General features: G+C 43.2%; 1 protein-coding gene, 1 long non-coding RNA gene and 1 other non-coding gene across 3 annotated transcripts; 2 read left to right on the top strand and 1 right to left on the bottom strand.

Moving 5' to 3' along the window:
- Nucleotides 1-31183: 31183 nt before the first annotated feature.
- FER1L6 (fer-1 like family member 6) lies at nucleotides 31184-142871 on the bottom strand. The gene is made up of 40 exons (XM_004743522.3): nucleotides 142792-142871; nucleotides 138325-138445; nucleotides 136758-136812; nucleotides 136533-136664; nucleotides 133252-133314; nucleotides 129490-129568; nucleotides 128120-128276; nucleotides 127267-127453; nucleotides 125336-125528; nucleotides 123482-123834; nucleotides 118291-118399; nucleotides 117351-117534; nucleotides 112118-112238; nucleotides 109792-109892; nucleotides 105715-105805; nucleotides 101700-101819; nucleotides 99566-99718; nucleotides 93850-94027; nucleotides 90389-90513; nucleotides 86199-86333; nucleotides 82921-83070; nucleotides 76483-76593; nucleotides 76052-76213; nucleotides 74760-74940; nucleotides 72293-72510; nucleotides 70671-70793; nucleotides 69430-69469; nucleotides 68174-68283; nucleotides 66809-66940; nucleotides 65792-65917; nucleotides 62465-62592; nucleotides 58740-58910; nucleotides 55946-56106; nucleotides 53573-53715; nucleotides 51032-51120; nucleotides 50450-50548; nucleotides 47980-48221; nucleotides 46471-46634; nucleotides 33759-33859; nucleotides 31184-31797 (listed from the first exon to the last, which is right to left on the bottom strand). Exons 1-40 carry the CDS (start codon nucleotides 142865-142867, stop codon nucleotides 31614-31616), a joined length of 5568 nt encoding a protein of 1855 aa, XP_004743579.3. The 5' UTR covers nucleotides 142868-142871; the 3' UTR covers nucleotides 31184-31613.
- On the top strand, nucleotides 34236-41593 carry LOC123391463. The gene is made up of 3 exons (XR_006606168.1): nucleotides 34236-34500; nucleotides 35638-35922; nucleotides 40901-41593. It is a non-coding gene; the product is annotated as an uncharacterized LOC123391463 (long non-coding RNA).
- LOC123391502 lies at nucleotides 127132-127268 on the top strand. Its single transcript, XR_006606214.1, has one exon. It is a non-coding gene; the product is annotated as a U4 spliceosomal RNA (small nuclear RNA).
- Nucleotides 142872-144179: the final 1308 nt, after the last annotated feature.

Below are 144179 nucleotides of genomic sequence, written 5' to 3'. Positions count from 1 at the left end.
GGAATTAATCACCAGCAGAATGGCTCTGTAAAAAATAATAAAAGAAATCCTTCAGGGAGAAGAAAAATTATAGGAAATACTTATGAAATTTATTTAGGAAATTATTTAGAAATTTGGATCTACTTAAAGAAAGGAAGAAAGGAAGAGCATCAGAGAAGGAATAAATGAAGAGTAAATTAAAATATTTTGTTATCCTTCTTAATTGAACTAGTGATAACTGCTTGTTTAATGTAATAATAGCAACAATGTATTGGATGATTACAGCATATGGATAAGTGAAATGGATAAAAGCAATATCATGAGGGATGGGCAGAAGTCATTGGCAATATTTTGTTATAGGGTATCAATAGCAGTATTATGTTATTTGAAGATGGACTTAGTTATAAATGCATATTACAATGTCTAGGGTAAGGGTACATTTTTTAAAATTAAATAAAGGAATTGCAAAAAGTAAGAGTGAAACACTCCCTCCTCTACATTTCATAGCACTAAAGAGTAGCTGCTAGTAGTAATCCAGTGTGCATTCTCTGGGAGGCCCTGGAGCAGGATCAGCCCCCACGTATTTTTTTGGCACTTATATTTCTTCCCCCAGAATTACTAGATATCTTCCGTGCTTGTCTATTTCAGAGTGGGTTCTCCTGGAAGGACTTGGTGGTACCCAGTCTAGTCTAGAAAATCCTCTTGAGAACAGTAGTGACAGAGGCAGGTAGCCAGAGAAAAACTGCTTGAAGGAGAAATGACCCATGAGAAGGAGATGATCTCCACTCCCAGGTCTGGTGAGACACTGAATGAAGAACATTTGCCCAAGACAGTAAAACTGGGTCCGAGGGCTTTGTCCTGGCAATGTACATTGGAGCAAATTAACCCACATCTTTGATCCTCATGGAGCAGACATTCATCACTCAATGCACAATTCTCTGTGATGCTTTATGTAACATCCTCTCTGTGTGACAGCCCCTTTAAGTGGTCACCCAATCTTTGCTCAAACCCTGCAGTGATGGGCAGTTGGTTAGGGGGAGGGAGGAATGAGGGCTTTGGTAGTTTAGTAAGTAGCTAGTGTTGGTGGTAGAGTTGGGAGGTGCTGGCTAGAGCAGTGAGAACAGGCAGAGGGCAAGAAGGCTGCTGTCAGACAAGAAGCACTGAGTGCTTCCGGAGCTGGGGGCAGGGGTGGGGAGGGAACTGCACTTGAACTGACAAATGAAGGTGGGTTTTGGGAGCTAAATTACTTAAAGGAATTACCCAAGTCCTCAGTGAGTATGCAAAAGGGTCCTGCTCAGATGGGAAGGCATTTGCATCTCCATCCTGCTGGCTACCAAAACGGTCTCCGGCTTTGGAAGAGGTGCTATTTTCTGTGGGAGTCACCCAGATTACAGTGGGTTTTGATTCCATGATGCTGCCAGGACAAAAACAAAGCATTCAGCTTTCTCAGCAGGAGAACCTCAATGCCCACAGCTCGCAGAAGGCAGGACACAAACATACCATGCACACGTGGTATATGCACAAACAAGGGGTTAGATAATTAAAGTGTCAGTTTTCCTGGAAGGTTCATGGTTTTTGATTGATTTGGTTGCCTGGGAAATAGTCCAGCTTGTTCTCTGCCAAGCTCAGAGGTGATAGAACCAGAATTAAATTTCTATTTTCTAAAGAGCCGATGGAGGCAGATTTTAAGTGAGCATTCTGAACCATTATTTAAATCTGTATTTTAGACTTTCAAAGGGATCTGCAGAATACCTTCATGCTTGAGAATGTGACTTTTTTTTTTTTTTAAAAGAACATCAAACCCACAGTGGAGTCTTTTGTTTTAATTCTGATTCTGGAACTTTACCAACAAGCATTGGATGTGCCAACCCCAGGATGTTTTTGAACAGAGGTTTTAATTCTAAAGCATGTGGTTTTACTTGTGGCATATATTAAAATGTTGAATAATTAACAAGAATTTGGCTTCGGGAAATCTAAATTGGTTGACTACAGGGCATTTTTAGAAAAGCCTTCTGATACATTTAAAAGAAGGCACCTGTTGGGATTTTTCCAGAAAATCCCTTCTTATCTACCAGATGGAAGAAACAATTTATTAATAAGGATTCTGCCTTGTCAAAAATTTATTGAGCACCACTATAAGCCAAACACATGAGATATATTATTTCTTATCTTCACATGACAGGTTGTTAAAAGGAGACTCTTTTGACCCAGTTTTCAAAGGTATATCAGTATTCTGGTTACGATCCAGTGTGAGACAGCCCTCCCCACATGCAGGACTTACAATGGGAATGAAGGAGAACCTGTTCTGTGTCTATCAACTCCCTTACCTGCTTTGAAAATATGAAAGATTGAGAGAAGATTCATGAAGAGAGTGGTGTATCACCTTCTAGCCTCAAACCTAGCGAGGGCTTGGAGGGACTCTCAGACCTTCAGAACGTTTTCCCTAATGTCTTACCTCCAGGGCTGGAGAGCAAAGTCCTGTGGTAAGTGAGGAGAACTATCTTCTCTTACCTTGATTCCACCTTCCCTTCTTTGGAACCTGGCTAGCAAATCCAAAAGAGCAGCTAAGAGCAGAAAGACAGCCTCTCCCTCCTCACTGTTCATAGATGCAGGCCTGAGCTTGGAAAGGGAAGATGCAAAGCTAAGTCACACTCAGGGTTCCAGATCATTAAAAAGAACTGGACTGTGTCTTTGCTGATTTAGACTGTCAACTAAGTGTGAGCAGAGCAGACTTGTGGATTTGTCACTCACAGGCAGAGGAGAGCACCCCCTCCCTGCCTTGCCCAAACCCTGACCCCCAGGGTTGCTTGATTAGCACACCAGTTACACCAACAGCACCACCAACTACGCGGGATTAGGTCCTCCATTTTGTAGATAGGAAATAGGAAAATAAAGGCCAGAGAAGTTAAATAGTGGGGCTGGGAAACAGATTCAGATTTTCCCATCTGAAATACACCATATCTTTGGTTACTATACTCAGAGAGGAAAAATATTATGCTAAATATTAGAAACAAGGAAGAAATAGATCTTCAAGAAGGACAAGTTTCTCCTAATAATTGATTTTTTATATCTATACTTTTAAATCACTTTGACAAAGTTCACTATTAAAAAAGAAGTAAACTTATTTTTTTAAAAAAAAAGCTAGGTATAAAATAAAAACGAGGGACATTTATTTATCTCATATCAGTCTGTGTGCAACCACATAACAGATATATTTTTTCCTCTGCATCTACAACCTCCCAGGAGGACATAAAGCCCCAGGTCCCTTTCCATCTTGAAGGTCTATTATTCTATGTGAAAACTTATTTATAAATTAGAGATTTGAAGAGCCAAGTCTTTGCTTTATGGTTTTCTTTATGTATCTATTTACAAATAGCAAGAGTTCCAGGTCCATTTTGCATTTCATTTGATTTACACAACTTCAAAGTAAGAAAGACTTTCCAGGAACCCATCAACTTCTAGAACCTCAGGCTATTCTCATCATCTATTTCACCATTATCCATTGACGGTGTGGATGGATGGATGGATGGATGGATGGATGGATAATAGGGATGATGAGTGGGGCTCAGTTACAATCCAACCTACCCAAATAGGGGAAAACCTATAGTTGTTTCCTCCTGTGAGTTTTTTTTTTACTACTCAAACAGAACACTGAACATCTGACACTTCTGGTCACCAAGTATGTGACATTTTTCCCCACACCAAGCAATCCTCCATGCTGCGAACTTGGTGTCCTACAATTTAACTCAATTTAGATGCTATTTACCTGGAAATAGCATCAGACCCCACAGGTGAGGGGCTCAGGCCTACAAGACTCCTCCCACTCCACTTCAGATGCCAATCACAAGTAGTAGGTCCCCAGGTTACCTAACAGCTTCTGTGGGAACAGCCAGATAAAAAGATATACAGGATGAGGTCTGGGAGGGTCCTGAGTACAGGTGCTTTTGTCCCTGTGAAGTTGGAGTGCATCACCTCCCAGTACATGGATGTGTCTCCCAACTGGGAAGCTCTCTGAACCCCATACATCCAGTATTTTTTATGGAGGCTTCATAACGCAGGTATGATTGGTCATTACTTCCATTTTCAGCCCTACTTTTCATCTCAAGAGAATGAGAGACAGGGCTGAAAATTCCAAGCCTCTACTCATGGTTTTGTCTTCCTGCCGACCCCATCCAGGAATCCATCTAGAGTCACCTCATAGAACAAAAGACACTCCTATTACCCAGCAAATGACAAGGGTTTCAGGAGTCCTGTATCAGGAAGTTGAGTCAAAGATCAAATATGAGGACAAAAGATTTGTCTAGTGCTCTGATCACTTAGGAAATGACAAGGGTTTTAGGAGCTCTGTGAACCTGGGGCAGAGACCAGTATGCATTTTCTAGGATCTCCTCCTATCCTTCTTGAGAGCCTACTTCCATAGGTGATTTACATCATGATTACCTGGAATCCTCAGGGGAACCATGAATAGTTCCCATTTCTCAGGAAAGAACAAGAAGCAAAGAGGCTGTGACTTGCCCAACACAAGGAGCCCACCTTCCCCCTGCCCACCGCGTCATACTGTTCCTGAGTCTTCATGGCGTTCAAGTCCAAGGCTGGCAGGCTCCAGGGGCCAAGAGGAGGGAGGAATGTCACCTCCCTGCAAGCTGTGTGACTAAAGCATACCTGTCTGGCCCAAGGAAGCATTTGCAGGCACAGCTTTGTCTGTCCTGCCCCCTCTTAAGATGCATAATTGGGTCAGACTCTCTCCTCCTTCCACACTCCAAATTGAAGTTGTTAATGTACTAGAAATGCAAATTGAACTAAAATTAGTTTAGCTTCATTTTCCAAAGGCCATCTTTCCCCCTCCTTGCAGAGAATGATTTTACATAATTTTATTCTGAGAGGAAATAATCACTCAGCTTTTTGAAAAAATGAGCCTCTTTAAATATGTATTTTTGCCCTTTTCTGTCACCTTTTGCAGACTGAATAGCAGTTCTACTTTATGATCTTTGTTCTCACTTCAACATTGGTAGACACAACACATCTCAACAAGACAGGGAGACAGGCAAAGGAGGAAGATCTGGGGAATCTGCAAGGGCACGGGAAAAGAAGGAGCCTCCACCACCCCCACCCCGTCAATGGCCGCCCTGTATTCCATCCTCCAGGTGGCCCCCACATTAGACCAATAAAAATCACAGGGGACCCCAATTTTTAAAAAAATTTTATCTATTTATTTGACAGAGATCACAAGTAGGCAGAGAGGCAGGCGGGGGTTGGGGGAGCAGACTCCACGCCGAGCAGAGAGCCTGAAGTGGGGCTCGATCCCAGGACCCTGGGATCATGACCTGAGCTGAAGGTAGAGGCTTAACCCACTGAGCCACCCAGGAGTCCCCCAAAATTATCTTTTAAGGAGTAAATCTATGCAGGCAGGAATCCTATGAGATATAGGATATCTATATCCTGGGGCACCTGGGTGGCTCAGTGGGTTAAAGCCTCTGCTTTCAGCACAGGTCATGGTCCCAGGGTCCTGGGATCGAGCCCCGCATCGGGCTCTCTGCTCAGCGGGGAGCCTGCTTCCCTTCCTCTCTCTGCCTGCCTCTCTGCCTACTTGTGATCTATCTGTCAAATAAATAAATAAAATCTTAAAAAAAAAAAAAGGATATCTATATCCTATAGATATAGGGGGTCAGACTCCTTTGCTCTTTTCTAGCTGTGACCTTTTTCCGTCTGGAAAGTGGGGATTATACTACAGAATCTGCTGTAGTGATCTCAAAGGATCATTGTTTTTTTGTTTGTTTGTTTTGGGTTTTTTTGTTGGTGGTGGTTTTATTTTGTTTTTTGTTTTGTTTTGTTTTGTTTTTTTTGTTTTTTGGTGGTGGTAGAGGGTTTGGGGAGGGTATTGTTTGCTTGTTTTAGGACTGTATAAGCTTGGGGACTAGTTAAGAAAAACCTGGTAAGCTCTCTTATGGGTTGTACTCCCTGGGTTTGTTCACCGGTTGACCTTCTCATGTGCTACCAGATCAACACCATCTTTTTCATGATGTCTAAAACCTCATGGTGACTGGGACTGGTTTTCAGATGACAAGCCTGTGAATGAGAGGGAGATTGGATACTAGCTGTTCTTTCCAACACTGTGTTCATCCAGTTGCAGGAGTTGGCTATTTCTCAGGCCAGGCTGTAGTGGGTGCAGCGTGTGCTCTGGAATGGTTGCCTGGGGCGACCCCCTCTTTTCCAAGAGTGTGCTCAGACCTTAGAGTCAGTGCCTGTTCCCTGGTCAGTACTGTGTATGTGCCCATCCTCTCCACCCCTACTGGACATGGATAATTCGGTTTTTCTAGAGGTGTCTACTTGGCCCATGCTGAACTAATTAAATTTCCTCCCTTGGTATTTGGAATTTGGAAGAAAGGGACAGAAACTGGGATTCACCCACATGGCAGCACCAGCAGTGAAGGCCAGTCAGCTGGTGATACATTCTGCTGTTGTTTCTTACTTAAATGTTTGATGGAATTTACCAGTGACCCCTTCTGACTTTGTGGAGACATTTCTTTTTATTAGGAATTCAATTTTAAAAATAATATAGTATTCGAGTCATTCCTCTCTAGTTAGTTTCCGGCAGTTGTGTTGCCCAAAGAATTTGTCCAGTTGTCACAGTTACCGGCAAAGTTGTTTATGATAATGACTTATTATCCTCCTAATATCTATAAGATATATAGTGATAGCCCCTCTTTTATTCCTAATATTAGCAACTTTGTTTTCTCTGTTTTTTTTTTCTTTACTATTTTTGGCTTTGTTAACTTTTCTATAATTTGTTTTCTTTGTTGTTAACTATTTCATTGATTTCTGATCTTTGATTTTCCTTCCTTGTACATTGGGTTTAATTACTTTTATTTCTTTTTACTTTTCCAGGTGGAATTGGGATGATTTACTTTAAACCCCTCTCGATTTTTTATTGAGATGTAATTGATGTATAACATTATATAAATTTAAGTTGTACAACACTTTGACTGATACATTTATACTTTGCACTATGATTACTACCATAGCATTAGCTAACACTTCTATCACATTGCATAATTATTATTCCCTTTTTTTATGTGAGCAATTAAGTTCTAGTTTTTTAGCAACTTTATAGTTATTGTAATGTGGGTATTGTTATTTTTCATTAGGTCTCCCAGGACTTATTTTTTTACTAGTTGCAAATTTGTACCCTTAAACAATATCTTCCTAATTCTATCATCCTTCCAGCCCTGGTAACCACTATTGTGGTGGTTTTTTCCAAATTTGGCATTTTTATATTCCACCCATAGGTGATATTATACAGTATGTTTTTTCTCTGTCTGACTTAGCTGTCCTAACATAAAGCCCTCAAGGGCCATCCTTCTTGTCACCAAGTGCAAGATGTCCTTTTTCCTCATGATTAAAAAATATCCTGTGGTATATATACATATCTCCATTCATCTGTTGATGTACACTTAAGTTGTGTTGATATCTTGGCTATTACCAATAATGTTGCAATAAACATAAGAATGCAGACATCTTTTTAATAGTGTGTTTCTATCGTGTGTGTGTGTGTACCTAATTCAGAGACATCATACCTTAACTGGAAATCTAACCTGTATGACTTACTGCTATATAATTTGGTAAGTTACTGCCCTACCCTGAGATCTGGGTTCTACCACTGACCAAACACTCAGAAATACCTGTTTTTCATATATTTGGGGGGGCTTGCAGGGGTTAACCCTGAAAAGAGTTTGTTGTTGTCATTAGTTCAATTCTGTGGGTGAATGTTTCATCAGTCATTATATAATTAAATTTCTGAAGCAGTTAATAATTTTTATTATCTGGAAGGGTCAATTCATTTGGTTTAATCAAAATGTGGTATCAACAGCAGAAGTCAGTTCTGCTCAGAGCCCATATCTCTCCACAGATGTCATTAATTGTTTTTTTCATTTATTTTTATTTTAATTTATTTTAGCATAATAAAGATTTACTGAAGCCTCTGATGACATTTCAGGACACAGTTTTAAATGTCACCTTTTATCTTGTCCCATCCACCTGTTATATTTATGTTGTTGTTTTCCCAGTGTTGGAAGGAGGGACATTCATGATTAATCGATTAATTGGTTGATTTTTGAAGAGTTTGGTTGGGGAAGCTCACACTGGACATACACAAATAATTTTTGGTTTTAATCATCCTAACCTAACTATTTATTACTTTAAGGCTAAGATTTGTATTCCCTTATAATTAAAAAAAGAAGAAGAAGAATGTAATACGAGAAAGCCGTCAATGAGAGCAGAGCCCAGAGGGAAGGATGGAGAACAGCAGGCTGCGGGGTGGAGAGAGAGGTTGGAAGGGACTTTACTGTTGCTAAGAGAACACATCTTAAAAATTCTCGTCACAAGAATAAAAAAAGAACTTTGTAACTATGTGTGGTGACAGATGTTAACTAGACTTCATGGGAGTCACCCCCCAATATATACAAATACTGATCATTCTATTATACCCCTGAAACGAATATAATGCTGTATGTCAATTAGACCTCAAATAAAAGGAAGAGGAGGGCCTCCTGAGTGGCTCTTCCACCTAACTTCTTCCTCCTCCTCCTCTTTTTCAGTTGAGCAGCAAGTTGGTTGAGCCTCTGACTCTTGATTTCGGCTCAGGTCATGATCTCAGGGTCCTGGGATTGAGCCTGGTGCTCAACAGGGTGTCTGCTTGAGATTCTGTCTCTCCTTCTCCCTCTTCCCTCTGCCCCTCCCCCCAACCCTGCTCAAGCTCTCTTTCTCTCTCTCAAATAAACAAACAAACAAGCAAATAAATAAATGTAATTTTTTTAGAAAAAGAAAATAACAAGGAAAACACAACAGATTTTGTGGGGCAGCCCTGGTCATGGAAAGGGCAATGGGATAACAATTCTGGTCTTAGGGATTCTCCTAAGTAGCTGTGAAGCTGGAGGTAGGTCACTTTTGCCTCCAGGAAGCTTGGGAAGGTGAAGAAGTGGTATCTATCTTTCCCCAGCTAACTCCCAGGGGCAGACACCCCACTCGTTCCCGGCAGGCACTCTGAAGTCAATCTACCAGTAACTCCTTATCTCTAGTCTTCAGTTCTGTGTTTGTGAAGTGAGACCATTGAAATCAGTCACCTGTAAGCCCTTCCTAAGCTCTAATATTTCAAGATTTTGAAAGGTCTAACTCAACTTTCGGAGTTCCGGGGACCTTTTGAAATTGATGCAAAATTTCATGTGTTTGTGTGCATGTGTACAGGTATGCATTTTTTCTGGAGAAAGTGTTCTTAATGCTAGGATGTTCCCTAAGTGCAAAAATATTAAGAAACAAATGAATACTTAATGTAATCACATTAATTCATTTCATCATCATAATCAAACAAACATTGAGTATATTTTATGGGTTTATATGAGCACATAGATGAGCAATACACATTTTGGAGAAATGTTTAATCAGTAAAGCATCAACAAAGTTGTGTCGTTTCTCCTGGGGTGTGTTGAATTGGATTAATGTCAAGAATTTGGGTTCTAGTCCTAACTCTGGTGCCTGGCTGCGACTCTGACCCCCAGTTTTCTCAAGCGAGATATACTTTGAGTCGCATGCATCCTGCTTACTTTTTCTGATTATTTATTCAGTTGATAAACAACAATGTTGCCTTATATTTTAGGCACTGTGCTAGGTTCGAGGAATATAGCTGGAAATAACACTGACAACGTGCTCCCATGGCACAACAGACTAGCTGGTAAGACTATGGATTTGATTTTCCTGGAGTGTATATGCTTTAGAAGGGTTGAGAAGTGGGCAATGCACACTATTATTCACCGCAGATCAGGACGGGAACTGGGAACTGGCTTTGTTTCCCCTTATTTTCTTCATATAAATATAAAATTGAGTCAAGAGAATAAGGAAGCATCTACACAAGCCATATACACACTATGTTTCCTGAATTTAGAGAGAGAACAGAAAAGGTAACTGTTTCTCTAAAAACGAATGATGTGTATTTTACAAATCGATCTCTGGGCTTTTGGAGATGTTCTGGGGCTGGCCTCCTGGAACTGGAAAGGATTGGGAACACATGCTCAGAGTTCCCACTCAAGAGGATAGATTGAGCATGGGGAAAAAAATGCCCTCGTTTCAAAAGACATAGAAATAATAATAAAAAAAACTTTAAAAATAGTCACAATCATAGAGAATTAATAAAAATAAAAAAGTAAAATTGTGGAACTGCATACTAAAATAAAAGAAATCTCAGCCACATCAGATGCCAGCAGACAAGAGAGCGTAGCCTCCAAGTGTCAGGGGTATGTGCCTTTGAATACGGAATTCTTTATCTAGCCAAGTATACATGGGAATGGGGAACAATCTGTTTTAATAAGCCTCCCAGGTGGTTCTGAGGCAAACTGAGGTTTGAGAACCTCCAGACTCGAGCATTTTCTTTCCAGGCAGCCTGGAGAAAGCTTCTCCATCTGAACAACTCACAACTACCTCCTTCCCCTCCTGCAAATACCTAGAACTCGATTGGCCTGATTTTGCCCACGTTTATCAACACCTGGTGTGGATTGTGTAACAGGGACACTATCTTAAGCTAAAAGGAAGCAATTACAGTGAGGTGAAGTTCCAGATACCCATAAGGCAGGTTAGAGTGGGACGTGGCATTTAGGGAGCTGGGTGGTTTTCAGCAGCCACCATATTACATGGAGTGTTACCTACCTATGAAGCATTCTCTTCCAGGGAAAACAAGCCATCCTTGTCTTCCCTCAGCCTCAGTCCTCAGGGAGTGGGTGTTCTTCTGTCAGAGTGCATCTGCCTTTGTGTGTTTAATTACTTCCTCGCTCCAAGATAGAGCTTGAAACAGACTTTGCAATAAACTGTCATGAAGGGGCTGAGACCCACCTGTTCTGTTTTTCAAAGGGTTTATTCTCAGCCTCCCCAGTGCATGCCCCACAGAAGCTCTTTAGGGAAGATCTTTTCTCTCTGCTAATTCAAGTGTTTACTGTCTGGTTTTCCTAGGTCTGAGCCCAGTATCCTGACCCAAGGACTTTCATCATTTTTAAGGAGTTTATTTTTCCCTTCGGGTAAAAGGAAAGAAAAACCTAAGTTTCTATCAGTCACCCATGGAAAAGTCGTTGGAAGCTTTGCTTTCCAATGAGATTTGTCTCCTTACGGTCCCATTATGGTCCCATTATGGTCTCATTATGGTTGCAGAGCCCAGAATAAAAGGGACAGGTGGAAGGTGCTCTGGGAGCCTGCAGCAACACTGAATACTTTACTTTTCAGCCTCTGGCCCTGGTTGGAGATGACCTTATTCATTTTGGGGTCTCCAGCTCTAAACACAGAGGTGATTAGGAAATGCTGTTAGGATAAATGAGTGAATGAATGATTGAATGGTTTTATTTTCCATTTGAATTGGTTTCTATGTTTCCTAGTTCCTAAGGCAAAAAGGCCAATCCCTTGATATGTAGTTGTGAATCTTTGGACAATATTGTGCAGTGTGTCGAATGGTTCCATGCTCACCGATTTTGATGGAGTCCTCCAGGGGCACTCAAGCTTGGGAGAAAGTGCCTCCCAGCTACACTCTTTAGATGAAGAACCTGAGTCTTGGGGACGCATAAGGCCATACTTTCAGGAAGTCGCTGAATTGAGACCAAAAATTCATCTCTTCAGATTTTCGTCTCAGGTAGGCAGATAATAGAACAAATTTGCATCTTCAGCCATCCTTGCTTAAAAGGTGGGAAATGGTATTTAAATGGAGAGCATAATGTTGAATCACAGTTTCCACTCAGAGAAGGTATTTGGGGGAGGAATAGGGTGAAATAGTTTGTGTTTTGGAAGAATTCCTTACTTAAAGTATGATTGAGAAAGGAAGAGTAGGGGAACAGATACTTCCTAAAAATTGTGATACCACCCCTGGAAAATGTAAGGTCATCCAGGGTAGATTTGGAGCATGTGTCCCATTTTCCTTATCCATTGTTCTGCTCCAGTTAATCAATGTAACTGCCTCTCAGAACATACCTCATCTGGGTGCAGGAGAAAATGATCGAAATATCCCATTTTATAAGTGGGTTTATTATTTAAATTACTGGCTCTCTCTTTTTATTCCTATTGCTTAACTATAATTTAGTTCTTTTTTCTTATTCCCATGCTACTAAAGGTTACTGCAGAAAGTTTGGAAAAAATAGAAACGCATAGGAACATAAAACTCACCCGTAATTTCACCACATGGAGAGCAGTGCTGGTAAGGGGGTGTTGTATTTATGTCCCAAATTTCTTCTCCACTCCCATACCCATCCACTAATTACGCTGGTTCTCATCAGCCTAGAGGGACTGCTGGAGCCACTGTAGGGAGAAAGCCTCCTCTTCCTCTCTCCACATTGTTGCCCCTCTTTAGAGACAACACATGTGCTAAGGCTTGAGGAAGATAGAAGGGGACCAGCTGGTCCTCATTTGCCAGGGACTTCTTGGTTCTAGCATTAAAAAATCCCACATCATGGCAATGCTTTGGTACCAGGCAAACCGGGCTGGTGGATTTATCTCTCCCACCCCAGTAGCAGAAAGGAAGCGGGCTGACTCATCCATGGGAGAGTTGGTGAGAGCTGACACGCAGCAGCCCATTGCCCTTGTTGGGCAAGGTTAATGTGTTCAAGTCACTGCTCATTCATGGCCGGGCTCTTGTTTCTTGTTGGATCTGTGCCCAGGCACAGTGAGCCTCACGATCTCATCATTTTTTGTCTTCCTTAGCAGAACCTAAAGCAAAGTGGTAGATTGGTTATTAAGTTTATCCTGCTCTGCTGGCCCATAGACCTTCCAGGCAGGCAGGGGAGGGACAAGGGATGGTGACCATGACCAAAGACAAGTTAAGGGGACATTGCTGCCATTGATAAAACTGATTTAGTCCCTGTTTAGCTCTTTGTGTCTACTGTCAACTGATTATAGCCCAGAAGGAAGGCAAATGAGTAATTTAGAGTCCTAACCTCCAACATACCAGTGCTTTGACAGACCTCTTTAAAGTAAGGAAAAGTCCAGGGGTTTTTTTTTGTGTGTGTGTAGATGTTAGGATGGGTTTTAGCATAATTTGGCTCATGGTATTACTACGTGTGGCATTCCTGAGTGTGAACAGGGTGCTTTTCTCATCGCAAAAATGGGAAATATGAGAAATATTTTTCTTCGTAGAGGAAGCCAGTTGGAAAGGCAGTGAATTAGATTAATGATTTGTGATTCTTACAACCAGTTGGTGACTTTCCTATGGGCTGGTGTGACTTGGGTTGGCAGCTCTAGCTCAGTGAAGGCTGAATCAAGGTCAAGCAAAGATAAGGTCTCCAACCAGACCCAGCCTTGGCAACTGTGAAGCATGTGTGTCAATCTTTACTGTCTTCATCTTCTACCTGCCCTTCTTTTGCATCTCCATTTCCACCATCCTTCCTTTACCCTACTCTTTCTCACGATCTTTTGAGGAGCACTTTCATGTCTGAGCAACTCTTACCATCAGTTTTTCACAAAACTAAACATACCCTCACCATATGATTCAGCAGGCGTGTTCCTTGATATTTTCCCCTGCCCATACAAAACTCTACACAGAGAGGTTTATAGAGCTTTATTTGTAGTTGCCAAAGCTTGGAACATCCAGATAATGAAATATTATTTGGTGCTAAAAGGAAATGAGCTATTAAGCCATGAAGGAACCTTAAAAACACATTGCTAAATGAAAGAAAAGGCTGGAAAGGTAACCTATTATATTATCCCAGCCATACGATATTCTGGAAAAGGCAAAATCATGGAGACAGTAAAAAAAGAAAAAGAAAACAGTGGTTTTATGGTATGACTAGTGAAGCACAGAGGGTTTTCAGGGCAGGGAAGCTATTGCATATGATACTATAGTGATGGAGACAGGTCACTATATATTTGTGTAAACCTGTAGAATATACAACACCAAGAACAAATCCTACTGTGCCCTATGGACTCTGAGTGATAATATGTCACTGAAGATTTGTTTGTTGTAATAAATGTGATGGGGAGTGTTGAGAGTAAGGGAGGCTGTTCATGTCTGGAGTCAAGGGTACATGAGAACTCTATTCCCCAATCCATTGTACTATGAACATAAAATTTCTCTAAAAATTAAAGTCTATGAACAACGAGCAAAACTGACCTATCCTGAAGGTCCTTCCCTCAGGGTTGTGAGACAAAAGGCAAGAATGTGTTGAACCTGCTCATCTGGGCAAGGTCAGTATCTTGACAGCTCCTTCTGCCTATACCCAGGGTTCCCACCCTCCTCTCAGAGCCTTGACACTGACATTTTCTGAGTAGTAGAGATTTCCCTGGATTCTGACTCCTACCCTACACTTCAACCCTTCTTCCTCTTTGTGGTCTCCCTACATTCCATCCTCTCATCTCCTTTTCTGTCTGGGAGCCATTCAGATTTAGGGTTCTGGTGGATGGTCTTCCTGACTTCAGTTTTGGTCCCTATCCAAATTTCTACAAGTCTACCCCCTTTGCCTCACCCTCACACCTCCTGGTTTCCTTCTTTCTTTCTTTCTTTCTTTCTTTCTTTCTTTCTTTTTTTTTTTTTTTTTTATATATGCTAGTATTGCTTTTATTAAAAATGCTTTTACATAGTTTTGCAAAAAGATAACACCTCCTGGTTTCTGCCCAAGCATCAGGCATCTTTGACCACCCAAGCCAATAGCCCCAGCACCAGCTAATCCAGCAGAAGCCCATCCCTGGCAGTTTTCTCAATGTGCCTGTCTTCAGGGCAGACAGCAAGGAAATTGCTTGGTGCCCAAGGCAACCATCCCCAGGTCCCAAGGAGGAAGCTGTTGGGGGACAGAGCAGTAGGTCTGCTGGCAATTTCCTCCCACTGGAGATATGGTGGGTTGAAAGGGAGGGCAGATATGGAGCCAGCCGGTGAGATGGAATAATGACCGACATGTCCCCTGCCTTCTGCAATGCAGAGAGCAGCCTCACCTCCCCTGTCGCCGTGTTCACACCAGAGCCACGTGGGAGGGACAGCATGGTCAGCCTCCTGGGGAAGAGGGAGGCACAGGCAAAAGAGCAGCAGTTTTTGAAGCCTGGAAGTTCAGGAGTGGAATCCTGGCTGAGCTCTGCACTAGCTGAGTAACCTCAGCCCTAAGTGTCTCCTCTCTACAGCAGGGAAGATGCCTTCCTTGCTGGGTTAAGAGGATCAATGACTGTGTCACTGCCCGCCACTCCCAGGAAAGCACATGGCTAATAATAGCTTTTACTTTTATTTTTCAGAAAAAGAAATTGTAACTTGAAAAGGTGAAGTCACTTGTCCAAGATCACATAGCTGATTGGCAGCTAAGCTGGAATTCAAACCCTTGTCTATGTATGTCTTATATTCTTAGAAAAGAAGGAAGGGAAGGAAGGAAAGAAGAAAGAAAGGAAGGAAAGAAAGTAAAATGGAAGGAAGAGAGAGGGGGAGAGAGAGAGGGAGGGAAGAAGACATGTGGGTGTAAACTCCTGAAATTAGCTATCAATATCCAGGAGATCATTATGTAAGACCCAAGCCACAGGTCTAGGTTTTAATATTCTTTTATTCAACACTCATTGTGCCAAGAATTTGACTTTCTGATCACATCTGTCTTCATAACTGGCCTACAAGTTTGGGACTATTGTCCCCAACTTATAATTCACAAGGAAGGCAGGTGCTTGAATCTGGATCAGATTTCTCTGATGTAAAGTCTCAAGCTTGTTCTTCATCACCAGGCTGCCTGGCCAGTCCCTGCAGGCTTTATGAGGCAAAACAGCAAGTGAGACAAAACGTGGGAGGAGACAGAAGCCTGGTCCAACAGTAGAGCCAGAGGCCTGGGGAAGTGGGAAGAGCTGCTTCGGAAGGATTTGACCCTATGGAGGACATACTCCTGACATTTGCTTGCTCTTAACTCATTTTTTTTTTCTGGAATCCCTGGCTGACAAGATCCAGGCCTGAGGAAATTGCCAAAATAAGGCTACCAAGGCCAGGGCCCCCTTGGCTCAGGCTCCAGATGTGAAGAGGGCAACTGGAGTTGAAGCCCTACCAGATCCTTCCATGATGCCACCCGCTCCTTGATTCTGTCAGGAATCAAGATGCTCACTGTGGCCATCCTCACTCTCTTGTTTTCAAAACAGCCAGTATTTTGGTTTCCAAGCAGTCCTTCCCAACGTGAGGAGACTAGAAAGAGGAAGAAGGGTCGAAGTGTAGGGTAGGAGTCAGAATCCAGGGAAGTCACTACTACTCAGAAAATGTCAGGAATGCCACCAGTGACCCCGGGGAACTGGGTGGTCATTTGCCACCTGTTTTTTTGCACATTCATTTGTAGAACAAGAACTGCAGAACCATGACAACATAGGAGCTTTGCAGCCAGGGAAGACCCAATGCAAATGTGCATTCCACCACCACTGACTAGCTGGGTGATTGTGTCATTTACCTAACCTCTCTGACCATCTGTAAAATAGGAAGAATCTGGGAAGGGTGGGATGGGGCCAGGAAAGACCACACGAGTGGCACCGCCGTCATCCACTGCATCCCAGGACCTGAATGTTGGCTTGGAAGGCTGGGACTGGCACTGTCAGTGCCGGGTTCGTAAAGAAGCCTTGGAGACCATCCGATGGCGATTAAAGTGCACAGTGGACCGAGGCAAACCCCCAGAATTCACAAATAGTCATTTATGATGAAAAATAGTTCTGTCACATGGACTAGAACTTTCACATTGACAAGATCAACAAGTCACTCAGGAAGCCAAACAGATCACTGGAGGGAGAGTAAAGCAGAGAAGGCAGACTTAGCACTAACGTGATAAATATGTCTGAGGGCTGACATTGTGCCTGCTGTGAATTGAATCATTTTCCCTCCAAATCCCTGTGTTGAAGTCCTAAGCCTCAGGACCTGAGAGTGGGATTGTATTTGGAGATAAAGCCTTTTAAGAGGTAAGTAGATTAAAATGGGGCCATTAGGGTAGCCCTCACCCAATGTGACCTGTGTGCTTGTGAGGAGATTCGGACACTGAGGGACACGGAGGGAAGACCATAGGAGGACAAAGGGACAAGATGGCCACCCGCAAGCCAAAAAGAGAGACCTTAGAAGAAACCCGCCCTGCCAGCCGCCGACATCATGCTCTCAGGTGTTCAGCCTCTAGAATTTTGAGAAAATTAATTCCTGTTGTTTAGTCCGCCTGGTCTGGGATATTTGTCGTGCAGCTAGAGCGGACTCCCACAGTGTCAGACACTGGCGTAGAGACTGTGGGGGTCGGGTCACATTTACCCTCCTGAAGCTGCCATTCCCTTGAGGGAGACTTGAGACCAAAGCAAGGAAGCCAGAGAAGCTGACTTCTCTGACACAGGAGCTGAGACCAGAGAAATGAGAATAAGCCAGGCATGGGGGATCCAGGAGACAAACTTGCAGGGCAAAGGCATTGGGGCTGCAGGACCCTGGGTAAGGTCAGGGAACAGGAAGGAAGCGGGGAAGCCCGAGCAGATGAGCAGGGGCACGAGGAACCGGGGGAAGCTCACAGAGGCTGCAGGGCCAGACTCTACAGAGCTCGTGAGCCAGCCTGCAGAGCAGACCCTTCCTCCTGAGACCAGCGAGCAGTAACTGAACCGTTGGAAGCAGGGCAGCAGTACAACCTGGTCTACACATTTAGAAGATCACCTTGGCTGCCATGGGGACAGCAGGTGAGAAGTTTAGGTAGCAGTCGGGCAGGCATGATGGTGGCAGAAGAACGAGTAGAAGGATGTGGGTATTTGGGGGGTCTACCCCACACTGACAGGCACCGACCAGTGGAGGTTGGAGGGTATGGGAAAGAGTAGAATCAATGACAGCTCTCAGGATTTTGGCAGATGAGTCCATCGCAGTGGCATTTATCTAGCTGAGGAACCTGCGAGAGGTTCTGTATGATACATGTTAAGCATAGAAGTGGCTTTGCCAGTGGGACCAGAGTATGTGAAGTCAGTGAACAAGTCTTCTCTCTGAGTACCTCTGGGTACTCAGACCAGGTATTAGATCCATCCAACTCCATCTAGCTTAACACAAAATATATTGGCTAAAGTAACCAGGAAGCTCAAGGGTAGGTATGTGCTTCAGGCATGGCTGGATCCAGTTTGATTTTTCTCTCTCTCTTTCTCTTTTTCCTCTGAGGTGCTTTCTTCTGGGTTTATTTATCCTCAGGCAGGCACTTACCATAAATTTCCTCCCCCACCCACACACAAAGTGAGGGGCAGTGCTGGTCCCAGGAATGACTCTTATTCACTTGGCTTGGGTCACATGAACAACCCCAAGTGACTCACTGAATCGATGTGCTCTTGGGCTGGAGGGAACACTCACGGGCTGAGTTGGGATACATGTCTGAGGGAAAGGAGGTAAAATTATCTTCTCCACCTAAAACCATCTGGACTGCAGGTGGGAAAGAGGTGGTCCCCCCAAAGCAAGGGATCCTGAGCTGATGAAAACAAGAGCAGGTGATCATGACCACATTCCACCATGCCCTGGGTAAAGATGGACTTTAATTTGTTTCAGCCCAGAGATCCCACCTGTTTCTAAGCTTTAGCTGAGGCTCACCTGCTTCTCACACTGACCGGTTTCCCCAGGGGATTGTCTCCTTGTGTAGTTCTTGAAGGTCAATTTTATTTCCTTTATTCCTGTTTTTTCTAGAAGGAGGCCTCAGGGAACTGGGGTATATGTAAATGAAGAATCTGGCTCAGTGCAAGGCACACGGTAGGCCCTCCATAGATGGCAGTAATTACTATAGTCATTTATTGGCCAAGTGTCTACTGACGTCCTGTCACATGCAAGACACGCCCAGGGAACTTGGGATTTGTATGCTCACCTTGAGCCTCAACTAGGGGTCCAGAGGTTGAGTCTGAGGCCTGTTTGGAAAGTCATGGCTCACACCTGCACAGGGTTCTTCCTAAGAGAACTTAGGATCCTCCTGAGAGAACAAACACTGAAGGAGGAGCAGGCAACGAGAGCATCAAAACTCCAGTATTCCTAGGGGAGGTTGTTTGCTTCTGTGCCCCACCAGGGGCTGATGCCTGAAAACTCTAGAGAGGGGGGGAGGGAAAAGAGCTGCCAGACTGAGATCCCTGGAGGGCTGTGGGACAGACCCGTCTCGGCCAGGCCCTTCTGGAACACACTGCATGGGGTGGGGGTGGGCGTACATCGTGCCTCTCAGTCCAGCCACAGCCCTGGGAATGGCTGGTGGTTCCAGCTGAAAACATAAGCATTAAGTCACTTTGATGAAAATCAATTCTCTGAAAGCTAATTCACTAAGAGCCAATTTACCAAAAGACCAAGTCACTGAATTCCTGAATTTTTATGAAGTGTTCTTTTCTCTCTTGCTCCTGCCGCTGCCCTGGCCTCTACTAATATGTGAATGGTGCTGGCAGCAGGGTTGGGCAGAGACCCTGTTCTTTGACAGGGACCACCAGGATCTCTATCTTTGTGGACTTCTGTGCTGACTCTGCTTCTGAATCTGGCCAGTGCCTGCCTCTTGCCCTGCCCTTTTTCTACCATTTTGACTTAAATGGGTGCATTTTCCCTTAAAAGCAATTTAATTTCCTCTGTAGTTTTAGAGACACGTGCCTCGCCATGCTACATCAGTTAAGATGGCTATGACTGTAAACTACAGAAAACTGAACAGGTTAGAGATTGTTTTTTCCCATGTAGCAGGAAGTCTGATGGGGAGCAGGGTGGCACTAAGCCTTCTTGATGCATTTTTCATAGCATTGACCTTGGCTGAGTCCTCATGTGAAGAAATGGCTGCTGTACCTCCAAGTATCACATTTACATTCCAAGAAGGAACCAGGAGACGGGATAAAGGAAAAAATGCTGTGCCACACATGCTGGCCAAGAGACCGCTTAATGTCTGTCATTGGCCAACATTTGTCACACAGCCACCCTCTAGTCTCTGCCCACTTATCCGTTCCTGCCCCTGTAGCTGGAGGTGAAATGATGGCGGGTGAACCATCCTACATCCAGTTGAAGGTTTTGCTTAAAACGTTCTGGAGCCAAGTGAGGGAATAAGACTGTTTAGGAGGTCATGGTCCTATAGATTACATTGGATCAAGAGAGTTATGACTTTGGGGTAAATACTCTGACTGTAATCCCCTTTCTACCCTTCAGTTGATAGGACCTGAGGAAATTCAGTATGCAGGGATAAAAATGGCATGGTGACAAGGGCATCTTGATTATAGAGCTAGAGAATATGCTTTGGGGTCATGAGAGAGGTAAGGACAAAGTACATTGGGGCTTGGCAGAAAGGAGCTGAGCTTCATATAACTCTTGGTGGTTTTTTGTTTTTGCTTTTTTTTTTTTTTGGAAATAGAATTGACATGCGACTTCTATTAGCTTCATGTGTACAACATAGTGATCTGTGATCTAACACTTCTACATATGACTCAGTGTTTACCACACTGAGTGTAGTTACTACCTGTTGCCATACAATGTTATTACAATATTATTAACTATCCTCTCTATGCTGTACTTGTCACTTCTCTGACTTATTTATTTTCTAACTGAAAATGTATACCTCTTAATCCCCTTCAGCTATTTCACAACCATGGGGATGGACCTAGAGGGTATTATGCTAAGAGGAATGAGTTCAGACAAATACCATACAATCTCACATATATGTGGAATCTGAAAAACAAAACAGAAAAGAACAAAGACAGAAGCAGCCTCAGAAATACAGAGAACAACTTGGTGGTGGCAGGAGAGGAGGGGTGGAGAGGGTGAGGGTCACGTACTCCTAAGGCTTACTTTTAAAACTGACATCAGTGCATTGAACATTGGCATCTCTGAAAATTTACTTCTACTTCGTGGCCCCCAGTGCTGCCTGTATGTTCGTGGATCCTGACTGATCCAGCCAAGCTTCCTGAACGCCAGAGGAGGAAAGAAGCCCCTGGGTGTCTCCTAAGAGCCCTGGGGGAACTCTTAGGAATCATAAGTAGTTCTGGTGAAGGAGCTCAGGAAAGCCATAGACATGATTCACCACAATCTGAAGCTTGTTGTTTTATTGAAAATCGGTTGGCTTACAGTTAGCAAGCAGCTTCCTTAAATCATCATAAACATCCCAAAGACTAGTGCAGGCAGAAAAATTGGATAATTCCCTAAGGAGAAAATAGTCTATATCCAGTACATTCTATTGTAACAGCTACTGTGTTGGGAACAGGAAGAGAAGATGGTTTTAAAGCCAAAGAGAACTGGTTGGTAATTACCTATGACATCCCAATTTCTGATCTGTGAAATGGGAGTAATCATACCCGTCAGTAGAAAGCATTACTATTACTCACCAATATCTGGTTCTCCTCTACTTCTGAGCACATGGGGAATTGTAGTTCTCTGCTCTCTTGAAGTTGGGTTTGTTTGCATGGCTTGTTTTTGCCAGTGAACCATGAATGCAAGTATCTTGTGCTATTTCCAAGTGGAAAAAGCATTTACTAGTCTGTGCTGGAGTCTCATTACTCTATTTTTCCCTAATCCAGAAACTGCGGAATTAATGTTGATATGGAAGGTCCATATGGAATCCTGGGCCAACATGTGGAGAGTTGCTCAGACCCAAAGCCAAGTCAGCAAGGGAGAGAAACTATTCAGATAAAACTCTGAGATTTTGGGGGGTATATGTTACTATAATATATTCTAGCCTACGCTGATTGTGGACTCTTCTTGGAGTCATCACAGGGACTCAAGAAGATTATGAAAATATCTAGCTCACTGACTATAGTAAGAGCCATGACTAGGGGTGGTATGTATGAATGAAGCATGGGAAAATATCCACCAGGAAGTTTTTCAACACACGGTGCTGGGGAAACTGGACATCCACACACAAAAGAAGGATGCTGGTTCCTTAATTAACACCATATGCAAAAACTAATTCCTCATGTACCAGAGCCCTACATAAAAGAGCTGCAACTATAAAACTGCTAGAAGAAAATGCAGAGGAAAAGCTTCAAGTCACTGGATTCGATTGTGATTTCTTGGATATGACACCAAATCCACGAAAGAAAAACAAGGCAAGTTGGTGGGGGGGGGGGCACCTGGGTGACAAGTTGGAGGGGCATCTGCCTTCGGTTCGGGTCAATGGTGACAAGGTCCTGGGATTGAGCCCTGTCTCAGTTTCCTTCCTAAGTGGGGAGTCTGCTTCTCCCTCTCTCCCTGCTCCTGCTCTTTCTCTCAAATAAATACATAAAATCTTTTTAAAAAATTAAGACAAGTTGGATTCCATCAAAATGTTAAAAACTGTGTAGCAAAGGACACCATCAACAGAGTGAAAAGGTAACCTGCAGAATGAGAGAAAATATTTGCCAGTCATGTATCTGATGAAGGCTTAGTACCTAGAATGTATACAGAACTTCTAAAACCCAACAGCAAAAACCAAATAACCCAGCTTAAAAACGAGCATAGGACATGAGCAGACGTTTCTCCAAAGAAGAGTCACAAATGATCAATAAGCACATGAAAGTGAAGCCAGTGAAGGCTGAGGGACCCCAGTTTCAAAAGGCTCTGTCTGTGCGATTTCTCAGCTAGCCCCCTTTACTCACATCCTATATTTTACATTGGAGTAAAAACCAAAGGAGCTGTGTTCCCACTCCAAGGGGGAAGCAAGAGGGTTAATCATTCTCTGACTTTCTCCTAGTCCCCCAGACACCTGATCACATCTTCAAAGAGCCGGATCCCAAACCTGTTCCAGGTCATCAGTTTCAAACAAACCTTGGCCAACATTGGCATCAACACCCCCTACTTCAGTGATTTCTAAAAATCACTACTGTTATTCATCTGTCCCCTGCCTTTGATTGGACCTCTAACCCCAAGCAATGACAAGACTCATTCTCCTTTCCTTTCCAAGTCTCCCAGACATTCTTCTGTCTATCTTCTGTCCCTTATGCTACTCAATAAATTCTACTACATTATGAAGGAAAAAACCCAGCAAAGTGACAAGTACTGTTGAGGATATGGAGATCGCAGAGCCTTTGTGCACAGCTGGTGGGAACAAAAAATGGTTGCATTGTCATGGAAAACAGTACAGTAATTCCTCAAAAAATTAACCATATCATTATTACCGTATAATCCAGCACTTCGCTACTGGGTCTGTCCCCGCCCCCTCCCAGAACTGGAAGTAGGGTCTCAAAGAGATCTCAAAGGGATATTTGTACACTCACAGCAGCAATTACAGTAGCTCAAAGGTGAAAGCAATCTGGGAGTCCATGAATGAATAAACAAAAGGTGGTGCACGCATACAGTGGACTAGGATTCAGTCTTATGGAGGAAGAAAACCCTGACACAAACCCCAACACCGATGAAGCTTGTAGACATTATATTAAGTGAAATAAGCCAGCCACAAGAGGCAAACATGATCTGATTTCAGCCACATGCAGTGTTTAGAGACATCAAACTCATAGAGACAGAAAGCAGAATTGTGGTTGCCAGTGGCTGGGGAGGGGCCATGGGAAGCCATCGGGAATGGGGCAGAGTTTTAGTTTTGCAAGATGAAAAATGTCCTGAAGATAGAGGACGCTGATGTTTGTAGAACAATGTGGACACACTTTCTGACATACAACTGTACACTTAGCAAGGGTTAAATGGCAAATTTTATGTTATGTCTGTTTTGCTAAAATTAAAAATAATCTTTTTTTTTTTAGTGAGATTTAACAGAAGTACTTTCACTTGGGGATTCTAACTGCTTGGTTTGGTGTTCAAATGCAGCGGTGCCTCAAGGCATGAAATTCTCCCTGGGTTTCAGCTCCAACTTGAAGGAAGATATGTCTTTTCAAAGTGACTAGTGATGCCTGGCCCTTCACCGCCAGAGGTGAAGAAATTCAGATAAGGTACTGGAATAAACTGTTGCCAGTTTTGTAAGGTCCAGAAGAGCATCTCTGTATCAGTTAGCCTTTGGTTCAGCTGCATATAGCAATGCAAGCAACACATAGCACTCCCAAATAACTGTGGCTTTGGAAGGATAGAGGTTTGTTTTGCTTTCATGTGGAAAAGTCTGGAGATAGTCTCTGGAGGACTGGTTTGATGACTCTACTATTAGGAATTTGTGCCGCTTTTATCTTTCTGCCCTACTACTTATGGCAGCTTCCATAGTCAAGGTTGCTTCAAGACCCAAGGTAACTGATGGAGCTCCAGCCATCACATCCACAGTTCAGGAGTGATGAAGGAGGAAGAAAAGGTGCAAAAGGTCTGGTCTGTCAACTATGTGAACTCCCTTTAGTAAGATTTCCTATAAACCCTACCCACTGAGCCCTGCCCACACAGCCGTGGCTATCGCCAAGAACAAGAAACAGATGTGATGCTTGAGCTCAGCGCACAGCTGCTCTCATACAGCTGGCCTTCTGTTACCAAGAAAAAAGGAGGAAATGGATATTTGGTATGCAGCTAGCAGTTTCTACCCTGCCTGTTTCTTCACATCCTTAACTTCCAAATCTAAGATCTATGCCTGACTTAGAGAGAGCTTGGTTAAATGCATTGTTTTCTCCACTGGACATGTGGGGATTCCCACCATAAGACAGGGCAAGATAAGGGGCACCTGGGTGGCTCAGTGGGTTGGGCCTCTGTCTTCTGCTTGAGTCATGATCTCAGAGTCATGGGATCGAGCCCCATATCGGTCTCTCTGCTCGGTGGGGAGCGTGCTTCCCCTGCTCTCTCTGCCTGCCTCTCTGCCTGCTTGCGATCTCTCTCTCTGTCAAATAAATGAATAAAATATTTAAAAAAAATAAAAGATTGGGAGGGAGACAAACCATAAGTGACTCTTAATCTCACAAAACAAACTGAGGGTTGCTGGGGGGAGGGGGTTTGGGAGAAGGGGGTGGGATTATGGACATTGGGGAGGGTATGTGTTTTGGTGAGTGCTGTGAAGTGTGTAAACCTGGTGATTCACAGACCTGTACCCCTGGGGATAAAAATATATGTTTATAAAAAATAAAAAATTATATTTAAAAAAAAATAAAAGAAAATATGATATAAACTCTTAACATCATCAAACGCAGTCTTTTAAGTAAACAGAAGAAGAAAATCCAGCCTGCATCCATGATGTTGTGTAAATATTTGGCAGGTTGTGGTTGAACCCCTGGGGCATGGATGAACCTTAAAAAAATCATCAAGGGAAAAAACAATTAAAAAAAAAATCATCAAGGAGGGTGCCTGGGTGGCTCAGTGGGTTAAAGCCTCTGTCTTTGGCTGAGGTCATGATCCCAGGGTCCTGGGATCGAGCCCCGCATCGGGCTCTCTGCTCAGTAGGGAGCCCGCTGTCTCTTCTCTTTGTCTCTGCCTGCCTCTCTGCCTACTTGTAATCTCTATCTGTCAAATAAATAAATAAAATCTTTTTTAAAAAATCATCAAGGAATTTTCTGACTGGGGACAGGCAATCATTAGGCAGCCACTGTAGGAGAGCTCAGAGCAGAAGGGGCAGGAGGGAAAGGGCTTGGAGTTTAGATCTGCTGCAAAGGAGCTCAGTCATCTTAGAAGCCCATAGAGCTGTTTTCTGGTCTCTGCAATGGGATCTTCGGGAGATGGACAGAGGAAGTAGATGTATTACTTTGTAATCTGTAATAGCACTCAGTGAGCATGAGTGGTCTGTTACTCAGACAGCAAGTGACCATTCATTTGGATACTATGCTATGGAAGACAATACTAGACATTTAGAAAATGTTCCTCTCCTTCCATCCACAGTAGAGAGCCATCAACCATCACCCCACATGCCCACACTCCCACAACCATACAAGATGGACATCATCTTATACATCAGAGAGATTCAGAGTTGTTGAGTAACTCGGCCAAGGTCACACAGCTACTGTCTGTGCTCTCGCTTCGTGCCACTATCTCAGTCACCGAAGCCCTTTTTCTTTCTCCTGCTAAGATTCAGAGAAAAACAGAGTGCTCTTTTCTCAAATGGCCCTTTCTAATTGAGGGAGAGCAGAGACACATGTTATGTCTTGATTAGGGAGGAGCTAGTCCTGCCTTAAAGGAAAGCTGAACTTCAGTGGCTGGTCTGGAAACTCCTAGGGACAGAGGTGGAGGAGGAACTAGGAGTCCTTCCCTACCAGCTCAGAATGCGCCTTATCCACTGTGCTTGAGAGGATTTTAATGAGTCGGGGAAGAATGGAGCGTGGTCCTTCCTTTCTCCTGAGACACTTGTTACTTGAGGGGCTGAACAACAAATGAGAACATCTTGTTCCAGAGAGAAAGGTGTTTGTGGAACCTCCTTCTTTCATGCACAGTAATGACCGTGGCTTTCAAAGCTCTGCTCAAAGGGCTTCCAAACTGGGCCAGATCACAGTGCCTGTGTGATACTCATGTGGCCAGCAAAATAAGGCCTCCTGCGCCCAAAACAAAGTCCACATCCTCATCCCCAGGACCTGTGACTATGTCACTTTAAGGACCTTGAGATGGGGAGATCTTCCTGGATTATCTGGGTGAGTCCAGTGTAATCTCATGCATCCTTAAAAGCTAGAACGTGTCCAGTTATAGTCAGAGGGAGGTGTGACTATGGAAGAAAGGCACAGAGAGAGGGAACATTGCTGCTTTCAAGGTGGAGGAAGGAGCCACGAGCCAAGGGATGCAGGCAGCCTCTAGAAGCTGGAGGAGGCAAGGAGACAGATGCTCCCCTAGAGCCTCCGGGAGGGAAGCCAGCTCTGCCAACACCTTGATTTTTGTTCAGTGAGATCTGTGGTGGGCTTCTGACCTATAGAACTGTAAGGTAAATTCAATCCCCAGGGTTTGTGGTAATCAATTATGGCAGCAATGGGAAACAAATATGCTCAGCAGCGTTACTGGCTGAAAAGTGTCTTAGTCCACATGCCAGAACATTTCTACGGCACAAGTCTGATCCTCTTCCCTCATTTATCATATCCGATTAGACTCCATGTCCTGCTACCTGTAGAAATCATTCTACCTGTAGAAATGATGCTTGTGCCACTAGCTGCCAGTCTTTGAGAATCGGCTTCATGCCAGGCACGTGTGAAACATTTTGCATACTTTTCCTGCAATCTTCACAGTTCTTGTCAAATAGTAGTAATACCTTCGTATCAGGTGAGAAACTTGGAACTCAGAAGTTAAGTGAATTGCCCAGATAGAAGATGTGGGATATACACAAAGGAATATTACTCAGCCATCAGAAAGGATGAATACCCACCCTTTGCATCCACGTGGATGGAACTGGAGGGGACTATGTTAATGAAGTAAGCCAAGGAGAGAAAGACAATTGTCATTTGGTTTCACTCATATGTGGGACATAAAGTCATAGCACAAAGGACAATAGGGAAAGGGAGAGAAATCCAAAGGGGGAGAAATCAGAGAGAGAGATGAACCCGGAGAGACTATGGACCCCAAGAAACAATCTGGGGTTGCAGAGAGGAGCAGTGTGGTGGGGGAGGGGTAGCAGCATGATGGGTATTAAGGAGGGCATGTGCTATGATGAGCACTGGGGGTTATACTTAACTAGTAAATCACTGAACATCAAAAACTAATTATGCACTATGCAGTGGCTAACTGAACATAATTTTTTAAAAAAATGAAATGGTGTGGCTAGAATTTGGACTTCCCTGTCCTCACTGGCAGGTGCCTGGGCAGGCGGGGAGGCAACCTCACCAACATACTGGAATCTGGCTCTTCCTCTCCAGCCCCACGGCCTTGGCTCTGGTGCAGGTTCTTATCTCCCTCTAGGGTTCTGGCGACTGCTTCCTAAGACATTCCCCCACCCCTGCAATCCATCACACATTATAGACAGAATAACTTCTCTAATACACAGACCTGTTCTTTCCCATTCTCTGCTCACACCCTCCCAGGGGACCCCATTTTGTGCTGCATAAAGTTCAACTTCTTAGCCTGGCATTCAAAGCCCCTCACAATCTGGCTCAGAGATCAATCCCATCTCTTCAAGTTCTCTACAGAACAGAAGCACCAACAGGTTAATTTTGTGCCAGAATATGCTGTGGACTTCTCATCACCATATCTACCAACACCATCATATGACAAACAAGGAAAATATAGATCAGAGATGGAAAGTTATCTGCCTTAGGTCACACAACTTGTATGAAGCAGAGTAAACACCAGACTCCAAATTCCCCGGTAGACCACACTGGAACTTTAAAGAGAAAATCTCTGATCCCTGTACTTCCTTTCTCTGCCTTCATTACTGTGTGAAAACAACCATCCTGTCTTGTGGGGAGGACTACAGTACTCCCAAGCTGCTCTCCCCGGAATAGAAATCTAATCATGCCTCTCCACTGTTTAAAAATCTTTTGCCATCCATTACTTCTAAAACAAAGACCCAAACACTAAAGGATGTGACCCTTACATGACTTTCCAGCTCCACCTCAGCACCTTCTGTCTCTCACTATAATACCGACACTCCTTCAGACTCTTTCATGTGCCTCACTCCCTGCTCCCTCAGGGCCTTTGCACATGCTATATTCTCTGTGTAGAGTGCTCTACTTCTTCGCTGTCTTATTCTCCTTCTCCCTCCATCCATTCCTTCCCCAGGAGGTCCTCCTCCTGACTGCCACACGAGTGGGGACCCTCCATGAGATGCTCTTTCCATTCTCAATACTTTGCCCCTGTTCAGTCCCTCAGTCGGTAGCTATCCACGTGTGTCATTATTTCATCACTGTCCTCTCTCCACCAAAATCTATGCTTCACTAAAGCAGGGACTCACTTTATAGGGTTGTGTGCTTTTGTGTATCTAATGTTGATCACAGCACCAGGAATGAGGATGGAGCTCAATAATTATATTTTAAATGAATAAATACCAACTAGCCCCAGCTGTGAAGCCAGTCATGTAATTTCCACTTAATGTGTGTTTTAAGGGAAAGAGCAAAGAAGGTACCAAATGTTTCAACTACTGGAAACACAGAACTGGATAGTCTCCTGTGGGTTGTTTGGTGGTGTGGTATTGCTCGTACTAATTTTGTTTTGCTTAGTTTGGAGGAAAGGATTCAAATATTGTGAAAAATAAATAAATAAATAAACAAAACTGCTGTGAAACAGATTTAAGCTGAAAGAAAAGCTCTAATCTGTCAAATGAATAAATTTAGTCTTTTTTAAGACCATAAATTAGTAGGGACTAATTTATGTAGGGACTCATGGCAACTTGTTGGAAAATGGGTGTTTTTGCTATTTGATTTCTAAAATTTTTTAAAATGTCGTATCTTTAGGGCCAGAGATGCAAAATTACACCTAGAACATTATTTTATTTATTTTTTTACACGCAGGACAGGCCATAAGTGATAACTTGTGTATAGAACAGCAGACATAGCTAATTCCAAAATTATCCTTGCTTGCTACTTCTTCTCACACATTTCTTATGATGCCATCTGATCTGAAAGTGTTTCAAATACTTCTGCTAAAGGCTTTTTAGCATTTGAACATCTTTTGGCCTCATAGCCAACTTGATGAATTCTATTCAACTTGATGAATTCTATTCAACTTTGAAGGATTTTCAATTTTTAGCTTTTTTTTTTTTGCTGAATTTGAATAATGTGCATTATTTTGTCAAAAATGAACATCATTTTACTGTTCAAAATCTAGCAGAAAGTGTAATGCCTTATTTCTAATTCTAACCTAAAGTAGTGGTGTTCTTTTCCTTCTGAATGACACCACTGATGTAGGTTGTCCTTTCTCTTAAAGCTCATCCATGAAACACATCCCTTGCTCAGAGATTTTCTTCGATGCCCCATAATTTGAAGATAAAACCAGACCTTGAGGAGCTACCAGAATGTAACATCCATGGAGAAGAAGCTAGGTTTGTCTTTTCTCTGCTGCATCACCCCCCCCCCACGCCTACACAGCACATACGAGACACTCAATAAATATTTTTAAATGAACACATTTAAATCTATATTTATTCATTGAATTTTTACTTTAAAAATAATATATATTTATTTTAGAAGTTCTAAAATAAAATAAAATAAAAGATACTGTTACCTAAAGATAATCACTATTCACAATTTGACCTATTCCCCTAGGCTTTATCTGTGCATGTATATGTGTTTTCTTTTTATATCATGCTGTACATACAGTTTTCTAACTTATATGCTGTTTTTTTTAACTTACAATGCACTCAGTGTATGCATTCTATTCCATCAAGTATTTTTGACTCCACCACTCCCAGTGGCTGTGTTATTCTACAGCAAGAATAAGCACAGATTATGTAACGAATACCACCAGGAAACCTTGCCAATGCCATAAATGTTCTATTTTCAACACTTCAGGAAAATAGGGCATTATAGTTACTAGGCAGTGAGCACCTAGGGCCAGAATTCAATTAACAACACTAAATCTAAGATCACACAGCACATGCTTTAATCTTATTTCGATCAACCAGGAACATTCTAGAATGATTTTCCATGTGGAAGTAAATATCCTTCATTTTAGAAGAATTACATATGTGGAAAATGATCTATAGAAAAAAGTAGCCCAGGTGCTTCTGGTGTTGAAAGGGGAACCCCCATACAGCCTCCTCAATACTATCAAATGGCCTCTCCTGCTTGAAAGAAGATAGGGTTGCTCTATCTATTTGTGTATGAGGCCAAGCACTTCAATTCCTTTGTTTCCTTATTTTAACTCAGAACACCAGCTGCTCACTTCCACTCTCTGCTTTAGATGCGGTGGCAGATCTAGACAGTGTAGAAAAATCAAAGGTTTTCTTTCAAAAGAAACTTGACCCCAGCTGACAAGGATATTATTTCTGGGACTGTTTTTGAAATTGATGTGTGCTTGCGAGTCATGATAGTACTTATTACATATGGTGGTAAGACTAAGTGCTGAATAGTGCCAAGGGTGGTCATTCACAGCATGGTGTATGGAAACACCATATTTGTTGGGGCTTATATATCTGGCCAAAGAGAATTCCTACTGGTATCATAGAGATAACCCCCCAACACGCATACACAAAATAATATTTCATATTTATAAAATTCCCACTTGGAAATTGCCATAGAGTGAAAATCCAAGTGGATTTCTCCAGAATTCATTTCTACTATTGAACATATTCTATTTAATGCAGCCAAGAATACTGAACATATTCTATTTAAGTGTTGACTTCTATGGAAAACCAGCAACATCTCATCTCTAGATGGGAATTTCAACAGCAAAGTATTTTAGGTGATAAAAAGTCTTCTCCAAGCCAGTTTCAGAGCCTAAATAAGTTAATGTGTTCTATAAACTCTAAGGATTAAACAAGGTTAAGATATATGGGACAAGTTGAATGTCTCGTAATTTGCTAAAAATGCTTTCAGGTTGTTTGCTGTAAAAATTTTATTTAAAAGAAAGTGCTCCCAATAAGTCTCAGACCCAGAATTAGACCTCTCAGAATAAAACCAATTACATAAAGAAAACATTCGCTTAAGTCAATTTGAGGTCACTGTTGATTACTCTGAGGCAAAGGAGTCATCATTTCATGCCATTCTTGGGCAAAAACATGGCTTCAGGCTCGTGAGTTTGGAAGGTCGTGGCCAGGGTTGGAGCAGGTAGGGGAGGCTCCTTTCCCATTTCCTCCAAAAAGAGCTGATCTGTCTTTAGATAGATATAAGGAATGGTTCTTGGACCCTTTGAGTTCATCCTCCTAGCACCAGCTCAGTGCCTGCACAGAGCACATGCTCTTACATATTAGATATGAGGAAGAAGAGATGATTAGTGGAATGAGAGGTGCCCAATCCTCCATGATTCTCTAGGGGCCCCCAACGATCTTATTGCTGATGGCTCCAGGCAAGGTGTAGATGAAGAGGACCAGGAAGATGATGAGGATGATCAGAATGAAACCGATGATAATGTACTTTTTGTAGTTCTTCCAGATGAGGTGGTACAAGCACTTGAAGGGGCTCACAAACCAGGAGAAGGAGGTGTCTGGGCGGCTGCGAGGGAAGCAAGAGAAAAATCAGGAGAGGGCCGTGATGCCAACACATGGGATTCTCCAGACCTAAGAAAGTATTTCTGACTCCCACTTCCTGGAGGTCCATAAGGAGATGCCTGGGAATGGGAGAAGCTCATGTTGCCTTGAAGCAGGAGTGATCCAACATTCTGGGTGATGATTCCTGCATCATTTTAAAACTTGGTTTAGAGGAGGTCTGACAGCCCTCCATTCATCCAACCCTAATCAGCTCAGCCCTTTCTTCTAAGAGGCCCTCCTTGACCACTTTGGTTCACAAAGATCCCCCTCCTTCCAAATTCCCATTTCATCTATCACTTGACTTTAGCTCTTTTTGGAACTAACCTACTGGTCTTCTATACTCTGTTAACTATTTTATGAGTCTGTGTTCTCCCTAAACAGATTGGAAGCTCTTAGAATAGAACTTATGTCTTAGATTTCTTTTGTGTTCTTCAAAGTAGTTTTTGTAAAGTAAGTACACATTGTACGAGCTCAACAAATATTTATGAATTAACGAGTAAGTAAGTATCCATTATGTTTCTAACATTGTGATAGATGAAAAGTAATTACAGAGAAGGGACCATTCATCTTGAGACACTAGGGATTTCTGGAAGGATAGGATAGATACAATTTGAAAGAGTAATTTGTATACATATTTCATAACCACATATATTTACTTTTTAATTGATATGTAACCATGGATTAAATTCATTAGGGTAATCCTTCTAGTAACTCTACTTCTGGGAATTTATTTTATTTTGTTATTTTTTAAAAGGATTTTATTTATTTATTTGAGAGAGAGAAAAGACAGAGTAAGAGAGAGCATGAGAGAGGAGAGGGTCAGAGGGAGAAGCAGACTCCCTGTTCAGCAGGGACCATGATGCAGGACTCAATACTGGGACTCAGGGATCATGACCTGAGCCGAAGGCATTTGCTTAACCAATTGAGCCACCCAGGCATCCTGGGAATTTATTCTAAAGTAATAATTTATAGGGGCACCTGGGTGGCTCAGTTGGTTGAGCAGCTACCTTCGGCTCAGGTCATGATCCTGGGGTTCTGGGACTGAGCTACAGGTCGGGCTCCCTGCTCAGCAGGGGAGTCTGCTTCTCCTTCTCCCTCTGACCCCTTCCCCACTTGTGCTTTCTCTCTCTCTCACTCTCTCTCTTTCAAAGAAATAAACAAAATCTTAAAAACATAAAGTAATAACTTATAAAAGGGAAATATTTTCATCACACTACAATGATGGAAAAAGTAGAAGTAAATTAAATATCCAATTATGGGGTGATGATCAAGTCAAGTATGGGCACCAAGTCTATGGAATTTTCCACAGGCATTAAAAAAATCCTAATTCTGGGGGCGCCTGGGTGGCTCAGTGGGTTGGGCCGCTGCCTTTCGGCTCAGGTTGTGGTTTCAGGGTCCTGGGATTGAGCCCTGCATCGGGCTCTCTGCTCGGCGGGAAGCCTGCTTCCCCCTCTCTCTCTCTGCCTGCCCCTGCCTACTTGTGATCTCTCTCTCTCTGTCAAATAAATAAATAAAATCATTAAAAAAAAATCCTAATTCTGACCACTATGGCAACAAAGCAAAACTCTGCAGCACAGGATAAATGAAACATTAAGAAAATTGTGAATGCTTGATCCAACAAGAAGTAGAAAAAAATTCATGTGGAATTCATATTCACATAAGAAGACTAGAAAAAATATATGAAACTATTCTAGAAATGCTCATGAAGCAGTATTACAGAATAGGACCCTCTCCATTTCCCAGTCTATATTGTTTTTAGAATATTTCTCAATTATAGCAACAAAAAGCTACCTGGATTGGCGGTACCTGTTGGCTGCCTCCTTGTGGCTCAGTCCTCCCAGAGGGGCCCTCTAGAGAAATGCCCTGTCCCTTGCTTTGGGAACTACAAAGGGCCTTTCCTATGCTCTTATCCCCAACCCCACTCACTTGGGCTTGGCCAGGGGTTCTGGCTCCTTCCGGGCTTTTCCGACAGGATTTTTCTCCGCTTCCTCTGCTGTCACTAAGTGGAACTCGGCTTCCACCTTGCCCTGCACAAAGACAAAAGTTTCAGTTTCCAGTCACAAAGACCTCCTGGGAGCAATGGCAACCTTCTAGCAGTGTCCAGTGTGGGAAAATGCCAGGAAGTATTTTGACCATCCTGCTGCTTTGCTTTGAGAAAGATTGTTACCTTTTCCGTTCTGGGAGAAACCATTTTTATGATGAACAGTAAAAGCTCTGAAACAATGTTGCTGTTGAGTTCTGTGAAAGGAGAGGTCCCACCTGTACACACAGACACACGTATCCTTGGTTGCCTGGGCTCTTTCACTTGTAAAGGTTTGATAACTGATTACAGAAACTCAATAGCAATTAGAAAGGGATTGAATTACCTGAGTGGCAGAGCCCTTTCTAATCTGACAGTTTCTTCTCTGCCAATGATTCTCCAGAGGCAACAGGTGGGGCCCTACATTTGCAGAACGGCTTTTCTGTTACCCTTCATGGTTTCTGTTGTCTGCACACATTGTTTCAGAATTACGCTTCTCTACTTGAATTTCCTCTTTTCTTCTCCTTGGAAAAGAAGCAGCCCCTTTGGTCTGAAAATTGTGTCTGGTGCTTCTTCAGAACGCAGTGCGTTATTAGCACTGATGTAAGTCTTGGGTCATCAAAGCATGAGACAAGATAGCTGCAAAAGGTAAGGGTCACTCCTTCTTGTTTGTTCAGTCGTTCACTACTTTTAGGGACCCTCTGTATGCCAGGTACTGTTCTAGACACTGGGGACTTACTGATTAAGAAAAATAGTATCCTTGATCTCTTGGAACTCTAGTTCTTGTCATTTTGGAATTATATGTGGATGGAACATAAACTTTTCTACCTCAGTAAAAAGATTACAGTTTCTGATGAACCAATGGGTCTGTGTTAACTTAACAATTCACCCCCCACCAAGAGCCAGGACTGCTTAGCAGCAAGGATGGTTGCTGGCAACCATGAAAATGTAATCATGGGAGAAATTAGAGAAGAGTAGTGTATCTAGGGTGGGGTTGAATTGGAGAAGAGAGACAGTGGCATGGTTGTCTGAATTAGTAAAGAAATGCAGTGGGCATATTACAAATGAAGTCATGAGTTCAAATCTAGGAGGCCTCGTTCATTTTTTAGGCTACAACCCTGGCCCGACTCAGAACACATTACGTGCCCAATGATGCAGAAATGTTCCTTAAAAACACAGATATATATGGTCTGTCATTCCTATTGACAAATCTTGGCCTTATAGGTAATGGCTTGTGTATACAGGTATTTGGGGGAATATCTGAAAACCAAGAAAGAAGGAATAAAAAGCTTTTGTCCAGTCTAATCACTCCACTCCACTCCATCTCTATCAACAGTGGAGTCACAGTACTACTACTGCATCTGTAGCTGTGATTCCTTATTGAATGCCACTTTGCCTATATTCCTTCAATTTATCTATCTATCAATAAATCACAGCAACAAGCAAATTGGTCTTCTTTTAACTGATGGAAAAATGAAGCAGTGGAGGTCAAATAACTTTCCCAAGGTCACACAGGCAAAAGCCAACCAACTGGAACTTGAACTGAGGTCCACATGATGCCAAAATTCAAGCTCTTTCCATGATAGTGGGCTGCCCAACTTATTCATGCATTTGCCAGATGGCTGGACTAGAAGATTTGTGAGAACCTTCCCAATTCTAACATGAGATGATTGGGTTATTCTCAGCATAATTATCACTTGAAGGCATTTGTCTTCTTGTACCTCAGATTCCATACCTGTCAAATGGCCAGATGGGCTTTAGGGCAACTTCTGTCTCTATTTCTAGGTTTCATGAAAGACAGGAGACCCTGCAAAGCTAGACCAGAAGAAACCCAAGAGGCCAGCCTACCACCCATGGCAGAGGGCTTTGCAATATGCAAAAATTCCCAGAGGTCTTCCAGAGGTGACATAAGTGCTACTGAACAGTGTATTTATCTGCTAGAAGCCTCATCTAAATCATCTGCATTTGAAAGAGAGTCAGATTAAGAGCTGCTAACTAGTTCCTAACTAATTTGCTAACTACCCAGTTGCTGGACTCCAGGATGTTTGGAAAAGAGGACAAAAATCAAAAGTGAGTAAGTTAGGACCAGGGCAAGAGGATCACAGTTGGCTCTTTGTTTTCCACTGCTTGGTAATGAACTCAGTCACAGGTGCTCCACACATACGTCATTCCATGTAAACCTTCTGACAACAGGTGAAGTAGACATCTTTACTTCCTATACTCCCATACCGCTGAGGAAACTAAGGCATGATGATGGTTGCTAACCTGCATTACAAAACCAGGCTTTGTGCTGAGATACTATGACACCAAACCCCATCCCCTGTTACTCACTGTGCCCAAGAGGCCCTTCTCTATGGAAGAAAAGAAGCAAACTATATATTTAACAGCAAGGAAATGTGCCTATTTTGAAATGTTCAAGAGAAGCGTCATAATCCTTGCCATGGCCATGGCATTATATGTTTGTCGCTTCCATCTAACGGATGACCTTGGGTAGTTTAAGGATTATGATCACATAGCATAGCATGGTGTAAGAGTTGAGTGAGTGAGATTTGGTGCAGACAGGTGTGCATTTGAAATTGGACTCTAGCACTCACCAGCTGCGTGGCTTTGGGTGAGTTACCTGCTTCAGTCTCGCTGTCCTGGAGAGGTTAATAGCATGTACCCCACAGATTTGTTTTGACAGATATTTGAAATAACATATATACAGTGCTCAACCTAGCACCTGGTAAATAGCAAACTCTTAAAGAGATGATAGTTGCTACCTTCAACACTATTTCATGGATGGAAACACATAATTTGATAGGAAATATCTGCCCAAATAAAAAACACCCAGAGAAGACCCATATTCCCACAGGGGGGAAAAAAAGCAAAGAAAAGAGAAGCAGAGCATATGAAATCAATTCTGTTCTAGGCATAGAAGTCATGGGTTACTACCATGAAGGGTCTTGCCCCCACTTCACTGTCCTGCTTAAGTGCTTACAGAGTCTTTTTCTGATATCACGGGCCCCAGGAGGAAAGTGTTTCCTGACATGTTCTGATAAATACCACTCCTCATTCTGTATCTCTCCACACAGAAGGTTCCCAGTTTTATTTTAATTATCGATACTCAACCAAGCACCAAGTAGAGGTCTTAAGCTAATAATATCCTCCAAACACAATTTTAGATCAGAGCTAGAAAAAAAAAAATGGACAACTTGAGAGACTATCTATTAACCTAATGACATCTATGGATGGAAAAAAATGACCAGGAAAGGTCCGGAAAAGACTGGATTTCTTGCACGGAGTGTGTTATTTATGGGCTTTGAACTTCACTGAGCCCAGAGAGTGGATTCCTTGGGGAGGGAGGTGGGTCCTTTAGGTCAGATATGCCTTCTTCAGTGATAATTGTTGCTTATTAAAACAACTCTCAGTGGTATGAGATAAGGTATTCTCATACATTAACGGTGGGGAAGTATGCTGACAAAGTCTTTTAGGAAGAGTGACACACACATATATACATACATGTGTATACACATATATATGCACGGATACATATGATGCCTACGTAAGTATGTGTATTACCTTATATGGTCATACTCTCAACAAATGGAAATAAATTATAGTCACTGCCTCCTCAAAAAAAAAAAAAAAAAAGACAGAGAAATATTTAATTCTATCAATTCTCACTTTGTGGGAAATGGCATGCCGGACTTAAGCATGCCATTTCTGGGCAGATAAATTAAGGAAATAATTCAAAACTCAGAAAAGGCGTAATATGCAAAGCACAGTCATTATCCTGTCACTCTTCAAATTGCCCTATTTGTCACAATGATATGTCCCAGACTCATCTTGTGTTCTATCTGTCCTTGACCGGGAATCAGCCAAATACACCTGCCTGGTTTTTTCAGTAGAGATTGGTATTCAGAAACAAGGATCCAGATGCTTCTTGCTACTTAGTGATTTTACTTCTAGGTCCTTTCAGTGAAGAGAGCTAGAAAAAATATTTTTATTTTATTATTATTTTTTTTTTTTTTTAGAGTTTTCCCAGCACCATTTATTGAAGAGACTGTCTTTTTTCCACTGTATATTTTTTTCTGCTTTGTCAAAGATTATTTGACCATAGAGTTGAGGGTCCATATCTGGGCTCTCTACTCTGTTCCACTGGTCTATGTGTCTGTTTTTATGCCAGTACAATGCTGACTTGGTGATCACAGCTTTGTAGTAAAGCTTGAATAAGTCCATAGTGATACTGGGGAAAATGCAAGACAAAAAAAAAAAAAATCCCATTTACCACCCCTGGAGATACCTCTTGTACCAATTCTTGATTCTACAGTGTGGGAATTGATAGAATTAAACATTTTTCTTGTCTTTTTTTTTTTTTTTTGAGGAGGCAGTGATTATAATTTATTTCCATTTGTTGAGAGAAAGCTCTTCTGAACAGCTGAATTCTTACTAATAAATGAAAAAATCAGGATAGAATTAGATACACAGATGGACGACAGGGATATATAGATGAGTGGGTGGACGGCTAGACAGCTAGGCAATGGAAAGATGAATAGAGATGGATGCATGGAAGGAAAGAAGGAAGGGTAAAGAAGGAAGAAAGGATTAGAAAAATCACTTTGCAACCCCAGTGAAATACTTAATTACAATCACCATTAGGTGGAAGGTGGTGGCAGGGCAGGGATTTCCCACAGTGCCACAGTGTCACCCACTGGTTCCTTGCCAATTGTAAAGAGGAAAATGTACTTTTTCAATGAAAAGATCTCATGGTCACCAGCACGATCATGTGAGTAAACACAGTCACCACTAGTGAGGACGTCTGAGGCCCTGTGCCTCCTGGCATAATCAACGGGAAATAAACAGCATCAAGTCTTAAGTATTCTTACCAAAAATGTTTAACCTGATCCTGATAATGCTGTTACACCTAAATTTCTTCTAGTTCACCAGAAAGACAGGGCCTAGAGAGTATGATAAGCTATGTCTTGAGAAAACAATCGGACAAGTGAGGCCAGTTTCATCAAATAGGTCTTGTCGTGGGGCAAGAAATGATGGAGGACCGTTCTAAAACAAAATGAACCAAAAAGACAAAATAACCAAAAAGCAACAGATGAACTATGACTAAATCTTGTTTTGAAAACAACAACAACAACAACAACAACAACAAAACAGCTGGAAAATACATCTTGAGAGTAATAGGGTATCCTTCTTGTAGATGGAGAAATGGATACGGTGTGGATATCAGATTGGGTGATCATAATTAGCTTCTTCTATGTGATGGTGGCATTATGGTTATGTACAAGAATGTTCATATTCTTAGGAGAGGCACGCTGAAGTATTCAGGAATGGTTAAATAGAAAACCACAGGCCCCTGATGGAGTTACTTAGGTGAAGGCCCCATGTCAACAATCCAAGATTTAAAACCTACCCTAAATGCAATCTCCTTCCTACCCACCCCTCCACCCCCCGCCCCAGGAATTTAACCTTTGGTCAGCCAATGTGGAAATTTCAACCTGGATATTTACTGATAGACACACTTTCATTCCTCTAAGGAGGGCACCTTGCCCGAATAATGCATTTCTTGCTAATAAATTCCTTCATGCCATCTCTTTGCTTTTAAAAACCTTCCTTTTGTTTAACTTGGGGAGTTCCTCTTTACTTGGTAGATGAGATACTGCCCTATTCACAAATTATTTAATAAAGCCAATTAGATCTTCAAATTTACTCGGTTTTGGCGGGGGTTTTTGTTTTTGTTTTGTTTTTTTAAAACGGAATAGTGTTGGAATGTCTATAGATTACTCTTAAATGGTTCAGCCAATAAGTATGTGTGTGGGGTTGGGGCAGCGAGAGACTGTGTACTCACATATACAGACAAAATCAGTGCAGCAAAATAGTAACAAGTATTGAATCTAGGTGGTGGATAAACGGTTGATCATTGTCCTATTCTTCCAATTTTTCCACATTTTAATGTTTTAAAATGAATAGATGTTGAAGAAATAACACAACGATTAAACGGGTATTTCTATTTTGAGACTACTAAAAGTTGATACAACATTGATACCATAACGTAGGGGAGTGCTCATTAGAACACCAAACCAAACATAAAAGGCCCTATTTTTAATATAGAATGATCCCTACTATGTAAAATCAACCAAAACCTACCCAAATTGGGCACAACCCAAACATTAACAAAAGCTTTCTTTGGGTGGTATGCATGAGGGTGATTTCTCTTTCCCTCTACACTCTTGTGTCTTTTAAATTTCCTATAAATGTGTATTACCTACTCTGTCTTAAAATAACCTTTACATGAAAATTCATACCCATTCTGCTCCTAGAGAATCTGAGTTTGTCACATACTATTTAGATGATGTGTGTGTCTACCACCTCCTCAGTTAAGCTGTGAACTTCTGGATGCCAGGAATTTGCCTCTTTCATTGTAGAACATTTACTGCCTAGTGTATGAGTGTGTAGCCACAGTAGCTACTGACGAGGGTTTTTCACACGAAACCAGAAGCACAGAAACCTCCCCTTTAATTTTAGTTGTTGATGTTCTTGCGATTTAGGCGGTCTATTTAACTATCAATTGATGGGATTCGCCTCTACAAGAAACTTCTTGATCTTCATCTTCTAAGCAGTGATTACTTTAAAGGCGGCTTTTAGTAAGATAACATGTATAACATGCATAGTGCAATATATCTCATATAGGACCTACCTGTCCAATATACATTTCTTTTGTCCCAAGGGTACCTGTTATTTGCAAATCCTACCTGTGGCTGTTTTTCACTGACTATGAGCACAGCCACATTCCATAGTAGGAGCTCTGTGTTACCGAAGTCTAAATTGCACTGCCTGCATGTACAGAGAAGTAGCTTTAAAAATAAGCCTGGGCACGTGGCAGTGGCGGTAAGCAAATCCCTGCTGGCCAGCTGGTGCCTGGAACAGGACTGTGACCTCCTGAGTGCTGGCTTCAGGAGGGGGGCAGTAGGAAGCTTAGAAACAGAGAGTGTTTGTACTGGAAAGGCACCTTGGGGGCACCCAGTCCAACACACTTTTTTTTTTTTTTTTACAGCCGTAGAAACTGAAACTTGGAGATGGCATGACCTCCGAAGGTGGTGGACTGAGGTTTTCCGTGACACCTCTTGACTCCCAGCCCATCCAGCTTGCTGCCACCCTGGGAGAAGGTTACCGGTCTGGCTTCCTCTGTGTGGTTATGGGTTCCTTTGAGGGAAAAGAGAGGCAGCTGGGTTATACCCCTGCTGCTGCTGCAGGCCAAACCAGCAGTTGGGGGGCTGCTGGGGGGCTAGGGACAAAGTCAATCCTCACTTTCCCTTTAGGATGTGTAAGGACAAAACCAAATTAAAAACAAGGAGCTTAACATTTCCTGTGGAAAATACAGGAAGAGATTTCCCTCTCCTTTTTCTAAGCGCTGTCACTTTAGAAAATGTAATTGGAAGACCTTTGGGTACTCTTTGAAGTGCATATAAATTCTTTTGAATAGAAGGTACGCCCTAGAAGGACCCACCTTTCCCAAAGACCCTGGAGCCATCTCTTTGCAATGTACACATCCAGGGAGAGAGCACCCGTCCCTCCCAGCTTCCGGGGGTGCCTGGTTCCAAGTTGCCTATTTGAGGAGGATGCCCTAATTTTTGTGCCCACCCCCACTATCCTCCTTAGCCAGTCACATAGGATGCTCCCCTTCTAGTTATTTTGCCTCCCAACAACCTTGAATCAGAACAAACCTGGTATCTTCCTTTTTTTTTTTTTTTTTTTATTATAAAGCTCCCCCACTCCCCCGCCTTTGGTGTGTGTGTGTGTGTGTGTGTGTGTGTGTGTGTGTTTTAATTTCTTTTCCGTGTTCCAGAATTCATTGTTTATGCACCACACCCAGTGCTCCATGCAAGACGCGCCCTCCTTAATACCCACGACCAGGCTCCCCCAACCTCCCACCCGCCTCCCCTCCAAACCCCTCAGTTTGTGTCTCAGAGCCCACAGTCTCTCATGGTTCCTCTCTCCCTCCAGTTTCCCCCTGCCTTTCAATCTCTACCAAACCGGAAAGATGGTGGCTGACTCTGTTGTCACAGCCAGCTCTGAGTAAACAGCCTGTTTACTACAGTCTTCCGTTCTTTCCATGGTTCTAAATACTTCATGTATATTAACTCATTTACTTGAGTAAAACCCCCCATGGGGTTTTAGCACACACACACACGTGTGTGTGTGTGTGTGTGTGTGTGTATTCAATCCCCATTTTATAGATAACGAAAGTTGAGGCATAGAGAGATTAAGTAGCTTGCCTCATGTCACACACCTAGTCAGGAGAGGACAGGATTCAAACCTAAGGTGTCTGCTTCTACATTCTTTGGTCTTAATCACTTCATAATACTTACTGCAATCTAGGAAAACATACTGTCTCAGCCTAAACACCCTTCCTCCCTTCTCCACATGTCCCCAAACAACCTGTCTCCATCCTCAGAACCTCCAACCATTAAAATCTACTTGTCTTCTCTTCTCCTATTTCTTTGGCACATTGTTCTCTAGTGTAAGGGCCTCTTAGCCAGAATGAGCCATTTTGTTGTTTATGCAGTAAACTTAGACTGACCCTGCCCGCCCAGAGGAACTTACTTAGAAACAAGTCTGGGAAACCAGTAAAAGATGACTGACCAGCCCCTGACAACAGAGCCCATATACCAGGACGTGTCAGGTCAGGGGGAGTTAACAGAGCCCAGAATACAAGGATGGGCCAAGCCAGGTGGAGACATCCAATCAGGAAAGCACCTCCCTAACCACCCAAGAAAGTGGGCCCTGCCTTTTGGGCACCAATCCTGCCCAGAGTGATAGGCTAGTTCAAATAACTACTGTACAGTGAATTGTAATTCAGTTGGACACCTGTGTGTAGCCTGGCTCAACCACATGGCTTTTACTCTATAAAAATTAGTCTGTGAGGCTGAGAGGGGTCACCTCTTTGCAAGAGACGTCCCTGGCCGGTCAGTTTGATTCTCGATGCTTGGCGCGAAATAAAGCCCTGCTTAACTTTCGCTTTGTATCGGTCCCGTCCTTTTGTCCACAGACCCTTTCACTAGTTTTTTTTTTTTTAATTTTTTATTTTTTATAAACATATATTTTTATCCCCAGGGGTACAGGTCTGTGAATCACCAGGTTTACACACTTCACAGCACTCACCAAAGCACATACCCTCCCCAATGTCCATAACCCCACCCCCCTTCTCCCAAGCCCCCTCCCCCCAGCAACCCTCAGTTTGTTTTGGGAGATTAAGAGTCACTTATGGTTTGTCTCCCTCCCTTTCACTAGTTTTTACTGTGACACTTAGTCTTATAAGGAAATGTGTGCTGATGTGTTTGTTCTCAGAGACTATCTGTTGAACACTTCCTACATGTTTGGTACACTGAATGAAAAGGGAAGGAAATCATATAATCTCTTTGATGGTAGCATCAATGTCTTATTTGTTGACCTGTTCAGTACCAATGTACTGGGCACATACTCTGTGTGAGACACCACGTGAGACACCTCAAACTCCAAAAATGAACAAAAAGAGACCCACTCTCTGGACTCAGGCCTCTCACAGCAGAAGAACCAGGAACCATGAATACAGACAATTACAAATCAGTGTCACAAGAGGGATGGAAGCATGAAGGCCAGCAAGCCCATCCCAGCTAGGACATCAGGGAGGCTTCTCAGAGGAGGTGACTGCTGAAAAGAGTCTCAAAAGACTTAAGGAGGAGATTTCCCAGAGAAGAAGGGAATCAAGGCATTCCAGGCAGAAGTACCAGTCCCTAGAAAAGCAGGGGTGTGGGAGGGAGCAGGGAGTGGCTGGGGAAGAGAGTGGCTGAGGAAAGCTGGTATGGTTTGGGGGAAGAGGGAAAGATGGAATCGTGAAGGCTTTTAGCATCTGCCCATGTCTCTGCTAACTTACTCCCCACTTGCTCCACAGTACGTACTGGTCTACATCTGTTGTCACCATTCCAACAGTGCTTTCTAAGTATTTAGATATAATTCCCATACCATAAAGCTCATCCTTTGAAAGTGCACAATGAATATATTTTAGTATATTCACAAAGTTGTACAGTCACCAGCACTAATTCCAGAACATTTTTAATCACTCTAAAAAGAAATCCTGTACTGGGTCGTAGTCACTCCCCATTTCCCTTCCCTCTAGCCCTGGCAGCCACCCATCTACATTCTATGGAGTTGCCTATTCTGGACGTTTCCTATCAATGTGGTCTTTTGTGACTGGCGTCTTTCTTTTTAAAGATTTTATATATTTGTTTGTCAGAGAGAGAGAGAGAGCACAAGCAGGGGGAGAGCAGCAGGCAGAGGGAGAAGCAGGCTCCCTGCTGAGCAAGAAACCTCATGTGGGACTCCATCCTAGGACCCTGAGATCATGACCCAAGCTGAAGGCAAATGCTTAACCGCCTGAGCCACCCAGGCATCCCATGACTGGCTTCTTTCACTTGAATATTTTCAAGGTCCATCCACGTTGGAGCCTGTATCAGCATTTTATTCCTTTTTTATGGACAAATTATATCCCCCATTGTATGGATATAACATCTTTTGTTTATTCCTTCATTAGTTGACTGACATGCAGATGTTTCCGCTCTGGGCTCTTATGAACAGTGCTGCTATGAGCCTTTACAACACTACTTTTCAAAAGGTCATTGGTGATCTCCGTGTTGCTAAATCCAATGGACACTTCTCTGCTTCTTATATAACCACTCAGAGGCATCTGACACAGTGACCCAACTGTCCTTCTCAAAAGAGAGTCTTCTCTGGATTTATGTTTCAGGCACATTTTTATCATTTTCTTCCTATAGGTCTGCCTAGTTCTTCTCTTTCTCCCATTGTGACTCTCTCCCACTCATTGTCCACCTAAGCAATAAGGGTCTGTGTTTCCTGTGTGAGTCAGATACCCTCACCTCCGTGTGGGAGATCATTCATGGCTCCCCATTGCTCTGAGGATAAAATCCCAACTCTTCAACATGTGTGTGTCTGTCTTTGATGTTGGACTGTAAAGAAACTCCATGCTGGCAGAGAACTATGACTGTTACTACTCATATTTTATTCCCAGGACCTATCATTTAATAGATGCTCAATAAAAAAGTGTTGCAAGAAATGAAGAAAGACATAAGTGACAGAAAATAAAGACTCAACTAGGATCGAATGAAATAAGAGAAGTCTGAACATATTTTGCAAACTCTAAAGGGCTATAAACATGCAATAAATTATAACGACGGCCATTATATAATCATGCATACATCATTACTATTGTTGATTTTATAGAACCTGGAATTATATCAAAAGACATGAATTTGGATTTTGGGATTTGGCAGTCCCTGTGTCCTAACCTCACGCTGCGCTCTGGCAACTCTGACCAGCGGGCAGTCAGCCTTCCACAAAGGGATACTTCATGCCTCCATGTTCTGCTCCTCATGGTTCCTCTACTCAAGGGAGATATGCACCCTCTTCTTCTTCTAGAAAATGCCTTTTCATCAGCTTTTGTTCTTGAAAAACAGATGTTCTGTTCTCCTTGACTCTTCAACATGCTCAGAGAGAAGTACATCCCTCCCTCCTCTCGTTTCTTTCCCTGTGTCTTTTATACATTGACTACTGCCTGCAGAACTGGGTTGTAGACCCATCTGCCCCACTGGACTCTGAGCTGGTTGAGGGTAGAGGCCAGGCTGACTTCATCAGTGAATTTACCCATTCATCAATCAATTTCACTGACTGAGATCAGTTATGGGCTAAGCCCATGAGGACTGCAGCCTCATTCTCTTGACCCAACCTCACGCACCAGAGATTCAACTGAGAATGGCGGGAAGAGAAAATCTTCCAGAAAATATAATAAAACTAGATGCCATGGAGTCAGGCCAGCCCAGTGCAAAGAGAATCCTTGCCTCACACACACTGGGCCTCTACAACAGCAAGAGAGAACCAGGTTTGATCAGACTATTCCAACCCAGGTGTGCTTTTGCCACTGGGCACAGGAGCAGAGGGCAGAACATGCTCTCCACCAAGGGGAGGAGGCAGCATGGAAAGGGGTCACTAGTGCACTCCCGTTTCCCAACCTTGCCCATCACGTGAGTTATCTGCCGTCCCTTATGGAGGGACACTAAGAAGCCTGCAGAACTTCCTTCCCACTATTTGTGAAAGGACTAAGCATCCACAGCATGTGCCACATAGTATGGACCAGGCCAGCAATTCAGGGAAAGGGGGAAATGGCTCTCCCTGCTGCCACCCTCTCAAGGAAGTTTTAAAAGTCTGGATCCCTTTTAAAATTGAGTCCTGCATTTGAGGGTGAAGGGATGAGGTTGTTCCATTAAAATTGTACATTTGGCAAGACTTAATGCATAATTTCAAGAAATGTTGAAAAAAAAATAATAATGCCCAGGACATAAATTCAAGCTAAGAGGTTAGAAAACCACCCTGATATAGCTATTAAATCAAGAATGCTGAAATACAGAAGCTTAATGCATTTATAAAATTGTGAAAATTCTTGCCTCTCAGCAGAACCTTTGCCCTAAAGCGCTCTGTGTCACTTCAAGGCCCTTGACGTTGACAAAGTGACTCATTCAAAGAGCATATGGCCCCTGTCTGCCCCCAACCCTGTCTTCTACCGCTGCCACTTACTGTGAGCTCCTTGCTTTTAGCAAAAGGCCACCAGCCCCGCACACGCTTTTGCTGGAATATGGAGATCTTGCTGTCCTCGCTCGCATTTTCAAACTTGGTGAGATCGCAGGCCTTGGCCGACTTGGCTGCTCGGGGGAAACTATTGAGGTTCATTTCCAGGGAGCCTGTGAAGAGATGCCTTTGATAGTCATGGAAGGGCTTTAGTATCCATCACCACCAATCACCCACCCACCCATTCATTCATTCACTCACTCACTCGTCATTCAGCCAGCACCACGGGATCACTAGCATGTACTAGGTTTGTGGGATAGAAGTATTACCTAGACATGTTTGGTGCCCTCGAGGCACCCAGTATAGCAGCAGGTAGAAGACAGGGCAGAGCTGCAATGTAGAACTTCGGGTGTTGTCACTGCTGGACATCTTGCCTACTCCCTGAGTGTGTGGAGATTATGTCCCTGTCCTCTGAGCTTTCCTCCGCCTCAGCATGAATCCACCAAAGGGAACCTCCTCCCCCAACTCACCTCCCTCTGAGTCCACTCAACTCCTCCCGGTGGAGGACTAAGTCTTACTGTCTTTGTAGCTACTGTCCAAGACCTTAGTGGGCTCTCAAGAAAGTATTTTCCATGAGTGAATATTATGGGAAATAAGATAATATTACAAGATTATTTTATCTCTCTCTCTTCAATAACCTTTCCCTATTATAGATTATTTGTTAACTGAAAGCACTTAGAGCATGTACATAAACCAGAAATTAATAGAAAAATCTTCCATAATTCCATCCCCCAAAAGGTGATCACTGCTCTACACATTTGTTCTTATCCTATGTCAGTCCTTTTTCTTTGCCTGCCTTTGACTACCCCTGCCTCTGAGTCCATATGGACATGTGTTTTGCACATTTTTTCCTACATCCTTTTTTTTCACTCAATACATCCTGTACAACTCTTCAACTCATTAAATATTCAAATATTTTAATGGCTGCTGGACTATCACTTATTGAGTGCTTACTATGGTTTTAAATTTTATTTTAAAATTACTAAATTAAATTGTATTTTATATTAAATTATATTAATTTTACATTAAATTATATTAATTATGATAATTTTATATTAAATGTAATTATATTAAATTATATTATTTTTAAAATTACATTAGATTTGAAGCCATACTTCAACCTTAGAGCTCCAAATGCTCTCTGAGGTATGTAATATTACTATCCCTGAGGAAACTGAGGTACAGAGGGGACTAGTAATGAGCTCAAAATTTAACATCTTCTTAGTGGTAAGGCAAAGATGAATTTAAGTCTGTTTGAAAACGTATCTTCTACCATTAAGATGCACCAAAACTTACTCAGCCAAACCCCTATGAATGGCTATTTGGAGTGTTTCTAATTTTTTGCTATCATAAATAGCACTGAAATTATTATCCTTGTAGCTATATCAAACCAAGCTCTCCGAAAACTGGGACAAAACCCTTAACATTAACGTGAACTTTACAAAGCCACTGGCTTACCCAGAAAGTCATCTGAGGACAGCCTTTCAAAATCCCAAACCTGGAGCACCAACACGACTGGTGTCTTACACTCCATCTTCTCTAAGGAAAAGATGTTCTCCCTCTTGGTAATGACCATTTGCTTCTCAGCTGGGAGATACTGAAATGGAAACAGGAAGCGCCAGTTGAAGTTCCCCTCGCCTGTCAGGGAGTTGTAATGCACATCGGTCTCCTGCTTGTCATCCTCCAGACCCTTTAGCCACCTGAATAAAGATAGAAAAAGAATTACACACCTGAGTCCCTGAGTACATTTTTCAGGCATCATTCTAATCGAGAGTGATTTAACTAGTTTCAGTGTGGTCACGGATAATAGTTTTTAAATTATGGTAGTTAGATTCAGATGGAAGTTTCCACTGAATCTGAAAGAGAAAAATAGGAATCAAAGGGTCTGAAAGAGAAGCGAGATAGAGACATCATTCTAAGTCAGGTTCAGGAGATGTCTTCAGCTATACTGGCGAGACCCTGAAGCCCCATGCAGTAAAGAGGGAAGACTTGGAAAATGTGAAGGGAAAGTATAATTGGAGTTTCCTCTCCCCCGAGGGCTCCTGTTAGGGTCGCACCTCTGCACTCATTACCCTGGTGGGCCTCTACAGTTGTCCTGGTTTAGACTCATGGTATCAGGCCTGTGATTGGCTCCCTCCTCACTGGTTCTGGGCCTCAAAAACCCAGCAGGCCTGCATCAACATGGCATGGAGGGTAGAAGCCTGTCTTCACCCACCTGGATTCTAATCCTGGCTGTGCTATTACTAACTGGAAAGCCCTGGATAAGCTGTCCAACCCCCCTGTGCCTCTGTTTCATCTGCAAAATGGAAGCAATGACAGTACTTAGTTCATAGTTCAAAATGTGGTTGTTCTGAAGAACTGTAAGAGGTAATAGCTGGAAGGTGCTTTGTGTACTTCAAGTTACACACAATGTTATTTCCTTTTTTCTGGTCTTCCTCTTGCATCCCCAGTATAGAGTAAGCTACCGTTAATACACTTTCCCCTAATACCTTATCCCTGGTGAATTATTGAGAAAGTAGGTGCTTTTAATTCAAACTAATTGATAATTCTGAACCACTTGCTTTTTGAAAGCAGACATTCTGTCCCCACAAGTCAGAGAAGGAGGTCTTGATCCTCCTTTGACCACCCAGAGGAGTGGTACCACTTAGAGTATGGATGCAATTATTTAGGTAAAGATGGTGCTCACTCAGCCAATATATATGTGGTATCTATTATGAGGCAAGGAGTGTGCTAGTTGCTAGAGGAGTAATGGGAACACACAGAGGTGGTCCTTGCCTTCATAGAGCTACAGCTACAGAGGGAAGGGGTTGGAGAAATTGGGGGAGAAGAGGCAGAAGTCAGCAGCAAGCGAGGTACAAGGGCCCTGTGGTGTGATGGTGCATTCTAATGTGGGAAGGAAGTTCAGCATGACTAGAGAGCACAAAGCAAGGAAGATTGAGGTGGGCCTGGAGAGATAGGAGGGGCTAGTCAGATAGGACATTTTAGGACATATTAGGGATCTAGATCTTCAGCCAAAGAAAATAGGATGTCACTAAAAGGTTTAAAGTATAGGACTGGTTTGATCAGATTGTGTTTTGAAAAGATAACCCATGTTTCAACATAGAGAACAAGTTACAGGAGGCAAGAGTGAGTACAGACAGAGCAATCCACATGGCACCCCAGTGGCCTCAGCAAGAAATAATGGAGAGGAAAACTATGGCGGTGGTGTGTAAAGATGGAAATGGACAGTGAGGATGGCTATTTGGTAAGCCAAATGGATAGGATTCAATGGAAAGCTAGAAATAGAGCCAATGAAGAAGAGGCTTCCCTGTTTGGGGAAGGCAAAGATATACCAAAAGGAAGCTGAGATGAGTTCACTACTTCTGAGATGGGTCTTATCCAAGGGGTCATGTTTGAATCAGTTTTGCTTCTGATTCTCTACCACCTCATCTGCCTCCATGACTAGGGGCTCAAAGGGCCGCATTTGTGATGAGAGAGACAGAGAGAATGCGTCGTTTCCCGAGTCCTAGGTTGACATCTTTCCTATCAGTAGAACTAGCAAAGAGTAAGGTGCAACTTTGAGCTTCTCTCTTCATCTTACAACCTTCCTAACACTGAATCTCTCATCAGTTGCTTTACACCTCTCTACTTGTTTGAGCTGTAAAGGTATTTTGAATGCCACTCAAAAAGCTTAGGTACCCAACATTTAATGGAAAAAGATGTTGATATAATAAAATTTTCTCACAAAAATATTTTCATAAGATAATAATCCTAGCAAAATAACCAAATAATATTTGAAAAGAAAGTGACCTTATCTACCAAGGTGAATAAGATGGGCTTCCTCTGTAGGAGGTGGGTGGAGTGCTTTCCATGAGGCATAGCTTCAGTTTGGGGTTAAAGAGAGGAGGAGGGGAAGAAGAGGGGACATGGAGTTTGTTGATGATCTTACCCTTTCACATAAATATCACTTGATTTTTGTCCTGTGAAGATATTCTCATCCTCTAAAATGACATCTTCAGTGTTCCAGATAGTCACTCTCAATTCATATCTGGGATGAAGGAAGGCAGCATTAGGCTGAAGACCTTGAAAGCAGAGTTAGCCGGTGTGTATGGGATTCTGATAGTGCTGTGAGTCAGTAAGCTTCCTCAACTTTACCAAGTTCAAAAATATCAACACTTAAGTTCTTGGCTCCATCAAAACCAAGTGTCCTATTGGAATCACCAAAGACATGAAGTTCTCTGAGCAGAAATTGCTTCCATTAGCTGACATTTTTCAGGTTGTTGCAGAATGCTGAAGCGCAGTGGCCCCTACATAAAACAGGGGCCAGCATTTTCAACCATCACTACTGTTACAATTACTACCACTCATCCCTGTGGTAAATGGCCAGATGGGAAGTGAGAGATGATTATCAGGTGTCAGCTGATTTATGTAATTGACACTACAATGCAACAATTATTGTAATTGATTAACTGTCAAGATCTTTTAGTTGGCTACCGTAGTCATAGGCTGCCATAGGCTGCAGCTGACTTACCCTTTTGGCTGCCTTGGTGATATGTCAACAGGAGGTCCAGGTGGAGGCATGTCTTTGGGAAACATGTCCACCCACATCTGCAGGCGGCCCTGGTTAAGAAAAGAAGATCCCCTTTAACTTTGCTGGGGTATCACGTGGGCAACTGATCATTCGTGGTTTTAACAGATCCTTTTACTAGAAAAGGATATTAGATATATATCACATCATATCTTATCATATGGATATTATTCATATTATACATGCTTAGGATATTGGTTGACAAAGACAGAACTTGTGTTTTTATTAAGAATTAGTCAGGACATATGTTAAGAGCAGGTGATAGGCAAGCAAACCCTCACTGAGCACTTACTATGTGGTAGACACAATGCGATGCACTTGAAAAAACATATCAATTCTCCCAATATCCCCAATGGGTGGATATTATTATTCCTACTACAGATGGGAAAATATCTTGCCCGTGCTTATACAGACAATATGTAGCAGAGTCTGGCTTCAACCCTTGTCTGCTGACTCTGCATTTTCTATAAATCCCTAAGGATTAAAAAAATAATATTATCTGTCAGAAGTATCATGCTTCATTGTTTTTAATGCACTTTAATATCATTATCTCGGTAACTGCTTAGCCCAGCTATATTTCTGTGGTACACATCAAAAGAAACGGAGGCTTAGAGCAGCCAAAGAAATGATATGGGTCTTATGGCTAATTAATGTCAGAATAAGGCCTCCCATTCACTGTTTTGGATTCCATACATCAGAATTTAACCTGCTGCAAGGGATCCGAGTGCCCATGTGGGGAGAAGGCCCAGTGGATTCAATGCTCAGCTCTGTTGTGTTCATTCTAAGTACTCCATGAGCTCAGACAAGAAGGTAAGAGATCAACAAAGCCTGTGATGGTCAGGGGAAATTTTATATGAAGGAAGTGGGGTTCCCAACCAGAGCAGGGAGGATCTGTAGGATTTGGGGGAGGGGGAGGCTTTGGCTAGAAAATACAAGGGCTTTCATAGGGAAGGGACAATTTAATCAAAAAGTATATCATTTGGGAAGAGAAGAAGGAATTAGTGAGGATTTAATCCTAGAGTCTCTAAAAAGATATTAACATTCGCTTGTAACCAAAAAGCCACATGGTAAAATGAAGGATACCAATAACCCAAAGCTTTTAAACATTTGGTAGTGAAATTCAGGAACCAGTCATAGGCTTCTACATCTGATAAAAACTATCCTTTCAAGGCACTCTCCCACACCTGCTATCACTATTTTTATGCCCTAACGCTACTGAGATAGCAGTGTGGGTATTCCTGCCCCATTGGAGTCAAGCTCCTGTGTTTTGCCCAAGTGACACCGGGAGTGAGTCCAGGGCTAGGACAGGACTAAAACTCAAACTCCTGGGTGAAATCCCATTTAACTACTAACAGCTGAGTAACTTTGAGCAAGTTACTTAACTCTCTGAACCTCAATTTCTTCATCTTAAAAACAAGGATCATAATAAGTACACCATGAGGCTATGTTAGGGAGTAACAGGTGACCATACATCTTTATTTGTGTAGGAAAACCCTGGTGGTGCCCCTCCTAAATATTAATAGCAGTGCCTCTTATTCTTGAAATGGCCATCATTTGGATCAACAAATCTACAATCATCCTAACTAGATAATTTACATAAAGGGCTTAGTATTTAAGTACTTATTAATTTAGGTACATATAATTAATAAGTACATATCAAGAAGGCTCTTAATAAAGTTGATCTTCTCTTTACTTCTAACTCATAACCCGGATCTCTGGTTATTTTTTCCACACAGCTTCCTCTAGTCAGTCCTTTAAAATAAGTCATCATCTACTGCTTCCCTGGGAAAACTAATGGACTGGGAAATGAGTTTCCCTGGGAAAATTCATGGGGTTACTGATAGATTTTGGACAATGTCTTGGGCATGTCAGATGGATTTTGAAGTTTCTCAAATAACAGAATTCTTTCAAAAGAGTGTGATAACTTAGGGCGCCTGGGTGGCTCAGTCAGTTAAACATCTGCCTTCAGCTCAGGTCATGATGCCAGGGTCCTGGGGCGGAGCCCCACACTGGGCTCCTTGCTCTGCAGAGAGCCTGCTTCTCCCTCTCCCTCGGCTACTCCCCTGCTTGTGCCTTCTCTCTCTGTCAAAAAATAAAATCTTTAAAAAAGAGGAGTGTGATAACTCAAATCCATTAAAAGGCAAAAAGCACTAAATTTAACTCTGTTTTGAGGGTAGACTTTCTCAACCTCAACATTGTTGATATTTGGAGCTGACTAATTCTCTGTTGTGGGAGGCTGGCTACGCAGTGTGGGCTGTTTGGTTGCATCTCTGACCACTTCCTGCTAGATGCCAGCAGCATCCCCACACACTTGAGACAACCAAAAAATATGTCCAGGCATTGCTAAAGTCTGGGACAGGGAGGCAAAACTGTCCCTGGTTGAGAGCAATTACCCTAAGGCACACAAGAGAGACTTTTAGAGATAAAGTCCTATTCCTTGGGGATGAAAACTCCTATTGGGTCCAGAACAGTCTCAGCCACTACCTGCTCCATTCCTGGCTTATTCTTGTGGTACAGCGGCCGAGTTTCTATGTGCTCAGGAACCAGCTTACACCCAACCTCTGGTATATCCCCCCACGAGTGTAAAACCCTGAGGGCCAGGTGCTCATAAGACTCCACCGTCTCATCTGCAAGGAAGAAAGAAAAATAAAGACATTCATCAGCTATAGGTTCCCCTAATGGAACAGTGATGGGCTGTCAGGTGCACTTTTAAACACTCCCTTAAGGTTAAATTTAAATGCAGTGAGGCACAGGGAGAGAGCAAAACCACAAAAGAGAAAAAGGACAGTAAGAGAGTGGAGTTGGGGGATGGGAAAAAGACAGGAGGTTTAGAGAGCAGGAAGGGAGATGGGTTGACAAGATGACCAGAGAGCAGTCAAAGTCTCAGAGCCTAGGGCTCCATTTGCCCCTTGAATCAGATTCCTCTAGAGCCTGTGAATAGCAAGTGTGCTTTGAGATACTGGAAAGGGTATATTTCTTGGAGATATAAGACTGTTTGCGAATGCCATAGTGTGACAGGGCCTACTGGATCTGGATTGTCCCAAACAAGGCAGCGAAATCTGCACAGTATGTTCAAGGAGGTTTTCTCTCTCCTTATTGTTGTTCCTTCCCACCAACACACTTGCTCATAGGAAAGGTTCTCAGATCTGCCATCCTACCAAAGAAGACCATACATAATAAAAACTACTGGTAGAAAAAGTGCGTATAAACATAACACAAAAATTGTTGGAAAAAATCAAATCTTTTTGATAAAGTTTAGAATGGCCGAATTTGACATAGGGATGTTGAGTTTAGTTTTAAACCAACCCCCCACGACAGACACAATCTCTCAATAACAATAATAACAACCAGTAAAAGTTGATGGGGATGAGCACATAATCAGTGAACTAAATCTTCTGTATTGCATGGACCACTGGGTATTGTACATAAACAGTGAATCTTGGAACACTGCATCAAAAACGAATGATGAAGTGTGTAAACCTGGTGATTCACAGACCTGTACCCCTGGGGATAAAAATATATGTTTATAAAAAATAAAAAATTTAAAAAAAAACAAAAAACGAATGATGTATTTTATGGTAACTAACACAGTAAAAATTAATTAATTAATTAATACTTTAAAAACCTAAAAAAGAAAGTAAATCTTCTATTGTAAAGTTTAATCAGTTCTTGACTGATGGAAATGAACATCATTTCAGATTCTTGGTGGTCAAAAAAGAAAAAAAAATGGTTTCATCATAAAATGTAGAGTATTGACAAAGGAATTAAATTGGCCTAATAGAGTATATTGTGAAAAAATATTTTGTTCAAGAGAAATTCATTAGTATGTCATTAATACACAATTTAAATGGTCATTATTTAGTGTGCAAAAAACCTTTGAGAGGTTCTTGGCGTCAAAATAACAAGGCAGGAAGAAATTTTGGTGTCGAAGTGGTGGGATCAACATAACAGTGTGAAAACATCCAGTGATATGTCCTTATCTGGGTGGTTTGTACTGGAACCTACGAACCTATGTTTTGCACATGTATACTCCTACACCTGCTGATTTGCATCAAGTGGATGGGAGTAGCATTACAAGGCTGGCTACGCAGTGTGGGCTGTTTGGTTGCATCTCTGACCACTTCCCGCTAGATGCCAGCAGCATCTACCAGTATTTGTATTGTGAAAGTAAAGTTAAGGTGGCTTTTTTTCTCATCCTCAATTTTATGAAAGTCCCTCTGGGATCTTGTGGGTATGTCCCATGAGGCTTATATGGAAAATCTGCTTCTTGGTGCTAAAATAAGAATTGTTGGTATCACATCAGTGGGGGGTAATTTGGGCTGTGTCTAATGATTTATTTTATATCATATTCATTTTAAGGTTACTGCCTACGATGCAACACAACAATCCTATTTCTGTGATACACACTACAGAAATATCAGAAATGTGCAAATATATGTATAAGGGAGTTCACCATATCGTAGTGTCACTACATGAACACAAGGTACATAAGTGACACAGCCATAAAAAAGAGTATTATCAATGACAGTCTCAAAGAACAAAGAAAATCATCATAATTTTTTGGAAATAGAAAAAACAGGATACAAAACTGTATATGGCATACTTCCAATTGTGTCACACACGCACACACACACACACACACACACACACAGTATGGAGATATACTAGCAAGCAGCATGCTTTTCTCTGAATTTGGGGATTCTGAGTGATTTTCATTATCATCCTTTCTTGTCCAAATTTTCTGCCAGGGGCATGATTACTGTACAATAGTTGGCCACTCTCCCCCGCCACAAATACTACCAGAAGCACGCTTTTCAAAACGAAAGCAACGTCAGCAGGATGTGTTGTGGGAGTTACCAGTGTCCTCCTCCGTAAAGACCGTTTTTCCAGAAAAGACCTGATTTCCTATCTCTATTTTCCCAGGATGAAAGTAGGGTCCATCCAGCTTGTTGTCTTTGCAGAGCTTTGTGAGGATTTCAGTGGGTTTGGATGTGTCTCTCCAGGCGTTGTATCCTTCTCTGAAAAGAGAGGGAAGGATGGGTGGGGTGAGGCCTGGCTTCCCCTGGGAGGACACACTTAAAAGTAGCTATTAAAGGGACCACCTAAGTGTGATCAGTGGTTTCCTTCAGATTTCTTGCCATTCTATGCACTTCGGGCTAATGTTTTTTTTTTTTTCTTTTGTTTTCTCTCTTTTCTGGTTAATACCTCTGCGTCTGCATGCCTGAATGAAAGGCAAGACTTCTGAGTAGCACGACAGAAAAATGCTTTGCTGATAGTTGTTCTGTGTGTGTGTGTGTGTGTGTGTTTTAAAGAAATGTACCTTAAAACAAAAACTGAAATGACACCCACATAACATAAAATGAACCAGTTCAGTGGCATATAGTACATTCATAATGTTGTAAAAGCACTACCTCTACCTAGTTCCAAAAATTGTTCATCACCCCGAAAGAAAACCTGGACCCATTAAGTGGTTGCTCCTTATTCCGCGCCCCGCCCCCCGACTTTGGCAGTCAACTGTCTGCTTTCTGTTGGTCCGGATTTCTTTGCATGCAGTTCCTCTTAATTTCATTCTGTCCCTTGCAAAAGAGCCATCTGACTGTTATTTCTAAGAAGAAAGCCTAGATCAGGCTTTCAATTACTCTACTTCTTTCCTCCCCTCCCCTCCCCCACCAAAATCATATCAGAGACTCACGTCACAGGTGGAGAGTCTAGATGTGCTGTTTCTCCAATCAGTGATTTTCCTAGTGGTTCTTTTCTAAATCTTTCCAACCCCTTCCTCCTTTAAACACTAGCTGTTTGGTTAAAAAATAGTAAGTTACAATGAAATGCTCCCCATGAGCCATGACCAAGACAAGCATGGACTTCTCTGCTCACTGGGACACAGGATTCACCAGAACTTAATTTATTTAAGTACTTCAATAAATCAAAACATAACTATGAAGCAGTGTTCAATGTTCCTACCTTGTGCCCGAGACATGAGGACCCTGAAAAGTTCATCCGAGCCATGCCCAGAGCCACACATACACAGGCTTCCCCCAAAACAGGTGCTTTGGTTTTCATTTTGGTGTTGTTTGTTTGCTTGTTTGTTTGCTCTCAACTATTTAAAAAAATTTACTGAACAAAGTTTACAGCTCCCTTGACTATACTGTTCTGCTCCCTGGCAGTTCCACTGTCAGAAATTCTTCTAGGGGCCCCTGGGTGGCTCAGTGGGTTAAAGCCTCTGCCTTTGGCTCAGGTCATGGTCTCAGAGTCCTGGGATTAAGCCCCATATTGGCTTCTCAGCTCAGCAGGGAGCCTGCTTCCCCCTCTCTCTCTGCCTGCCTCTCTGCCTACTTGTGATCTCTGTCTGTCAAATAAATAAATAAAATCTTTTAAAAAGAAAGAATGAAAGAAAGAAAGAAAGAAAGAAAGAAAGAAAGAAAGAAAGAAATCCTTCTGAACAGAAGAGGCACCATCTTTGCCTGGACTTCCTCCCCTGACTTTAGAATGAGAACAATGCGTCATTCTCTGAATGGCACTTTCTCTGTTACTTAGGAATGTAAACACCTAAGGGGGCTTTTACATTCACATGAGTCCCCAAAACCAAACTGGATTTCTAGGCTACCAAAATAATGATTTCAAGAAATACTTAAAGACACTACAGAATGCTTAAGATACAGGGATAGTTGCAAGACTCAGCTTACAAAAATGACATGGGTAGTGTGAGCCAACTTCAAGGGAAAACAGCACAGAAAAAAAAAATCCAAAGGAAATAATTAAGAAATTTTTATGTAAGTTATGTCTGGGTAGAATAATTTGAGCATAATTTTGTACTTCCTGTATTTCCTCAATTTTCTGCAATGAATATACATTATTTTATATTCAAGAAAAGCATTTCTAAAATTATACCATGGAAATCTAATGAATTTTTAAAAACTTTTCCTGGCTGAAATTCTTAAGATTTTTATTTTTTTTTTTCTTAAGGTATCAGATAAAATACACTTAAAAAAATAAAGCTAGTAGTCTATATTTTAAAATGAAGCAGGGGGGTGCCTGGGTAGCTCAGTCAGTTAAGCCACTTGCCTTTGGCTCAGGTCATGATCTTGGGGTCCTGGAATTGAGCCCCGCATGAGGCTCCCTGCTCAGTGAGGAGTCTGCTTCTCCCTCTCTCCTCTCCCTGATCATGTGTGTGCTCTCTCTCAACTACATAAATAAAATCTTTCAAAAATTTTTTTTGATGAAGCAGGATTCAAAATCATTGTAAAGAGTGAGAGCTGGTCCATTCCTTCCTGTTTGTAAGATGAGGATAACAACTCAGTGGGTTTTGAGAGAACTGAATGAAGTACAGTGTTCAGTATATCATAAGTACATGTGAGTGTTCATTATAATTCACTGGGATATTGGGATTTGTGTACTAGTAATCATTCTTCTTCTAATACCACTCTTCACCAGGAAATTCTGCCCACCCAGCCTCCCCCTTTAAGTGAATGTGTAAGAGCTCTTGACTCTTGAAGAACCTGATCTGGGTTCTAAATCAATGCCTCCCCAGCCCCAACCACCCTGCAGGAAATAGTTTTCCCAAACAGCCCTGCTGACCTAGAAAGTCTGTGAGACATTCAAGCAGAGTCTGGGCTGGCCCGGCAGTGCTCCCCTGTCCCCAGGAAGTACTTACATCTCATACTGGCTCTGCAAGCCACAGATGGCTCGGTGTCTGCTATAAAAACGGTTCTCCAGGTCAATCCTGGTCTCCCCAATGAGGTCATCTGTCCCGATCAGGTCATGGTCGTAGATCAGGATGGAGAGCAGAGAGTCCTTTGGGAATGTGGCCTGGATCTCAAATGACCTGTGGTCCAAGTAGAGGCATTAGGAATCTACAACATCTGGCTACATGGGGAACATCTCCCCGGTCTGCTTCTAGCTAGCCTGCAGTTCATAGGAACTCACTAAACACTCAGCAATGCAGTGAATACTTAGTAGATATTTATTTGGTTTAGTGTTTCATTGAGACTCTATTTCCAATTCTGCTGTCAATTTCCAGTAGCCAATAATCCCCTCTTCTGTGGACCACGTCCCACAGTCTTCATCTAGGTGGGTATGAAAAACCTGGGGGGTTGGTCTCCAGCAGAACTGATTTCCAATTTTGGATGTGAATCTGCACCTTCCTGGGTATAAAACTTTGGGAAAGTTATTTCATCCCGCTCAGCCTCCTTATGTGTAAATGGGGATCAAGATGTCTTCTTTATAATATAGCAAGATCGTTAAGTGTGAGATCGTTTATACAAAGTGTACATCTAGCTTGCAAGTATTCAACTGGTGCCCAATAAATTACCATTCCCTTTCCCCTCCCTTGTTACTTCATGGGGGGATGTCAGCTGAGTTTGTTTTAAATGGAAAGCCTTTTGAAGACGGAAAATCCCGAAAACAGAATTGCAGCACTGCAATGCCATCTCAACAAAATTCTGAGCTCCTCAACCATGAGACCTGCCTCCCTCATCTCTGCATTGCTGGAGCCCTGGCTTTCCCTGCACAGAGTAAGCAATGAATGTTTCCCTGAACTGGAAAGGATCTCAGGAATCACTGTATCCAACCCCTTCATTTCACAGTAGGGAAACTGAAATCCAGAGAGCAGAAGTGACTTGTCTGGACCATAAAGCAGGCCGAACTAGGGTAAGTACCAGGTCCCTGACCCCGCTAGTTCTGAGCTCTTTCCATGATACCACATCAGGGCAAGATGTTGAAAGGAAAAGCAGTGCCGTGGGATTTCCTGGCACAATGCGTTATCCGTGCTGCTGAGCATTACAAAAGACCGTTAAGGAGGGCACCTGTACCGCTGGGCACTGGACGCTGTATGTAAGGGAGGAATCACTGAATTCTACACCTGAAACTAATATTGTACTGTATGTTAACTTGCTGGAATGTAAATAAAATAATAATAATAATAACAACAAAGTAGGAGGAAAAAAAGAAGTTAATTCTGAGTGAATTTAGGGAAATATCTTCTTGAAAAGAAAATAAAAAGGACACCAGTGTTCTCCAGCTCTTCCCAACTCCAGCTGCCCTGGGACAGGTGTGGTGGGCCGACCTGTGAGCGAGGGACTGTGAGGAGGGAGAATGGAAGGCCCATGATTTCCCTCCATGTCTGCAGGCCTGTCTGGGCTGCTACCCTTGTGGTCAGACCCACTTAGCCCCGGCTCTCACTCTCCAGTGGTAGAGACAATTCCAGCACAGCCCCCCGGCCAATGAAGCCTTCCTGAGAGAAAGAAGCAGAGACACCCCAGCTCCATGGGCTGTAACTGACTGAGGCAGCTCTACCAGGCCAGAGAGATGGCTGTGACTCCATCAGGATGTGCCTTCCATCAGGAGGCAGAGCATTGCCCGGGGCACCCAGATGTAAATTCCAGATGGTGCTTGGTACTCTGGAGGTCTCTCACAAGGAAGCCTCCAGCCACTGTCTCTGAGCCATCAGAGCCATCACATGGCTGCTGTCACCCAGGAAGGACTTGTTATGTGCTTAAGCACCCTGGCAACAGTGACAGAAGACCCAGTTGCTTTCATCCATCTTCCCAAGCAGGGTGTTCACAGATGAAGCGCTCCTGGATTTTCACTGGAGCTGTCATTAAAGAACTACCAGAAACAGCTCACCATGTTGGACTTCCTGTCCATCGACTCATTCATTCACTCTCCAGATACTTGCCAAGCATCTCTCTGCTCGGTGCCAGGCCCTGTTCTGGGGATGCCGCGTTGGATGGACTAGACCAAGTCCCGGCTCAAAGGGAGCTTACGTTCTCGTGGGGAGCTGAGAGATAGCCAACAAACAAGACACGTACCACGTTATGTCAGAAGCTCTAAAGGAAAGGAAAGCAGGCCAAGGGCCAGACATCGGGGGATGGAGCCTGTGACAACCTCATACTGTGAGGTCGCAAATAGGGATTCCCCAGACCCCAGGTTGGGGACAGAAGCCCTCTACTTTGCTCGAACATGCAGGATTGAGCCAGCAAATTCTGTCCCCGAGTAACCATTAAAAACACATTAAAGAAAGCATCTGCACATGGAGGGCTTCTGGCAGAGTCTCCGCAATGCCAGGGGCTGGCAGGAATATTCCATCATCCCCTTTTCTGTTTACCATAGCCATAAACAGCATAATAAAGCCAGTCTAACTCACAGCGCTGCGCTGGGAGCACCTAACGAAAAAGAGATTACAAAGCACTTGGCAAAACGAAGTGCTGGTTACAAATATGGCAAGTAATCATAAAAGTTATCTCTGGATCAGAGAAGCAAGGGTAGGCCTCCCCGGCACCGTTATTTTAATCATTCTCATTAATCGGAGCAGGCAAGATCGTTTATGGGCTCATTTCTTCTGGAGCAATAAAGTGTTAAGAGGTTCATTCTGGTCAAAGATCAGAGGGTCCACCGTGATCACAAAAGTGTAAATGAATTTAAATGAGGCTAATGGAGAGTTGCTCTCACCCTCCTTGCTATTCCATAAAAAAAGAAGTTAAGTAGAGTTAGGACAGAGCCATTGCTAAAATGATTATCACGGGAGAGACAGAGAAAGCGAATGTGTTCTGAGTGTCAACACATGCTCGTGTAGGCGATGTGCTAAGTGCTGTATATTTTTAGAGGCCAGTGAGAGTCAAGTGTCACGATTGTTTGGTAGGAAAACAGGCATCAGAGAGGTTAACCTGCCTGCATAAAGTTACACAGCTTATATGTGACAGAATGTAACCCACGTTTACCTGAATCCAAAGTTAACAGCAGTTAAGTACACAGACCCACGCAGGGATATAAATGTGTGCCACACACTGCTAGAAGACAAATGAGGCCAGTAGGATTGCTGTGAACTGGAGAACATCTCATGCACCTAAACATGCACAAATGCAATGTGTGTTGAAACACTTTGCAGGAAAACAACACGAGCAGAAGCTGTAATTCAGTCTATTTCTTTCAGGGGTCACCTGCAACATAATCTGATGGAAAAATCCCTTTGAGAGGAGACAAAAGACCAAAGGTATGCCCCCTTCTCCTCCACTCATGAGCTGTGTGAGCTTGAGCAAGTTTCTAAACCTCTCTGGGCTGCCCTTAGCTTGTTTATAAAAGGAAACTTCTCTGTCCAAAGGCAGGAGGCTGAATCTGATGACCATTCAGGTGCCTCTTAAATTTGAGATCTAAGAAAACCATTCTTGGAAAACTATAGGCATGAAAATCACCAGGTAAAACCATATTCCTGAAGGGACCAAGGAAAGAATTTAGTGCTTCTGCATGAAGGTTAGTTTGGCTGTTACCACAGGCAGAGGTCAGCTCTCCAGACACACACACACATGCACTACCCCCCCCTGCAGAAACACAGCAGGAGCAAACACACACAGGACAGCACATCAGGACGCAGAGGCCACTGACCTTCCAAATACTGGGTTCAGTTGTTTGGGGATATATTTGTCCCGGTCTTTGATTTCCGTTTGTCCAAGCCTGACCACAATGTAGGGGTCCGCTTTGCCATCCGGATCAGTGGGGCTGAGATTAAACGCCTGGAGAGAAAGAAAATCCTTTTGGTCCAGTGGTTCCCAGCATGGGCTGCACACTCAGATCACCTGGGATTTTAAAAAATATGGACGCCCGAGTTCGATCCCTAGATTCTAATTTAATTGGCCCTGAGCTTTGGGACTTTCAGCGGCAACCTAGGTGATTCCAGTGTGCAGCTGAGGTTAATAACCACTGCTTTAGCCTCTCATTTTCCTGCTGAAAGAAATGTTTACAGCTTTGCTCAAGTTGAACTTTCTCTGGAGTCATCTCCCCAGTGGAAAACAGCGCTAGGCACAGAGTAATGAACACTACACTGGACACGAGCCAAAAGGCATGACTCTGGGTTCTAGTCCTATGTCTTGTATGATCTTAGGCAGGCCACGTCTCCTCCCCAAGATCTATCTGTAAAAACACAGGGAGGGGGCCCCGAAGGCCCACCCCGCAACTGATGGGCTCGGAATCCATGACTCCATCAGGCCCGCATTTAGCACAGGCTAGCTGAGTGGTGGTCTGTTTCTCAGAGTGAGGTCTGCTTCCAGACAACCTGGGCCTTAACCCGTCCCAAGGAAACACGTTCTAAGTGAAGGTCCAGGTAGGAGGCTGGTGAGGAATGGTAAGACAGAGAAACTCTGCAGAAATGAGAGCTGAGTGAGGCATGATCGCATTTTTAGGACTCCGTCCTACAGATGGACTACGTGAGTGCACAAAGCTGTGTTTTCAAGGAGGCTCATGAGAGCATGGTTTCCTAGTCATATTTGTAAATGACTCGTATGTCAATTACTTAGGGAGGAACTCAACCCAAAATACCCCTTCCCCGCTTGCTCTCGTCACATCACCCAATTTTATGTGCTCCTCTGCTTATTTCTGTCCTTTCTTAATCTCCACACGCCCCTCAGCTAGTGTGCAATCTTCCTCAGAGCAAGTGTGACATTTGTCTTGTTTATTACATTATCTCTAGGACCTAGAGCAGGGTCTTAATATTTGCTGATCGAATGAATAAACGGGTACTACATTAATTCAAGGAAACACTAGGTGTCTACTACAAAGAAAAGGAACACCCAGTGATTCTTTGAATTAATATAGTACCCATCTGGAAAAGGACCAAATTATACTAAGAGAAAAACAGATAAATGTGTAATGCATGAAGCAAAAGTCTGTTAAGTAAGTACTTACCTGTGGTTGTAAACAAGTATAAAGACAGTTGACTCTTGAAAATGTGGGTTTGAACTGTGCAGGCCCACCTACATGGGGGTGTTTTTCAATAAATACAATAGGGTATTGCAATGTACTTTCTCTTATGATTTTCTTAATATTTTCTGATCTCTAGGTTACTTTACTGTAAGAATACAGTGTATAATAGAATACAAAACACACGTGTTAATCAACTGGCAATGTTATCAGTAAGGCTTCAAGTCAATAGTAGGCTTATTTGTAGTTAAGTTTGGAGGGAGTCAAAAGTTAATATGTGGATTTTCATCTGAAAGGGGGGTCGGTGCCCTCACCCCAGATTGTTCAATGGTCAACTATAGATATGGAGGTATTTACATATTCATAAGAGAAGTAAGTTATCTCTGGGGATAGAATTGCAAAGGTAGGGAGATTTGATCTCTTTCTTGGAATAACTTTTAAGTACTAGTATTTTTTACATTTTTGGATGTTTTATTAAATTAAAACTTTTAAAAAAGATTTTATTTATTTATTTGACACAGAGAGAGAGTGCACAAGCAGGGGGAGCAGCAGGCTGAAGGCAAGGGGGAAGCAGACTCCCTGCTTAGCTGGGAGCCTGTCTCAGGACTCCATCCCAAGATCCCAGGATCGTGACCCAAGCCGAAGGCGGATGCTTAACCAGCTAAACCCCCCAAGTACTTCTAAAAAATTTCTAAGTTAACTTATTGGTATTAAAGAATAATTCATCTTTGATTTATGCGTCATTGATGTTTCTAAAAAAGGATATAGGTAATAAGAACAAGGAACTTAGCTTAAAATAAGACTACAACAATCAAATAGGATTATGAAAATCAACTCCAAGGGTAGGATATGAACAAATACATGAACTATAAAGGTTCAGCAGAGATTTGGTTTGATTGAAAATCAGATGTGGCCCCAGGCTTCCAGGCAATCAGGCCAACAATTTCACCATTCAAGTAGAGTGCTGTCAGCCAAGAAATGGACTCTTAACTACAGAGAACATACAGATGATCCCCAGAGAGGAGGTAGGTGGGGAGTGGGGAAATAGGTAATGGGGAATAAGGAATGCACCTGTCATGCTGTGCACCCAGTGATGTGTGGAAGTGTTGAATCCCTGTGTTGTACACCTGAAGCAATATTACCCTGTATGGTCACCAACTGGAATTTAAATAAAAACTTAAAAAATGAAAAAGAAAAAAACTGTAGTGCTCTCATTATCAGAAAATGGGAAACCTAGAGCAGAAAGGATATTTTTCTTGGAAATACATTTGACTTGAAATTTCTGGCTGTGACACTGCAGAGCCATGGGAGAGGGCTTCCTAGTGACAGCCGCCCTGCTCGGCCCTGGTTCTGCTCTCTTGTCTGTGAGCTTTCTGCTCCAGGCCTGTTTGGTGTCCAGCTATCAGATAACCACAGAGCAAATGAAGCTGCCCAGAGCCTTCTTATATGCCTGCAAAGTATTTTCCCTAAGTGAAAAGCCAGCAAATGTGCATGTTACCAACCAAACTTCCTACCCCCTGTTATGGACTGCAGTGCATACAACATTCTGTGTCCAAGCCCTAACCCTTCATGTATCTGTCTTTGGAGACAGGGTCTTTAGCGAGCTAATTAAGGTTAAATGAGGTTATAAGGGTGGTGCCCTAATCCAAAAGGATGGGCGGCCTTATAAGAGGAGGAAGAGACACCAGGTCTCCTCTCCCTGTCTCTCTCTCTTTCTTTCTCATTCTCCTGCTCTTTCACTCACTCTTGTTATATGTGTGTTGTGTCTGTGCATGTGTGTCTGTGCATGTGTCTATATGCTCACAGAGGTAGGGCCATGTAGGAAAGTGGCCACTGACAAACCACGAAGAGAGACCTTACCAGAAACCAGCTCTGCTGGCAACTTGATCATGGATTTCCAGCCTCCAGAACACTGAGACATAAATGTCTGTCATTTACCTCACCCAGTCTGTGGTACTTCCTGCTGGCAGCCTGAGCAGATGAAGACAGTCCCCAGGGTCAACAAGGGTGGCTTACCGCAACAATGTACACCCTGATCAGGACTTTGACGGGGTGGTTGGGTGGAACCCCTTGCTGGATTCTCAGCTGCCCACTGTCCTCAATGCTGGAATCCGTGGGGCTCTTGTAGATGCAGAAGGAGCCCTGGAATGGCAAAGCTTGACCCAGTGAAACAAGATGGCCATATGCCCCACCAAAAGCCCTATAAGGCAGAGTGCCCGGGAAATGAGCAGAGCCTGGGACCCAGTAGGACCTGGGCTGGCACCACCCTTGTGTCTGGGTGTCCTCAGGCAGTTTACATAACCTGCTTGCATCTGAGTTTCTCCACGGTATGTCACTGAATCGGTGTCGGTACAATAACAGCTCACAGGGCTCTTAGGTGACGAATGTGGATAGGAGCATCTGATGGGATACTGAGGACCTTTAATACACAGGGAGCTGAGCTGGTGCTTTCCCCCACGATGTCCTTCAAACCTTCTGCAGTATTCCTATTTTCAGATGCTGCCAGGGAGTGCCACAGAGTCCAGTCCAAAATCATGATGCTAGTTAGTGTTACAATATCAGAGAGGGGCCAACTGCAATCCCTGTGCTATTTCCAACACACCACTCTGCACCAAATGACTCAGTGCACAGCAGGTCAGAGTAAGTGACAACCACTGCTTGATGATGGTGACACCAAGAGTCTGCCAGTATCAATGGTGTTGTTTGATTCATTTAATCAAGCAGCTGGTAGGTCTGCATAGATCATCTATTTGGTAGGTCAGCGGTACGAAAGCAAAATAAAATTCAGTAATCCTATTAGGTAACAGCTCTGTCTCCTTATATCCCATCAGACTGAGTTCCAACTCACTTCATTGACCACAAGCCTGGTCAAAAGACCAGGGAAGACTTTGTGGGGTTCAAGAGAGGCTCTTGCATAGAGACTAAGGAATTTTCTTACATACAACCCACACCACAATCTCACTAACAGAACTGAGTCATATTGAGCATTTACAGATAGGAGAGCCAAATAAAAGGGTTAACTTTGGAACTTGCCTTAAACTTCCCTATGACGCGGTCCCCATCGAGGCCATGGCCATCCTCTGTAGACTTGCCTCTGAGAAGCTCAAAGGTTTTCACCCAGTCTTCAAAATTGTTGAATTCACTCTCAAGATCACCATCATATATCTTTAGGGAGAAGAGAGAAGAGAATGCTCAGAGGAAGGAAGGCCCAGGATTGATTTAATGAGAAATGCCAAGAGTCTCCCAAACCAGCCTTGATATACACCCACTGGAAAAATCTATGAGGACCCTATTCACTTATTTTTGGCAAAATAAGGCATATAATTGACTCAGCATTCCTAGAACTAAGTACTACTCTGAAATTCATAACATCTTTTGGATAAACTTTGAAGTTCCAAAAAGTATAGCTAAACCAAAAATTTTAAAAATATATTATTAATAAGAGAAAGTTTTTTATAGTAAATTGATACCATTTGGTTATTGGATCCAGACTAAAATATTTTGAGGACATGCATATCAATAAATGTCCACTAAGCACCTCATGCTTAACACATATGAAATGATGAAATATTTGTTTTTATTATCATGCTTATAGACATGAATTCTCCACATGCGAAGTTATAACATGTGTACTTTAGAAATGCAAAATTGAATTGAGTTTTATGTCTGGTAATAGAATTAAATCACTTATGCAAATTTCCTATCAAAATTACTTATCTAAATTTCTTATATGTAATTTTCATATTCCCAATTTTCATATCCATAAATATGCCTCTACTAATAGCCTCTAACTAATGTTAAGATGGGTCTGATGGAGCTGACTTTAGTGACAATTAGAACTTCTGCTACTTGGGGGCATCTGGGTGGCTCAGTTAGTTAACCAGCCAACTCTTGATTTTGGCTCAGGTCATGATCTCAGGGTCCTGGGACGGAGCCCCACTTTGGGCTCCATGGTCAGTAGGGAGTCTTCTTGGGGATTCTCTACCCTTCTACCCCTCCCCCCATTCATGTGTCTCACTCTCTCTCAAATAAATAAATAAATGTTAAAAAAAAAAAGACCTCCTGCTATTTTGATAATATTTTGAGCATGATGATGTGAAGCTCTGAGAGGTGAGTCAGGGGGAACTCATCCACTGCAAATTACCTTGCTGGGTCCAGGCTAACCAATGCAAGTTATGCCCTTTCTTAATAGGAGGACATAGACAATAGAAAAGTAGCAAGCTCCATTTTCTTGGCTTACATGCTTGTTAAGGTTCTTTTCTCTGCATCAGCGATTATAATGAAGACAAAGTAAGTTAGTTCAGACAAAGGCATTACTAGGATTGACTGAAGCACAAACAGAACCTGCTTCCGTAGCTTCCCACCCCATCCGTGGCCAACATGGCGGTGTCCACACACCTGCAAGGTAGCCAGGTTGGGGATTTCATCTTCTTTGGATTTCTTCTTGAGCATCTTGTCCTTCTTCTTTGGCCCATCTATATTTACCACCACCTCATCTGGTTTCACCTCTGTGGATATTTAGTGGAAATTGTTAGACTTTTCAGTGCTGTTGAGATGAGAAGAAACAAAGTCAAGCTCCCTCTTTCCCTTTGCTCCTGCATATGTCAGGACTTTCATTTTCAAAAAGAAATAGTAACATGCTGCATGATGGAAGGAGATGCCACTCATGGAGCAATGAAGTAACAACAGATACCCAGGGCCAGACATTGTGCTGACCTGTCCTGGTGTAGGTAAGAATTCATTAAACTAGACACAGAGATGGAAAGAAGGAAGGGAGTTGCCCATTCATCCAACTGGCTAAGAACAGGCCCAAGATGGACAGACTCCAAAACTTGGAGTTACATTTCCTCTCAGATCTGCTTAGGGACTTGAGATTCATCTAGTTCGGCAACCTGAGGCTCAGCTATGTTAAGGGTCTTGCACCAATTCACAAATGTTATTAGAGAGATTACTTGGGAATTTTCCAGGAGCTGTCTCTAGGAAAACACTGTCTGAGACAGACCTTGGGCTCTGCTCTTTTCCAGAACATAAACTTGAACTAGCTAATCAACCTCTTTATACCTCTGTTTCGCGATCCGCAAAGTGAAGATACTGTTGCTAATGTCATGAGGCTGGTCTTGGGATTAAATTTGCCAATAAGGAGGGGTCTGAGGAACTGAGTGAGCCTAGTTCTGGTTCTCCTACTTCTTTGGTATCACCTGAAACAGCACTCACCACTTGCTGTCACTGTTGATTTTAGGTGAAAACCTACAGTTGGCCTGAATCCAGTCTGTGGTCATTTCAAATCCCTGGCCTCTTTCATTTGAATTTCTGCCAAGCCAGATCTACCTGATCCTCATAAACCAAGTTAGGAACCTAAAACCCGGGTCACCTCTATTAAACTTCACCATACTGGATCTGCCCATCATGCCAGCTTTCTCCTGCTTTTGTTCTTCTCTTACTACACCAAGACAGGAGCCAGAGTTCCAGCACTAACTGGGTTCAGAAGACCTGAGATCTGGTCCCAGTCCAGCTCAAATCATCTATGTGACCTTTTTAGAGTGTTGTCATGCTTGTGAACTTGTTCCTCATGTAGGAAATGAGGGAGTGGAGCACTAGTATGCCTCCTACTGCTTCCTTTTAATATTTTCTTGCCCCATTCTTAAATAACTTACCTGCATTGCCTCTTTTCTCCTTGGGATTGCTCTCCTTTTCCTTTGAGAAAAGAAGGAGATAAGATTATTGACCCTACCATGCCTCATTTATGAGTCCTGACAGCCAACAATTCCAATCCCATCATCTCAGCCTTCTGCATTCTCAGAGATGACATTTTAAAAGACTATGCAAACTGTGTCCAAGAAGCCTCTAAGCAAAGCCTCACTGATAGACTGGGGACCCGCCTGTAGCAAGATATCTTGCTATAGAATAGGCATCCCAAGGAAAGTACCAGCAAGCAGCAGATTTCCCTGCCCTCCATGCACAACCCCTCTCAGCCACTACCTCTCTTCCCTACTTTCCCATCTCCCTAGAACGTCACCCAATCAGCACCATGAGTTCTATCTGCTGGAACTCTGGATCATTGCACCCTGGATTGTTGGGTCTTTGGGTTGATACTAAGGTCTGGGGAGGTTAAATAGAGCAAGGGGAAAGGACTGAGCCCTCACTGGGAGTGGTAATGTCTGCTTTAGGAGGGAGTTTGGAGGCAGAGACTGCCATTTGGTGAAGAAACTATGGTCTTAACAAATGAAAGAATCAGAAGAGTTTCTATGCAATTAAGTGTGATACCACATGACTAATTTTCCTTTCTTTGTTTACTCAAGGATGAGAAGTTTTACCAAATTCAGTCACTGAGATTTTACCTGAATTTCTTTACCACTTTCCAGTGGTTCTCCAGTTTTGTAACTCAATCCCTTTCTTACTCTGTGTGCATGAGGCCCTGCTCCAGCAACCTGTTCATTATTTCTATTTGCAAAGGCCAACTCCTCTGCCTTCCCATATGAACTTAGAATCCTGCTGGAGACCTGGGGCCCTTTGATCTGGGTATCTCCAGGTGCACCTGAAGCCCCCATTGCTACATCCATCTATCCAGAGACCCACTTTCTCATGGGTGGATCTTTCAGATTCTGACAGAGGCCAGATCTCTAGAGGCCATGTTGGACTGAACATCCTTCCGGCATTTATAATAGAGTCTGTGTCCTAGGGTCCTCTCCAGCTAGCGGCTGAAGATTTTTCAATTCTGGAAACTTCCAGGCTTTGAATCTTTCTGCAGTTAACAGAACCCCACCTGAGTAGGGCCTAACTATAGTAGAACCTAGAAGGGGATAATATGGGATTGCAGGGGTGGGGGACAGTGCTGTGGAGGCTGCTGTGTTTTCTCATCCAATCCCTTGACTGTCACAGCCAGGAGACACTCTACCTTCTGTGCTTTCTTCACGGAGGCATAATATTTGGACCACCAGTCAATGACGTTTTCAGCAGATTCATCCGCTATGGTCCTCTTTCTCCTTTTGGTCGACCTTCGAGTAGGTTTCCTGGCATCCTGCCAAGGGATGAGGGACGGATTATCAGGGAGGCCTCAGGGATCTGTCTGCCGGTGACTGGCTGGTCTCCGGAGAAGGGAGCACCCAGGTCCCTTTGGAAGCAGATGAGGGTGTGAGCAGCTTTTGAAGCTGCAGCTCTCTATACCACCTCCACAAACAACACTTTAGCCATCGACCCATCCATTTGCTCATTTATTCAGCAAACATTTACTATTATTTAAAGACACAGATGTGAGGTGCTGTGCCTGACACTGGGGGTGTAAGGGGAATGAGAATCAATCCCCACGCTGGGGAAGTTTCGTTCAGTAGAGGAGACAGGCAGGAGGCATGATACAGTGTGCTATGGCAGAAAAGGCATTAGTGGACAAGCAATTAATATAAATTTTGTGATTCTCATTTTCCTCCACTGGGGACAATCCTATCTGGTTATGTCACTGTTGTGAGGATTAAGTGATATAATGTAGATAATTTCTTTTTAGCATTAATTTTTGATCTGAATGGGTGCAAGTCAATGACACCAATAACATAAGCAGGAGAGGGAGGGAGAGGAGAGGCTGTGATACATGAACATCAGAGAGGAGGAATTTGGGGAGATGACAGTGGTCCCATGACAGACTCATCATGTACTCATCATCTGTGTGCTCTCAGACATCTCTGGGAGCAGCTATAACAGTCCAGGTGCTCCGTCAAGAGCAAGGACTACGGAGATCTGTAAAGAATCATCTGTGACCTGGTGGGGCCCACAGCTTTATGGTGGCAACCACACTGAAGCTAGGAATTCTAACAGGAAGTGGCAGGTGTATGGCTGGTGAGATGCAGAGAAGTCCTTGAGGAGCCATAGAGGGTCACACTAAGAATAGATAAGATAGGAACAGCCTACAAGTATCCACTAATCTGCCTTACTCTGTGTTTTATTTCAGCTTTCACCATGTTCTGGGCAGGCAGTCCCTCAAGATTTTTAAAAAACTGACCTCTTCTTTATCAGTTGATACACCAGGATTTTGCACTGAAATTTAAGACTTAGAAAGATTCATCACGTTCATGCTTTATGGTTCTTTTTGTAATTGTCCATCTTGCCTTCCAGAATCCCAGCTAAAGATAAGAAGTTCCATTTCTCTTTAGATGCCACAGAACATGTCTTGTTGTTGTTGTTGTTGTCTTATTTGTCCTCATACAAAATAGATACTAATTATTTGTGGAACAGGTCTAGATAAAGAAACAGTTTTCTTTCCAAGCTAATGAATTGCAAAGTGTTTCTGTTCAATTGAATATGGCTGTCACAGTTGGCTAGAACTTGAATTTCATATACGTTGGCTTATCTGATTCTATAGCGATGCTGTGAAGTGGGTATCAGTATATTCATTCTACAGATGAGGAAACGGATGCTCAGAAATGAGAAGTTGCTTGGTCCCAGTCACAGAGCTGGTAGGTGGGAGGATTAATATCTAGAGCCTCCAGTGCAAAGCTTTGTAGATATGAAGAGAGGTTACATTCTGACCTTAGCTTTACCATCTTTGGGTGGCTCCTGGGCTACAGGTTTGGCTTCAGGCTCAAGCATAGGAGATGAGTCAGGGATCTCAACTACACTGCTTAGTTGAGTCTGGGAAGAGTCAGGTACCACTGTGGGAGGTGGCTCAACATCCACATAGATGTGATCTGTTGGTGGTTCCTGGGAGGAGCCAAGGGATCCAGAGGGCTCGGTGGCTATTGGCAAATCTGAAAGAGTTGAAATTGGAAGTACATCAGGTCAGGAAACTGGGCTGCAAAACAGGGTGGTCACTTCAGAGACCCAGTACTGGGCATCAGACAGATCTGGACTCAGATACGGCAAGTTCTTAATATCTCCGACAAAATGATGGTGAAGAAAACCCCATCTCACTAAGGGATAAGTGAGAGCATGATGTAAGCCTTCTAGTGCATAATCAGGAATCAATAAAAGCTTGTACTTATTATTGATCCTTCAGAGCCATTTTAAATTACTGTGGTCATAAGGAAAATGCGTATCAAGGTTTAGGGCATAGGTCCTCTGTGTGGATTAACTTTTCCCAATCCCAGTTAACTCAGGGAAACGTCGGAGGCTCCTGAGATCTGTGAGCTCCCAGCTGCAGGCTAGATTCTGGACACACGACCTCATGTGCTCACTGGGGATCAGGGGTAGGTTCCTGGACTTTGTGAAATTTCTAACTGGATTTTTGATCCAATGGAAAGGTAAAATCACTGTCCCTTCTTGCCAAGAGTCCTCTCCTCTCCATTTTGTGCGGCAGAAGCCCTTAGAAACATCTCTCAGCTGGGAGACCCCATGGGGTTTTCTGTCCCCAGTTGCGGACTTTGCAACAGCAAAGTTAACTCCATAAACACTTAATAGGCATCTACTCTGTGCTGGGCACAGAGATGGAGAGATAAGCAGGTCAGAATAGAAAGCTCAGAAATAGAGTAGAGCTATATGGCTACTTGATTTATGAAAAAGCTGGCAGCATAAAACAGTGGGGGATAATAAACTCTTTGGGGGGAAAAATGAGGTACTCTATGGAAAAAATGTAGCAGGATCCCTATCTTAAACCATCTACAAACACAGATGACTGTAGATCTAAATGTGAAAGTAAAAAACATAACACTAATAGAACAAAATGTGAAACAACATTTTTTGTGACCAAGAATTGAGAAACAGTTTTATAACAAAACTCTGAAAGAACAAACCATAAAGTCTGAAATTCAGATTGATATGATCACATTAAAATTAAAGATTTCTCTTCAGAGATGGGGATCACAGGGAGGTTAGCAGTTATCAGATTAGGAGAAGATATAATCTATAGGATATAGACGTCTAGAATATACAAAAAAGAAAATTTAAAAAAACACACATAGAACTTGAGCAAGGGATGTGAGTAGGCAAATCACAGAAGGGAAATCAAGGTGGCATAAGCATATGAAGAGATGTGTAAATTCAATAGTCATCAGAGACAACCAAGCTAAAATAAAAATGAGACACTACTTTATATAGGGAAAAGTGGCAAAAACCAAAACAAAACAAAACAAAAACTCAAAAAGTTGGGTAATAGTAGGAGGTATTGAGGAAAAAGAAAATGGTACTCCACACATAGTTAATGGTAGGAATGTAAACTGGTGTAGACTGGGGTAGACTGGGGTAAACCAGTGCAGCTCTCTAGAGCGCCCTCTAGTAGTACTCTGCAGAATTACATGTGCGTGTTCTCTGGGAGCCAGTAATCTCACTCCTGGGTGTATATTACAAAGAAAATTCCATGCAGAATCCTCCCTTGGGCAGCGCTCACAAGGATATTCATAACAGCATCATTTGTGGAAGTGGGGAGGACAGCCTAGGAATACAGCATGAGGGGAAAGGAAAAGCAAAGTGGGGTAGATCTAAAGGTGGTTACCTTTAGATTGCACACAGCAATTTGGATAGATCTTAAGCGTAGCTTTGAGCACAAGAGTAGGAAACCAAATGAAGATTATAGCATCATATATATGTCATTTAAACAGATTGAATTTTACAAAGAGAGACAGTGTGGGCCCTGTAGTGGCTAAGGGGAAGAAGTAGGGATGGGGAGTAAGGAACAGGAGGGCAGTCAGTATGAGAAAGAAGCCTTGACCAGACCAGAGATGACTACACAGCATGAACAGAGAAGTGCAGTTAACTCCACTCTGTTCCTGAGATCCAAAAGGGAACAAATCAAAATAACATCAAACAAAGAAAAACATCAGCAAGTAGAGGCGGAAGGAAGCTGGAGTCATATTCATGGAAGCCTTCTTAGAGGAGCTGACCCTAATGTCAGTCTTAGAGTCAGAATCCAGCAGCTCAAGAAGCTGAAGGGGTTGCAGGAGAAATTCTTCAGGAAGCTCCACTTGACCATGGGGCACCCTCTTCCTGTGGGTTCCCCTAGCAGGCCCTGCAGGCACGACAGCTTTGTAGTCTGAAGCTCCAGAATCTAGAAGGGGCTTCCTACCTTGCTCGACTTGGGTTCCAACCACCTGGCAGGTGAGGACCAGGGGCTCCTTGGATTTGCACAAAAACTGCTTCAAGCAGTTGATGGTGTAGGTGCCCACCAGGGTGCTCCTCCCGAAAGCTCGCCAGTCCACCACACAGATGCTCAGGGGCGGGTGCAGAAGCTCATTCTCAGGCAGCTCCTGGGAAGAGAGGCAAGGGTGAAAAGGGGAGTGCTGCCTGGGCTGAACCCAACTGCTGGTACCCTGCTGACCTCTTTAGGGACAGGAGCAAAGCAAGCCAGGTTCCCATCCTCCCTCTGTCCCTGCCTTGTCATTCTGTCCCTCCAGGTCACCCCTGCAGTTGACCAGAAGTCTGGGGCATTGCCTTCCAAGCCAGGGAATAAGTAGCTATAATATGAGGCATGACACTAATAAGTCATCCTACGTGTAAATTGCAAAAATCATAGACTGCCTATTCAACTGAACACTGTCCAAGTCCAAGACAGAAAATAGATGAAAGTGGATACATTAAAAATGGAGCTGAGGGTAAGGGGCCAGTATCTTCCCTCTCATGTTCCCTGGTGGCCCCAGAGACTCAACAATGCCCAGTGTAACAGGTTTGCGAACATCATACACATTCTTTAATTCCACTTTCTGCTAATTTAGGAGATGTATCCATTGGAACTGACAGCGTTGCATAAAGCAAGCTTTCTTCAGTTAGTTCCAGATCAGAACACAAAAATGTGTGTTGAAATATTAAAATAAACAGAAGCTCAGGTGTCAAAAAAAATCACTTTAGAAACATAAGGTTGCATGTAAGCCACTGACATGCTACATATAAATAATTTTTTAAAAAATCTAATCACTAAAGTAAGTTTCATTTTAGGTCAGTGGTTCACAAACTTTAGCATGCATCAGAATCACCTGAAGGTCTTGTTAAGCCAGAGGGGTCTGGGCCCCAACACCTAGCAGTTTCTGATTTGGCAAAACTGGGGCAGAGCCTGAGAATCTGCATTTCTAACAAGTTCCCAGAAGAAGCTAATGCTGATGAATTGGGGGCCAAACTTTGGGAACCTTTGTCCACTTGCTTTGATTTACAGAACCTTTAAAAACAAGACAACCCAACAGCAATAACAAAAGTCTGTTTTATCCCATTCTTAGATTCTCACTTTTCACCCAATTACACTGTTCTTTGTTGTAGATAGGGGACACCCAAAACTCAAAAGCATCTCCCCAAGCCAAGTGAATGAGGGAGGGCATCTCATCTGTGGAAATGAAGGGGATGAGTGGACAGGAGAAGCAGAGTCTGTACCACTTCAAAAGCATCTGCCTGGACACTGAAGTTCGGGTTGTTCTTGTAGCTCTGGATCACACAAGACTTGACTCCTCGTCCTCCACACTCGATGAGGACCTGAGGGCGATCCACGGAGAGTAGCTGCACCTTCTTCATTTCTCGAACTCCCCAGAAGAGAACCTGATGAAAGGACCAGCAGAGCGTGATCACTCAGAGACCCAGGGAGCAGCAGACATGCGGGCCCTGGTGTGGGTGTGGCAAGTCAAATGTGCTGCCAGGGAGCTAAAGAATGTTCTTCTGGGATGGGACCATGCAACTCCCTGAGGGCCCCGTCCTATCAGCTATGCCTAAATTCCACCCTGCAACCCCCTCAGACAATGCAGGCAGGTATGGCAGTGTACCATTGCCCTTAGCCCCAAAGAATAACTCAGTCCTCGCCTGCACCATACCTCTACTCGGTATTTACTCAGCACTGGCCGAATGTTGGCAGGAACTGGGTAGATCTGAGCGACATCTGGTGGGTCAATGGGAGGGAGCCCTTGCAGCCCAGATGAAGGGACCTACCAAACAGAACAAGTGCTCATTAGAAGGTGGGGGAGAGGCAAGGAAGACCAGTGCCGCCAAGCAACCACCTCATCCATAGGACATCCACTTAACAAAACTAATGTTTCCAGCTTAAATTATAGCTAAGACAGTGCATTTTACCACACTTAATGATTTATTCATTGACAAATATTGATTCACTGATACATTCACAAGGGTAACCAACACTTAGTGAGCACTTACAATGTACCACAAAGTTAATAGCTTAATAAGCTTTCAGTAAGCTCACAATACAGAGGAGAAGAAAAGACAAGCGGGTCCTCACAAGCTGAGGACTGGAATGACAGCAGAAGCATGGAGAAGGGCTCTGATCTGGTTCTGAGCTCTGAGGCTTAGCTACACCCCCATTACTCACTACAACAAAAGAGATTTGCATTTATTTTTTAAAAGATTTTTTAAAATTTATTTGAGTCAGAGAAAACATGAGTAGGATGGGGGGTAGGAGCTGAGGGCAATGGACAAGCAGACTCCATGCTGAGCACAGAGTCCAATGCAGAGCTCAATCCCAGGACCCTGGGATCATGACCTGAACTGAAGACAGACGCTTAACTGACTGAGCCACCCAGGTGCCCCAAGAGATTTGTGTTTATTCAAATAGAGATTACATTTTCATTAGTGAAACAGAAACAAAGTCTTTAGAAGACAGACCTCCAGAATGAAAAGATATCATTTTCTGTGCATTTGGAAGACACAGAAACAGCAGGAGGATAATTCCTGTGCCTCACTGAAATCTCATACAAAGGGTTTGGCAAGTCTACAAAGGCCACCCCACACTGCCTTCAAGGCCTGGCTCACTGTGCACATCTTCCAAAAAGCTGTCCCTGATTTGACCCCAATCACTGTAGTGGTTCTCCTACACTTCGGTCCCTGGAATGTAGTGTGTCCTCTCTTGGAAGCTTGATGCAGAAATTAGGGGTCTGAGCCCAGAAACCAGGCCCCAATGTGTGACTCTGTATGAGTCCCTTCCCCACTTTGGGCCCCAAATATTGGGCCAGATGACCTCTCAAGCCCCTTGAGAGCAAGATGCACTGGGCACGTCTGTCTGACTTAACCAGGAGGAAGCTCTGTTTACTTCATTCATTCTCTAAGCCCCTCAAGCAGTTTTCCAGTCCAGTGGATTCTTTATAAATGTTTATTGGCTGACTGACACATTAGCTCCATATGCTCAAAAAAAGCTTAATTGCTCCTCAAAACAGGCAAAGCACAAACATATCACCATTTCATTTTCACAAACATCTTCTAGCAGGCAATGACAGATGCGGTTAAGCTAATTACAGAAAAGCTCAGACAAAGAAGACAGCAGATGCTTTGAACACCAAAGAGCTGAAGACAATGAAGATGCAGAACCAGATCAGATAAAGGCTCTGGAAACCAAGAGGACACGCGCTCAGTACTGCCCTGCCTGAGCAATTCAGTTTGCCAAACCTCACCTCCCTGAGAAAGCTAACTGCTCCTCTAGCTCTGGAGGGAAATCCACAAAACAGCTATGGTCATGGCACAGATTGGTGCCCTTGGTTGGACTTTTATAAAAGTACCACATATTTCTTCATTCTGGGGCCACCAGGAAATGTCCTGAAGAAACTTTGTCCCATGGTGCCTGACAGATGCCATTGAACTCAACTCAGGCCCTGAAGGGCTCTGTGTCGTGGTGGAGGCTGAATGATTGCTCCCAGCCAAGAGTAGACATTTACACAGGGAAATGGGTCAGCTGCTAGCTTACAGATCTGCCTGGGGTGTAGTTACTTGGCACACGGACCAGAAGAAGATAAAGAACAGTTACAAAGGCAGGAGGGTGAGAATCAGAGGTGGGTCAAATAGGTTGGTCCAAAAGCCAATTGCTCTAAAATCCCAGTGGAGACAATAGATCAGGACCTCAAAGGAGGTCCAGATGCAGGGCCAGGATGAGGACCTAGGGTACAAAATTTAGAGAGGTGCCACTCTCAGGGTCATGCATGACTCTACTCCCATGCCTGCTCATCTGAAAATTTACTAATGCTCAGAAGTCTTTTGCATCCTCTGTGTCCCTAAGCCCATCACTTACATTTGTGTTACCCCTCTTCTTTGGTGCCATGGGTAGCACAACCCAGGGCTCCATTGCTTGCTAGTTGAAAATTTGCTCAGTGTCTCTGAGTCTCAGTTCTGTCATTTGTAAAGTGAAGATCAAGATATCTAATTCATAGGCTGCTGTGAAGAATGGCCGAGACAGTATGCAAGTCACCTGGCACACTTTCTAGCACATGTAAGTTCCCTAGGAGTAAGTGTCTACTGGAGGCAGAAAGGTAGAAACTCCACTTCTCGCCATCTTGGATTCAGGTGAGCTAAGATTGCTAGTGCCCCAAACTACCTCAGAAGCAAATTTAAATCCTCTCACAAGGAAAACATTACCACCCTACGTTCATATTTTGTCTACATATTTTTGTGAATGAGCGAGACATGTTTGAAAATACTGTATTGAGAGTCTACTATGTGTGTCTATTATTGTTGGCTTCCATGTGTGACATGGAGATGAATCTCACACCCCACTTCCAATCCATCAGCCAATCCTGTGGACTCTACCAGAATACTTTTCCTTGGCTACACTCTTGATCCAAGTTCCAGTTCTCCAATCTGGATTACCTGAAAAGCCTCCCAGTTGACTTCCTTGTATCCCCTTTGTTTCTCCCCTTGGGCTCCTTTAGTGTATACCCAATATATCATCCATGATTTTCAACATAAGTCAGACATTAGGCTCAAAATCTTCTCTTGACTTCTCATCTTTTATAGAATAAAAGCCAAACTCCTTACAGTGCCCCACATAATCTTTTTTCCTCTGACTCAATCTATACTATGCTCTCGACACACTGGTGTCCTTGCTGGTCCTTGAACACGCTAGGCATACCCAGGCCTCAGGGCCTGGAATTTGCTACTCCTACTGCATCGAAAGCTCTGTGCCCAGATACCAGCACGGTCAACTCACTTCTTCCCTTCTGGTCTTGACTTCAATACCACTTTATCAGTGAGGCCTCCCTCAAATGTCGACCTGCCCCCTCCCCCAACACACACATATCCACTCCACATTTCACCTTTTCTTCTTAGAGTGTATCACACCCCTGTTCCATTATAATTTACATAGTAAACTCTGATCTTCTCCTCATTAGAATATAAGTTTCAGGAGGGTGGGAAGTTTTGCCTGTTTTATTTACTGATGAATTCTTTTTATTTTTTAAAAGATTTTATTTATTTTTTTTATTTGAGAGAGAGAGCACTAGTGGGTGGGAGGGGTAGAAGGAGAAGCAGGCTTCCCGCTGAGTAGGGAGCCTGCCTCGGGGCTTGATCCCAAGACTCCAGGATTGTGAGCAAGCCGGAGGCAGATGTTTAACTGATTGAGCCACCCAGGCACCCCTCACTGATGAATTCTTAAGAATATGCCTGACACAGTGTACACTCAATGATATTTGTTTGACTGCATGAGTGAATGAGTGAAATAGTCCCACCTTAAAAAAACTGCCTTCAAAAATCTTCCCTGCTGCCATATTTCTCTTCAGGAGCCTTGCATTGGCCTCTTTCCTGGTCTTCTAGCTTCTTACCCTTTTCTTGTTCACGTCATCCCTCCACATTCCTTCCAGAAGACAAGCCGGCCCACTCCACTCTCCTCCTCTTCTTACCCTGCTTCTTACCTCCAGAAACATTCCTCTGCACCAGTACTAGGCAGAGAGAGGGCCCGCTGGCTTGGGTACGAAAGGGAAGAGGAGACAATGCATTCTGTCTGGACACAGAAGAGTGGAGTTACTAAATCCTTCTGAGACAGAGAAGCATTTCAGTAATGGAGGTGGAGAGGCTGAAGCAAATCAGACACAGATGAAAACTGAGAGCAGCTGGTGACAAATGAAGGCATTTTCCAGGTCTTGTCTTCTCAGCACGTAAAAGATCCACATACTAAGATTGTCACGCTGATGATCAAATTACTTTTTGAACAAGCAATCAAATGAGAAGTCCTAATGAAACCCTAATGAATTCTATCTCCTGGGCTGCTCACTTCTGACAATTAACGCTGCTGTCAGGAAGATCTCTGGGTACCCTAAGCAGTGAGGGGGGAGGAGGGACACTCAGCATGGAGGGTGGGGGGAGGGCGTGCTCTCAGCAATGGAGGGAGGAGGTCAGGGGAGACCGTCAGTGTAGAAGGAAAGAGGGAGAGAGAGGAGGGGGGTCCCTCAGTATGAAGGGAGTGGGGTGGGGTACTCTCAGCTTAAAGGGAGGAAGGAGGATCCTTAGGTTGAAGGGAGGGAGGGGTACCCTCAGCAGTGGATTGGGGGTGAGGGGGCACCCTCAGCGTGGAGGGAGAGAAGACCATGGAATCCAGAGAGCCATCCCTTAGGAAGCCTGTAGGCACCAGTCACCCAGCCCCTCACTGCGGGACTAGGGGACTCAGGATCAGAGGGGGCAGGCAGCTTCCTGTGGCTAAAGAGCAGCTGATTGAATCCCAGTCAGTCAGCCCTGAGCCCCAGCTTCCTGACGCGTGAAACGGGAGCCTTGCCCTAGACGTAGTTTTCCCAACCAGCAGTTCTTCTACCACATTGATCATCTGTACTATTACCCAGCGAACATTTTCATCAGGTATCGTTTTGTTTTTAAAAAGGGAACTATGGGGACGCCTGGGTGGCTCAGTTGGTTAAGCAGCTGCCTTCGGCTCAGGTCATGATCCCAGCGTCCTGGGATCGAGTCCCGCATCGGGCTCCTTGCTCGGCAGGGAGCCTGCTTCTCCCTCTGCCTCTGCCTGCCATTCTGTCCGCCTGTACTCGCTCTCTCCCTCTCTCTCTGACAAATAAATAAAATCTTTAAAAAAAAAAAAAGGGGGGGGGGGAACTATGTTGCCAAGTAAAGGAGGATCACTTGCCAGAAATGAAAAGCAACTTTAGAAAGAAGACCACTGAAAAGCAAATTGGATTATAGAAGGTGAAGCATTTCTTAAGCTTTCTTTGCCCTATCTTTGGACTGGTGTTCCAAGAAGCACACTTTGGGGAAAGGTTCCTATTCTCGATATTGACCTTCTTTAAAGGCACTCTCAGATTCCCTGCCCCTTTACACTTGCCAGCCTCTCAGCCATCAGGGGAATCGATCAGTATAGCTGGACTCTGGGCCCTGGCCTGCCATGTTAAGCAAGTCATTACTTCTCTGTTACCCGTTCAGTTTCTTCACCTTTAATAATAGGTTGGGCCAGACATTTTGCTCTAATACTCTATGGCATACTGCCACTGCTAATAACATAGGTAGTATTTGTTGACTGTCTATTCCATGGCAGGCACTTTCGGTAGACTGATCTCATCCCCGTTTGGCAGGTGAAACAGAGATTAGGTAGCTCCTGCAAGGTCACACACTGTAAGTCTGTAAGTGGTGGAAATGAGATCCACACCCATGAGTTCTGACTCTGTCACCTTCCTCTCCCTCCTTCCTATGTGTCAGGAGTGCTTGCCTTCTAGTTTCTCTACCAAGTGAATTTTTTTAAAATGGGGTATCTGAGAAACAGGCTTACCTGGAGAGAGGAATTGATTGGACCCAAACATAAAGTGCCTCCTGCCTCAGTGAACGCAGTGGTCTCTGATGCAGACCCTACCTTGGTCACCTCTTTTCCCACGTCCATGTCCCATTTGGTTTTCTACTGGACAGTCAGAGAGTCTCTGTTTCCCTCCCCAGTATCCTGTCTCTGCTTTCTAGAAAAGTCTTCTGAGGCATACGTTCAGAAATTCCCCTGTGTCTTAATGGGACCGATTAAGAGCTCCCCATCTTCAGGAAATTGCGTGATGCAGTGTAAGAAGCAAACGGCATTAAAGGTCTCAGTTCAGCTCTGAGCTGCAGGGTGAGGTAGGTCAGTCAACTGCACCAAACCTTGGTTTACAATCTGGAAAATGGGAATCATTTTGAGGGAGGTCTGTGTGATGAAAGTTATGTGAGCCAGCAAGCGTCATGCGTGGCATGTGCCACAAGTTTGCTCCCTTCTTCCCCCATAGCTTCTCACGGCCTGTGTGAGCTCCAGGACATGCACACAGGGCTGCTCAGGCACTGCTGACCAAACCCACAAGCTCTTTCATCCTGGGGCTCTGTCCTACAGCACAGGGGCTCTAGAAATAGCCTGTGTCACCTGAACTCTGAAGTGGCAGTTCCCAGATCCCGAGAAGGAGACATCTCCAGACCCAGGGCAGCAGGCAGCGACCGAGTACAGCTCATAGAGTGTACTTCCAGCGAGGCCGCATCTCTGGCCAGGAAGACGAGGTGGATTCTAATGCGGATGACACTTCCGGTCTGCTTACCTGTAGCAGTTCGAACACAGCAAGGAGGTCCCCTCCGGAGAGGCTCCCACAAAAGATGGGGTGATAGGAGAGCCTGGGTGGCTCATAGTCCTGGTCAGCCAGATGTACAACAGGAGCAACCACGGTGGCACCCAAATATTCTGGCTTCCCCTAGGGCAGAGAAGAAAGGAATTTGTCCCTGATGGTTACCTACCTTGTACTGACCTGCGTCAGTGCACTTTTAAAAGTAATCGCGACAAAACTGTCCGCTTCAGCGTCTCCCTCTTGTTGCTAACTCCCTCTCTTCTTCGGCCAAGCACCTTTATCCTGACCAAGGCAGGGCGTGGAGGGGGCGTGCAGAGGAATGCCTGTGGGCTCCCAAGGAAAACTTCCAGGCCCAAGGCTTTTAGGGGTTATCTCTTTTCTCAACATACAGAGCTCAATGGAATTTAGTTAAAATAATCCTCTAGGGTAGACTTGAAGGAAAAAAGAAGAAAAAAGGTGGCACTAAACATTCCAAAAGCTCTCCGGGCCAGGAGACCATTGGATCAGGGAACACAAAAGCCTTGGAGTCCAGGCAAACCGGTGTCCATGCTCCCAGATCTGCTGCCTTCTAGCTCTATGGCCTTGGGCCATTGACTCAACTTTTTTGAGCCTCATGTCTTAAAAGGGATTCAAAATAATGCCTGTTACTGGGGCCATGGGGATGGACTTAATGATGTATGTGCTTTTGCACAGCGACTGGTGTACAGTGAGCGCTCAATACATGGTAATATGATGATGATGGTGATGATGAAGGTCAGTATAGTCAAGTGATTTTTCTTGGTAATAAAAGAGGCCATTGAAATATTTTTGTATGTACATATGCATATGGGCCTCTAGTTTCCTTCAGAACTATGGGAGACCACCTTCTCCTGCACTCCCCACACCTGCCCCCGGAGCATGGGGCTGCCTTCCTCCAGGAGCCGCATGGGGCTGGAGCATGGGGCAGCCTCCCCCTTTATCTCAGGAATGGCAGCATTGCCTGTTTTACTCCCTGCTGTGTCCCCCAGCCCAGGGCAGGTACTCATTACATTTTATGGAGTGAAAGCTGTTGGATTAATGACTTCCAAAGTACAAGGACAGCGCCCACAGTCAGCGGCTGGCAGGGTTTTGCAGCTGCCTTGCTTCATTGCCTTGGGACTCAAACCAGCACTTGCGTTCCTGGCTGTAGACAAAACCTTGGTTGAGGTGGAATGGGGTTTCGTTTCAACAAATGATTATTTGGTGATTTTATGATTGTTTTAGAGGATTAGCTTGACTTTAAAACAAAGCCTGCCTGCTGGTATCCGCTGGTGGGGTCAGAACTATCCCTCCCAGGATAGACATGATGCTATCCTGGGTGCGAGTGGTCTGCTGTCTAACTATTTCGTCCATGATCTTAGTCAGGAATAATTAAGTAAAATTGCCCTGGGCACATAAGAGTATAAACTTAAACCCGAGCTAATTTGCCGAATATAAACTCATTGCTTAGAGAGGCAGCAGGTCCTAATGAGGGTTACAAGCCACTGGATAATGAGAGAAAGTTCTAGACCGGAGCCATATTCCGGCACAGTCAGAGTGTAATCATCTGATTACCACCTCAGGGCTGTGGGCCTGGCCTAGCTGCAGCCCTCAGGGGTAAACAGAACCTTAAGCGTGCCTACATGTATCTCTCCAGGAAGAAAATACAAAGCTTCCATGTATTTTTTTTTTTTCTCTCCTACATTTCCTTTTGGTTTTGACCTGAGAATGTAGGCTTGTTTTCCTGGGAAGGGTCTGGCTCGGGTGGGGCCCAGGAGGGCAGTCAGTAGAATGAGGATCAGGAGGAGGTCTGAAAACAAAGAGAAACCCATGTAGTACAGCAGGTGGTTTAGGAGTTTGCCAAAATGCTTGATTATTGTTACTGGTTTTCAAATACAAAAATATTTAGAGTGGGAATCATTTTGTTAGCAACACAATTTAAAGTTATTTATTTTGTGGCTGTCTCTACAGAAAATCTATATGTACAACTGTAGAACTCGTAGTTATGTACAATTTATAACTCTGATTTATAGCTGGAGGAACAGGGTGCAGAGAGAGTGACATGGAAAAGCAGGATGAGTATGTCTAAATGGATAGAGCCATGCCAGCTACTCCCCGTGTACAAGAAAGGAGGGACACAGGAGGTGAGGTTCAAGTTCTGGCTCTGCCTAGAGCTACCTATGACCTTGAACAAGGCATTTGACTTCCCTGGGTCGCTGGTTCCTTCCCCAGGAAACAAGAGAGCATGCTGTCCAAGACCCCTGCTCCTCTTCTACAATTCTCACATCTTCATTTCCTTCTGACCTTGAATCACGGTCAGAGCTGCCAGCATGTTTGAAGAGGTGAGGAGGATTTAGGAAGCCTTCTTGGAACAACTATTGTGTTTAATATATTTGTGCTTCTGCAACCTCCCATGGGGGGGCAGACATCAAAGAAAATAAATAAGACTTTGCCTTTTTATCTTAGACTTATTTAATGTAAAAAAGAAGGAAAAAAGTAAAATCCAAAAGAAGAAGGAGGAGGTTTATCTTTGTAATTAAACAATAAAAAAGTCCTCCCGTAAGATTTTGAATGTACGTAGTATGGAATACAGACAACTTGGAGAGGAAAAGTTTTGGTTAACATCATAACAGACATGGGCTTGGCAGCAAAACCGAGAGAAAAAAAGACCCAGCTACAAGGGCTGAATTGGTGATGATACCTCCAGGCAAGGGAGGTCAATAAACATCTCCAGGTTTCAAGAGGCCTGGACTTTTTTTTCTTTTTTAAGATTTTATTTATTTATTTATTTATTTGAGAGAGAATGAGAGACAGAGAGAGAGAGAGAGAACGTGTACAAGTGGAGGGAGCGGTAGAGGGAGGAGCAGACTTCAAACTGAGCAGGGAGCCTGGACACGGGGCTGGATCCCAACACCTTCAGATCATGACCTGAACCAAAGGCAGATGCTCAACCTACAGAGCCACCCAGGTCCCTGCGGCCTGGACACTCTTAGTGAGCATTTTTACTGAGCGGCAATAGGACAGGGCCGGAGGATGAGCACAACCGCAGGGGACGTCACACCAGTATGCTGTTCCTGAAGAAGTGTGTGCAGACTGAAGTTGTGAGACCCGCATCCTATCCTGTTCCCATTTCAAATCATTGTTTTCCGAGGTCAGAACGGCATCTGGGCACCGGTCAGGTCCTGAGCAGTCCCAGGCTGGTTAGACAAAGTACATCAGTGGACTGTGGCCCAGTGGGCACCACCTGCGGCACTCACCACCGCGTCGCTGTCATAGAGCTCCACCACCACCGAAGGTGGGGACTCTGCCAGTTCTTTCTGGTCTCCGTGCAGCACCAGGTTGTTGAACAGCAGCATCTGGTTCCAGGTGGGTGACAGGGTCTGGGAAATGACCTAGAAGGTGGGGCCGAAAGAAAAGCAAAAGATTATTAAATAGGGCTGGAGGCGGGCGGGTGGGGGGGTGCCTTCATGCCACAGTTCCTGGTGGAGGGCAAAGAGAAGATTCCTCGTTCAGCTCCTTAACATCCAGGCCACAACACAGACCGATGTACTGCCGCTGTGTGCTAGACACGAGGGGGTGCAGAATCCTTGTCCCGTAGCGCTTCGAGCTCATGAGTAGAGCCCTTGTAATGATTGACACTTTATTTGTGTCCATAATTTCAACTCAAGCCTCCCGGCAGTGCAGTGCTGGTAACCCACGCTACCCTCCATTGAGCATTACGTGCCAGTTGTTGCCCCGGGATGCACCGTCTCATCCAGACTTCACAGCCACTCTGGGAGGTGGACGGTTATCTGCTCACATCTTCTAGATCAGGAAACCAGGGCTCACTTTGTTCGGAGTCAGCAAGTGGCAGAACTAGGATTTTACCTGCATCCTCTGGCACCGAAGCCCAGGCTGCTAACCTCATCCAACCTCACCACGTAGATGTGAATACTCTTTCCATTTTATGGAAATGCACATCGGGGGTGAGGAAGATCTAATGATTACTCGCTTATTTTATGAACAAATAAAATTTTGTCATCAAGTACTCAAAAGTAGGGTTTACCTCTACTATTCTTTCTCTGGCATTCCACTCTACTGTACATATTTATTTGACTGTGTAGAACTAACCAGAGTCTTCAAAATAACCTTCACCATTTTGCATGACATCTTTTTTCTGAGAGAGCAAACTGGCATTGGTAATTGACTGTGTCCATCCTACAGATGGAGAAACCAAAGAACAGCGGACAACTGTCTGCATCATTGGTTAAGAACCTGGATGGTCAAAATTAACAGGATGAGAAACAAGTGTTGGAGAGGATGTGGAGAAAGGGGAACCCTCTTACACTGTTGGTGGGAATGCAAGTTGGTGCAGCCACTTTGGAAAACAGTGTGGAGATTCCTTAAGAAATTAAAAATAGAGCTTCCCTATGACCCGGCAATGGCACTACTGGGTATTTACCCCAAAGATACAGATTTGGTGAAAAGACAGGCCATATGTACCACAATGTTCATAGCAGCAATGGCCACAGTCGCCAAACTGTGGAAAGAGCCAAGATGTCCTTTCAACAGATAAATGGATAAAGAAGTTAATGGTCCATATATACAATGGAATATTATGCCTCTGTCAGAAAGGATGAATACCCAGCTTTTGTATCAGCATGGATGGGACTGGAAGAGATTATGCTGAGTGAAATAAGTCAAGCAGAGAGAGTCAATTATCCTGTGATTTCACTTACTTGTGGAGCGTAAGGAATAACATGGAGGACATCCGGAGAAGGAAAGGAAAAGTGAGTTGGGGGATATCAGAGGGAGAGACAAAGCATGAGAAACTGTGGACTTTGAGAAACAAACTGAGGGTTTTGGAGGGGAGGGGGATGGGTGAGCCTGGTGGTGGATATCCAGGAGGGCATGTACTGCATGGAGCACTGGGTGTGGTGCATAAACAATGAGTCTTGGAACACTGACATCTTTCCGATCATGCTGTCACTTTAGAGAGGACTGGCTGCAAGACCAGCCCTGCTCAGACCGCTCCCTCTGAACGCCGGGGTTGGGGGGTCAGTTCAGGCAGGTGCTACCAGGTGAACGGTGGAGCTCAGATAGGACTACAGGGGCTCCAGGCTCAGTTTCTCCATCAAGAAGAGTGCAGTGTGGGACATGTCACACACACACACTCTGAGGCAGCACAACACTGAAGCAGAGGGAAACCAGAACCATTGCTTACCAAAATAGAAACAGAGTGGTTAAGCAAAGTGGGATCGGAACTGCACCAATGTGGGTTTCCATCTTGGCTCTACTACCTTTTACCTATCCGGTCCCTAAGCCTTATCTTCTCATCTGCAGAATGGACCTATCCGGTCCCTAAGCCTTACCTTCTCATCTGCAGAATGGGGACACTAATAACATCCACCTTTAGACTGCAGTGAGATGTAGTAAACAATGCATAGAAAATGCTTAGCAAAAACAAACTGAGGTGGTGATAGCTCAGTGATTAAGAGGGGATTATGGACATTGGGGAAGGTATGTGCTTTGGTGAGTGCTGTGAAGTGTGTAAACCTGGTGATTCACAGACCTGTACCCCTGGGGATAAAAATATATGTTTATAAAAAATAAAAAATTAATAATTCAAAAAAAAAAAGAAAATGCTTAGCAAGATTCCTGATGCATTGGGAGCTTTTAATAACTGGCAGCTATTATTATTAACAAAAATTAGATACTTGGCTCAACAGTATAGTGGCAAAGCTCAGGGCTCAACAGGAAGTTGTTTTCCCTTTCAAGTGATTATTTGATAAATGCCATTTGTTCCTTTGAGATAGGAGTCCAAGTCAAATGAAGGTACTGGATAGAGATGCAAAAATAGGAAGATGATCCTAGCCCAGTGAGATCCCTCAAACCCCTTCCCCATTCAGGGCCCTGAGATCACCAGCGCCTGGAAGCCCATGTTTTTGCAGCTGGTGGAGGAAGGATCCAGGGCTTCACCCCTTGAGAATCCTCCTTGCGTCTGCTGGGATGCCTCAATGACAAGAATAACAAGGCGTCCCACAGAAGTTGTTACAAGCAAGGCACTGTCCTGGGTGGTTTACGCTCTAGAAAGCGTACACAAAGTCATCATCATGAGGGCTTTGCTTCAAGCGCTTGGATCCGAACCCAAACAATGTGGTTCCAGAGTCCATGCTCTTAATCACTGAGCTATCACCGCCTCTCAAAACACAGAGAAGAGAAACTAGTCTCGAGCCTTTATGCTTCAGGGGTTTTCACGCTCCTTCACTAAGCGAGGATGCAGACAGCTTCCTTCTGAGATCTCTCTCACCTCCCCACCTCAGACTGAACTAACCTCTCTCCACACGGCTCTTGGAAGACTTGGTCTAACCTCGCAGTATGGGATTTTCCATGGTGCAGCCCCCAAGCCCAGCACGGAGCTGTCACAGAGCAAGTACTCTGCAGGGGGCTGGCTGGAGAAATGCACGAGATGACGATTCACCATGAGCTAGGTCTACATGTCACAAATCACTCGATCTCCCAGGTCACGGGTCTCACTTTGGAGAGACATGTCCGCCTGTGCACCATTAGCCGATGTAATGGCCACCATTCATCCATCACTTTACACACTTAACTTTGCGCTTCTTCACATAGCCCTGTTTTTAGATGACAGATGTGGGGCTGATGAGTAAATGCAGTCAGAGAGTAGATGAACTACTTAGCTCTCTTTGGGTCCTTGGTGTTTGTCTTAACACTTGGAGATGGGTGAATTCCTTGTGGCCTCTCCTCAGAGCACTGAAGCCTCAGAGAATGGAGTCCTTGGATATTATGATCTAATGGGAAAAGTGTCCTACTGGATGCCCGCAGATTAGAGACCCCTCCACTTTCCAGCACTCAGTGTACAGGAAAGCAGGAGAGCCTAGAGGAAACCAATGTAGACCCAACTGCTTTGATCCTCACAACACCCACTAGGAATTAGTGTTTTCCAGAAAGAGACACTGTATTGCACAGTTGAAAGCATGCAGAGTCCCCCAGCTGATAAGTAGAAAGCAATGATGCAAATTCTAGGGCTTCCTGACCACAAAGCTGGAAAACGTTCCTCTGCACTGAGACCTTCACAAAGGTTGGATCATAAGCCTCCCGCTGCCATGTCTGTGTGCAGTTTTCTCATGTGTTTGTCTCCCTCTGACCTTGGCCTCGTGCCCAGCACTTCAGCAGGCACTCACATATGCCAGCTGTCACTTCTCCTCTTCATCCTTCCTTCTTCACACCCTTCCTTCATCGTGGGGACTTCCTTTCTTGGCTATAAGACCTTGGGTCACATTGGAACAAGAGACCTGCTCCGTGTCAGTCCTTCCTTGCACATGTGCTTTGGAGGCTGAAAACCTGCATCCCCAGAGACAACATGCCCCTGCTTTTCCCTTTGCTGGGCTCTACTGCGCGTCAGCTGTGGGCTGCGGGAAGAAGATAGGCAGGCTTCCCTGGTTACCTTTGTGGTCTGGCAGTGGGAAAGGAACGTGACCTTGGCAAAGGGGTCTGAGAGTCCATTGCTGTCGGCTGCGATGAGGCCCCGGGCTTGGTACATGTGAGCTCTCAGCTGAAAGACATGCCGGGCTGTGGACAAATAGTGGAAAAGGACAGGCATCAGTGGGCTTTTACCAGCAGTGAGTGGGAACGAGTGTCTGTGTGCCTTGTGCACCTAGACACAGACTAGGAGCATCACCGGCCTCTGAGACTGAAGTGGAAGCAGTTAGGAAAGGGGCCGTCTATTTATGGGGTACTTCGGGGCCATGCATTGTTCTTGGCACTTTTACTACATCGTGGGTTTTAATCTTCATAACAACCCTGTGATTATATGTATAATTATCCCCATAGATGTATGAGGCAAATGGCTGCAGAAGTCTTCCAAATTTGCAGAGTTATGAAATGCCAAGGCCTGGATTTCAGTTCTGTCAGATTCCAAAATCACCTTCTCTCTCCAAAACACCACATTTTATGTTTTCATAATTTTCCTGGTTTCCACCGGCACGTGCACTCGTGTGTGTGTGTGTTTAAGAAAGGGGGCTGAGTTTGCTAAGTTCTTTATAGATTTTGGACACTAGGGGAGACAAACCATAAGTGACTCTTAATCTCACAAAACAAACTGAGGGTTGCTGGGGGGAGGGGGTTTGGGAGAAGGGGGTGGTATTATGGACATTGGGGAGGGTATGTGCTTTGGTGAGTGCTGTGAAGTGTGTAAACCTGGTGATTCACAGACCTGTGAATTTTTTTACCCCTGGGGATAAAAATATATGTTTATAAAAAAATTAAAAAAAAAAAAGAAAGAAAGGGGGCTGATCCCCTAATACTCTTGCTTCAGCAAGCTCTTGAGTAAGCCACTCAGCCATTCTTCCATTCAGCCAGCCGATGTCATCTTGAGTGCCTACTGTGTACACGGTGCAGTCTGGTCTACTGATTCCGAAGTGGCTAAGACAGCCCCTGCCCTTGGGGAGTACCAGGGAGGAGGCAGCAGATAAGACAAGCACCTATACCCCGGGGACAGGAGGCCATGGACTAGCGTCCTGTGAGAAAACCAGCAGGGTACATGGACGTGAAAGGTGGGAGTGAGCACATCTGTTGACAGGACAGGAGCAGAGTAAGTGCAGGTAAGTGCAGACCAGGGTTCAGTGAGGGCAGGAGTGTCCCAAGTGAGAGCTGACTGACATATTCCTGGGCTTCTGTGTATTTGTAAGGCCTCTCTTATTTTTTATGTCCCCTTACTCCTTTTTAACCCCTTTCCCACTCCTATTCCTTGTCTCCCACAAAGGCTACATTTTACTGCATTCAGGGTATCAGTGTTTTGCACTGATGTGGGGACTGGGATACAGGAACTCTCACATACCACTTTGACTAGGTCTACTTGGTTAAATTAAGGGGGCAAATACTGCCCCCCACCCCTGCTGTGCCTCCCCTAGGCTTAGGTCACACAGATCTATGCATGGACTCAAACAAAGTTATTACCCTTCTCTGTGTCTTGTTTCCTCGCCTGTAAAATGGGGGTAATGATAATTCTTCATAGGGTTGACATGGGAGATCTAAGGACTAAAAATGGTGCCTGAACCATGGGAAGAAATGGTGTGAAGATGCTGCAGAGGCTGTTACTGATTATTGTCATGTGACCTGTGATGCTGGCAGCTGGGGGCCACCTGGGCATCCCTCAGAGCCCTCTGCTACAGCTTCGCAGGCAGCACACCACACAACTCTAGGGGGCGCCATTTCTTTAGTTGAGGTTTTTGTTTTTCTGAAGCCTCTTACCAGCTCCGTACCTTAGACTATCTTAATAAAGTCAGCTTCCTCTTCGCTCTCACAGTTTGGTGGCCCACTTCTTGCATTATAGCTCACTTTCCACTTGTGGTTAGTAGAGACAAGTCTGATTGCCCCCACTGGAGGGCCAGATGACCCCTCTTTCATCTCTGCATCCCCCACTAGTTTTCCCACCGCGCCTGCCATATGCAGGTGCAAATTAATTATTGGTTGATGGCTATTTTCTGAAGTACAAAATGGGTGAAGAAATAAAATTCTCCAGTAGGTGTGGAGGGCAACCAAAGCCATCAAAGCCAGTGCACGGCAGAGAAAGTTTATTAGGTCACTCCATGAAAATAACACACCGTGGAGGATCAGAAAGCTTTGGAAAAAAATCTTTCCTCTCCTTTGAATAGTTAGTAGCTGGGACAGGAAATAGGTCCAGGTATCTTGGATCTCTAGAGATAGTATCTACAGAAATAACAAGCTAACTTGACATGGGTGTCTTTCACTCAAAGACGAAAACTCTTTAAAGGCAGGATGGAAAAGAGGGACAATGAAGCAGGGTTTGGAGAAGCTGACTTCATCATTCACTAGTCACGTGATCTTGGGCAATTGCTAAGCATTTCTGATACATCCCTTCTCCCTCTGTAAAATGAAGAAACTACCCAGGGCTGACGTGACAAATAAATTCAATGTAATGTATAAAGTAGAGGGCCTGATCCTTGGCACCTAGTAGGGGCTATGCATTTTCCAAAAAGACAGGGCTGAACTCCTTGCTTTTATGCACTGCCACTGGCACAGCAGCCATGAGCTGAACCGTTGGATAAATATCCCCAGGACCATGTCTTTTCTAACTATTGAGCCACTTAGAGTCCACTGGCAGTCAAGGTCAACCAACATCAGAGGAGTCTTGTGTTAACACAGAACTTGTGGATAGTTCTCCTGTGCTTCCAGCACTGGCTCAATGCAAAACCTATCCTCAGCTGAAGTGAAGGTGTAACTGCAGTCTACTCTGAATGCAGCAGTGAAAATCCTGCAAATTGAAGCCATTTGGAAACAGAACACAAATTGAAACTGTAAAGCATTAATATTTATAATAAAATCCTAAATTATATGAAAATGTAAATAATGGCACTCATAGAAAATATCTACATAGAAGAAAGGATTATATAAATCATGCTAAATTTCTAAAAGTGACCATGTCAAGATCCAAGTTGAAGAAACACAAGTGACCCCAGTGATACCCAGTTCCCACTGGGTTGTTACTGGTAAATGCAAATGCCTGTGGTTTATAGGTCAAAACCCTAGCACCACACATCACATCAAAGCAAAAACTTGCTGATGTTTTTAAAAGACATCTTCTGCTTCCATTGCAAATTCAATCTATAGAATCTGTCTACAAAGAAACTCAAACTGCATGCATTCTCTACATTAGTAGAAAAACATAAACTTTTGCTCCAGATGTATTTAATGACTTTACTTTGTTCTTTTGAGATGGGACATTGAAAGGTGAGGAAGAAAATTCAGAAACTGTATTTTTAAAAGGCTAATAAGTTGATCCTAAAAGAATATGCCTAATAGCTCATGCGTGCCACCGTCCTCGCTGTTTTCTCAGAAGTCCATAGGAGCCATGTAATGACTGCTTTGCCCAGTGGGGCATCATACCTTGGTAGAGCAGGTTGGCTGGGGGTTGATCAGGGCCAGCCACTTTGGAGGACGTTTCTGCTTCATAGCCTTCTGGCAAGTTGTCCAACATGGCACTGGAGTGTTGGGTGGAGCCGAGCCACAGGTACACATCGACCTTTGCTTGCACCGTCCAACCAGCCGGCCGTTTTCCAGGAAGCTGGGAAAATGTTACAAGGAAGACCACTTCATTAGTAGGAGCCTCACTCTTTGAGAAAAAAGGTCCAGTGGATCTGGTGTTCAGAGAGCAGGTCTCAGTACCTAATCTTACATCAAAATAACACCAATGACCCTAGTTGCCACCATATACCATTCTAGAGGTGGATCCAGGTTTAATGGGGCCTGAAGCTTAAACAGGCACCACCAAGCCCTGGATCATTTGAATCTACCAGGAAGGTATGATTATTGCCCCCTGTTTTATGTAGAGGAAACTCAGGCTCAGAGAGGTTAAAGAAGTTCCCTAAGATCACTCAGCTCTCACGTGACAGAGCCAGCACCAAAACCCAGGGAGATATTTCTAGAGCTAGACACCAGTCTCTGTACCTCCAGAGCTTGCCTCGTCACACACCGAGTTGAAACCTCCCTTCCCAGAACTCTCAGACACCTGGAATTCCAACCACAGCTTCTCCCTCTTGGCTTCATTCAGAAGGATTCAAGCGCTTCTTCCATAGTTCAGGTCTCTGTGTGCTTGAAGGGACCCACCTGCCCTACTGTGTCCTTCCTTCCTGGCTAAGCATCTCTAGTCCCTTCATCCCTTGTTCATGTGGCATGCTTTCAAATTCCCTTTCCACCCTGCATTCTCTTCTTTGATTTTTTTGTTTGGTTTTGTTTACAGATTTTATTTATTTATTTGAGAGAGAGAGAGAGAGAGAGAGAGAGAATGTGTGTGTGTACAAGCCGGGGGAGCTTCAGGGCAGAGGGAGAAGCAGGCTCCCTGCTGAGCAGGGACACCCCCCCCCATGTGGGTGGGGGTCTCAATCCCAGGACCCCAAGATCATGACCTGAGCCAAAGGCAGACGATTAACTGACTGAGCCACCTAGTCATGCCCCCATTCTCTCCCTTGAATGTACTCAGATTTGGATTTCCATTCATGTTTGTTTGAATCTGTGTGTTTACATGTGTCTTCGTGTGAGTGGTATGAGTGTGTGCATATACCGATGCCTGTGTTTTCAAGATGTGCAGGCTATAGCTCAAGGCAGTGTGGCTTCTTTATTTCTTAGTCACCAGGATTAGGGGACGCCTTCCCCCAACTGAGGAGTCGCAAACCCCAGACTTGGCTGTGCTCAGGATTGCTGGCAAGACTTTCATTCTGAGAGTAACTACCTCTCCAGAATTTGTTGACTCGGCTAAGTGTCTCTTAGTGTTTCTACGGATTTCCTATCAGTATTTTCCCCTTCCTTCCACACCACTTCTTTTCCAGAAGAGAATCACAAAATCCTACATGAGAGGCTACAGCTTGATCTGACAGTTTCCAAGGCACCTGTGGAGAGCACCCGAGTCCAAAATTGAGCACAGTTGTTTACCTTTCTATCTTTACCCTGTGGGTCCCCTAAATGGATTTTCAGCAGCTCAATTCAGCAACCGCCTGAAGTGCCATTAAGCCCTACTGAGACAGTGGGGTCAGGAGGGAATCACAATGACCGAGACACACTTCCAGGCCCTCCTTTATTAGCTCACATCTAGACAAGGATGTTGCCTTTTATTCATTTATTCAAGGATAAGGTCAAGGGTAAGAGAAAAGGCTAAGGGAGCAGAGAAGTAGGAGCAGGTGTTTTCATCTTTTCTTTGTGAGTCAACTATTTGGCTGGGCTTTAATGGGTACTTCCAGAGTTGGACCAGTAGAGAAGGCATCCCAGGAAGAGGGAAGGCTTGAACAGAGAGACACAGGGGAGGGAACTAACAGTGGAGCGGAGGCTCAGTGCTGACTCTGCGCCAGGAGGGGATTTGCTAAAAGCTTTCAGAGAAGAAAGAGAATGACACAGACAAGGATGAGGGACCCTGCTCATTGTGTGGGCAAGAGATGGTAATTCATACAAACTGAAGTTAGAAAGACAGGGTGTGCTCGCCTTGTAGAGGTTTCAGTCTGTGGCAAGACCCAGTCGCCACTTTGTGCTGATCCTAGGGAAGCTGGATTCAAAGTTGGGGTCCTGAGAAGTGATGGGACTCAGGAGATGGGATTCAGATGGAGGTGAGTTGGAGCAGGGGGACTTCACGCAGGCAGAGAGGAAAGGAAGGTGGAGAGCCACCCTCCCACTGGGCTCTGAGTATGTCCAGTTCCTTGCACACATAGTTTCCTTTTGGTCATGAATGTCCTTTCCTGCCCTATGGCCACTGGGGGTACAGTGGGGATGAGACTGAAGTGGGATGGCTCTCTTCTTTCGGTGGGTGGATCAGGCTGAGCGCAGCAAATTTTGTTCCAAAGAGTCCATCCTGTTCACTAAAACATTATAGTATATTTAAATTAGAAAACAAGAAAGATCATGGAACCAGAAACCATGATTTACTATTACAATTTACTATTTATTTGGCCATGTGACTTCAGATGAGGCAATTTGATTTCCTCTAGATTAATATTCCCCAAACTGGGCCCCTCGTGAAAGGCATTTCCTAACATCTGTAAATAACTATTCTAGATGAGTAACATTGGCAAGCGTGGGTTGTAAAGGTTAGAGATGTTTTCTGACTGCAGAACTTCTGGGAACCCTTCACTGGTAAGGGGTACTGTGAGACCCTGGGGAAGGGGGGGCACCTGCAACCTTTCAGACGGGTTTAAACATGGAAGCTCATGGGGCCACCCAAAGGCCAGCTGTCCCACAGCATAAACTTGGAGGAATCTCCAGCCTGGAGATTTTGGAGGGTTGCACTCTCTGCTCTGTCTTGCTGTGTTTTTAATTCTCAGCTAAGAAGCCAGAGTGAGTAGTAGGTGGGCGCACATTTTGCCTCCCTGGGGCTGCTCTTGCTTTTTTCAGACTCACCAAGAGAAGGACATAACGAGAGGTGGAGAGAGGGAAGAAAAAGCACGGGTGATGATCAAAACTGGACTGAAAATAGTTTTGCTGAATCATCTCACCAAGATGGGTCATCAAGCCAGAGCAATTGAATTCAACAAAATTTAAAAAGCCATCACCTAAAGTAATCCCGGTGGCAAAAGGAAAATACAGACAGATGTAAGCTGAGGCTAGGGACGGAGGGCCTCAATTCTCAGTTATGTCTGTCCTCAGGCTTCCTGTGACTGCTGTTCTTTGTTCTAATTTTAAATAAAGTCAGCATACTTCCAAATACTTAGGAAGAAGGAACTTTACACTGATTTTCTAGTATTTTTAGCATGGAGCCTTCTCAAACGATTTGCTATTTTTAAGACAAATGTTGCTTGTAACCCCAGAATTCCTTGGATGGAGAAAGTTGAAGAGAAACCTTAACATTTGTGATAAATAGCAACAGGGAACTTTTTTTTTCTTTTTTTCAGTTACAGCTTCACAGGGATCAGTTTAAGATTCACATTACACACTTGATAGAAAACAACACACAGAGCCGCAAATACTTCACTGGATACAAAGGGGCACACAATTCCAGAAAGGGACTCTAGATATCAGATGGTCATTTGTTTGAATGCCAACATTTATTGAGGGGTTAATCCGGATGATGTTCACTCTGCCTGCTTTATGGGCAATTACACACCTTACCCTCAGCATCGTCTCCATTTGCTGGAGGAAGAATAGGAAACACAGAGATGTTAAGTAACTTGCCCAAGGTCACACAGCTTGTAAATATTAAACCCAGAATTCTGGAATAGGTTAAACTGCGCTCCCCTTAAATTCAGACATGAAAGTCCTAACCCCCAATACTTTAGAATGTGACCTTGTTTGGAAATAGGGTCATGGCAGATACAGTTGACATGAAGTCAAACTAGAGTATGGTTCTATCTTTTTCCCTAAGATTTCATTTTTTTAAAATTTAATTTCTTTTCAGTGTAACAGAATTCATTGTTTATGCACCACACCCAGTGCTCCATGCAATCCGTGCCCTCCCTAATACCCACCACCAGGTTTCCCCAACCTCCTACCCTCCACCCCTTCAAAACCCTCAGATTGTTTTTCAGAGTCCATAGTCTTTCATGGTTCATCTCCCCCTCCAATTTCCCTCAACTCCCTTCTCACTTATTTGTGGAGCATAAGAAATAACATGCAGGACATGGGGAGATGGAGAGGAGAATGGAGTTCTTACAAAAAGGACTTCATGTGAAGAGACACACCCTAGGGAGAACACAGTGTAGAGTTTGGAGTTATGATCCCATAAGGCAAGGAACTACCAGAAGCTAGAACAGGTGCTTCCCTAGAACTTCCAGAGGGAGAATGGCTCTGCCCATACCTGAATGTCAGAATTGGAAGATAATACATTTCTGTTGTTTAAGGCACTTACTGGTCCTTTGTTACAGCAGCCCTGATAAGCCAACACAAATTTCCACCTGGATTCACTTCATTTCAAAGCCCAAGCATTAAATCATTATCCCCTAATGCCTCTTCTGTCTGCCACATTTAACAATCACATCTAAGGTAGACTCTAATATTTGGATGGCACTTGGGGACTATCTAATCTAGCTGCCCACTGACATGTTTATATCAAGGGGACAGAGAACAAATATGGACCTCTATAGAGGGCGCATTTCCTTGTCACAGCTATCACCAGGCTTGGTTCTGTCCTCTGGAAACAAACACACATACTCAATTATCATCCATGTGCTTGCCCTACAGACACTTAAAAGCTCTATCGTGTTGTCAAGTCTTGTCAGTTAAGCATTATCTCTTCACCCATTCTTCATATGGCATGGTTAGTGAGCCTCTTCACACTGTCTCTGAGGCAGTAGAACGTAATTATGTTATAGCAAGAAATCAGAACTACAATTGCCAGGAAAGTCAATGATGAGTTGGGAAGAGTTAATCAGTCAAATTACACATTCTTGTCAGTCACTAGTGAGTGGTGAGCCTCTTCTGGACCATTCCTCCTCCAGATTTGCCTGAGTCTACTTCCGAGATATAAATTTGTAGTAGAAGTAAAATACCCAGGGTCTCTAAGAAAGGCTCAGAGTTTGATTTAGAGTCAGCAGCAGCAACCTCCTGGAGATTGTTTCTATGGTTGTCCATTCATGAGGCATCAAGGGAGGCATCTGGTGACCTGTCTTCATGAAGGGTGCATGGACCCAAGAGGAAATTTCACAGTTGAAGCCCCACGAGGAATACCAAGCTACCAGTTCTGTGAAATACAAACCTTTTCTCCTGTAATTTATTTTTAAAATACAAATGAATTCATATGAAAAGATGCATTGGACAAATTACACAAGAGAAAAGGTAGAGAGAAAACTAATAGAAAAATGTTTGTTTCTCCTAGTAATCAAAGAAATAAAAATTAAAGCAATCTTAAGGTACACCACCTAGATTTAAAAAAAAAAAAAAAAAGAAAGAAAACCTTTATATGAGCCTGTTGACATATTAATTGGAAAACTGAAAAATATTCAGTCTTAGGATGGTCTACCAAATCACAGTTAGAATCAAGAGGGGGCTAGGTGTTTCAGTGGTCTGTCCTCAGATCTTTGAAAGTTTGGGGGGAAGAGTCAGAGATATGGACACATACTAGGAATGCTGAGAGACTCAGGAAAAACAGAGATTTCTTGCATTTGAGTCAAAAATAGTACAGACTTACTTTGAGGAAATGAGTTTTGATCTTCGCACAGTGTTTTCCCATCTGCTCCCTGTTGGGGGAATAGAGCAGGTCTTTGGAGGGGATGCGGGCATATGCCACTTTCTTGTTGTTGCTAAGCATCCAGATGAAGACATCGGGGATGGTGTGCTGTGGCTGTGGGAACAGAGGGGAATGGGTTTGATGGGTGGGTGCTTAACAAGTACCCTTCCAGTGTTCTCCTATCCTGAAAGAGTCCCCCTCTGTAAAACACATTCTGTGACTTAAACCATCTAGTCACTTAAACATCCACGAAAGTAAGCAAGTATAACTTCTTGGAGAAAAACTATGTCATGACACAAGTACATGTAAACTCCATACCCCAACTGTGCTATGGTCCTTTAAGTATACGCAAGTTGGACCCACGATGTGGCATCTCTAGTGGCCTACTTATCTCCCATCTATGGAACAAAATATCTTCCCCTTTGGTTTTGCTTTTTTGTAATCACGTAATGATTCATCCTCAATCATTGGTCCTCTTTTTTTTTTTTTAATTTTTTTTCACTTATTTATTTTCAGCATAACAGTATCATTATTTTTTCACCACACCCAGTGCTCCAAGCAATCCGTGCCCTCTATAATACCCACCACCTGGTACCCTGACCTCCCACCCCCCCCCCCCCGCTACTTCAAACCCCTCAGATTGTTTTTCAATCATTGGTCCTCTTAAAAGTCAGGTAACATTCCAGAATATTCAAATGAAAAAGAAAAAAAAATCCATGCATGTCTTTGAATGTCTTTCTATTTACTTATCAGGAAGGAAAAACAATTCTACAAGGAACTTTTGACCTATAATATGGTTACTAAGTATCTCACTTCCATTTTAGGTGGTTATTCAGGAGAAACTCGACTAAATAGCACATAAAATTCTACTTTAAAATTGACCTAATCAGGGGCGCCTGGGTGGCTCAGTGGGTTAAGCCGCTGCCTTCGGCTCAGGTCATGATCCCAGGGTCCTGGGATCGAGCCCCGAATCAGGCTCTCTGCTCAGCAGGGAGCCTGCTTCCTCCTCTCTCTCTGCCTGCCTCTCTGCCTGCTTGTGATCTCTGTCTGTCAAATAAATAAATAAAATCTTTTAAAAAAAATAATAAAATTGACCTAATCAAGACAGGAATTGCAGAATTCCCTGTCAAGAGGCCCATTATGTTATGAGTGTTTAAAATGCACATTTCTGAGCCAGCATATTTACCAAATCAAAAGGGAGGTACATTGTTATAGACTATGTTTTGGTTTTCTTGGGCTCAAAGCAGGTGCTCTGTCTTTCTAACCCTATAATCCTCTGGTGTCATTTGTTCCCAAAGAGGGCATCCCTTCTCTCCAGGTATGGAAATAGAAACATCAACAAAGAGGTTTTCCTAGTCAGAAGGTGAGTAAGTCACAGACCTAAAGTCCTGATGCTTGGTTTGAAACTTCTGGGTGCTTAATAAAATTCCTGTATCTACTAACATAACTTCCTCTCTCATTGCTTATTTTGTCCTCAGGGAATGAAAGCTTTGCAACAAGAAATAAAACTTTTGAGATTGACAGAAGCAGTAGATCTGTACTATTCCTTGAAATCTTCCCACACAAAATCTGGTATCTGACCAAAGCAAATATGAGGACCTTTTTAGATCATTCTAGAAGTCACAAAAGATACTAATTACAACTAACTTTAAAATGAGTGCTGTGAAGTGTGTAAACCTGGTGATTCACAGACCTGTACCCCTGGGGATAAAAATAAATGTTTATAAAAAATAAAAAATTAAAAAAAAAATGAGATGCTGTTTTGACTTTTGCTGGAGATGAGTTTAAATTCTCTTAGAGTTGAAATCTTATCAAAGTTCCCATACTTATTTTGAATTTTCTTGATTCCATTAAGGAACATGTTTTTTATTTCTGCTGAATATTCGGGCTTCATTTAAAAATCAATGAAGCTGTACATTTTTGGCTTAATTTAAGACTCTCCATTCTCATCCCTAAACTAATCATGCCTGCTCAGCTCAGCAGTGCTTGGGAGAAAGTACTGGTCTCCCTCTTCATCCTCATCAAATATTCAAACCTCACTAGGAATACAGTTGATCTAATCTCCCAAGGGAAGTTTGCCTTTAAAGTTGATTACCTCATCGACAAGGAAGCGGAGTTTTTCCACCAAGTTTTCTGCTTCATGGATCATTTCATCAAGAGATAACTTTTTCTTCTGTTGCTGAATGATCCCCTTGGCCTCCTTGGCCATTGCTTCCTGAAACAGGACAAGAATCAATGTAGATCTTTCTAGAAATTGGGACAAGTACTACCAGTTGCTGGAGGATCCTGAAGGTGCTTGTAAGTTCCACACTGAGCCACGCACAAGGCTAGTTCAGGGTCTGCCTGTGTGCATGCTGCCCGTTTAATAAAAATTTCATAGGCATGTGGAGGCAGTAAGTATCATCTCACCTTTGTTTGACAGATGAGAAGCCAAGGCCCAGAAAAGTCAGAGGTCTGTCAGGGTCCCAGAGTTCTGGCTCTCTCATACAAAAGTAACTAAAATACATTGAGTTCTTAGTCCCTGTCGGGCAAAGCTCTAGCTCTGGAATTAATCCTTGTTGTTCCTCACAGCAGCCTTCTAGGATGGGCACCATAGCTGAGGAGGGAGAAGAATGCAGCACAGAGAGGCCAAGCCCAAGCAGAGCCCCAGCAGAGTCCAGAACCCACATCCTTCCTCGCTGCTCTTACTACCTCTTCAGAGGTTTGGAGGAATGCTTCCAGATCAAACCGGCATTATTTGAGAAATGCAGAAAGGGAGCTCAAAGTGAACGTTTGGAACATCCAAAAATGTTTATTTGAATTCATTCATTCAGCCACATTTTTGTGCTCAGGAAACCCTTAAACACTGCCCTGTGATTTCCGAGACACTGAATGAATGGGCCTGGTCTACTCTCTGGTTCATCTCATTGTATCGCTTCGTACACTGGCCGCGAGCACACAGGTCCTCAAGAGGGCCAAAAATATGCCATGCTCAGTCCATCCTCAAGACCAGTGTGTGGGGGGCTTTCCTCCTGCTCAGATGTCCTTCTTGGACTCTGCATGACTCGTTCCTTCTCAGGTCTCAGCTTAAATGTCACCACTGCCTCATGTATTCCCATGTTCTCCTGACCACTGCGGCCTTACAAAGTTTTCTTCATATTCATAACCTGTAATAATTTTTGTTTATTTGTTGTTTACATTTCTATTTTCTGTCTACTCCACTAAAATATAAACTTCCACTGGACAGGGACCTCCTCTGGCTAGTTCTTACTTCTTTTTTACTTATTCTCAGTGTCCTGCAGAGTTCCCGGCATATAGTAGGTGTTAAATAAATGTTTGTGGAATGAATAAGTCAGGGGCAAGTACCAAGTCCTTATAGCTCTATTATGTTCCTAGCACCTAGCACAGGGCCTGCCATAGGAAGCCTCATGTTCGTGCTGACCAGGAGGACTGAATATCTGCTACGGACCAGGTACTGTCCTAGGAGCCAAGGCCTAGGACAGGAGAAGACACAGGCTTCCTTTCCCTGAGACTTTGACAATTTGGTGAGCTGAAAGCAATATATGTGCAAAACTTCAGGGAACCAGAAAGAGACAGAGCTAGGTTTTACAGATGACATGACATTTGAGCTAAGACTTAAACAACAAGCAGAATTCATCAGGTGATACCGTATGTTTTCACTCATATGTGGAACATAAGGAATAATGCAGAGGACAATAGGAGTTGGGGGTGGAAACTGAATGAGAAGAAATCAGAAAGTGAGACAAACCATGAGACTCTTGACTCCAGGAAAAAAACTGATGGTTGTGGAAAGGGAGGTGGGTGGGGGTTGGGATAACTGTGTGATGAGCATTAAAGAGGGCATGTGATATGATGAGCACTAGGTGATATACTCAACTAATGAATCATTGAACATTATATCAAAAACTAATGATGTTGGGAAACAGTGTGGAGATTCCTCAAAAAATTAAAAATAGAGCTACCCTATGACCCTGCAATTGCACTACTGAGTATTTACCCTAAAGATACAGATGTACTGAAAAGATGGGCCATATGTACCCCAATGTTCATAGCCGCAATGGCCACAATTGCCAAACTGTGGAAAGAGCCAAGATGCCCTTCAACGGATGAATGGAGAAGGAAGATGTGGTTTATATACACAATGGAATATTATGCCTCCACCAGAAAGCATGAATACCCAACTTTTGTATCAATATGGATGGGACTGGAGGAGATTATGCTGAATGAAATAGGTCAAGCAGAGAAAGCCAATTATCATATGGTTTTACTTACTTGCAGAGCATAAGGAATAATACAGAAGACATTGGGAGTTAGAGAGAAGAAGTGAGCTGGGGGAAATTGGAGGGGGAGATGAACCACGTGAGAACGTGGACTCTGAGAAACAAACTGAGGGTTTTGGAGGGGAGGAGGAGGGGGAGGTGGGTAAGCCTGGTGGTGGGTATTAAGGAGGGCACGTATTGCATGGAGCACTGGGTGTGGTGCATAAACAGTGAGTCTTGGAACACTGAAAAAATAAAATTAAATTAAAAAAAAAACTACACCTTGGTACTACACCTTGGCTAATTGAATTTAAGAAATAAAATAAATAAAATCTTAAAAAAAGAAAGAAAAGGGGAAAAAAAAAAGAAGAAAAAGGACAGTCCAGACAGAGGAACCAATTTCAGATGGAGGGTATGAAGGATTGACAAATGGCAGTGATTTTTGGAGCAATGGTGATCTAATCAGGTTTGTATTTTAGAAAGACCATTCTGGTTGTGGTATGGAAGATGGGTTGAAGAAAGCCTACTGCAATAGACTGGGCCTAGTGGGTGCTAAGAAAGTCAGTTTAGGCTGCGATTCTGGGGATGAAGAAGTGGAGCCCATTCCAGAGTCTTTAAGGGGAGGAATCAATAGGGCCTACAGCCGAAGTGATTGTTGAGGGTTAGGGATAAGGATTCAAAGTTGAGTGCAGGCATCTGGTTGGAGCAACAAGCGTGGCTGGTGGTGCTAATACAGGATGGGGACAAGGTTTAGTGGGTTTAAATGGGTTTAATAGGATGGGTTTAATAGGATGGGTTTAAGAGTTGGAGGTGTTGTGAGACAAGCAGATGACATGTCCACTGGGAAGGTGGAAACAGAGACCCGGAGATGAGGAGGGAGAGGTGAGCCACTACAAGAGATCAAACTTGTGCACTTGTGGTCAGGCCAAGGACTATTGGATGCTAAGAAGAAAATAGAGCTCTGTGGGCAATATGTGTAGTGGACAGACACTGCAGAGACAGGGAAGAGCTGTCAGAGGTGCTCAGGAAGAAATGGGGTAGGACAAAGATCTTCTATAGAGTAAAAATCTGCCCTCCCTTGGAGTCCAGAGGAGGAGTACACAAACCTTTCATTCTGGAAAGAAAGGGAAACCAGTTTAGAGACGGGTTTTAAGTGTCTGGACTACGATTAATTAGCTATGACCTTTAAAAAATCATTTAATCTTTCTGGGACCCACTCACAATTTATAAATGTCCCTGACCATCAAATACTGAGTAATTTTTCTTTGCAGAATTATCACGGCCTCATTCAAAACGTCCCTCGGTGCCACTGCTGGAACTAAATTTTCGAGGTGAGATAACCCAGGGTCTGAGTTGGTCTGGAATTTCTCAGCCATCACTCATGTGACAGGGACTGAGTACCTATGAGACATGTACTGTTACAGACACAGCACTCCTGCCATGTTGTCAAGAATGCTTACAACTCCTCACACAATTCTTAATGGAAGGAAACTGAAGCAGGGAGAAGAGTTATATTTTTGGTTTTTCAGTTTGTGAGGCAAAAGGTCAAGTCCAAGAGCCTATAGCCTTTGACAAAATACAGATGTCAAGAAAATAGGCAAGGGAGAAATCCATCAGAATATGTTGTAGGACTGGTAGGCTTCTAAATCATTCTTATAAATGGTCAGAAAATGCTAGCTCCTTTCCAACTCGCCCACATATTCCCTTCTCATTCATTCTTCTACATCACAAAAATGTATAACCTTTAGAACCGTATCCTCATCTGGTCTATGACCTCTGCCTCATCTGTGAGGTTTATTTTTAAAGCACATGTTTTAATTCTGTTCAAAGTATAAATAGATTTTCACATACCAGCTCCTGCCAGCAGAGCGTAAGTCGTTTTTTATCTAAAGTGGTCTGGTTCAACATCTTGGGTTTCTTCTCTGCTTCAGAGATAAAGGTACTGTAGGAGAAGAATAACAATTCTGAAACCTACTTAGTGAAAATCCATTTATGCAATTCCAGAGATTTACAGAAATGCTTTCTGCAATACAATGGGAAAGTTGATGAAGCCACAGACCAAAGATTTCTCACTTAGAATTAAGCAATGCTGCACTAACTTTTCTAAGAGACAAAGTGAGGCCTGGAAATGATACCCAGACCCCAAATTAATTTGGGGGAATAAGTGCTTGTTTTCCTATTTTCTTTTATACATATATATGATGATTGCTATTCAAGGTCATAACAAACACAAAATAATGCAGTTTTCCATCATCTTACACATTTAACACACACCAAGAGTTTCACAAAAAGTTGCATGTAAAGACTTTTTAGACTCAATACTGGAATATATCCTCACATGTTAAAATCATGCTTAGCGAAATAAGTCAAGCAGAGAAAGACAATTATCATATGATCTCCCTGATATGAGGAAGTGGTGATGCAACATGGGGGCTTAAGTGGGTAGGAGAAGAATCAATGAAACAAGATGGGATTGGGAGGGAGACAAACCATAAGTGACTCTTAATCTCACAAAACAAACTGAGGGTTGCTGGGGGGAGGGGGTTTGGGAGAAGGGGGTGGGATTATGGACATTGGGGAGGGTATGTGCTTGGGTGAGTGCTGTGAAGTGTGTAAACCTGGTGATTCACAGACCTGTACCCCTGGGGATAAAAATATATGTTTATAAAAAGTAAAAAATTATATAAAAAAAAACTATACGAAAGACTAAGTGGTAACATTTTAAGGGATGATGTTAAAAATGTGCTCAATAAGAAAACGGTAGAGGTTATAAATGCAATTGAAGAGAAATACAATGGCTTTAAAACTTGGGGAAGTAATATATTGCCCTCATTAGAGATAACAAATGCAAATTAAAATCAATACCATTTTCACCTATTAAAAATTGGATAATGTTTGAAGTTGGTGGAGGAAATAGTCACTCTTCTCTAATAATGTTTAAGAGACAATTTGATAGCACTTGTCAAAATTTAAATGTCTGTATAATTTGTATAATTTGATCCAAAAATTAAACTAGAATCCTGTCTTTCAAATATAACTAAAAATTCTTGCAGGAAAATGTTCACACAGTGATTCTTTTTTTTTTTTTTTTTTAATTTTTTATTTTTATAAACATATATTTTTATCCCCAGGGGTACAGGTCTGTGAATCACCAGGTTTACACACTTCACAGCACTCACCAAATCACATACCCTCCCCAATGTCCATAATCCCACCCCCTTCTCCCAAACCCCCTCCCCCCGGCAACCCTCAGTTTGTTTTGTGAGATTAAGAGTCACTTATGGTTCTTATCCTAGCATTGTTTATAGTAGGAAAATAAGTAGAAACAACTAATATATCAGGGACCAGTTAAGTATGTGATACATTGAGGACTATTGTGTACTACTGTAGAAAGATGCCAGTGATGGGTTGTAGAGAGGAAAAGCAACCTGCTGAGCAAAGTGTGCAACATTTCTGAAAAAAATAGAGTGTTTTTATGAATGTGTGGGTTTGCAAACACACGGGAAAAAAATCCAGGAGGACAAATCACACTTGTATCTGGAGAGTGGGCTTGGAGAGAGAATTGAGAACACTTTTTTGTTATACATTTCTACACTTTTTTTTTGTAAGATGAGCACATAATACTGTGATTTAGAAAATCAAGGAGAAACAAAAGGAAACACGGAAATAGAAGGGGAGGTCTAAGATAATACACCTCCTATGAGGGCTGACCTCAATGCACTTAGAAACCTCACCAGAAATTCTCTGTGGATATAGTAGTCAAGTTACATTTTCTCTTAATTTTTAAAAAGAATAAAAAAGATTCTGCTTTGAGGAAGGCAACTTGTTGTCACATATTTATCTTTCTGAGAGCCACATAGACAATCCATTGCAGTCCCAGGATGGACTAGCTCAAGGGGACATGGTAGACACTTCTGAGTTCTCTCTCCCTTTCTCACAGGATGAAAAATCAGTGCTTTCCTCATCAGAATCAGAGTAAATGACCATGGTTCCTGTTCCTGTTCATTTTCATCTTTCAAACCCAGCCTGCTGTGGCCTATGGACAGCCTCCTCACCTTCACATGACAAGTGGCCTGTCTCTTCTCGGCAGGGTGGGGTGGGGGGAAGGAGGACCTTGAGGTTCAGCTGCTTAACCATGAATGTGTGCCGGGGGCGGGGGGCGGGCAGAAGTCCACCTTGACCTAAGGTCCACGCTGTTTTCTCAAATCCAAGTTTGCCAAATATAAAACTAACATTCTGAGCTCTGACCATCTTAAATATGTTTTTAGTTGGTTGTAACTTGAAGAGAAAGGGGAATGATTATCACCCCAAGTAACCTCCAATATAGAAAATTATTGAGCTATAATTTGCCCACAAAAATATTTTTATTTCTAAAAATACGAGATCATCGAGCTTTTCAAAGATGCTTAAAGAGAATTCAGGTGGCAGTTAGCTCACAGCAGGAGTAGCACCAAAACATACTGCTTCTATAATGAGAAATGAAAAAGAAAGACAGAAATAAATATATATTTTTTTTATTTGCTTCCCTTTTTTAATGTAAAAATGTGGGGTAACCGAGAGATTAGGAAAGAGAGCTTACAAAGCAGAACATCAGAATCTAACAACTTAGCCACCGCCTATCTACTAAGTTTTGCCTTCCATCAAATAAATCTCTGCCCTTTCTACATTGCTTCCATTATTATAAATTCTCTTTTCTGTTCAAGTCTGGAGCCAATTAAATTCAAGTGTTAGCCCAGGTTGCTTCCTTATGTGATAGGCAGCCCCTACAATGGCTCCCAGTAATCTTCTTCTGTTTCTTCTTGCCAATGAGCAATTCCCTCCCTTTGAATGAGCACTGGACATAGGGACTTGCTCATAGTAGAGTATGTCAAGAGTGATAGGATACCACTACCAAGATGAGATTAAGTAGACCATGACCTCCATCTTGCTGGCATGTTCTCTATGACTCTTCTAGCTTGGTCACTCTGATGAAGTCAGCCACCATGTCATGAGAGGTAGCCCACATGGTAAGGAATTGAGTCTGGCTTCCAACCAAGAGCCAGCAAGGAACTGAAAGTCCTCAATCCAAAAGCCCATGAAGAACTGAGTTCCACAAATAACCACGTGAGTGGTCTTGGCCATGAATCCTGCCCACTGAAGCCTCAAGATAACTGCAGCCTCCCTCAATGCCTTGACCATCGTGTCTGAGGGCTCTTGGCAAAGGATCTGGCCAAGCCACACCTGGACTCCTGACCCATACAAACTGAGATCATCAAAACCCTAGCAACTAAATTGGAGAATCATTTGTTACTCCATAATAAGCAACTAATATACTCTATTTTTAAATATGTTATTATATTGTTTGCTACCTGGAATCAGAGACCTTAAATGGTGCTTATTATGTTATATAAAAAAAAACTCTACTTGGGGTGCCTCGGTGGCTCAGTGGGTTAAAGCCTCTGCCTTTGGCTCAGGTCATGATCTCAGGGAGCCTCCCTCCCCCCTCTCTCTGCCTGCCTTTCTGCCTACTTGTGATCTCTGTCAAATAAATAAATAAAATCTTTAAGAAAAAAAAAAAACTCTACAAAATGGTATTTGATATGACTTATCCACCTAATTGTCAAATAGTTGCTGAGTAGCTACTAAATGCAAAGAAGCATGCTGGGCTCAATGTCACTAGCATTTTTCTTGTTTCATTTAAAAGTCTCTGCAGTGAGTCTTTCCTTTCTTCTCTTTTTCTTTTTTCCTCTTTGCTTTATGCTCTAGTCAAGTGTCAGGAAGAAATAGCAAGCCCAGAAATGCCAGCTCAATTACTGAAGAAAATAAAGATGGATAGAACACTATAAAATGCCCATCTAAATTCATGGAAAATCCACTATTTTCTAAGGTAATTAAAAGTTGATCTCATATAAGCTCAGCAACCCATATGCCAGCTGTCTCTCTCGGTACCTGCTTTGACTGATGAAGTCACTGAGCACCGCCTTCATTTTATCTTCTGATGCTTTCTCTGAAATCTTGATCAATTCTCTAACTTCTTCTATACTTTCTTCCTGGAAACAAACCACAGAGGTGGAGTGATGAGGGGCAGAAGGAAACACTGTAATGGAGACACTGATGATAATATCTCAGATATATTATTTCGCTATTTCGTGTTTTAGATATGAGGGAAGATTTCCCTCATTTTCTTGTGCTTGATCCGGGAAATGTCACTGTATTCTAATTTTGAACCTTGTTCTTCTTAACTGGAATTGCTCTAAATACAAGTCTTTCCCTTACTTTACTCAAACTCATCGCTCCAAATGGAGAACCATTTATTTAGAGTTTACCCTGTGGGGAAATCTAATATCAGGACATACCTGATATAAATTTGATATAATTTGATATAATTTTTAAAAACTCCAAAAGCAATGTTTAAGTCATTTGGTTATATGGGAATACAGCAGTACTGAATAATTCTAAATTTCAGGAGTTATTAATTCTTTTGATCATAGGGGTTTGGGCAGGGATGTGAGGTATTAGAGGGGAGGAGGATAGATTGCATATGACAATGGCCATATACTTGTATATTTAATAATCATACTTTCCGTTTTAGGTCTAAATTCTAGTATTCCATCCAGTGGCTTGGAGGGATACAGCACTTAAAAGGCAATATACATGTTATCACTGCTTTGCTAGAATTTACAAAAACTGCATTTGCTACTACCCATCAAAGTTTGATATCTGGAGACACATGTTTCCCACTTTCCCCTTCACTATAAGAACAAGTAAATTGTGGACTGATTAAAAATTTAGGTATCGGGTCAATCTACCTCTGTTCAAAGCCAGGCTCTATCCTTAAGTGAACTAACCCCCTTGTGCCCAGTTTCCTGTAAAATCAGGTAATAAAAGTGCCCACCTAATGCACCATAGGGAGGTGTGGACTTCTTCAAACACAGCTTAGTACTTAATAAACATTCAGTCATGTTAGCTGTGATATGCCAAGTACGGCAGGGATCCTGGCACTGAGAAAGGTAGAAATGAATGGTAAAGGCAGCTATGGTCTCTAGGAAAACATTCTTGTTTCGCCAAGCCTTTTAGAAATGAACTATCTCTTTGGCCTGAAGGAGAAGCAAAACCAGTCTTACAAAGCAAGTCTAAAGCTTCCACATAATGTGACACTAAACCAAGCATCCTCTACCACCTTCAGAATCTACCTCCCTGATGCCTGGGATCCCCAAAACCAGAGTGGAAACTTTGTTTCACACAACTAGAGACAGGATGATAAAGCAAATGAGAGAGAAAGAGAGAAATTTGTTCTTTCCTTAGCACAGGTTTTCATGGAAGGAGAGGGTCACCTGGTGAGGCATGGCGGCACAGAAAGTAGAAGGCACAAAGAGAAATACAAGAGCAGGCACAGAGATCAAAAAGCAGGCTCAGGAGCACAAAGAAGCAGAGGTCCCAGGGCTGCCTTCTTTCCAGGGCGTTGGGTGGAGCCAGCCAGCAGTCACTGAATATTGGCATGGTCATAAATACTTCCACATGTTCAATCCCTCAAATAACTCTTGGCCCCTTTCAGGTGCCAGGTCTTATGCCAGATGCCACTGAACAGTTGGAAATTGTTATCGAACAAAGAAGCACACAAATCAATTATAAAATACAGAGAGCTCTGAAGGTAAAGCACAGGGTATTATGAGAGAGGAGAACAGGCAGAAGCCAGAAGACTTCTCTGAGAAGTAGTTGAAACTGACCTATGGAGGTTGACAGGTGACCCATGAGAAGCACGGAGGGGAAAAAGCTCAGGATGAGGTAATGGCATGGAGGTGGCTATGAGGCATAAAGAAACATCATTACCTCAAGAAATTGAAAATCCAATGTGCTTGGAACAAAGGAGAAAACATGTGAAAGGCAGGACTTAAAAAGAGGTGGCAGGACTTCACCTATAAGATCTCTACCATGTTAAGGACTCAGAGTTTTATATGAGTTGAAGCCAGGATCTATCAATTATGTGAGAAAGTTGTCAACTTCCTGCCCTTTGGAGATCAGGAAAACAGCCTGTCCCTAGGGACAGAATGTTAAGAAGCAGAGCAGGGTTTCTAATCCACATAGTTCTATTTAAAGTCAAAATATATTCTCATTCCCTTGGTCCACAGGGTAGGAACTATGTGCCCTCCAATGAAGCAGCTGCAACTTACTTGTATTTAAATTGAAGTCAAGACCCTCTCCTGGATGAATAAAAAGATCCTTTTTGCCTCCAGCTGTCCAGTGTTCAAATCCATTACCTTTGAGAGTCACCTACCAGCAGGTCCACCATTTTCTCCAGCATGTTGGACCAGTGCAGCCTGAATGTCTGGTCTCCCCAAGAACTGATGAAATAAACACAGGGCTTCTTGGCCTCAAAAGGCAAATAGTTGTAATTCCTATGAGAACAAGTTAAGTCTGGGTGTTATTTGGCCATCAGTATTATTCACGCAATTTCAGCCACATATTTATGTTTTATACATTCTGAGTAGGGTAGGGAGGGCTGGTGACAAAACAATAAAACTATTAACTCTTTTCTAATCAGGGACCCATGAAAAATCAACAAGGAACATATATGTTGCAACAGTGGAGAGGTACTAACAGCTGCAGTCATCAGGCCCAGGGAAAAGCCTAGAGCTGAGCACCAGAGGGCAGGGTTTATCAGGCAAGCTTTCTTCAAGGAAGAACTTCTCATTCCAGTTGAGAGAGGAAAGAAGGGAGAAAAACTAACATATTAACTTTAATGTCTATAAGCTACACACTGTGTGAAACTCAACCAAGATAACAGGAGTGAATGAAATTGCTAGAGAACTTTAAGAGCTTAATGAGGATGAAGCATGTGCCTATATCTAAACTACAGCACCCATACCACCATCCATTCATCCATCCATCCATCCATCCAGGCATCCATGCTTCCATCCATCCATCCATCCATCAATCCATCCATGCATCCAGGCATCCATGAATCCATCCATCCGTCTGTCCATTCATCCGTCCATCTATCCATGCATGCATGCATTCTTCCATGCATCCATGCATCTATGCATGCATCCATCCATGTGTTCATCCATCTGCCCATCCATCCATTCACCTATCCATCTGTCCATCCATCCATGCACACATCCAATATTTACTGCTGCCAGGCATTGGTGTCAATAATGGGACAAGAAGGTGATGACATAGCTAGAAGGGGAGAGGTGGAGCCAAAGAAAATTTTTGAGGATGACGGTTGGATATGCTTAAATGTTGATGAGAAAAACAGAGTTAACAAGGTAAGATTGAAGACAAAAAAGAAGAAACTAACTTGTCAGTTTTGGTCTCCAGGAAAGAAAGGGATGGGGTGAGGCAAGTAAGGTGGGAGAAGTGTGGCAAAAAGTTGAAGTTCCTGTCTAGTGATAGCTATAACATTGACCAAGTTTTCCCCAAATACCCTGTAATTCTTCCATAAATAGCCAGGACCAAGAGAAGAGAAATGTAGAAGGAAGGCCAAGGCAACATTCTTGGAATGGGCAGGGTGAGACATATAGCCCTATAAACATGGGCAGTGTTTGGAGTCATACACCTATAGAGGCAGAGAGAGGAGAGACCAAGGGAGCAAAAGCTTTGTTTCCATTCCAAAAAACTAAAGAGAACTTCAGCCTGAAAGAATGGATGGTTGTTCTTTTTAGTTCTCCAACGCAAATTTCTTCTGGAGATCATAAAATTAGCAAAGGTGTCCTATAGTCTGTTCTGCAGAAAATGAATCGGCAGGCACATTTAGAAAAGAAGCCAAATAAATTCTTGGCAGAGCCTGAGGTTGATATTATAACAGGAGAACAATAAATAAATAAATAAATAAATAAATAAGTTGGAATCAAACTGCTCTTTCACTTCTTTTTAAATTATTGCACCAAGAATCCTACAACAAGATACATTCTCATCCAGCATTGTCCCTTGTTCCCAGGTTTCTATGGTTCAGATTATTTTGCACTAATGATGTTCAGGGCCTTTGTCTCTTGGATTCTCAGAGTCTTCCTAGTCTTACTGGTCATGGGACTGGGATGCTGTGGGTCTCAGGCAAATTCAGTACAGATGGAGCATGGCAGATGGGAGGGCATCATGAGGGCACCATATTGCCAGTGGGAAGAGAGGGCTGCCAGTTTGAATGGCTGCCCTGACACAAGACCAGGCTTGTGACTTTGGACTAGGGTAGCCTTAGAGTCCTGAGAATGAAATGATCATGGGATGTCCTGCACTCATTCCTGAACTCCAGCTCAATACATAAATCATATGTGAGTGCATGCATTATAAAACTGGAAAGCCCAGAACAAATGCAAGGAGGTATTTTAATGAAGATAACACACAAATCAAGGGACTGTGTCTGTGCATGTGTGCATGCATGTACACATGTGTCTATTATAGACACAGGATCCTCCAATTCAGCTGCTGCCACTCCAGTTTGCCACTATGTGGACAGAGCCTAAATATAGTGACTGAGGAATATTTCTGAGAGACAGAAAGTCCAAGAAACATAGCATGATTCATTTGGGCCTCCTTAAGCCGGCTGGCCAGAACTAATACAAGATGGCCAAGTGTAGTTTGAGACCTCTCATTTCTTCCCAAACTGTTTCCATACTAGATCTCCTGACACTTTCACCCATTGTCAACAATGGGCTAGTCCAACAAGGTGGGGAGGTTTTCACTGCCATGTCCCAGTGAAAGGATGCACTGTGCCTCTGAGCAGTTTCAGAAAATTCTCCCTCAGTTACAGATCCAGTCACAGGATCCATCATTGACCAACTCAGTTTTGAGACTAGACAGAAACCATCAAAGGACTGGGGAGTTTGGGTTCCTTGTTGGATGTGTGAAAAGGAGGTCAGACAACCAAATATGGCTGCCAGGAAAAAAAAAAAAATCCCAAGGTAGGTGGCCCATGCGAGGGAGAGGATTTAGAAATATAGGACACAGATAAGCAGATAAACAGCTAAGATTATTTTCACTTACTCCTTCATACTTTGTCCCAAATACTCTCTTTCCATTGCTTAAATCCCTTCCCATTCTTGAGGAGCAGAAACACAGGTGAATGTGACATGGTCTATGTCCTCAGGGTACTCACAGTCTCATAGGGAGACAAAAAGTAAAAGCATCTTAATGTAGTGTGAGTGGTGCTTGGTGGAGAAATCAGACTTGGGATTCAGGGAAGGGAATGTGGGCTTAGCCTTGAAGGGTAGTGGAAACCAACAGTTCTGAAAAGGGGGCTTGTTGCCTGGCACAGGGCAGAGCATTCTCAAAGGCCCAGAGGCAGCAAACAGCAGGACACATTTGAAGAACTAACAGAGACATTGCGTGGCTGCAATGGCAGCCATTGGGGAGTGACTGGAGATAATGGTAGAGAAATCGATGGGGATGGAAATAACAAGGTACAGCTTCAAAATAATCCTGAAAGCTACAGGCTGCCAATGAATGATGTCAGAGTAACTGGTTCTGACAGATAGTTTGGTGAATTTCTTGAAGATCCAAGCCAGGTAGGAAGTTGCTAGACTAATCCAGGACAAACATGCCAATGGTCAGAATTAAAGAAATGACCATTTATATGAGAAATACTTGAGAATAAAAACTGACCAGACTGCATTGCTGACTGGACACGGGATGGAAGGGAACAGAGAGCAACTGACAACTTTTTGATGAGGTTCATAGGACACAGAGAATGGTAGGACTTGTCCATGAGATGGAAAAGATAGGAGGAGGAGCAAAGTTGTCTGTGAAAACAATGAAGACAATGAACCTGCTACAACTTTGGGACACCCAAGTGGGGGTGTTTGGGTTTGCTCAGGGAAGAGGGCTGTCTGGGGAAAAGATTTTGGGAGGCCTTGTTGTCCTGACAGTGCTCAGCAAGCCATTGATCCGTGCCCAGAGAGAGTATCTAGATTGGGAAGAGCAGAGAAAGCAAAGAGCACCAGCAATGTTGTTCTAATCTCCTCACATACAAAAGGAGAGAACTATGTTCTCTTATGAGAACACAATGAGAAGATAAAGCTTTACTCATGGCACAAGGCTCAGAACACAGAAGACTCTTGCTGGGTCTGACTTTCCCTTCTTGTAAATCACATGTTTGGTGCTCAATACCACTTTCTTACAACAGAATTCTAGAATTTTGCTTCTTTTTTCATGTTGAAAGTTTATGTGAGTTAAAGATCAGTGAGTGTTCACAGAAGTACCCCAGATGTTTTCTGAAATGGTCTTTTTTGGTAGATGACAGTTGTTTTTTGAGTTCTTTAGTCTGACCTCAGCAAAAACAAGATAAGAAATGATGTATCTAATAATCCCACTTATATAATGGCACAGAGCTCAGATGAATATAGTAACTGTTAATAGGGTTCGGATTGAAATGTTAAATTCTGACCTTCCTACCTCGTTATGCTTCAAAGTTATATATATGGTAATAATAGTCATCATCATTGTCCTGTCCTTAGATGAATTACCTGGATGTGACATTTGGAGAGTTGTCAACATGTCACTAAAGATTCGGTAGAGTGGCTAACAGACACATGAAAAAATGTTCATCTTTAGCCATCGGGGAAAGTCAAATCAAAACCACATTGAGATACCACCTTACAACAGTTAGAATGACCAAAATTAACAAGACAGTTAAACACAAGTGTTGGAGAGGATGTAGAGAAGAGGGAACCCTCTTACGCTGCTGGTGGGAATGCAAGTTGGTGCAGCCATTTGAGAAAACAGTGTGGAGATTCCTTTAGAAATTAAAAAATAGAGCTACCCTATGACCCTTAAATTGCACTACTGAGTATTTACCCCAAAGATACAACTGTACTGAAAAGAAGGGCCATGTGTATCCCAATGTTCATAGCAGCAATGGCCACAATTGCCAAACTGTGGAAAGAGCCAAGATGCCCTTCAATGGATGAATGGATAAAGAAGATATGGTCCATATGTACAATGGAGTATTATGCCTCCATCAGAAAGTTGAATACTCAACTTTTGTATCAACATGGACGGGACTGGAGGAGATTATGCTGAGTGAAATAAGTCAAGCAGAGAAAGTCAATTATCATATGGTTTCACTTACTTGTGGAGCATAAGGAATAACATGGAGGACATTAGGAGAAGGAAAGGAAAAGTGAATTGGGGGAAATCAGAGGGGGAGATAAACCATGAGACACTGAGGACTTTGAGAAACAAACTGAGGGTTTTGGAATGGAGTGTGGTGGGAGGTTGGGTGAGCCTGGTGGTAAGTATTAAGGAGGGCATGTATTACATGGAGCACTGGATGTGGTACATAAACAACGAGTCTTGGAACACTGAAAAAATAAAATAAAAATTTTAAAAAGTTAAAAAAAAAAAGATTCAGTAGAGTGGCAATGACCATGATGTCCCTGTTCGTGCCTTTCTCTCGTAACTAAGATTAAAAAATGATGTTTCTGGTTTTAGGGAAGAACTTTCAAACAGTCCCAGGAACAGGTCAGACTCCTATTGTCAGAACCCTGGCTGATATCCCCTACTGGGCTTCCTACCTGTTCCCTTCTGTCACAAGTGGCTTCTCTGGGTGAGTGGTGGAGACCATGGGGAAGGCAACATTGTGGGCTGCGTCCCCTTCTCCTTCGTGCAGGAGTGGAAGGCTGTCTTCTTCAGCTGATTCAGCTGACTTCTTCTTATTCCCATGATGGGACCCTCCATCAAGCAGGTTCCCAAAATTACCTAAAGAGATGGTAGCAAGGAGAGACAGGTCAGATGTCAAAAAGCAGAATCAGGCTATGTGGCATAAAGATCTAAGGTCATATCCTCCCAGGACAGAGAAATAAGATCTCAGTATGAAGGTAGGAAGTATGATGGTCAGACCAAAGAAATAAGATTAACAATGATGGTGAGTCATCATCTACATCCATCTTATGTTCTCTTTAGTAAAAACTAATTAAGTCACAAACTAATTGGATTCCATCTCCACTTGCTTCTGCTCCTTGGAAGGACACCCTCCTGATGGGAAGTAAGACCTTCTCTGATGGAATGCTCATTCCTGGAAAGATTTTCCCAGCTGTACATCACCACAGGAAGATCATCGGGAGTTACAATAACAGCACCCTCAATGTGCACAGAACTTCTCATGGATTAACTCATTACACTCTTGCAATAGCTTTATGAAGAGTTATAGCTATGCCAACTACATAGTTAAAGAAACTAAGACCCTGAGAAATCAAGAACCCAAGAGTAAGGGAATTAGGATTAGTAATCCAAGTCTTTCTAAATCCAAACTATACTCTTAATCCTTTTTTAGCACGAAAATAAATCTATCCCTTCATATTGACACTAGAGGAAACAAAGAACTAGTCATTTCTTTCTGAGGTACAAACCTCTGCCAGAATGCTACTATTTCTATGTAAGACAATAACACATTCACTCAAGAAACAGATATAAAGCCAATGTCATGTGCCAAGCACTGTGCTTGTTTGCACTTACCAATAGAAACTTCAAAGCTAATGGGTTTGTCTCCAATCTTCCGGTCAATCATGGTAGCTTCAAAAAATGCTCCAAAAAGTAAAAATTCCTCACATTTTTCTGGTGTTATCTATAGAAAGAAAAAAATATTTAGACAGGTCTGGCTCTAATTTTTTATTTTATTACCAGGAAGCTGAATTAGTGATGTTAACTCGTCCAGAGTGATTTGTAAGCATTTGAATTTCAGTGTCAGCCTGAAAGGCTTAAAGCCTTAAAGTGTCATTTCCCCACTCATCATGCAGGCAGAAACCAGAACCTACAAATTACAAATCAAAATTGAGCCATCTATCTAGAATGATGTAATCTCAACCTTCTGAGCGTCTACCTTGCAATTAAAATCTGCTTCTTTTAAATTTTAAAGACAAAGATTGGCATGTGTATCTTCTATAGTACTATTGGTAAAACACAGGTTTGGAATCACTTTCAAGTGAGCAGCCATTTAGAAAACAGAATCATAGGACCAAACCCTTACATTATTTTTATGAATTATACAGGATGGTCGCATACATTATGTTTATTCCTCAACAACCCCAAAAGGTTGAAATCTGGATCATTCCCATTTTACAGGTGAAGAAGCTGAGGAAACTAAACTTAAGGTTGAGTTTATTAAATTTCCCAAGTATTCTGACTACAGACCAGGTTCTTTGAACTCAACCACGTGTTAACCCAACACCTTGGTCCTGCTCAAAGACTTCCTGAAATAACACTTCCTGAAATAACATGAGCCTGGATAAAAGAGACAGAAGGGCTAGGCACTTGCATGAGCATCAGTCCACCCAGTGCATCCAGGACGAGCTATCAGCACGTGGAGGGTCCCAGGATCACATCTGCTTTTACACTGAAAAGGGTCTTGGGGTTCACCTGCCCCATCTTCCTTCTACCTCAATAAACTAAAGCTCAGAGAGATTAAGGGGCTTCTGCAGGTCACATAGCAAGTTAAAGTCAGCCAAGATTTCAGGCTTGGCTCCACCAAGTCTTCCCTCTCAAGGAAAACTACATTGTGGAAGACAGGACCATGACAGGTCACAAGACAGGAACCATCCCAATGCAACCACAGCTGTTTGTAGATGACTCCTATGGATGTGGAACAGGTTGATAGTTCAGGGAGCAGATATAGCTGAGACACTGACACAGCATCACATTTCTGAACAAAGAGGTTGAATGAGCTGCCAGTCTGCGCTTCCTGGTTTCACAGTTGGACTGATTAAATTCCATGGAAAAAGCAATAAGGTTCATCTAAGGAAAATAAACAGTTGCAGATTTAGAGCTGAAGAGCCCCATTCAATCAAGAGCCCTGAACCCTGTCACTTTGAGAGACAACAGGTCTCAGAAAGGTGAGCTTTCCTTCACACAGGGGCCTCCTTGCTGTTGGCATCAGCAGGAAATGTTTCTATTGACCAGAAAATGTTGAAAAGGGTGAGGACCCAGTTCTGGATCTTAGTCACAGAGAGCACACAGCCCTCCCACTTGCTGCCACTGTACGTATTGGCTGTAAATAATCCACTTATCTCGCCGTTCTGGGGTCAAGTTTACTCTCTGGGAGGAGGTTAAAAAGCATTTGAAGACCTAATGGGAATACAGGCCATGTAGCTTGGAAGAGAAATGGTAGACTTCCTAGCCACATAAATTTTTCTTCAAATCCCAATTCTGCTACTTCCTAGCTGGTTGACTTTAGGCAAGTCATGTCCACTCTCTGTCACTTTCCCTCTCTGTGAAATAAACATTGTCATAGGGCTTACAGGGGGGAATAATGAGATCATCCACATGGAGCACCTTGTATAAAGCCTACACATAAGAATACCACAAGAATGGTTGTCATGGCAAGTACTTCAACAGGTAGAATTCATCTCTTAATCCTGTCCATCCTTCAGGCCTAACCCAAATGACTTTCTTTTGGAAGCATACTTTGATTTCCTGAGTTTGAGTAATGATGATGGACATGTTTACTGAGTACTTATTATGTGTCAGATGTGTATCAAGACCCTTTCCTACATTATCTCATGTAATTCTCATTACCACCCTAGGAGGGGGGTGCTTTTATTTTATCTGTTTAAAGATGAGGACAAGTAGTCTGTGAAAGATTAAAATACCTGTCCAAAATTATTAAAAGTGCCTAATGTTTATTGAGTATTTACTATGTGCCAGGCTCTGTTCTTAGCACTTTGCATATATTAATTCATTAAATCCTCAACGTGAGCCCACCAAGTAGAAATGATTATTGGATATAAGCATAAGGAGCTTAAGTCATTTGCCCAAAAATTCAGAGGCAATGTTTCTCCAGAGGCTGGGCAGTAACAACGACTACATCTAAAATCCAGCTATCTTACTTGAGAGCCCAACATTTTAATTGTTATACCTCATTTACTCCATAAAACATTAGCATTTTATCTGTAGCTCCCTATTGCATGTATCACTTTTTATTTCCTGTACATTTATTTTGTATGTCTTACCTCCCCTTCTATATCATAATTCCCATGGAGTCAAACTCTATTTGTATTCCTACCAATATTGAGGATGATGTTTTTTTTTTTAAAAAAAGAAACTGGTCAGTACATGTTCACAGAATTTGAAAATGAACACATCTGTTAGATTAGTTATGCTCTGTGAAAGCTTGACATAGGGAAATAACCTTTGATGGTGATAATGAGGGTGAGCTGGAAAAGCCAATGTCATGGGATCTCATTTGTCCAGGTATGCAATGAGAGCATGGCTGCAGCAAGGGAAAGAAGATCTCAGGACCCTGAAGAGCTAAAAAAGAAGATTCTGCAAGAAGAAATATTGCCATGTCTGAAGCTGTAGAGGCTCTGGAGAAGGTAGAAAATATGTCCACAAATCCTTGGACACCCCGCACTCAAAAGATGAAGCCTAATTTTTCTCCCCTTTCAGGGTGGGATGGGCTTAGTGACTTGTTTCTAACAATTAGAATGTGTCATAAATATCAGTGTGTGACTTCTATAGGTTTGGTCATAAAAGATATTGACATTTCTGCTTTGTTCTCCCCCAGTCCACTCAGGGGGATGCCAACTGCCATAAAGATCCTAAGAAGCCTAGGGAAGGGTCCATGTGGAACTTTGTCTTCCAATGGGTCCATGAGGAACCAAAACTTCCTCTTAACAGCTATGAGTGTGCCATCTTGGAAGTGGATCCCACAATTCCAGTCAAGCTTTCAGAGGACTGCAGCCCCTACCAAAATCTTGATTAAAACCTTATGAAAAATTCTGAGCCAGAACCACCAAGCTAGGTATTCCCAAATTCCTTACCCACCGAAAAAAGTTGCTAAATTTAGGGGTAATAGTTATATAGCAATAAATAACTAATAAACCCAGCAAAAAACTGACCAAAACAAGAAGCCAAGACAAAGAAAGGAAAGAGAAATAAGGGTTTGAATATGACCTGAATTTTCCCTCTCCTAATACCTTCTACCCAAGAACCATGATGGGCTCTTGGACTTGTAAAAAATGTACACTCTACATAAATTCCAAGCTACCATTCCTTTCTGCTAGAATTATTTTTAAGATGGCCATTGCAAAATATCTTGAAAATACTGATGTGGATTAAGAAAATCTTCTATTAGGCTTTTCTTGGTAATTCCTGTCTAGAAAAGAATGGCCAGTCTCAACAGTAGGAAAGATTGCTACAGAATCAGATACAATTGGATATCAGCATAGGTGGCTACTTAAGGTACCCATAGTACCTTATATCATTTCCAAAGCTGGCATATATTCTGAAAAAATACACATAAGTACAATCACATCAAAGCAATGTCTTCTAACAAGAAACTGACAATACACATTTCCAGAGGCTATTTCCCAATAGACAGGTTCATAAGGGAGAGCTAGGGAGGTCCACAAAATATCCAAAGTAGGTCCAAAAAACAGGGTAGTGAGCTCTGAACAAATCATAAACACTGGTCACAGTAACAGCAAATGTACTGCTGGCCTACCATGCAAAGAACCCTATCGATCATTTTACAGGCATTCCCTCATTTATCCAGGAGATGCCTATGACAAGAGACTATTACTACCCCATTTTGTTGATGAGTAAGCTAAAACATGGAGAGGTGTTACTATCAGAACCATGAATAGAATCAACCCTCAAGATTTCCAACCCTGAGCTCCAACCTCTTCCCCCACACTGCTTCTTAAGATTATTAGATCCCAGCAGTTAAAATGAGTGGCTCTACTAAGGCCAAGGTGACCCAGACCACCATCTCCTCCTTTCTCCACCCAAAATGATTGTCTGGTTGACCTGAGAAACATACTCACAGACACAGAATCATCCATATTGAGAGCTAGAATCCACTCACCTCTGCTACTAATGAAACACAGTCCCTTCATTTGCTTAAGCACAAAGCAGTCTTGCTACTCTAAACAGTTGGTGGGTGGTGCTTGGGTGGCTCAGTCAGTTGAACTTCTAACTCTTGATATCAGCTCAGGCCATGATCTCAGGGTCATGAGATCGAGTCCCACATCAGGCACTGAGTGTGAAGCTTGCTTGGAATTCTCTCTCTCTCTCTGCCCCTCCTCACCCTTCCACTCTTTCTTTCTCTCAAATAAATAATCAGACAGTTAAGGGGATATTCAGTTTGTATTCCTCTTGGAGACCCAGATCTATTTCCCCTCATACAGAACCAGGCTAGAAAAATGCTAATGTGTTTTATGTTGAGTAATAGGCATTCTTTGAATTGTGATTTCTTAGGCAGGGAAATAGGTTTCTCAATTTCTTTCATCCTAGCTTGGCACTCACTCTTCCTCCTCTTCATCCCTCATCCCACATTACCTCACATCCAGAGCATATGCTAGGCTAACAAAGTTCAACAAAATCAGACCACAGATAGAGCTCAGCCCATCCCCCTACCCCCACTTTCACCAGCTATCCCAGAACACTTTTATTTCCCTTTCACCTTGATTCTCATAGGATTCCATGTTTGGGGGAACACTGGAGGGATTGATCATGAGCAGATGGCTGTGATGTGCCCCTAAGAGGCAGTGGATTGGCCCAGAATGTAGGGCTGAGCCAACACACTTTATGAAGGGAGAGTGAGACCTGTGCATGCCTTTGGGAGTCTGTGGGAGCAGGGGTCGCAGGTGAAGGTAGCAACCTTCACCCTGGGCTCACCTTGCAGAGGTTGTGGAGCAGGGCTCAGACCTACCTGGGGGGGCACATCGAAAGGTTCCACCTCTACCTCTGTTGAGTTGGTCTTATCTGAAACCTGCTGGGATTTTCCGTCATCAGTTTTGTCACCCTTGTCTTTACTGGAGCTTTTGGAAGATTTGGAATCTTTGTCCTTTGAAGACAATTTGAGCTCCTTGAGTGCCTTGGAAAACTTAGATTCCTGCGACCCTCCAGAGAGGATCTCCACAGCAATTTCCACCAGGATTCTGCCCCTGAATGACACGCCTTCTCCAAAGCCTTCATTCAGTTCCTGGTAGTCATCCATCAGACTGTGGTTCCTGGGTGAACCATACAGGTTAATCCAGGCAGGTCCGAAGGTTGGTAGAAAGCCTGTAAAAGCCTCACATTTTAGTTGCCCAGTGATGTTTCCAAGTTGATTATTTCTTGCTTTATGAAAATTGTGCACATTCATTTAAAATGTAAAATATACAGAAAAGACAAGAGAAAATATTTACAGAATATCCCATCCCCAGAAGAGCCACAATTGCCACTTTGCTACCATTGCTGTATTTCTTTCTGACAAGTCCTTCTGGCATGCACACGTTTACACTTTTTCACAGCTGTCATGATACTACCAGTGCCAACGTGCATCCTTGTCTGTTCATTCACTCAACCCATGATCATTGAGTCCTGACACGTGCCGGGCACTAAGCTAGACACTAAACATGGAGCCCAATGGAGAATGAAGCAGAAACAAACATTAAACAAGTAAATATTTACATTATAAGTGCTAAGCAGATTTACCTTATGCAGCAAGAACAAATAACAGGCTGAGGAGGCATGGAGGGGGTCAGGCAGAAAGAGAGAGATTCTGTCCCAAAGGAGAGTCAATTTTAAGAAGGAGAAATACCAGGTTAAAAGGGATAAAAAGATTTTATGGCTCCTGATGTCTAATTTTCAAAAATATTTTATACATTTCTTTGAACACCATCAAGATGTTCCTGAAAAGTTGGAGTAAAACATGTTTACATCAAGTTGGGATATTCCCAACTTGTTTGGTGGTGTGAGTTCTGTGTAAAACAATCCTATGGCAAACCCTTCCACGATAGGCAGACTTAAACAGTAGGTATTTATGGAGGTCTTTTTGTGGTGTCACGCTGTGAGAGGCACAGGTGTCACGCTCTGCTTCAGCGAACCTTTTGGTATATACATTACATGTACACACATACACATATATATGCATAAATATATTCATCAATTAACACTGATTTGTGGTGCAGAGAAAGATTGCCTTGGGATTTTAAGGAGGCAGGGGTTTGTTGGGATATTTAGAAAGTTATCATCTGCTAAGTTAGGTTTTACAGGTAAAGAAAGAGTAAAGCTCTCTCCCCTGACCGGCGGATTCGCTGGGACTCCTCATTTCCTCCCTGGCTCTCTGAGTGTGTAGCCAGCAGCACCTTCCTGCAACAGTCATGTGCTTCTAACAGTGAGTTAGGGGCACAACATCTTCTGGACTATTTAAATGTGTAAAACCCATTCTTAGCTTGTGAGCCATACACATGTATTTGGCCAACTGGTTGTAGCCCATGGACCATAGTCTATCAATGTCTGATCTAATCTAAACTCTTCATTTTTCATTTATGAAACCTAAGGCCCAGAGATGGTGAGTGACTACCTCAAGGACACACTGTGATGCTCATGGAACTCCTGGGACCAGGACCAAGTTTTTTGGCTCCCACAGCCAGGCTTCAGCTACTGCCCTGAACCAATCCAAAGCACAAACCACACAGAACATGGAAATGCCTTAAGACACTGCCTGCTCCACTTCTTCCATTACGAAAATCAATCGTTTTGTGACTCCCATTTCCAAGTCAGACACATGAGGCTTTACCTTTGTCTCCATCCTGTTCATTGGAGATTTTCTTCAGGTCGATGAAATGGGTGGCCAGAGCTACATCATTCATGCTGCCTTCATCCCACACCTGGATTTTCACCCTCCGACACAAAGGAGGAAACATTTCCTTGAAGACCACCTGTTCATGCCACACAGGATCAGCACAATTCTTCTGCACTGTGGTTCGCCCCTAAAAACAAAGCCAGCAAGGTGTAAGCCGTCAAAAGAAAGGAAAGAGGCCCTCTGAAATGACTGAAGAAAACTCTCTTCAAACCAGGAAATATAAAGTAAGTTGCCAGAAATAATGAACCTGCTTCCACTGAGCACCCATGGAAATCTGTTAGAGTAGCCTCTCCCCCTTATCCACAGGGAATGCATGTCAAGATCCTAGTGGATACCTGAACTTGCAGATAGTGCTGAACCTTATATATACTATGTTTTTTTCCTATACATACATACCTATGATAAAGTATAAGTTATGAATAAGGTACAGTAAGAGATTACCAACAATAATACAGAAAAGTTAAAACAATACTATAATAAATATTACCATCAATCTTAGCAATCTCAGCCTACAATTTCTTTCCCTTTCTTACTGAGAACTTTTACCTTTTCACTTAAAGGAAATACTGCTTCTCTTTGGTGTATCTGAATTGCCAGGACCACTCCTCCTACGTCTAGGGGATGTTATTAAGTAAAATAAGGGTGATTTGAACACAGATACTGCCATAGCACCAGAGTGTACCGATAACCCAGGTGGCTAAGTGACTGACTGTAGTCAGGGCCGACTTACTGGATAAAGGGATGATTCACATCTGGGTAGGATGGAGCAGGATAACCCAAGATTTCATCCCACCATTTGGAATGGTGTGCAATTTAAAACTCATCAATTGTTTATTTCTGGAATTTCCCATTTAATAATTTCAGGCCATGGTAGGCTATGAGTAACTGAAACCATGCCAAGCAAAACCCCAGATAAGGGAGGAATACTGTGTACTAACATCCTACTCTGCACTAGACACCATGCCAGGCTTCAGGGACAAAGGGAGTAATTGATGGGTCCTGCCCTCAGGAAGTTCTCATAATCACAGGGGGGCTGGGAAAAGGCCAACCTGCCTGTTTTGAATATGAATTATTCCATGCATCTCCAGGAATAAAGCAGATATAGTAAGACCTTGAGTTTGTATCTTATAAAACTAGGACCTGATGCAAATCACTTCCCCCTTCTGGACCTCAGCTTCCTTGTCAGAAAATGAAAATGATGTCCTATATGACTTAAGGGATCCAAGTAAAAAATACTACAATGTTCACCCTGCCAAGAGGAGGAGTTCAAGTAGCATATACTGTGAGGGCAGAGACAACATGTGTGTCAGCCAAACCTTCAAAGTCCAGCCAACCAGGTTTAAGCTGTGACCATGTGTCCAGGCCCTGGTACTTTCAATGGCTCTTGAGCAGGGAACAACAGGGAACAGAGATGTCTAGACTTATGCAGGACAAGGACTACCTGCGGAGACTGGGGAGCAGATTGGGAGGCAGGTAGCGATGTTATGGAGCCTGGGGACTGAGTAACAGCTCAGAAAATTAGTCAGAGGTAAGGAAGGAGGTCTATCTGCCTGGGTCCTAAATCGGCAATACCCCATAGCCCCTCTCCATGATCTTAAATGGACAGTGAGTGGGTCACTACCACACCCACTGTCCTGCCATGTGACTCAACACATTTTGTGACAAGCTTTCTCTCTTAAGGCACTTCCTAATTTTTATTTTAATTTATTTCATTTGATTAGAAATGTCCTAGCTTTGCGCAGTGGCAGTATCGTAGCCAATGAGGTTTATCCGAGGCGCGATTATTGCTAATTGATTAGAAATGTCCTAGGTAAAGAGCAGAGTTTTGGCCCTGGTTTGCTGTTGGTGATGACAGCATTCCTTACCACCTGCCCAGCAAAGGAAACCTCCACGAAGGGGTCCACGAGGTCCTTGTTGTCACCCACAAATGCTTTTGTGACATTTGCCATGATGCTGGAGTTCATTTTGGGCAACCCCTCTGCTTTGTACAGTCTAACGTAGAATCTGGCCCAGGGTCTCTCTGATGGAAACCCTTGAGGGATCAAAAGGTTCCTTGAGGGAGAACAAAAAACAAAAAACAAAACAAACAAACAAACAAAAAAATCTCACTTAGAAGAAGAGAGAAAAGGTAGAAGCAGTTTAGAGACAGAAAGAAGGACCCTGATGTAGAAGAAAAAACTGAAAAGATCAGGATTCAATGCTAAAATGAGTTTTCTTTGTGGTGTAAATGGCAGCAAAGGGTATGAAAAGAATAAATGCTAATTCCTTCGAGTCTTTGAATTATAGAATAAACACCATGTCCCACTCTGCACTTTGAAAAAAGACATTAAGTCTTCCCATTTCACAAACCGCTGGTTGAAATGATAATTCCTTCAAAGAAAAATCAGCCAAATTCAGATAAATAGGATAAGCTGAGGAACAGCTTATCTATTTTGGGTTATTATAGGGAGACAGGTTGTCCTTGTCCTAGAAGCTGACCTCCCAAAGGCTAGTGACACCTTGGATAAATCGTGTCACTAGCCTTTGGGAGGTCAGCTTCTAGGACAAGGACAACCTGTCTCCCTTGGTGCCTCTGATAGAGCAGAATCCCAGGTAGACAAGCCATGAATTTGGCAGTTCTCATGTGCCCACAAGGAAGGGGAGGGAGAGGGAGGAAAGAGAGATGGAACCTGGGACATATCATGTCTCTTGCATGACCCTGGATGGGCCTTGTCTCACTTTTCTATTTGTTCCTCAGCATCGGGAGTTTTGGGGTTGGTCTTCAAGATGTCGCCTTTCCCAGTCACGCTGATGTCACACTTCAGGTACCCCTTCGTGCCAGTCCTGATGTCACCAGGGTCTGTGAGTAGGGCCCACTTGTCACAGAACTGATGACCTGTAAAAAGCGTCCTGACAGCTCAGATCCTCTGCACAGCTGGACTCAGCTAGTGCAGCCAGTCCTGTCCAACACCCAGGAGGTGGCTCTTTCCAGTATTCCCAACCTCATGCTGCCTCCTCTCCTTCCCCATTTCTTTTTGTTCCCACCCTCTTGTCTGTCTTCTCCAACCTGCCACAGGTATTTGGAAAGCCTTCCACTCAGTGCTAATTGCCTAGACAGGTTCTTAGCTTGGATAGGCTAGGAGAACATTAACGGAGTAGAAAATTCACATATTCTTTCGCAGGCTATAAATGGGGCTCATGCATCTTTTTGTTTGGTGTACACTGTCAGTCCAAACTTTAAACGCTCTAGACCTCTGACTTATCTTTAAAAAAAAAAAAAAAAAAAAAGCTGTTAGGTCTTCCAAAACAGAATGCACAGCTCCATGTGTTAGCAGGAGGTATGGGAGCTGAGGGGCCACTGTGCCTTTCATGTGGGTTGTAAGTGTTCCTGTTCCCCACAGTCTGCAGCAGGCCTTATTATCCCCACCCACTGCACTCTGATATACCCAGGGGCTGGCCCCCTGGACTCGTGCGAGTCGAAGTTGCTTTGAAGAGAAGGGACCTCTCATGAGAAAATCTAGATCTGTTGACGGCCTTCTTACTTATCAGCTCCTGACCTTGGACGAATTACCTGCCTTCTCTGAGTTTCACTTTCCTATAAATCAGAGATAATAAGAATTATACAGCAAAACCTTATATGGCATGCCACAGCCATTACTCGGAGCTAGGTTCTTTATGAAGCACTTTATATATCAACTTAATCTTCTAGCAACCCTGGAAAGGAGGTACTATTTTATCTTCATTTTCTCTGATGAAGAAGCGGAGTCATCAAGTCATTTGCCCAAAGTTGCACAACCAGGAAAGAGCAGGGTGGAATTTGAAGCCAAGCTATCTGGCTCCAGAGTCCATATGTGTAATTCCTATGCCACCTTTACTGCCTGCGTCGTACATCATCACAGCTCTGAATTATAGATAGAGTTTGTTGGGGGAGGAAAACATGAAAGAGAATGTTGTCATCAGATTGTAAATGTTGTGGGAAAGGGCCAGGGTTGTTCCAATTGTGTAATTGAGTGAGTGGGTCAGCGGATGGGCACATGAATGAGTTGACCATCAGGTGTGGCAAACTAGGAGGTAAGTAAGGGAGATATTGGGAAGAAATGCTTCCTTACCAGGCTGGTTGTACACAGTCCCCAGGTCTACTTTGAAGGAGCCGATCAGTATGCTGCCTATCAGCTTGTGGTGAAAGACCTAAGGAGAGATGGAGCAGTGAGTCCAGCTGCAACAGATTTCTTTGAAGATCAATCTGTGAAATGGGTTCATGACACCTCAGTGAAGATTCTAGACCTTGACGCTCGTCTGGCCTTCACTCTTCTCTGGAGCATAATGACATTTGGTCATCAAGTGAAAAGGGCATCCAGAGCATCTCACCTGGACCTCTCCCTCCTAGGAGGTTTTCAGCTATTGAAGGATACCTAACAAATCTCACTCTCTGAAAAGTATCTTTTTAAACCAAATTGAGCTCTGGTACAACCTACCTTTTAACACCCATCTCTGTCTACTGAAAATCTACCCATCTTTCACTGCCTAGAACAAATATTGCCTCCTCCAAGCAGCCTTTCCTTATCCACCACAGATGAAAGTCTCTTTTCTCTCCTAAACTTCCACCATACTCTGCTCACAACTTACTCAGAGAATCTGCCACATAGTGCTCTGAGAAGTTTGGGACATGCACAATAGTCAGAACAAAGGAAGGGTCATCCTCAATATTTTATCTGATCAGAAGTCAGCAGCAGAGGGCCGGGCTGGTGAGAGCAACACAATTTAATGCAGGGCTATCAAGATGAGGAAGTTCTAAAAGAAAGCAGCAGACCTGGCACGGGGTTCAGAAGGCACACTGATGAGAGACTGCTGAAGGAGCAGGAGTAGTTCAACCTTTAACTGTGGATGAGGAGTGATTGTAACTGAAGTATTTTCCAATCTTGGAAACACCACTGTGTACAAGAAGGAATAGGTTCCCCATGTGGATCCCAAGTCACAGGAAGAGAGACACATCTCACTACAAGGATAGGTTTTATAATAGAACTTCCCAGCAATGAGTGGGCTTTTCTAGAGATAGTGACTATCCATCACTGGATTTAACCAAGCAGTACGCCAAAAACCCCATGTCATAGAGGTGGTGACAGGGATTCCCATACCAGCTGTGTTACACTAGAGGGTCTCTGGGCTTCCTTCTATGACATTCTGTGAGTTCCTTGAATCAAAAACAGTTTCCTACTTTCTTCTACCCACCACATGCATGGCCTTGTTCATAATAGGTGTCCAGTAAACATTCAATGAATTAATGAATGATTAACTAATCGAATGATGGGTGAATGGAAGACTTTTGGGATTTCTAAACAGCTCCTTTTGGTAGAGGCGACTAATGAAAATAAATTCAACTGACTTCAGGAAATGAAGAAATGATGATCTTCCAGTCTCCCTTTCAACATTTACTACCTTGCCCAAACTTCACAGGGGAGTTAAGAGAACTGAGGGCAAGTAAGGATAGCTTGGCTCAAGGGGAGGAGTTATTTAAGGCCACACATACAAAGCTCTCTCCAAACCTCCCCATGATTGCAGTTGCTACTATGGCGTCCCAAAGGCCCCAGCAAGAACATAAGCCTGACTCATGCTCTCTTCTCAGATCAAAGGCATCTGGGTCCCTATCGGCACAATGGGACACAAGAGCCCACATAGGTCTTTAAATAACACAGGAGACCTCCTCAAATAATCCATCCACCAGTCTGAGTGCCAGGTACCCTGCTGTGGGCACACATTGGATTCTAGGGACTTCAAGGAATTCCACACACAGAGTTCTGGGGGCCCTGTATGCCTGGGGTCATTGGCAAAGATGGTCTTTGGCACCACCATGGTCTACTACAGCCTGGCTATCCCAATAGCATCTGCTTACTGTGCCCGCCCCCTTCTTCTCTCATGTTGAATTTATTTGGGGCACATTGACTTCTAGCTCATGAACTACCAGAAAACTTATATTAATATAACACACCCCTCCAAAGGGAGTTTTATCTTTAAAATCTTTTATCTCTGTCCCTAAGAGTCATTTGGGGAGCCCAAAGTATTCTCTTCTTCCAAGTTAGGGAAAGAAAAATAGCAATACCAGCTTTGGTCCTCAGTGTGAAAATCCACTGTCCCACAGAGAGTCATGACCCTTGTCTATGCTATGGTATAAACATCTAGCTATTAATTGTTTGCCTGAAATCTAGACAGTTCCTCAGGACCCAGCTCCACTGCCGATCTCCCAAACAGATGGTTGCCAGAGCTATGCAATGTAACATTCCTAGGCAATGCCCTGGGGCCCGAAATATCTTCTGCACCACTTGTCATCAGGCCTGAGATTCAAATTAAGAATGTCTGGCTTGGGGCACCTGGGTGGCTCCCTAGGTCAAGCATCTGACTCTTGGTTTCAGCTCAAATCATGATCTCAGGGTTGTGAGATCAAACTCCACAATGGGCTCCAGAGTGTGTAGTCTACTTAAGATTCTCTCCCTCTCTCCCTGCCCCTTCCTACTTGTGCTCTTCCTCTAAGAAAATTTAGATACATAAATAAAGGCTCTTATTTTTTTTAAGAATTTTGATTCTTGATAACTTTTCATTCTTCAAGAGTCACATTCTTCAAGTGCCCCTGATCAAGAGAATATAATAATTCCACTATTACCTAAGACTTAATGCAGGGCCTATATATACTATGTTATATCTATATTATTACGTACATATATAATGTAAAATATATGAGTATAATATAATAAGTATAATGTAATATATATTCTAGAGTTAGGTGGATGGTAAGGACAAGCAAGGAAGCCTCCAAGAGAAGTTTTTCCATCTTCAAAATTCCAGTTAGAGTTGGAGTCACTGCTGAGGAAAACATTTCCTCATTCTCCACATGTCTTGCATTGGCACATAAAGTATGGAGTTCATCCTTTCAGAACCATTAGGAGGAGAGCACATACCGTTCCACCACTCACTTGGCCTCACTCAGGCATGCCGAGCCATGCTAACCTCTTCATGGGAGAAGCAGTGATTTCCCAGACTGGTGAGATAAATGCAGTCTGTCACCCACTGGTCTGTCTGTCCTTTAACTGAGTGATGTGAGGCTGGCATCAATCCTTTCTGGCCCCCATTCTCTCTCTTTTGGGCAGGTACTTTCACATGGGCACTCTCCCATCCCATTCCTGTCCTCCATGTGGTGGGCCACTTGGATAAGGTGTCTGGCTAGACCAAGAAGCTTCTCTGTCTCACATGATCTGTGGAGACAGGAATTCACCCATGGAGCTGAGGAAGGGTCTGTGCAGCAGACACAACCCCCCATGAGCAGGTCCTAAGGTCTACACTCAGAGGCAACTATGAAGAGGCCAAATGGAAACCACTTGCTCCAAATCACATTTTCTGATCAGCATTACTGACATATTTGGTTCCTTCCTGATGCCTTTTCCTACTTCTCTATTCATTACCAACGAGGAGGGGGTTAGCAGTGTGATTAATTATCATTAGTGTGAATATCATCCCAAGAGAGAAACACTAACAACTCCTCTCATAAAAAGAAATAAATCAACTCAAAATGGCAATCTGTCAAGATGGCACTTGAAGCATATGCTGCAAATTCCCACATTAGTAAACTCTACAATTCAATTCATGGTGGCTTGAGAGTGGCTTATAACTTGTTTTCAGGAAGCACAGGTTTCCTTGAGGAGATTTTCCTTCCCAAATTCTTCCACACTAGTTATTTCATGTTCTACCTGTTGATTTTGAACTCACCATCTCACACTCACCCTCCCAGACCTATTCACCTCTAAGCAGGCTGAGCTGTTCTAGAGAGTTCCTAAAACCTAGAATTTCTCCCACCACCACTTCATCACCAATGATATACTTACTGAGATTTTGATGATCTTGTCAAAAAGATGCAGTTGGGGTCCAATGAAATCAAAGACAAAGTACTAAAAAACAGAAAGTTCATTCTGACCATAAATTCCAGGCTTGCATCTAAGAACTTTATTATTGGACTACTCATAGATTTCTATCATTTTAACCAAATGCTGCATGGTCCTCAGTGGCATGGATGCATCATCAATCAACAGGTCATCCCTTATTTAGGGTCACCTACATTCCTTCCAGTTTTTTTTTTTCAAATGGAAAAAAAATGCTGTCATCTTCATTTTTGCACAGGATATACATGAATTTTCCTCTAAAATGGACATAAAATGTGCAATTATCAGGTCATGGCTTATGGGCATGTAAATATCTAGTAGATAATATGAAATTTCTTTCCAAAGGGGCCAAGCCATTTTACATTCTCATTGGCAGCATACAAAAAAGCCATTTCTCCATACCCCTGACAACCCTTGATATTATCAATTCTCTTGACTTTTTGACCTATAAATAATGATAGGTGAAAATCATATCTCAGTGTGGTTTTAATTTGGGGTGAATCTAGTTAAAAATCTAATTTTCTCAGCATGTTTCAGTTTCAAACATCTTTGTGGCCATTCTCAAGAATAACCAGAAAGAGAATGAGAAGAAATTATGGACAAGGAAAGCTTCTAATTTTAAGAAAGTGATTGAAATTAGAGTTGAAGAAACTCTCTAGGCCAGTCTCTATAGTCTACAGTTAAGAGACTGAAGACTAAAGGATTTAAAAGACATGCCTGGATTCAGACAGCTGGTTACTTCTGAGCCTGAGAGCACGGCTCTACTTCTCCAGAAGTCATCACATGAGGGCTTCAAGTACTAGATGTTTCACCATTTGAACTTTACCAAGTAACTCCCAAATGTGAGGCTATATTCTCCTAAGATATAGAACGATGGAGTGGTGTTTTGCTGTGGGTTGTGTCTTTTGGGGACTGGTAGGGGTGGGGAAGGCAGGACCAGGAAGTTGCTTTGTAGAATGTTTGTTTTGAGCTTCCAGGTGGAGGAATAATGAAAGAACCTTAGAGATGAACAGGACAGCAACAGAAAAGGGAGAACTAACTGCTCACAGCCTGCTTTTAAAGGGCAACGCAGAAAAACCAAAATGTAGAAATCGAAAGATGCCATCATACATCATAATAAAAAAACCTTCAAACTGGCAGTCCCTGGAGATTAAGGACAGGCCACGTTACATTCAATGTCTTCTGTTTAAGAAAATCAGAAAATACCATGACATTTCAGGAAGTTTTTCATATATATGTTCAAACTTTTAAAGAGTTGTGTTGTTCAGAATTTCTTTTATATGGAAAACACATGAAATACCTTGTCCTGATAGATGAAATGCTGTGAGTTCCTTGGACCAATAAATTAGTTCCAGTGTTTATTGCTTTCTGCTGAGTTTCACATTTCAAACTCAATTACCTCACACAGGTTCGCTAGACCTTTGAGCCACACACATTTTTCTGGCTGGAAAATATTCCCCAGTCCCTATTAATGGGTTCCTTCAACATCTGGTGGGCCTTGGGCTTGAAAATTAGAGTCAAAAGCTATAATAAAAGTTTTCAGTTCAACTTCTGTGTTTTTACTTGAGTGTCGACTGATGATACACAGGCCCAGTTTTGTGTCATTTAGATCAAAGACTTGTATGCATAAAGAAAATACTAATTATATCATTTAACAAACCTGTAGAGCTTTGCAGTTTTAAAACATTTTCATACACATTTTTTCACGTCACACCCATGCTAAAAGTTGTTATGGAGATGATGGGAAGGATGTTATGGGTAGGATGGGAAGGAAAAAATCTCACGGTAAGAGCCTCAAAGACAGGAGTGATGGATAACGAAGCAGGGAGTTAACAGCTCAAATGGGATTTGGTTATTTTCTGTTGATTTCATTTCTTATGGACTCCCTTTTCAATTATTATTCCCATTAGGGAAATAATTAAGAGTTTGCTGCATTTTTTGATAATTCACAGTGTCTAAGTGCCTATAGGGAAACAAGTATTCTTGTACACTATTAGTTGGAGTGTAAGTTGTTACTTCTTTGAAGGGCAATTTAGTGATATCAAAATTTTCAATACACATATTCTTTGTCCCAGTTATGCCATATTAATATTATTGTAAGTAGTAGCCCAAACCTGAAAAAAATTAATATCCATCAATGAGAGAATGGACTGGTTTAGTAAATTATGGTGTATCAATGCAATGGGAAACTAAACCAATGAGGGGAAAATGAGTTTGAACTATATGTATTGATATAGACTAATTTCTAAGATACATTGTTTTGTGAAAAGATCAAGGTCCAAGACAGTGTGGATAGAATGCTACCATTTGGTTACAGTATTTGTTTGCACATTGTATATGTCTAGGATGTCTCTGGAAGGATACACAAATGTTTGGTGAGAATGAGTTGGGAGGGATGCCAGCTTAGGGATCAAAGATCAGAGGGACATATGTTTTTCATCATATATCATTTTATACTCTTTGTATCTTTTTTTTTTTAAGATTTTTTATTTATTTATTTGACAGAGAGAGATCACAAGCAGGCAGAGAGGCAGGCAGAGAGAGAGAGAGGAGGAAGCAGGCTCCCTGCTGAGCAGAGAGCCCGATGCGGGACTCAATCCCAGGACCCTGAGATCATGACCTGAGCCGAAGGCAGTGGCTTTACCCACTGAGCCACCCAGGCACCCCTATACTCTTTGTATCTTTTACCATTTTTTACTATGTAATTTTTTATTTATAAAAGAATTTAGTGTGTACAAAATTTAGAGACTTCTGTCTCTCTTTGATATTTTCCTCTCTTTGATCGTCACAATTTTTGCACTCCTTAGAAAAATACATCTGCTTACTTTCCACTGCAACGTGCCTATTTCAAAATTAATAAATAAATTTCTAGTGTCTCTTTCATGAAAAAGATGTTTATCTTCTTTATAACTGCACTCAATACATTTATTTAATGTAAAACCACAGCTTATAATGGATGGTGAGCATATGCGAAATAAGAAAAAGGGTATATTGAAAATAGGGCAATGAATTTAATATCAGCAGGAATTCCTCCCCACACCTTTTCATCATCTTTTTGGTGAGACTCTAGAGGGTTGTTTGTAAGGAGGCTCAGAGAGCTTGCCAGGGCTTAGATGAGTGATGGGAAGCAGTGAGGAGGGACACAGCTTTTCTATTTCGCTACCATTCCTACAGATGACAACAGAGGGAGCGTGGTGGAGAAGATGCTGGTCACCTCTATGACTTACTTCATTGTAAAATGGACTGTTGGTTCCTTCTTTCACTGTGCTTTGTTTCTTCTCTTCCCCCACTTCAATGATCACAACTGGATCAATGTTCTCACCCACCAGCTGGCGGGCCTCAGTGATGGTGATGGCAATCTACAACACAAAACATGTATGCACTCTAGACCTTGCTGTTCATTCACAGAAGAAGAACTGGGTCAGGCTGGGCAGGAGGAGTTATTCACTTACTTGATAATTTTGGGACCTGACCTCCCCATCATGGATCTTAGCCAACAGTTTTGATCTATTAAAAGAAAGTTTTAACATATTTGTTTCATTAAGTAAGAACACACTTTAAGATCCATAAGCCATGATAATATTTTCCCAGGTACATCTAAGTCCACACATGTGATACCTATGCTGTATCACATATTCTTTCTCTGTCTCTGGAAGAGATAAATGTAAATGAGCAAGTGACTTAATTTCTCTATGACTCAGTTTCTCCATCCTAAAATTGGAACTAATAATAATAGTCTTTACCACATGAAGTAATTGCCACAAGTGAATGATATGACTAATTTGTTCTACTGATAGTAAGAATTCTGAGCAGAAATAGAAGGGAGTGTATGACAAACCATAAGTGACTCTTAATCTCACAAAGCAAACTGAGGGTTGCTGGGGGGAGGGGGGTTGGGAGAAGGGGGGTGGGATTATGGACATTGGGGAGGGTATGTGCTTTGGTGAGTGCTGTGAAGTGTGTAAACCTGGTGATTCACAGACCTGTACCCCTGGGGATAAAAATATATGTTTATAAAAAATTAAAAATTAAAAAAAAAAGAAGGGAGTGTATGAGGAATTACCATGAGTAAGAAATCGACATAAACAAACATGGTAAACTGAAGGCATTGATAGCCCCAAGTATTCGACTCCTTGGATCCATGCTCTTTTGCCTTGTACCTTGTAGTCTCTCATTCTTACATGGGCTGGACTTGTGACTTGCACTGGCCAACAGAATGCAGCAGAAATGACTTTTGCTAATTCCAAGCCTAGGCTCAAAAGACTTTGTGTACTTGCACTCCATCTTCCCTCTCTTGGAACTCTGCCATCACCACTATTGGAATAAACTTGGACTAGCCTGCTAGAGGATCTAATGCCATATGGAGGAGAGCTCAGTGGTCCAAGTGAAGCAATCCCAGATCAGCCTACCACTAGCCAACCCTCCAACCAAAATCAACAGTGTTACCAAATGGCCACATACACATGAGTGATGGATGCCTAACTCTCTAGAAACAGTAAGACCAACCAACTCACTCATAGATTCATAAACAATATTAAATGTTTGTATTAAGCCTCTGAGTTTGGGATTATTATTAACTGATAACGGCAAATCACATGCAGAAGACCAGTTTGTTCTGACTTTTTGTTGGGTAGCATAAACATTGGGGACAACAACAAAGCTAAGAGATCTGACACCTTGATGTATTAAAGAACAGGTGAGGGACAGCTTCTGAGTCTGTCTCCTGTTGTTGCTGACATTCCTGAATTATGAGGCACAGTAGGCCTTAACTCAGGGGATTGAAGGCCAGAAGTTGATAGAGCTGGGCCCCTGGCCTGCTGACAGCGGACTGGTATCAAGAGGCCAGCACTGCCATAGAGGACAAGAAGTAGATACAGACCTCTGTCTTCCTGTCTTAGACCTTTGGCTCCTTGCAGACAGTGATCAGGTATCATTCTCTTTTTCCCAGAACCTGTAGAGGTACCTGCACACGGGAGGTGTTCAGCAAACGTGTGCTGACTGCCTGCACCAACACTGTACCTTCTCTTTGGAGGAGCTGCAGGAATAGGAATGACAGATTCCTGATCATTAATCAAATCTCCTCCCGGTCCTTCCTGCTGAGAAGGCCCCTCCTGTGGTGCCTCAGCTTCACTCTGGCCATCTAGAGAAGCAAACAAAGGAAGAAAACTGTCTATTAGGATACACAGTGGTGGTCTGAGCCTCAACTGTCCCCGCACTATGCCAATCACCATGAGGTGGACAAGGCAACTATAAGACAGTCCCTGCAGCATGAAACTTAACATAAAAGAAAGGCACATACCTTAATTTTTCTAAAAAAATAAATTATATATTCATCTTCTGTTTCCAAAAAAAGAGTAGATTTATATGCATGGCATTATGGAAAGAAACCGAGATTTGAATTGAAAGACGTGATTTCAAGTCACGACCTTGCCACAGTGGACCTTCAGACAAGTCAAGACAAGTCATGTATTCCCTCTGAACCTCCTCAGTAAAATTTAATGTGCATAAGAATCACCTGAGAAGCTTTGAAATGTAGATACTGATTCGGTGAGTCTGGGGTGGAGCCCAAGACTCTGTATTTCTAATAACAATGACCCAGGTAAGCCTGCTCCTGCTGTCTGAGGGCCTATTTTGAGTAGAAAGGTGTCATTGGTTGAATTATAGACTCCAAAGACCTCAAGTCCTAGTCCCCGGAACCTGTAAATGTTACTTGGATAAGGGGTCTTTAATTAAGTTAAGGATTTTGCAGTGGAGATTATCCCTTATCATACAGGTGGGTCCTAGTTGCAATCATATGTATCAAAAGAAGGAGGCAGAGGAGAACAGAAGAATGCAATATGATCACAAGGCAGAGATGGGCCAGACCCCACCACAGCCGCCGGAAGATGGAAGAGGCAGGAATCAGATACTCCCGAGGGGGTGGGGCCCTGCCAATATTTTTATTTCGGCCCCAAGATACTGACTGTGAATTTCCCGCCTCCATTACTGTGAGAAAATTAGTGTGGGTTATTTTAAGCCACCCCATGTGTGGTCATTTGTTACAGCAGTCACAGGAAATGAATCCATGAGTGTCTAGAAAATTTAAATGAATGGATAGTGAACATATTCTTCAGACCGCCTCTTGCCCCACAGAGGGCTTCTGATTTAGTTGATCTGGGATGTCGCCTGGATGTCCATTTAAAAAAAAAAAAAAAACTCCCCAGGTGATTCTCATGTGTAGCAAAGATTAAGAACCACTTCTTAGCCAAATTTTTGGCAAAAACCAAAGAGACTGTGTGGTGTAGTTCAAAACCCTGAGTCTAAAGGTTTGGTAGAAATCCCAGCTCTGCCACTTCCTAACATCATGATTTGGGGCAAGTCACTTAACTTCTCAGCCCTGTTTTCCTCATCGATAAAGCCAGGCAAGGCCAACATTACCTACCTCACAGAGGTGTTATATTTCTACTGTCTATTTTCTTTATAGCCCACTTCTCAACCTGTAATGCAGTTACCTCCTCAGGTCTCAGTAGATAAAAGAGGCTTGCCCATCCCCCTCCCTCAGAACAGGATGATTTGAAGACTTTTTTACAAAGTCTTGAGGCCTGGAGTGGCTCTGTCTTAATTTCATAAAATTCCAATGATCCTAACCTATCCATTAATTAGTTACCCAATGAAATTACCAAGTCCCTCTCATGATCAGGCATTCTTTCATTTCCTCAACAAATGCTAATGGATGGTCTGCTGAGTCCTGGGTCCTGTGCTACATTCTGGTATAGAACGGTGCACTTGAGTAGGGGAGAGGGAGGATAGCCCTGTGTAGGACTCTTCTGTTTGCCTTTCTAAATCAATTCTCTACCCTTTTCCAGCTGTTCTGGGTCCCAAGAGGCTGACCTGTATTGATGCAGAAGCCAGGTCCCTTTCCAGTGGGATGCCCCAGCAGGAAGTCTGAGGAAGGGGGGAGTGTGGATACAGGAAAATCACAAAAAGTTGTGCAGCTATCTGGGGCTCAAGGCAGCCAAGCTGTTTGTGCTTGGAGACCCCAAAAATAAAGCAAGAGAGCAGTTACCAGAAGCTGGAAGGAGAGGAAGTCAGACCGAGTCAGCTTCCCTACAACTGTTCCGTTTAGGGACATATCCAGCCACTGGATCCAAGCTCACACTCCCCCCTTCCTCAGACTTCCTGCTGGGGCATCCCACTGGAAAGGGACCTGGCTTCTGCATCAATACAGGTCAGCCTCTTGGGACCCAGAACAGCTGGAAAAGGGTAGAGAATTGATTTAGAAAGGCAAACAGAAGAGTCCTACACAGGGCTATCCTCCCTCTCCCCTACTCAAGTGCACCGTTCTATACCAGAATGTAGCACAGGACCCAGGACTCAGCAGACCATCCATTAGCATTTGTTGAGGAAATGAAAGAATGCCTGATCATGAGAGGGACTTGGTAATTTCATTGGGTAACTAATTAATGGATAGGTTAGGATCATTGGAATTTTATGAAATTAAGACAGAGCCACTCCAGGCCTCAAATACAAGGATATGAGAGGCACTGACTTGGAGAATCTTCAAACACTTCATCCAGAAAAGCCCTAACTTCCCAGACCAGGCCAAAAAAAATGAGACACCAGAGTAACCTCAGTTCTATGGACTTTGTTTTATCAGTCTCCCACGGAGCAAGCCCCTGGCCAGCAGCATGAATGCTATTTGCTTTCTAGGAGGGGCCTGGTACCTCTCTGCCCTGTTTGCTTTGTGGGCTAAGGACACTAATTAGAATGAGCCAGGGGAGCCAGCTTCTCTGAAATGGCTCAGGTTGGCTGCCCTAAATCTCCACCAGCTTGTTCTTTCCTCCCCAGTGTAGTCAGTAGCGGCCGCTACCTGGAGGTTGACCCATGGAGTAGGAAAACCCAGGCTCTTGTATAAGAATGACTTCTGCTGGGGAGCCAGTTTCTCCAATTCTTAGCTGTGCAGCTTTGGGCAAGTACTTAACCTCTCTGCACCTCTTGTAGAACAGATGCAAAGGAACCTACATTTTAGACTCATGAACAATGCATGTCAACTAAAAAGCAGCAGGGACTTATTAAATGTGTCCCAAATATTATTTTTCATAAGTTCCTGAACGTAAGGGACTGGCTTATTCAACTTTGTGCCCTGGGACCTACTGCAGGGTCCTAATTTCAAGGATACCAGAAAAGACCTAAAAGCCTTTTCCACCTATTCCCTGGTCAGCAGCTTGAAGCCCTGTCCCCACTTAAAATGCCTCTCATCCCATCCAAGGATGACTTCATTGTTATTACCAACACTTTGGTTTGAACGAGTTTCCATAGATTTCCACTGTAGGTTATATGTGAGGGCAGGAAGTGAGCTGGGGGAGAGGCACACGAAGCGACAGGACACCCACAGGGGGCAGCAGTGAAGGGTGAAGGAGCCCCCCCCCCCCCGAAGGCAAGAGGGGTGAAGATAAAGCAGACCCACTGCACCATTTTGGTTTGGAAATGGTCCAGAAAACTGGCCTTGCATTGGCTGTTGTCAAGGGGCACTGGGCAGAAGCCTCTAGGAGACCACCACAGAACTGCCCAACTAAAGTGCTTAATCCTTTTTGACTCAACAAACCTGTGAGTCTTCCTGATGCCGGGTCTGGCCCCACTGGCACACTTCACACTGTACCTTGGGGATTCGTTTGCTCTTTTGAAGAAGCAAATGGTCCATTCGGAGGACGCAATCTCAGACAGCCCGGACGGACCTCCCAATCCCACTCACTGCTTCGTGGCTCTGTGTTCCCAGTCTCAGGGCAGATTCTGAGGTTTGTGCAGCCACACAGGGTCCTGTGATCTGAAGGACCTCATCACACTTCACCCAATCCTCTGCTGTTGCCCTCCAGAAACTTCATAATTTCTTAACAATGGCTTTGCATTTTCGTTTTCCACTGTGCCCTGCAAACTCAGCAGCTCCCACATTTGACTTTCTCTCTCTGCATCTCTACTACCTTCTTTGTAAACCTGTTGTTTATAAATAGCAACACCCGTTGGTAGGATGATGGCAGGGTCGAACGAGACAATAAATAAGCCTCTCCTGTAGCAGTTGCTGTCCTCACTCTTATTTTTAAATTCTCACTGGATCCTCTTCAAGGCATGAGAGGCCAGCCCGGCAGCCCCCATGGTGCCCACTTCACAGAGGGAGAAACTGAGAATCACAGATGTGTTGAGATTCCTGGGCCAGGGAGCAAATCAGGACAGAAACAGGAGCTTGAACCTTGCTGCAGCCTCTCCCTAGGGTCCTCTTCCACGGCCCAGCAGGGGTCCACCCCACCCTAGCTGGCCCAGTGACCAGGTGACCAGCAGTCCTGGGATGGATGCCACTCCTGCGAGAGCAGCAGGGCCTGAAGACCCAGCAGGCAGCACACGTCCCGCCTTGCTCCCATGGAGGGAGAGTTCCATTCTCAGCCTGGAGGACTCAGCTCCATGAGACCTGTAGGCTGCAGGGCAGTGCATTTCCCCCACCCCCAAAAGCCTTACCTTGGGCAGCCTTATTGGCTAGGATGAGCCCCGTCTCTGCTTTCTTCTTCTTCTTCTTCAACTTGAGCCCAAACATCCCCTTTCTGAAAAGAAGAAGAAAAACTAAATAACACTGTAATAGTAACGTCGAGTCATTCAGACATCTGAGGACACACACACACATACACACACACACACCCTGAGTTATCCTGGAAGCTGACCAGCCTCCTCTTCCACCCTGGGGATGGGGACCAAAACACCCATGTCAGGGTGACCCAATAAGATCTTCAGACAAGTCTACATTTGCAGAAACCATGAAGCCCCACCAGAAATCATGGGTCCACTCAGAACTTAAATGGGACTATGAAGAGACCCAGCTGGTATTTTGCTGTTTCTCCTCACTTACCTGTACCAGGTACTCAAGTGAATGACATCACTTAATCATCACAGCAACCCTCTCTTACCCATCTTATAGATGAGAAGACAAGGCCCAGAGAGGGTAGTTGCTGTTTCTGAGGTCACACAGCTCTGAGCATCAGGACCACAGGAACCCAGGCTTTAACCATTGGATGGCTGAGCAGGTTACCCTGAGCAGAGTGAACACAATCTCCAGAGCCAAGGTCCCAGAACATTTCAAGGTCAAGAGACCACGGACTCACTGGGGTCCCACCACCAGTACAGAGCTCAGCACACACATGATGTGTTCCCAGAAAATCAGCTACTATTATTGTTGGCATTATTAGCTGTGGGTGGAAGCTACTTGGGGCCTCCTTCTATCCCAGGAAATGGCTTGCTCCTCTGTCTTAACAGACAGCAGAAGCATTCTGCACAGTCCTCCTGAGAGAATCCTCTTCTGGAGTTGAGAGACTGAATGCTGGCTGGAATGGTGGATGGACCCAGTTCAGAAGAAAGTCCTGGCCTTGAGTCAGACAGGCTGGCGGGCCCTTAGAGGATGGGAAAGGAAGAACAAGGACCGAACAGAGGAGGAGGGAGGAGAGAGCAGCAAACCCTTCCAGGAATACCCTGCAGTCCCAGAGCGATGTGAGGGAAGTGAAGGGCCATCAAAGTTGTCCAGTGTGCTTACGGACACAGGACGCGGGAGGCGCTTAGGGACACAGGACGCGGGAGGCGCTTACGGACACAGGACGCGGGAGGCGCTTACGGACACAGGACGTGGGAGGTGCTTTCGGACATAGGACTCAGGAGGGTCTTAGACGAGGGACCCCACATCAGGCTGTCTGGGTTCTGGTCCCAGCAAGTGCAGCCTGAACCTCTCTACACTTCAGATTCTTCATGCATAAGGTGAGATAAGAAATGTAAAGCATTTAGCATAGTGCCTGGAACATACCAGTTGCTCAATAAATATTAGTTATGCTGTTATTATTGTAATGGGTAGGATTAAGAACAAT

This window comes from Mustela putorius, unplaced genomic scaffold, assembly GCF_011764305.1.
Source record: "Mustela putorius furo isolate JIRA1106 unplaced genomic scaffold, ASM1176430v1.1 tig00000228_pilon_pilon_pilon, whole genome shotgun sequence".
In the NCBI taxonomy this organism is placed as follows: domain Eukaryota; kingdom Metazoa; phylum Chordata; class Mammalia; order Carnivora; family Mustelidae; genus Mustela; species Mustela putorius.
The sequence above is the reverse complement of the archived record's forward strand: the minus strand, read 5'-3'. Positions and strand labels throughout refer to the sequence as shown.

Coding starts and splice junctions, on each gene's coding strand:
- FER1L6 (XM_004743522.3), bottom strand. CDS start 142,867: ATGTTTGGGCTCAAGTTGAAGAAGAAGAAGAAGAAAGCAGAGACGGGG. Junction 127,454..128,119: donor GCTGAGGAACAAATAGAAAA/GTGAGACAAGGC, acceptor TTCTCCCTCAAG/GAACCTTTTGATCCCTCAAG. Junction 65,918..66,808: donor GCGTCATAGGGAAGTTTAAG/GCAAGTTCCAAA, acceptor TTGCCATTCCAG/GGCTCCTTCTGCATCTACAA.